Genomic DNA, 144,179 nt, shown 5'->3' with positions numbered 1-144,179 from the left:
TATGTTTAGATACTACATGACGGGTTTAGATACTACATGACGGGTTTAGATACTACATGACGGGTTTAGATACTACATGACGGGTTTAGATACTACATGACGGGTTTAGATACTACATGACGGGTTTAGATACTACATGACGGGTTTAGATACTAGATGACGGGTTTAGATACTAGATTATATGTTTAGATACTACATGATATGTTTAGATACTACATGACGGGTTTAGATACTACATGACGGGTTTAGATACTACATGACGGGTTTAGATACTACATAACGGGTTTAGATACTACATGACGGGTTTAGATACTACATGACGGGTTTAGATACTACATGACGGGTTTAGATACTACATGACGGGTTTAGATACTACATAACGGGTTTAGATACTACATGACGGGTTTAGATACTACATGACGGGTTTAGATACTACATGACGGGTTTAGATACTAGATGACGGGTTTAGATACTAGATGACGGGTTTAGATACTACATGACGGGTTTAGATACTACATGACGGGTTTAGATACTACATGACGGGTTTAGATACTACATGACGGGTTTAGATACTAGATGACGGGTTTAGATACTAGATTATATGTCTAGATACTACATGATATGTTTAGATACTACATGACGGGTTTAGATACTACATGACGGGTTTAGATACTAGATGACGGGTTTAGATACTAGATTATATGTTTAGATACTACATGATATGTTTAGATACTACATGACGGGTTTAGATACTAGATGACGGGTTTAGATACTACATGACGGGTTTAGATACTACATGACGGGTTTAGATACTACATGACGGGTTTAGATACTACATGACGGGTTTAGATACTAGATGACGGGTTTAGATACTAGATTATATGTTTAGATACTACATGATATGTTTAGATACTACATGACGGGTTTAGATACTAGATGACGGGTTTAGATACTACATGACGAGTTTAGATACTACATGACGGGTTTAGATACTACATGACAGGTTTAGATACTAGATGACGGGTTTAGATACTAGATGACAGGTTTAGATACTACATGACGGGTTTAGATACTACATGACAGGTTTAGATACTAGATGACGGGTTTAGATACTAGATGACAGGTTTAGATACTAGATGACTGGTTTAGATACTACATGACGGGTTTAGATACTAGATGACGGGTTTAGAAACTACATGACAGGTTTAGATACTAGATGACGGGTTTAGATACTACATGACGGGTTTAGATACTACATGACGGGTTTAGATACTACATGACAGGTTTAGATACTAGATGACGGGTTTAGATACTAGATGACAGGTTTAGATACTAGATGACAGGTTTAGATACTAGATGACAGGTTTAGATACTAGATGACGGGTTTAGATACTACATGACGAGTTTAGATACTACATGACGGGTTTAGATACTACATGACAGGTTTAGATACTAGATGACGGGTTTAGATACTAGATGACAGGTTTAGATACTACATGACGGGTTTAGATACTACATGACGGGTTTAGATACTACATGACGGGTTTAGATACTACATGACGGGTTTAGATACTAGATTATATGTTTAGATACTACATGATATGTTTAGATAGTACATGACGGGTTTAGATACTACATGACGGGTTTAGATACTACATGACGGGTTTAGATACTAGATTATATGTTTAGATACTACATGATATGTTTAGATACTACATGACGGGTTTAGATACTAGATGACGGGTTTAGATACTACATGACAGGTTTAGATACTACATGACAGGTTTAGATACTAGATGACGGGTTTAGATACTAGATTATATGTTTAGATACTACATGATATGTTTAGATACTACATGACGGGTTTAGATACTAGATGACGGGTTTAGATACTACATGACGGGTTTAGATACTACATGACGGGTTTAGATACTACATGACGGGTTTAGATACTACATGACGGGTTTAGATACTACATGACGGGTTTAGATACTACATGACGGGTTTAGATACTACATGACGGGTTTAGATACTACATGACGGGTTTAGATACTACATGACGGGTTTAGATACTACATGACAGGTTTAGATACTAGATGACGGGTTTAGATACTAGATGACAGGTTTAGATACTAGATGACGGGTTTAGATACTACATGACGGGTTTAGATACTACATGACGGGTTTAGATACTACATGACGGGTTTAGATACTACATGACGGGTTTAGATACTAGATTATATGTTTAGATACTACATGATATGTTTAGATACTACATGACGGGTTTAGATACTACATGACGGGTTTAGATACTACATGACGGGTTTAGATACTAGATGACGGGTTTAGATACTAGATTATATGTTTAGATACTACATGATATGTTTAGATACTACATGACGGGTTTAGATACTAGATGACAGGTTTAGATACTACATGACAGGTTTAGATACTAGATGACGGGTTTAGATACTAGATGACGGGTTTAGATACTAGATGACAGGTTTAGATACTAGATGACGGGTTTAGATACTACATGACGGGTTTAGATACTAGATGACGGGTTTAGATACTAGATGACGGGTTTAGATACTAGATTATATGTTTAGATACTAAATGATATGTTTAGATACTACATGACGGGTTTAGATACTACATGACGGGTTTAGATACTACATGACGGGTTTAGATACTACATGACGGGTTTAGATACTACATGACGGGTTTAGATACTACATGACAGGTTTAGATACTACATGACAGGTTTAGATACTACATGACGGGTTTAGATACTAGATTATATGTTTAGATACTACATGATATGTTTAGATACTACATGACGGGTTTAGATACTAGATGACGGGTTTAGATACTACATGACGGGTTTAGATACTAGATTATATGTTTAGATACTACATGACGGGTTTAGATACTACATGACGGGTTTAGATACTACATGACGGGTTTAGATACTACATGACGGGTTTAGATACTACATGACGGGTTTAGATACTACATGACGGGTTTAGATACTAGATGACGGGTTTAGATACTAGATTATATGTTTAGATACTACATGATATATTTAGATACTACATGACGGGTTTAGATACTACATGACGGGTTTAGATACGACATGACGGGTTTAGATACGACATGATGGGTTTAGATACTACATGACGGGTTTAGATACTAGATGACGAGTTTAGATACAACATGACAGGTTTAGATACTACATGACAGGTTTAGATACTACATGACAGGTTTAGATACTACATGACGGGTTTAGATACTACATGACGGGTTTAGATACTACATTATATGTTTAGATACTACATGATATGTTTAGATACTACATGACGGGTTTAGATACTACACGATAGGTTTAGATACTACATGACAGGTTTAGATACAACATGACAGGTTTAGATACTACATGACAGGTTTAGATACTACATGATAGGTTTAGATACTACATGATAGGTTTAGATACTACATGACAGGTTTAGATACTACACAACGGGTTTAGATACTACATGACGGGTTTAGATACTACATGACGGGTTTAGATACTAGATGACGGGTTTAGATACTAGATGACGGGTTTAGATACTACATGACGGGTTTAGATACTACATGACGGGTTTAGATACTACATGACGGGTTTAGATACTACATGACGGGTTTAGATACTACATGACGGGTTTAGATACTACATGACGGGTTTAGATACTACATGACGGGTTTAGATACTAGATGACGGGTTTAGATACTAGATTATATGTTTAGATACTACATGATATGTTTAGATACTACATGACGGGTTTAGATACTACATGACGGGTTTAGATACTACATGACGGGTTTAGATACTACATAACGGGTTTAGATACTACATGACGGGTTTAGATACTACATGACGGGTTTAGATACTACATGACGGGTTTAGATACTACATGACGGGTTTAGATACTACATAACGGGTTTAGATACTACATGACGGGTTTAGATACTACATGACGGGTTTAGATACTACATGACGGGTTTAGATACTAGATGACGGGTTTAGATACTAGATGACGGGTTTAGATACTACATGACGGGTTTAGATACTACATGACGGGTTTAGATACTACATGACGGGTTTAGATACTACATGACGGGTTTAGATACTAGATGACGGGTTTAGATACTAGATTATATGTCTAGATACTACATGATATGTTTAGATACTACATGACGGGTTTAGATACTACATGACGGGTTTAGATACTAGATGACGGGTTTAGATACTAGATTATATGTTTAGATACTACATGATATGTTTAGATACTACATGACGGGTTTAGATACTAGATGACGGGTTTAGATACTACATGACGGGTTTAGATACTACATGACGGGTTTAGATACTACATGACGGGTTTAGATACTACATGACGGGTTTAGATACTAGATGACGGGTTTAGATACTAGATTATATGTTTAGATACTACATGATATGTTTAGATACTACATGACGGGTTTAGATACTAGATGACGGGTTTAGATACTACATGACGAGTTTAGATACTACATGACGGGTTTAGATACTACATGACAGGTTTAGATACTAGATGACGGGTTTAGATACTAGATGACAGGTTTAGATACTACATGACGGGTTTAGATACTACATGACAGGTTTAGATACTAGATGACGGGTTTAGATACTAGATGACAGGTTTAGATACTAGATGACTGGTTTAGATACTACATGACGGGTTTAGATACTAGATGACGGGTTTAGAAACTACATGACAGGTTTAGATACTAGATGACGGGTTTAGATACTACATGACGGGTTTAGATACTACATGACGGGTTTAGATACTACATGACAGGTTTAGATACTAGATGACGGGTTTAGATACTAGATGACAGGTTTAGATACTAGATGACAGGTTTAGATACTAGATGACAGGTTTAGATACTAGATGACGGGTTTAGATACTACATGACGAGTTTAGATACTACATGACGGGTTTAGATACTACATGACAGGTTTAGATACTAGATGACGGGTTTAGATACTAGATGACAGGTTTAGATACTACATGACGGGTTTAGATACTACATGACGGGTTTAGATACTACATGACGGGTTTAGATACTACATGACGGGTTTAGATACTAGATTATATGTTTAGATACTACATGATATGTTTAGATAGTACATGACGGGTTTAGATACTACATGACGGGTTTAGATACTACATGACGGGTTTAGATACTAGATTATATGTTTAGATACTACATGATATGTTTAGATACTACATGACGGGTTTAGATACTAGATGACGGGTTTAGATACTACATGACAGGTTTAGATACTACATGACAGGTTTAGATACTAGATGACGGGTTTAGATACTAGATTATATGTTTAGATACTACATGATATGTTTAGATACTACATGACGGGTTTAGATACTAGATGACGGGTTTAGATACTACATGACGGGTTTAGATACTACATGACGGGTTTAGATACTACATGACGGGTTTAGATACTACATGACGGGTTTAGATACTACATGACGGGTTTAGATACTACATGACGGGTTTAGATACTACATGACGGGTTTAGATACTACATGACGGGTTTAGATACTACATGACGGGTTTAGATACTACATGACAGGTTTAGATACTAGATGACGGGTTTAGATACTAGATGACAGGTTTAGATACTAGATGACGGGTTTAGATACTACATGACGGGTTTAGATACTACATGACGGGTTTAGATACTACATGACGGGTTTAGATACTACATGACGGGTTTAGATACTAGATTATATGTTTAGATACTACATGATATGTTTAGATACTACATGACGGGTTTAGATACTACATGACGGGTTTAGATACTACATGACGGGTTTAGATACTAGATGACGGGTTTAGATACTAGATTATATGTTTAGATACTACATGATATGTTTAGATACTACATGACGGGTTTAGATACTAGATGACAGGTTTAGATACTACATGACAGGTTTAGATACTAGATGACGGGTTTAGATACTAGATGACGGGTTTAGATACTAGATGACAGGTTTAGATACTAGATGACGGGTTTAGATACTACATGACGGGTTTAGATACTAGATGACGGGTTTAGATACTAGATGACGGGTTTAGATACTAGATTATATGTTTAGATACTAAATGATATGTTTAGATACTACATGACGGGTTTAGATACTACATGACGGGTTTAGATACTACATGACGGGTTTAGATACTACATGACGGGTTTAGATACTACATGACGGGTTTAGATACTACATGACAGGTTTAGATACTACATGACAGGTTTAGATACTACATGACGGGTTTAGATACTAGATTATATGTTTAGATACTACATGATATGTTTAGATACTACATGACGGGTTTAGATACTAGATGACGGGTTTAGATACTACATGACGGGTTTAGATACTAGATTATATGTTTAGATACTACATGACGGGTTTAGATACTACATGACGGGTTTAGATACTACATGACGGGTTTAGATACTACATGACGGGTTTAGATACTACATGACGGGTTTAGATACTACATGACGGGTTTAGATACTAGATGACGGGTTTAGATACTAGATTATATGTTTAGATACTACATGATATATTTAGATACTACATGACGGGTTTAGATACTACATGACGGGTTTAGATACGACATGACGGGTTTAGATACGACATGATGGGTTTAGATACTACATGACGGGTTTAGATACTAGATGACGAGTTTAGATACAACATGACAGGTTTAGATACTACATGACAGGTTTAGATACTACATGACAGGTTTAGATACTACATGACGGGTTTAGATACTACATGACGGGTTTAGATACTACATTATATGTTTAGATACTACATGATATGTTTAGATACTACATGACGGGTTTAGATACTACACGATAGGTTTAGATACTACATGACAGGTTTAGATACAACATGACAGGTTTAGATACTACATGACAGGTTTAGATACTACATGATAGGTTTAGATACTACATGATAGGTTTAGATACTACATGACAGGTTTAGATACTACACAACGGGTTTAGATACTACATGACGGGTTTAGATACTACATGACGGGTTTAGATACTAGATGACGGGTTTAGATACTAGATGACGGGTTTAGATACTACATTATATGTTTAGATACTACATGATATGTTTAGATACTACATGACGGGTTAAGATACTACATGACGGGTTTAGATACTAGATGACAGGTTTAGATACTACATGACAGGTTTAGATACTACATGACAGGTTTAGATACTACATGACAGGTTTAGATACTACATGACAGGTTTAGATACTACATGACAGGTGTAGATACTACATGACAGGTTTAGATACTGCATGATAGGTTTAGATACTACATGACAGGTTTATATACTACATGACGGGTTTAGATACTACATGACAGGTTTAGATACTACATGACAGGTTTAGATACTACATGACAGGTTTAGATACTACATGACAGGTTTAGATACTACATGATAGGTTTAGATACTACATGACAGGTTTAGATACAACATGACAGGTTTAGATACTACATGACAGGTTTAGATACTACATGATAGGTTTAGATACTACATGATAGGTTTAGATACTACATGACGGGTTTAGATACTACATGACGGGTTTAGATACTAAATGACGGGTTTAGATACTACATGACGGGTTTAGATACTACATGACGGGTTTAGATACTAGATGACGGGTTTAGATACTAGATGACGGGTTTAGATACTAGATGACGGGTTTAGATACTAGATGACGGGTTTAGATACTACATTATATGTTTAAATACTACATGATATGTTTAGATACTACATGACGGGTTTAGATACTACATGACGGGTTTAGATACTACATGACAGGTTTAGATACTACATGACAGGTTTAGATACTACATGACAGGTTTAGATACTACATGACAGGTTTAGATACTACATGACAGGTTTAGATACTACATGACAGGTTTAGATACTACATGACAGGTTTAGATACTACATGACAGGTTTATATACTACATGACAGGTTTAGATACTACATGACAGGTTTAGATACTACATGACGGGTTTAGATACTAGATGACGGGTTTAGATACTAGATGACGGGTTTAGAGACTACATGACGGGTTTAGATACTACATGACGGGTTTAGATACTAGATGACGGGTTTAGATACTAGATGACGGGTTTAGATACTAGATGACGGGTTTAGATACTACATGATATGTTTAGATACTACATGACAGGTTTAGATACAACATGACAGGTTTAGATACTAGATGACGGGTTTAGATACTAGATGGCGGGTTAAGATACTAGATGACGGGTTTAGATACTACATTATATGTTTAGATACTACATGACGGGTTTAGATACTACATGACGGGTTTATCTACTACATGACGGGTTTAGATACTACATGACGGGTTTAGATACTACATGACGGGTTTAGATACTACATGACGGGTTTAGATACTAGATGACGGGTTTAGATACTAGATGACGGGTTTAGATACTACATTATATGTTTAGATACTACATGATATGTTTAGATACTACATGACGGGTTAAGATACTACATGACGGGTTTAGATACTAGATGACAGGTTTAGATACTACATGACAGGTTTAGATACTACATGACAGGTTTAGATACTACATGACAGGTTTAGATACTACATGACAGGTTTAGATACTACATGACAGGTTTAGATACTACATGACAGGTTTAGATACTACATGATAGGTTTAGATACTACATGACAGGTTTATATACTACATGACGGGTTTAGATACTACATGACAGGTTTAGATACTACATGACGGGTTTAGATACTACATGACGGGTTTAGATACTAGATGCCGGGTTTAGATACTACATGACGGGTTTAGATACTACATGACAGGTTTAGATACTAGATTATATGTTTAGATACTACATGATATGTTTAGATACTACATGACAGGTTTAGATACTACATGACAGGTTTAGATACTACATGACAGGTTTAGATACTACATGACAGGTTTAGATACTACATGATAGGTTTAGATACTACATGACAGGTTTAGATACAACATGACAGGTTTAGATACTACTTGACAGGTTTAGATACTACATGATAGGTTTAGATACTACATGATAGGTTTAGATACTACATGACAGGTTTAGATACTACATGACGGGTTTAGATACTAAATGACGGGTTTAGATACTACATGACGGGTTTAGATACTACATGACGGGTTTAGATACTAGATGACGGGTTTAGATACTAGATGACGGGTTTAGATACTAGATGACGGGTTTAGATACTAGATGACGGGTTTAGATACTACATTATATGTTTAAATAATACATGATATGTTTAGATACTACATGACGGGTTTAGATACTACATGACGGGTTTAGATACTACATGACAGGTTTAGATACTACATGACAGGTTTAGATACTACATGACAGGTTTAGATACTACATGACAGGTTTAGATACTACATGACAGGTTTAGATACTACATGACAGGTTTAGATACTACATGACAGGTTTAGATACTACATGACAGGTTTATATACTACATGACAGGTTTAGATACTACATGACAGGTTTAGATACTACATGACGGGTTTAGATACTAGATGACGGGTTTAGATACTAGATTACGGGTTTAGAGACTACATGACGGGTTTAGATACTACATGACGGGTTTAGATACTAGATGACGGGTTTAGATACTAGATGACGGGTTTAGATACTAGATGACGGGTTTAGATACTACATGATATGTTTAGATACTACATGACAGGTTTAGATACAACATGACAGGTTTAGATACTAGATGACGGGTTTAGATACTAGATGGCGGGTTAAGATACTAGATGACGGGTTTAGATACTACATTATATGTTTAGATACTACATGACGGGTTTAGATACTACATGACGGGTTTATCTACTACATGACGGGTTTAGATACTACATGACGGGTTTAGATACTACATGACGGGTTTAGATACTACATGACGGGTTTAGATACTAGATGACGGGTTTAGATACTAGATGACGGGTTTAGATACTACATTATATGTTTAGATACTACATGATATGTTTAGATACTACATGACGGGTTTAGATACTACATGACAGGTTTAGATACTACATGACAGGTTTAGATACTACATGACAGGTTTAGATACTACATGTCAGGTTTAGATACTACATGACAGTTTTAGATACTACATGATAGGTTTAGATACTACATGACAGGTTTAGATACTACATGACAGGTTTAGATACTACATGACAGGTTTAGATACTATATGACAGGTTTAGATACTACATGATGTGTTTAGATACTACACGACGGGTTTAGATACTACATGACGGGTTTAGTTACTACATGACGGGTTTAGATACTACATGACGGGTTTAGATACTACATGACGGGTTTAGATACTAGATGACGGGTTTAGATACTAGATGACGGGTTTAGATACTACATTATATGTTTAGATACTACATGATATATTTAGATACTACATGACGGGATTAGATACTAGATGACGGGTTTAGATACGACATGACGGGTTTAGATACGACATGACGGGTTTAGATACTACATGACGGGTTTAGATACTAGATGACGGGTTTAGATACAACATGACAGGTTTAGATACTACATGACAGGTTTAGATACTACATGACAGGTTTAGATACTACATGACAGGTTTAGATACTACATGACGGGTTTAGATACTACATGACGGGTATAGATACTACATGACGGGTTTAGATACTACATGACGGGTTTAGTTACTACATGACGGGTTTAGATACTACATGACGGGTTTAGATACTAGATGACAGGTTTAGATACTACATCACAGGTTTAGATACTACATGACAGGTTTAGATACTACATGACAGGTTTAGATACTACATGATAGGTTTAGATACTACATGATAGGTTTAGATACTACATGACAGGTTTAGACACTACATGACGGGTTTAGATACTACATGACGGGTTTAGACACTACATGACGGGTTTAGATACTACATGACAGGTTTAGATACTAGATTATATGTTTAGATACTACTTGATATGTTTAGATACTACATGACAGGTTTAGATACTACATGACAGGTTTAGATACTACATGACAGGTTTAGATACTACATGACAGGTTTAGATACTACATGACAGGTTTAGATACTACATGACAGTTTTAGATACTACATGATAGGTTTAGATACTACATGACAGGTTTAGATACTACATGACAGGTTTAGATACTACATGACAGGTTTAGATACTACATGACAGGTTTAGATACTACATGATGTGTTTAGATACTACATGACGGGTTTAGATACTACATGACGGGTTTAGTTACTACATGACAGGTTTAGATACTACATGACGGGTTTAGATACTACATGACGGGTTTAGATACTAGATGACGGGTTTAGATACTAGATGACGGGTTTAGATACTACATGACGGGTTTAGATACTAAATGACGGGTTTAGATACTACATGACGGGTTTAGATACTACATGACGGGTTTAGATACTAGATGACGGGTTTAGATACTACATGACGGGTTTAGATACTAGATGCCGGGTTTAGATACTACATGACGGGTTTAGATACTACATGACGGGTTTAGATACTACATGACAGGTTTAGATACTAGATTATATGTTTAGATACTACATGATATGTTTAGATACTACATGACAGGTTTAGATACTACATGACAGGTTTAGATACTACATGACAGGTTTAGATACTACATGACAAGTTTAGATACTACATGATAGGTTTAGATACTACATGACAGGTTTAGATACAACATGACAGGTTTAGATACTACATGACAGGTTTAGATACTACATGATAGGTTTAGATACTACATGATAGGTTTAGATACTACATGACAGGTTTAGATACTACATGACGGGTTTAGAGACTAAATGACGGGTTTAGATACTACATGACGGGTTTAGATACTACATGACGGGTTTAGATACTAGATGACTGGTTTAGATACTACATGACGGGTTTAGATACTACATGACAGGTTTAGATACTAGATTATATGTTTAGATACTACATGATATGTTTAGATACTACATGACAGGTTTAGATATTAATAATACTCTCTCAGTTGAGAAATATTCTCTCAGTTTAGGAACACTCTCTCAGTTTAGTAATACAACCTCAGTTTAGTAATACTCTCTTAGTTTAGTAATACTACCTCAGTTTAGTATATTCTCTCTGTTTAGTAATACTCTCTCAGTTGAGAAATATTCTCTCAGTTTAGTAATTCTCTCTCAGTTTAGTAATTCTCTCTCAGTTTAGTAATACTCTCTCAGTTTAGTAAAACTCTCTCGGTTTAGTAATACAACCTCAGTTTAGTAATACTCTCTCAGTTTAGTAATACTCTCACAGTTTAGTAACATTCTCTCAGTTTAGCAATACTCTCTCAGTTTAGTAATACTCTCTCAGTTTAGTAATACTACCTCAGTTTAGTAATACTCTCTCTGTTTAGTAATACTCTCTCAGTTGAGAAATATTCTCTCAGTTTAGGAACACTCTCTCAGTTTAGTAAAACTGTCTCAGTTTAGTAATACTGTCTCAGTTTAGTTATACTCTCTCAGTTTAGGAACACTCTCTCAGTTTAGTAATACTCTCTCAGTCTAGTAATACTCTCTCAGTTTAGTAATACTCTCTCAGTCTAGTAATACTCTCTCAGTTTAGTAATATTCTCTCAGTTTTGGAATACTCTCTCAGTTTAGTAATACTCTCACAGTTTAGTAATATTCTCTCAGTTTAGCAAAACTCTCTCGGTTTATTAATACAACATCAGTTTAGTAAAACTCTCTCAGTTTAGTAAAACTCTCTCAGTTTTGGAATACTCTCTCAGTTTAGTAATACTCTCTCAGTTTAGTAATACTCTCTCAGTTTAGTAATTCTCTCTCAGTTTAGTAATACTCTCTCAGTTTAGTAACACTCTCTGAGTTTAGTAATATTCTCTCGGTTTAGTAATACTCCCTCGGTTTAGTAATATTCTCTCAGTTTAGTAACACTCTCTCAGTTTAGTAAAACTGTCTCAGTTTAGTAATACTCTCACAGTTTAGTAACAATCTCTCAGTTTAGCAATACTCGCTCAATTTATTAATACTCTCTCAGTTTAGTTATACTCTCTCGGTTTAGTAATATTCTCTCAGTTTTGGAATACTCTCTCAGTTTAGTAATACTCTCTCAGTTTAGCAATACTCTCACAGTTTAGTAACAATCTCTCTGTTTAGCAATACACTCTCAGTTTAGTAAAACTCTCTCGGTTTAGTAATACAACCTCAGTTTAGTAAAACTCTCTCGGTTTAGTAATACAACCTCCGTTTAGTAATACTCTATCAGTTTAGTAATACTCCCTCAGTTTAGTAATACTCTCTCAGTTTAGGAACACTCTCTCAGTTTAGTAATACTCTCTCAGTTTTGTTATACTCTCTCGGTTTAGTAATATTCTCTCAGTTTTGGAATACTCTCTCAGTTTAGTAATACTCTGTCAGTTTAGTAATACTCTCTCAGTTTAGTAATACTCTCTCAGTTTAGGAACACTCTCTCAGATTAGGAACACTCTCTCAGTTTAGTAATACTCTCTCAGTATAGTAATACTCTCACAGTTTAGTAACAGTCTCTCAGTTTAGCAATACTCTCTCAGTTTAGTAATACTCTCTCAGCTTAGTTATACTCTCCTGGTTTAGAAAATATTCTCTCAGTTTTGGAATACTCTCTCAGGTTAGTAATACTCTCTCAGTTTAGTAATACTCTCTCAGTTTAGTAATACTCTCTCAGTTTAGTAATACTCTCTAACCTGTTGAGGATGGGGGCGCTGTTGAGACTATTTATGCTAATTGGGTAATTTTTGAAACGGCTTCGCACAAAATCCTTGATCGTACAATATGCATATTATTATTATTATTGGATAGAAAACAGTCTATAGTTTCTATAGGAGTTGAAATTTTGTCTCTAAGTGGAACAGGGCCCATTCTACAGCAATTTCCCTGACATGGAGTCAGATTTCAGAAATGTTGGCCACTGTTCTGAAGTCAGTTAAAAGGGCACTGTTATTGCTATGACTATACGGACACTTCTTACGTCTTCCCCTGGATGCCTTTACGTGATGACGATTCCAATGGGGTCGATTGCGCGTTCACAGGCACTACAAATGAAAAAACCCTGTAGCTAGCAAGTCTTTTCTTGGTGCGTAACGCGCGTGGAAGACACCGACCCGCTCCTGTTCCAAGCGTTAGTTTAGCCTGTTATATTTCTCCGGTCATCTTTTCACTCATTATAGGAGTTAAAAACATCATAAGGTAGTTAATTTAAAGCGTTTTATAGCAATTTATATCCGTTTAGTGCGATTTTGGGACATTTATTTTTGAAACGATGTGAATAGCCGGGCACGCTTTTCAGTTCATCCCGAACGCAGTTGGCATTTCCACATGGCAAGAGGACAGCTTTCCACCAAAAGACGATTACTCCCAAGAAAGGATCCTTTGCCCAAGATACTGATGGAAGAACAACTCATAGTAGGACATTTTTATTATGATAAATCGTGTTTCTGTCGAAACATTTTAGTGGCTTAGGACGCCATGTTTTTTGACGTAGCTTCGCTTGGCGCAAACTGTATTGAAAAGTAAGGATAAATTAAAAAATGTAATTCCGCAATTGTATTAAGAATTAAATTGTCTATCAATCCCTGTCCACCCTATATTTTTTAGTCACGTTTATGAGTATTTATGTATAAGAGTAGATCACTGTCTAAGTGGCGCAAGGACATATCCTGACCAGCTGAGCTACATTTCACATTGTCTAACCATGATTTTGGTGGCTAAATATAAACGTTTTCGATCAAACTCTATATGGATTGTGTAATATGATGTTACAGGAGTGTCATCTGAAGAATTCTGAGAAGGTTAGTGAAAAAATTAATATATTTTTGGCGATGTTGACGTTATCGCTCACTTGGGCTAGAATCAATGCTGTGCTGCTATGTGCTATATGCTATGCTAATATAACGATTTATTGTGTTTTCGCTGTAAGACACTTAGAAAATCTGAAATATTGTCTGTATTCACAGGATCTGTGTCTTTCGATTCGTGTATGCTGTGTATTTTTACGAAATGTTTGATGATTAGTAAGTAGGTAAACACGTTGCTCTAAGTAGTTTTTCTATTCCATTTGTGACGGTGGGTGCAATTGTAACCTATGCCATCTACCTGAAATATGCACTTTTTTCTAACAAAACCTATCCCATACCATAAATATGTTATCAGACTGTCATCTGATGAGTTTTTTTGTTGGTTAGGGGCTATAAATATCTTAGTTTAGCCGAATTGGTGATGGCTACTGGTGTTGGTGGACAAATAAAAGATGGTGGATTATGCTAATGTATTTTTAGGTAATAGATGTACATCTTTACATATTGTGTCTTCCCTGTAAAACATTTTAAAAATCGGACATGTTGACTGGATTCACAAGATCTGTGTCTTTCATTAGCTGTATTGGACTTTAATGTGTGAAAGTTAAATATTTTAAAAAAATATTTTTTTTGAATTTCGCGGCACTGGTTTTTCAGTGGGGGGGGGGGGTGTGCCGCTAGCGGCACGCTGATCCTAGACAGGCTAAGTTGAGTAATATTCTCTCAGTTTAGGAACACTCTCTCAGTTTAGTAATACTCTCTCAGTTTATTAAACTCTCTCGGTTTAGTAATACAACTTCAGTTTAGTAATACTCTCTCAGTTTAGTAATACTCTCACAGTTTAGTAACAATCTCTCAGTTTAGCAATACTCTCTCAGTTTAGTAAAACTCTCTCGGTTTAGTAATACAACCTCAGTTTAGTAAAACTCTCTCGGTTTAGTAATACAACCTCGGTTTAGTAATACAACCTCTGTTTAGTAATACAACCTCTGTTTAGTAATACAACCTCTGTTTAGTAATACTCTCTCATTTGAGTAATAATCTCTCCGTTCAGGTAATTTTCTCTGAGTTTTGGAATACTCTCTCAGTTTAGTAATACTCTCTCAGTTTAGTAATACTCTCTCAGTTGAGTAATATTCTCTCAGTTTTGGAATACTCTCTCAGTTTAGTAATACTCTCTTAGTTTAGTAATACTCTCTCAGTTGAGTAATATTCTCTCAGTTTTGGAATACTCTCTCAGTTTAGTAATACTCTCTTAGTTTAGTAATACTCTCTCAGTTTAGTAATACTCTCTCAGTTTAGTAATACTCTCTCAGTTTTGGAACACTCTCTCAGTTTAGGAACACTCTCTCAGTTTAGTAATACTCTCTCAGTATAGTAATACTCTCACAGTTTAGTAACAGTCTCTCAGTTTAGCAATACTCTCTCAGTTTAGTAATACTCTCTCAGCTTAGTTATACTCTCCCGGTTTAGCAATATTCTCTCAGTTTTGGAATTCTCTCTCAGGTTAGTAATACTCTCTCAGTTTGGTAATACTTTCTAAGTTTAGTAATACTCTCTAAGTTGAGTAATATTCTCTGTTTAGGAACACTCTCTCAGTTTAGTAATACTCTCTCAGTTTAGTAAAACTCTCTCGGTTTAGTAATACAACCTCAGTTTAGTAATACTCTCTCAGTTTAGTAATACTCTCACAGTTTAGTAACAATCTCTCAGTTTAGCAATACTCTCTCAGTTTAGTAAAACTCTCTCGGTTTAGTAATACAACCTCAGTTTAGTAAAACTCTCTCGGTTTAGTAATACAACCTCGGTTTAGTAATACAACCTCTGTTTAGTAATACTCTCTCAGTTGAGTAATAATCTCTCCGTTCAGGTAATATTCTCTGAGTTTTGGAATACTCTCTCAGTTTAGTAATACTCTCTCAGTTTAGTAATACTCTCTCAGTTAAGTAATATTCTCTCAGTTTTGGAATACTCTCTCAGTTTAGTAATACTCTCTTAGTTTAGTAATACTCTCTCAGTTGAGTAATATTCTCTCAGTTTTGGAATACTCTCTCAGTTTAGTAACACTCTCAGTTTAGTAATACTCTCTCAGTTTAGTAAAACTGCCTCAGTTAAGTAATACTCTCGGTTTAGGTATACTCTCTCAGTTTAGTAATACTCTCTCAGTTGAGTAATATTCTCTCAGTTTAGGAACACTCTCTCAGTTTAGTAAAACTCTCTCAGTATAGTAATACTCTCACAGTTTAGTAACAGTCTCTCAGTTAGCAATACTCTCTCAGTTTAGTAATACTCTCTCAGCTTAGTTATACTCTCTCGGTTTAGTAATATTCTCTCAGTTTTGGAATACTCTCTCAGTTTAGTAATACTCTCTCAGTTTAGTAATACTCTCTCAGTTTAGTAATACTCTCTCAGTTGAGTAATATTCTCTCAGTTTAGGAACACTCTCTCAGTTTAGTAATACTCTCTCAGTTTAGTAAAACTCTCTCGGTTTAGTAATACAACCTCAGTTTAGTAATACTCTCTCAGTTTAGTAATACTCTCACAGTTTAGTAACAATCTCTCAGTTTAGCAATACTTTCTCAGTTTAGTAAAACTCTCTCGGTTTAGTAATACAACCTCAGTTTAGTAAAACACTCTCTCAGTTTAGTAAAACTGCCTCAGTTAACCTTTCACGAGCCTCAACCCCGGGTTTCCGGGAGCACCCCCCCCCCCCCCCCACCCCCCCCCCCCCCACACTGATTAGCATCGCTAGCATAGCGTCACAATTAAATAGTAGCATCTAAATATCATTAAATCACAAGTCCAAGACAACTAATGAAAAATACAGATCTTGTGAATAAAGCCACCATTTCAGATTTTTTAAATGTTTTACAGGGAAGACACAATATGTAAATCTGTTAGCTAAACACGTTAGCAAAAGACACCATTTTTCTTTGTCCACCATTTTTTCTCTCCACCAGTAGCTTTCACCAATTCGGCTAAACTAAGATATTGATAGCCACTAACCAAGAAAAAACCTCATCAGATGACAGTCTGATAAACATATTTAAGGTATAGGATAGGTTTTGTTAGAAAAATTTGCATATTTCAGGTATAAATCATAGTTTGCCATTGCAGCCACCATCACAAATCTCACCAAAGCGACTAGAATTACTACAGAGAGCAACTTGTATTACCAATTTACTCATCATAAAACATTTCTTAAAAATACACAGCACATAGCAATGGAAAGACACAGATCTTGTGAATTCAGACAACATTTCAGATTTTCTAAGTGTTTTACGGCGAAAACACAATAAATCGTTATATTAGCATACCACATATGCAAACGTTACCCGAGCACTGATTCAAGCCAAAGAGAGCGATATCGTTATCATCGCCAAAATATATACATTTTTTCACTAACCTTCTCAGAATTCTTCAGATGACACTCCTGTAACATCATATTACAACATACATATAGAGTTTGTTCGAAAATGTGCATATTTAGCCACCAAAATCATGGTTAGCCAATGACAAAAGTAGCCCAGCTGGTCAGAAAATGTTGTGCGCCATATTAGACAGTGATCTAGTCTTATACATAAATACTCATAAACTTGACTAAAAAATATAAGGTGGACAGCGATTGATAGACAATTTAATTCTTAATACAATCGTGGAATTACATTTTTTAAATTATCCTTACTTTTCAATACAGGTTGCGCCAAGCGAAGCTACACCTAACAAAATGGCGGAACGTGCGTTTAACATTTTTCTACAGAACAACGATTTATCATCTTAAATATTTCTTACTATGAGGTGATCTTCCATCAGAATCTTGGGCAATGTATCCTTTCTTGGGTCTAATCTTCTTTTGGTCGAAAGATGTCCTCTTGTCTGTCGAAATGCCCACTAACGTTCGACCGGAACCCCAAAACGTGCCCGGCGCTTCAAAGTGCACAACAAAGCAATGCCTCAAAATCGCACTAAACGGATATAAATTCCTATAAAACGGTTCAAATTAACTACCTTATGATGCTGTTAACACCTATAACGGGTAAAAACATGACCGGAGAAATATTACTGGCTAAACTAAAGCTTGGAAGGAGGCGAGTCCGATGTCCTTCGCGCGCCAGGCGCAGGCAGCCAAAGGAAGTTACTTCCGGTATTTGGTGATTTATAGAGGCACTGATTGCGCAATCGACTCCATTCAAAGTGTCATCACGTACTGACATCCAGGGGAAGACGTAAGAAGTGTCTGTTTCTCCATAGCATTTACACGGACCTTTAAACTGACTCCAGATCAGGTGCCAAGATGTCTGAAATCTGACTCCCTATCATGAAAAGTGCTGTAGATTGAGTTCTGTTTCACTCAGAGACAAAATTCCAACGGCTATAGAAACTAGAGACTGTTGTCTATCCAATAATAATAATAATATGCATATTGTACGAGCAAGAATTGAGTACTAGGCACTTTAATCTGTAGAGCAAATTATGCTAATGCGAAACAGCACCCCCTATAGTTGCAAGAAGTTAAAGAATAACCAGGCATCCTCTACTGACGGAATGAGGTCAAAATTCCTCCAGGATACCCGGGCCAGGTCGATTAGAAAGGCCTGCTAGGCCTGCTGAAATGTTTTAGGGAGCGTTTGACAGTGTTGAGGGGTGGTCGTTTGACCGTGGACCCATTACGGACGCAGGCTATGAGGCAGTGATCACTCAGATCCTGGTTGCAATTTGCAATTTGCAATTAATTCACATATGGTGTCCAGGGCACAGCTTGGGGCTGAGGGGGGTCTATAACAAGCGGCAACAGTGAGAGACTTATTTCTGGAAAGGTGGGTTTTTAAAAGTAGAAGCTCGAACTGTTTGGGCACAGACCTGGATACTATGACAGAACTCTGCAGGCTGTCTCTGGAGTAGATTGCAACTCCACCCCCTTTGGCAGTTCTATCTTGACGAAAAATGTTATAGTTGGGATGGAAATTTCAGAATGTTTGGTGGTCTTCCTAAGCCAGGATTCAGACATGGCTAGGACATCAAGGTTGGCGGAGTGAGCTAAAGCCGTGAATAAAACAAACTTAGGGAGGAGGCTTATGATGTTAACATGCATGAAACCAAGGCTTTTACCGTTACAGGAGTCAACAAATTATAGTGAATGGGGAATAGGAGTGGAACTGGAGGCTACAGGGTCTGGGTTAACCTCTACACCACCAGAGGAACAGAGGAGGAAGTAGGATAAGGGTACGGCTAAAGGCTATAAGAACTGGTCGTTTAGTGCGTTGGGGTCAGAGAATTAAAGGAGCAGATTTCTGGGCGTGGTAGAATAGATTCAAGGCATAATGTACTGTACAGGGGTATGGTAGGATGTGAGTACAGTGGAGGTAAACCATGCGTTGAGTGACGATGAGAGAGGTTTCGTCTCTGGAGGCATCAGTTAACCTAGGTGAGGTCTCCGCATATGTGTAGGGTGGGACGAAAGAGCCATCTAAGGCATTTTGAGTGGGACTGAGGGCTCTACAGTGAAATAAAACAATAAAAACTAGCCAAGACAGCAGTAGACAAGGCATATTGACATTTGAGAGAGGCATAAAGCAATCACAGGTGTTGATCAGGAGAGCTAAGACAACAACGTGTAAATGGCGATGAATGGGCAGAGTGGGTCACTTAGGAACATACAGGACCTGAGTTCGATTACTGGGGGCGACAGGTAAACAAAATGAGGTACCGTGTTATTGAAACAGTCCAGGGGGCATCAGCTTTGTAGTCGAGTGATCATAGGGTCAAAAGAGCAGCAATAGGTGAGTCAGGGTGCCGTTCACTAGTCACTACTACGCTAGACGAGCAGGGTGCTGTTCGGTAGTCACTACTACGCTAAGTGAGTCAGGGTGCCGTTCGGTAGTCACTACTACGCTAGGTGAGTCAGGGTGCCGTTCGGTAGTCACTACTGTTAAAGATTGATGATATTTACTAGAAGAGAGAGACCAAGTTGAGACGCTAGACCAGGTGGATAAGGTATGATATTTAAGGCAGTTTAATAAGTTGCAAAGATATCTGACAACACGTGCACGGGCTCGTCCATTTAGCTCAGAGGGAGCTAGCAGGAGGAGCCCCGACTCATATTGTGCAATACATTTTATACAGTGAAATGACGTAGGTAGATTCTAGTAGTTCTGCTCTCCTGACTGGTCGCTGTGAGTGGAGGGCGGTCCCCATCAGGCTAATATCAATGTTCCATTGGTTCTCAGTAGTGTTCTTTGTCCTTGGAACTCCCGCCTGAAACAGGGGTTTGTGTGTGTGTGTGTGTGTGTGTGTGTGTATGCATGCGCATGCTCGTTGAGTGCCATGCCGGTCTGGGTTGTCTCTTGTATTGACAAGATGTTGAAGCAGACACCAGCAACTGGCGCCTGAGGTCAGAGCGCCCCCCTGAGGTCAGAGCTCATGAATGGTTTGTGTCAGCCATCTCTCTCTGTGTGTGTGTGGGAGTAAGGTTAGTATCTGGCACAGGCAGAACTGGTTCATCTGTGGGGTGCAGCAAAGTGTTACAACCACGTCTGCTTTAATAATGAAGGCATTATAACAATATTATAGCTAACACTACTACGCTAGGTGAGTCAGGGTGTCGTTCGGTAGTCACTACTACGCTAGGCGAGCAGGGTGCTGTTTGGTAGTCACTACTACGCTAGGCGAGCAGGGGACACAGCGTTCAGAAAAGCTGGCGGGCCGGGGCTAGTAGATGGTTCTTTGGCGACATCGTAGCAAAAAAGGCTGTTGAGACCACATCGGCCAATTGGCAAAGGAGGTAATGTAGCCCTCGAATTAGCTGATATATGGGCCTAGCTCGAGGCTAGCTCAAGGCTAGCTGGTGCTTGCTTCGGGACAGAGGCGTTAGCTAACAGTAGCCACTCGTTTGCAGCTAGCTAGCTGCGATGATCCGGTGTAATGATCCAGAGCAGCAGGAATCCGGTGATGTGGTAGAGAGAAGCAGTCCGATATGCTTTGGGTTGATGTCGCGCTGTGTAGACTGGCAGGTGTTGTTCGAGTTAAGGCTGGCTGATGCCGGGGGAAAAAAAGGCCAGGACCGCTAGCCGTGGCTAACAAAGACTAGTAGCTAGTTAGCTGGCTAGCTCCTGATGGAAGTTCCAGTTATAAGGAATAAAAATAGCAGATCCGTACCACATTGGGGTTTGCAGGAATCCGGTAATATGGTAGAGAGAAGCGGTCCGATATGCTCTGGGTTATTATCACAATATATGTAAATATATGGATCATTACAGTGTTATAACCATATTATGATAGGTTATGACACGTTACGTCAGCTGTTATGGCATTTTATGACAGGAGGGTGTAATGATTATTAATTCATTAATCAAACAGATGAGGTTTTAAAACACACCCACCCCCAGTGGGGTTATAGGGTTATTAGAATTAGTAGGAAATCACTATTCAAGACAAAGGCCAGAGGATCGTATTGTTCGAGAGCATCAAATCCATGACACATTGTGGGTAAATGGTGACTGACTGACTGACTGAGCTACAAATAATAATGATACAAAATAATTTGAAGATCAGTCAGTTGGCAGTCACCTGCACTGTCTGCTGCAAGGTCGAACACCTGTGTGGTGCCTGGAAAACAACCTCTCACTCAACGTCAACAAAACAGAGGAGATGATCGTGGACTTCAGGAAACAGCAGAGGGTGCACCCCCCTATCTACATTGACGGGACCGAAATTCTCTGCTGCCAATGACTGGAACGAATTGTAAAAATCACTGAAGCTGGAGACATGGCCCCCTCACTAACTTTAAGCATCAGCTATTGGAGCAGCTTACCAATCATTGCACCTGTACACAGCCCATCTGTATTAGCCCATCCAACTACCTCATCCCCGTATTGTTTTGTTTTTTTCTTCTCCTTTGCACCCCAGTATTTCTATTTGCACATCATCTTCTGCACATCTATCACTCCAGTGTTAATGTAAATTGTAATTATTTTGCCACTGTGGCCAACTTATTGCCCTACTTCGCTAATCTTACTACATTTGCACACACTGTATGCAGATGTATTTCTACAGTGTGATTGACTGTACATTTGTTAATCCCATGTGTAACTCTGTGTTGTTTATGTCACATTGCTTTGCTTTATTTTGGCCAGGTCGCAGTTGTAAATGAAAACTTGTTCTCAACTGGCCTACCTGGTTAAATAAAGGTGAAATAAAACTGACGTGGACCACCCCCACAGACAGTGTGGTGAAGAAGGTGCAACAGAGCCACTTCAACCTCAGGTGGCAAAACAAATGTGGCTTGTCAGCTAAAACCCTCACAAACGTTTACAGATGCAAAATTGAAAGCATCCTGCCGGGCTGTATCACCGCCTGGTACGGAAACTGCACCGCCTGCAACAGCAAGGCTCCACAGAGGGTAGTGCGGTCTGCCCAACGCATTACCGGGGGCAAACTACCCACCCTCCAGGACCCCTACAGCACCCGATGTCACAGGAAGGCCAAAAAGATCATCAGGGACATCAACCACCCGAGCCACTGCCTTTTCACCCCGCTATCATCCAGAAGGCAAGGTCAGTACAGGTGCATCAAAGCTGGGACTGAGAGCCTGAAAAGCTGCTTCTATTTCAAGTTGATCCGACTGGCATCCCTAGCACATTAGAGGCTGCTGCCTATAGGCATAGACTAGAAATCACTGGCCCCTTTAAGGAATGGAACAATTGTCACTAATAATGTTTACATATTTTGCATTACTCATCTCATATGTATATACTGTATTCTATACTATTCTACATTATCTTAGTCACTTAAAATAATGTTTACATATCTAGCATTTGTAACGGCAGTCCTCCTCCTCTTCATCTGAAGAGGAGGAGTATTGAGGGAACCAAGGCGCAGCGTAGTGAAATGACATAATTTTATTAACGAAAACACGAACTTGACTAAACTAACAAAAACAACAAACGGTGTAGACAGACCTAGATGACGTACTTACATAAAACAAGAAAAACGCACGAATAGGAAACATAGGCTACACAAACCGAACAAACCGTAAACAGTCCTGCGTGGTGTACAGACACAGACACGGAAGACAATCACCCACAACGAACACTGTGACAACGCCTACCTAAATATGACTCTTAATTAGAGGAACGCCAAACACCTGCCTCTAATTAACCTGTCTAGGATGAGGATCCCCCCCCCCCCCCCACTGAAAAGGCAGAGCCGCGAAATTCAAAAAAAATATTTTTTTTAAATATTTAACTTTCACACATTAAAGTCCAATACAGCTAATGAAAGACACAGATCTTGTGAATCCAGTCAACATGTCCGATTTTTAAAATGTTTTACAGGGAAGACACAATATGTAAAGATGTAAATCTATTAGCTAAAAACACATTAGCATAATCCACCATCTTTTATTTGTCCACCAACAACAGTAGCTATCACTAATTCGGCTAAACTAAGATATTTATAGCCCCTAACCAAGAAAAAAACTCATCAGATGACAGTCTGATAACATATTTATGGTATGGGATAGGTTTTGTTAGAAAAATGTGCATATTTCAGGTAGATGGCATAGGTTACAATTGTACCCACCGTCACAAATGGACTAGAATAACTACATAGAGCAACGTGTTTACCTACTTACTAATCATCAAACATTTCGTAAAAATACACAGCATACACTAATCGAAAGACACAGATCCTGTGAATACAGACAATATTTCAGATTTTCTAAGTGTCTTACAGCGAAAACACAATAAATCGTTATATTAGCATAGCACATGTGCAAACATTACCCCAGCATTAATTCTAGCCAAAGTGAGCGATAACGTAAACATCGCCAAAATATATTATTTTTTCACTAACCTTCTCAGAATTCTTCAGATGACACCCCTGTAACATCACATTACAACATGCATATACAGTTTGTTCGAAAATGTGCATATTTAGCCACCAAAATCATGGTTAGACAATGACAAAAGTAGCCCAGCTGGTGAGAAAATGTTGGTGCGCCATATTAGACAGTGATCTACTCTTATACATAAATACTCATAAACGTGACAAAAAAATATAGGGTGGACAGCGATTGATAGACAATTTAATTCTTAATACAATCGCGGATTTACATTTTTTTAATTATCCTTACTTTTCAATACAGTTTGCGCCAAGCGAAGCTACGTCAAAAAACATGGCGTCCTAAGCCACTAACATTTTTCGACAGAAACACGATTTATCATAATAAAAATGTCCTACTTTGAGCTGTTCTTCCATCAGTATCTTGGGCAAAGGATCCTTTCTTGGGCCTAATCGTCTTTTGGTGGAAAGCTGTCCTCTTGCCATGTGGAAATGCCAACTGCGTTCGGGATGAACTGGAAGCGTGCCCAGCGATTCACAGCGTTTCAGAAATAAATGTCCCAAAATCGCACTAAACGGATATAAATTGCTATAAAACGCTTTAAATTAACTACCTTATGATGTTTTTAACTCCTATAACGAGTCTTAACATGACCGGAGAAAGATTACTCCCAACACTAATGCTTGGAACAGGTGCGGGTCGGTGTCCTCCACGCGCATGACGCACCAAGAAAAGAGTTGCTAGCTACAGGGTTTTTTAATTTATAGTGCCTGTGAACGCGCAATCGACCCCATTCAAATTGTCATCACGTAAAGGCATCCAGGGGAAGACGTAAGCAGTGTCTGTATACTCATAGCAATAACAGTGGCCTTTTAACTGACTCCAGATCAGGGGCCAACATTTCTGAAATCTGACTCCATGTCAGGGAAATTGCTGTAGAATGGGTTCTGTTCCACTTAGAGACAAAATTTCAACTCCTATAGAAACTATAGACTGTTTTCTATCCAATAATAATAATAATATGCATATTGTACGATCAAGAATTTTGTGGGAAGCCGTTTCAAAAATTACACGATTAGCATAAATAGTGACAACAGCGCCCCCAGCCTCAACAGGTTAAGAGCCATACCAGGCAACCCATAAACCAACACAGAAACAGAAAACATAGAATGCCCACCCAACCTCACGTCCTGACCAACTAACACACATAACAAACTAACAGAAATAGGTCAGGAACGTGACATAACCCCCCCCATAAGGTGCGAACTCCGGGCGCACCAGCACAAAGTCTAGGGGAGGGTCTGGGTGGGCATCTGACCACGGTGGTGGCTCAGGCTCCGGGCGAGGTCCCCACCCCACCATAATCAATCCTAGCCTCCATCTCCCCCTAAGAATGTCCACCCTCATTTTACCCCCACAAAATCCCCTTAGTAACATCAATGACAGGGACAGCACCGGGACAGAGAGATAGTTCAAGACAGAGGGATAGCACAAGACAGAGGGATAGATCAGAATAAAGAGGTAGCTCAGGATAGAGAGGGAGATCAGGATAGAGGGGCAACTCCGGACTGAAAGGCAGCTCCGGACAGAGAGACAGCTCTGGACTGAGGGGCAGTTCTGGGTATATAGCCGTTTCTGGCTGAAGGGCAGCTCATGGCTGACTGACGGATCTGGACGCTCATGGCAGGCTGACGGCTCTCGACGCTCATGGCCGGCTGACGGCTCTCGACGCTCATGGCTGGCTGACGGCTCTCGACGCTCATGGCTGGCTGACGGCTCTCGACGCTCATGGCAGGCTGACGGCTCTGGACGCTCATGGCTCTGACGGCTCTGGCTGCTCATGGCTCGCTGGCAGATCCTGTCTGGTTGGCGGCTCTGGCAGATCCTGTCTGGTTGGCGGCTCTGGCAGATCCTGTCTGGTTGGCGGCTCTGGCAGATCCTGTCTGACGGACGGCTCTAGCGGCTCCTGTCTGGCGGGCGGCTCTAGCGGCTCCTGTCTGGCGGACGGCTCTGTAGGCTCATGGCAGACGGGCGGCTTTGCAGGCTCATGGCAGACGGGCGGCTTTGCAGGCTCATGGCAGATGGACGGCTCAGACGGCGCTGGGGAGACGGATGGCTCAGATGGCGCTGGGGAGACGGATGGCTCAGATGGCGCTGGGGAGACGGATGGCTCTGGCCGGATAAGGCGCACTGTAGACCTGGTGCGTGGTGCCGGAACTGGAGGCACCGGGCTAAGGACACGCACCTTCATGCTAGTGCGGGGAGCAGGGACAGGGCACACTGGACTCTCAAAGCCTACTCTATACCTAGTGCGTGGTACCGGCACTGGTGGCACCGGGCTGAGGGCAAGCACATCAGGATTAGTAGGGGGAGAAGAAACAGTGTGTACAGGGCTCTGGAGACGCACAGGAGGCTTAGTGCGTGGTGCCGGAACTGGAGGCACCGAACTGGATACACGCACTACAGGGAGAGTGCATGGAGAAGGAACAGGGCTCTGGAAACGCACTGGTAGCCTAGTGCGTAGTGTAGGCACTGTAGGTACTAGGCTGGGGCGGGGAGGTGGCGCCGGAAATACCGGACCGTGCAGGCGTACTGGCCCTCTTGAGCATTGAGCCTGCCCAACCTTACCTGGTTGAATGCTCCCGGTCGCCCGACCAGTGCGGGGAGGTGGAATAACCCGCACCGGCCTATGTAGGCGAACCGGGGAAACCATGCGTAAGGCAGGTGCCATGTATGCCGGCCCGAGGAGACGCACTGGAGACCAGACGCGTTGAGCCGGCCTCATGACACCTGGCTCAATGCCCAATCTAGCCCTACCAGTGCGGGGAGGTGGAATAACCCGCACTGTTCTATGCACTCGTACAGGAGACACCGTGCGCTCTACTGCGTAACACGGCGCCTGCCCGTACTCCCGCTCTCCACGGTAAGCCTGGGAAGTGGGCACAGGTCTCCTACCTGCCCTTGGCCCACTACCTCTTATCCCCCCCCCAAGAAATTTTGGGGTGTTACTCACGGGCTTTTTGGGCTTCCGTGCAAGACGCGTCCCCTCATAACTCCGGTTCCATTCTCCGGTTGCCTCTGCTCTCCTCAGTGCCTCCAGCTGTTCCCATGGGAGGCGATCCCTACCAGCCAGGATCTCCTCCCATGTGTAGCAACCTTTCCCGTCCAATACATCGTCCCAAGTCCATTCCTCCTTCTTTTTCTGTCCCTTACTCCGTTTACTCCGCTGCTTGGTTCTGGAGATTTGGTGGGTGATTCTGTAACGGCAGTCCTCCTCCTCTTCATCTGAAGAGGAGGAGTATTGAGGGAACCAAGGCGCAGCGTAGTGAAATGACATAATTTTATTAACGAAAACACGAACTTGACTAAACTAACAAAAACAACAAACGGTGTAGACAGACCTAGACGACGTACTTACATAAAACAAGAAAAACGCACGAATAGGAAACATAGGCTACACAAACCGAACAAACCGTAAACAGTCCCGCGTGGTGTACAGACACAGACATGGAAGACAATCACCCACAACGAACACTGTGACAACGCCTACCTAAATATGACTCTTAATTAGAGGAACGCCAAACACCTGCCTCTAATTAAGAGCCATACCAGGCAACCCATAAACCAACACAGAAACAGAAAACATAGAATGCCCACCCAACCTCACGTCCTGACCAACTAACACACATAACAAACTAACAGAAATAGGTCAGGAACGTGACAGCATTATTCATCTCATATGCATATGCTGTTTTCTATACGTCTACGGTATCTTAGTCCCTTTCGCTCTGACATCGCTCGTCCATATACATTGGCTTGAAAAAATGTTCACCCCCTTGCCGTTTTTCCTATTTTGTTGCCTTACAACCTGGAGTTAAAATTGATTTTTAATTTAATTAAAACTAAAATTGATTTTTAAAACATATTTTTATTATGAAGCAAACAAGAAATAAGACAAAAAAACCAGAACTTGAGTGTGCATAATTATTCACCCCCCCCCAAGTCAATACTTTGTAGAGCCACCTTTAGCAGCAATTACAGCCGCAATTCTCTTGGGGTATGTCTCTATAATCTTGGCACATCTAGCCACTGGGATTTTGCCCATTCTTCAAGGCCAAACTGCTCCAGCTCCTTCAAGTTGGATGGGTTCCGCTGGTGTACAGCAATCTTTAAGTCATACCACAGATTCTCAATTGGATTGAGGTCTGGGCTTTGACTTGGCCATTCCAAGATATTTAAATGTTTCCCCTTAAACCACTCGAGTGTTACATTAGCAGAATGCTTAGGGTTATTGTCCTGCTGGAAGGTGAACCTCCGTCCCAGTCTCAAATCTCTGGAAGACTGAAACAGGTTTCCCTCAATAATAACTCTGTATTTAACGCCATCCATCATTCCTTCACTTCTGACCAGTTTCCCATTCCCTGCAGATGAAAAACATCCCCACAGCATAATGCTGCCACCATCATGCTTCACTGTGGGGATGGGTTTCTCGGGGTGATGAGAGGTGTTGGGTTTGCACCAGACGTAGCATTTTCCTTGATAGCTACATTTTAGTCTCATCTGACCAGAGTACCTTCTTCAATATGTTTGGGGAGTCTCCCATATGCCTTTAACAAACACCAAACGTGTTTGCTTTTTTTTCTCCTTAAGAACAGATGTTTTTTTCTGGCCACTCTTCCGTAAAGCCCAGCTCTTATGGACAAATACTCCAATCTCCACTGTGGAGCTTTGCAGCTCCTTCAGGGTTATCTTTGGTCTCTTTGTTGCCTCTCTGATTAATGCCCTCCTTGCCTGGTCCATGAGTTTTGGTGGGTGGCCCTCTCTTGGCAGGTTTCTTGTGGTGCCATATGCTTTCCATTTTTTTATTATGTTTTTAATGGTGTTCGGTGGGATGTTCAAGTTATGGATATTTTTTTATATCCAACTCTGATCTGTACTTCTCCACAACTTTGTCCCTGACCTGTTTGGAAAGCTCATTGGTCTTCATGGTGTCGATTTATATTACATTACAAATTATACACAAACATTTGTTATAAAATATACACAATTTCCTCTGGAAATAAAATAAGGAAATAAAAATGAAACACATCCAGAAGGATTTTTAAAAAAAAATTTGTTAATGCAGCAGGTTAATGCAGCTTGCTGATCAGTTGTGCCCCTCTCTCCACTGGGATTCTCTGCCTCTAACCCTATTACAGGGACTGAGTCACTGGCTTACTAGTGCTCTTTCATGCCGTCCCTAGGAGGGGTGCGTCACTTGAGTGGGTTGAGTCACTGACGTGATTTTCCTGTCTGGATTGGCGCCCCCCCTTGGGTTGTGCCGTGGCGGAGATCTTTGTGGGCTATTCTCGGCCTTGTCTCAGGATGGTAAGTTGGTGGTTGAAGATATCCCTCTAGTGGTGTGGGGGCTGTGCTTTGGCAAAGTGCGTGGGGTTATATCCTTCCTGTTTGGCCCTGTCCTGGGGTATAATCGGATGGGGCCACAGTGTCTCCTGACCCCTCCTGTCTCAGCCTCCAGTATTTATGCTGCAGTAGTTTATGTGTCGGGGGGCTAGGGTCAGTTTGTTATATCTGGAGTACTTCTCCTGTCTTATCCGGTGTCCTGTGTGAATCTAAGTATGCTCTCTCTAATTCTCTCTTTATCTCTTTCTTTCTCTCTCTCGGAGGACCTGAGCCCTAGGACCATGCCTCAGGACTACCTGGCATGATCACTCCTTGCTGTCCCCAGTCCACCTGGCTGTGCTGCTGCTCCAGTTTCAACTGTTCTGCCTGCGGCTATGGAACCCTGACCTGTTTTTTTAATGTTATGCCATCCAAAGCAACTGTATTGGTGTCAATTACAAGCGATATGGTCGACTGTTAAAAATGTATTTTGATCATGTTTGTCTTTGTGCTGCATTGTATAATCCGTATTTGGCTCTGACTGCGGTTTTACGTGCTATTTTTATTATGTTAATTCAGAATTTATTCAGTTTCTGTCAACTGTGATCAAACCAAAATATAAACGCAACATGTAAAGCGTTGGTCCCATGTTTCATGAGCTGAAAAAGAAGATCCCAGAATTTAGCATACGCACAAAAATATTATTTCTCTCAAATGTTGTGCACAAATTGATTTACATGCCTTTTTAGTGAGCATTTCTCCTTTGCCAAGGTAATCCAAATCCATCCACCTAACAGGGGTGGTATATCTTGTAGCAGATGATCATTACACAGGTGCACCTTGTGCTGGTGACAACGGACACTTTAAAAGGTACAATGCCACAGATGTCTCAAGTTTTGAGGTAGCGTACAATTGCCATGGCGATGCAGGAATGTCCACCATTGCTGTTGCAAGAGAACTGAATGCCAATTTCTCTACCATAAGCCGCATCCAATGTTGTTTTAGAGCATTTCGCAGTATGTCCAAACGGCCTCACAACCGCAGATCACATGTAACCATGCCAGCCCAGGACCTCCACACGGACAGCTGATGAAACTGAGTATTTCTGTCTGTAATAAAGCTCTTTTAAGGGGAAAAACTAATGTTGATTGGCTGGGCCTGACTCCCAAGTGGGTGGGCCTATGCCCTCCCAGGCCCACCTATGTCTGCGCTCCTGCCCAGTAATGTGAAATCCATAGATTAGGGCCTAATGAATTTATTTAAATTGACTGATTTTCTTGTATGAACTGTAACTCTGTAAAATCGTTGAAATTGTAGCATGTTGTGTTTATATTTTTGTTCAGTGTAGTTGAGGGTCAAATATGGTTAGCAGACTGACAGACTGACTGACTGACTGAATCACTAACTGAATTATTGACTGGGCATAGACGTCAATGACTATACGTAATGCAACGTCAATGACTATACGTAATGCAACGTCAATGACTATACGTAATGCAACGTCAATGACTATACGTAATGCAACGTCAATGACTATACGTAATGCAACGTCAATGCAACGTCAATGACTATACGTAATGCAACGTCAATGCAACGTCAATGACTATACGTAATGCAACGTCAATGCAACGTCTATTCCACGTTGTTTCAAAGTAATTTAATTGAAATGATGTGGAAATAATGTTGATTCAGCCAGTGTGCCCTGTGGGTAATGGCTCTACACACACTCCTTGCAATGACACCAATGTTGATTCAACCAGTGTGCCCTGTGGGTAATGGCCCTGTGGGTAATGGCCCTGTGGGTAATGGCCCTACACACACTCCTTGCAATGACAACAATGTTGATTCAACCAGTGTGCCCTGTGGGTAATGGCCCTACACACACCCCTTGCAATGACAACCAATGTTGATTCAACCAGTGTGCCCTGTGGGTAATGGCCCTACAAACACTCCTTGCAATGACAACAATGTTGATTCAACCAGTGTGCCCTGTGGGTAATGGCCCTGTGGGTAATGGCCCTGTGGGTAATGGCCCTACACACACTCCTTGCAATGACAACAATGCAATTGTAGAGCTATTGTCTGGATTTCAACAGTTTTGCCTCTGAAGTATCAAGCTATATGTCCATGTGAAAACAAATCCCCTCCATCATTTAGTAATTATTTTATAGAAACAATGGGCTTGTTCAAATCAAATCAAAATTGTATTGGTCACATACGTGTGATTAGCAGATGTTATTGCAGATGTAGAAAAATGCTTGTGCTTCTAGCTCGGACAATGCAGTAATATCTAACAAGTAATATCTAACAAATTACACAACATATACCCAATACACACACATTAGGAAGGAATGGAGGAATGAAGACTACATATATACAATGCCTTGAAAAAGTATTCATCCCCCTTGGTGTTTGTACTATTTTGTTGCATTACAACCTGCAATTTAAATTGATTTTTTGGGGATTTCATGTAATGGACATACACAATATAGTCTAAATTGATGAAGTGAAATTACAAAAATAACTTTTTTTGTAAAATGAATGTAAAAAATAAAAAATGGAAAAGTGGTGCGTGCCCCTAAATAAGATCTGGTGCAACCAACTACCTTCAGAAGTCACATAATTAGTTAAATAAAGGTTAAGTGAGACATCGTGGTATTGAGAATCCAAGTAAAGAATCTCTTTGCACCACTACATTGGCAAGACAAAAAACGTCAGAAAAGATTGTAATATAATGCGAGAGGCTCAGCGATGTTAGGATTTTGAAAGTTGTGTATTGTACGCCCGGCATAAAGATGCTTTAGGGAAACCGGGCCCATGTCTTTATCATATGGCTCTATCTTCCCTTCCCCCTTCAATCACCCTGCAGCTGGTGATCCCAGTGACCCTCCAATGAGAACAGAGTGTAGTTAATTAGACCAATCAGAACAAGGTGTAGTTGATTGTTACTCAATAAAGACTATCCCTGTAAGGCAGGTACTGTTTAGTCCTAACAAGCTTCATGGTTGGTCATGGAACTACTGCAGTTCACATGTCTGCTTTTACTTATCAGCGTGAGATGTTTGACAGGTAAAATGGTTCTGTATAAGCTGCTCTATTAAGTTGATTCATTTTTGTCTTGTAAACATTGATTGATATCATGTAGCCTTACAGTAGAAAACACCTGCCAGTAGAATGTTTTGTGCCTTGTCGGTTTGGGTCACTCGTGTGGGCCCTAACCCGTGTGGTTCCTAAACTCTGTGGTCTTGCAGGTTTTGGCCAGCAGTGTGGGGGTAACCAGTGGCAGTGTGATGATGGAGCTTGTCTGCCTCTTTCCTGGTACTGCGATGGAAATGGAGACTGTATGGACGGCTCTGATGAAATGGCCTGCCGTAAGTTAAGCTATGTTTCACTGTTACTGCTCTCTTCCAGGAGATTCCATATTTTTTGATGTGGTGAAATTCTAAATGTAACGTTAACCCTGTATTTACTAAAAGTAGTCTGTACCATTTAGGTCTGTTAAATGTATTTACTGTAGACTATACCATTTAGGTCTGTTAAATGTATTTACTCTAGTCTGTTCACAATAGGTCTGTTAAATGTATTTACTGTAGACTATACCATTTAGGTCTGTTAAATGTATTTACTTTAGTCTGTTCACAATAGGTCTGTTAAATGTATTTACTGTAGGCTATACCATTTAGGTCTGTTAAATGTATTTACTCTAGTCTGTTCACAATAGGTCTGTTTGTCCTTGTTCCCCAGCCTGTCCTAGGGGCCAGGTTGCCTGCATGACCGGGGCTCCTGGTTGTGTAAGTACCTCTGCAGTATGTGATGGGCAGCGCCAGTGTTCTGATGGGTCTGATGAGTTGAACTGCCCAGAGAACCAGGGCTGTCTGCAGGGGGACTGGAGGTGTAGGAATAAGATCTGCATCCCCAAGGACCAATACTGTAATGGTGCTAACGACTGTGTGGACAACTCTGATGAGACCTGTGGTGAGATATTATGGGAACAACGAGAGCATGCATGTGATACTATGGAATTTAGGAACTATTCAGTTAACATGTAATAGGAGCTATTATGGAAATGAGAAGAGCAAGTATTTTGGCCTGTGTATGTAGTCACAAAACATAAGACCTTCAATTGTGTAGGCAATGCCATGCACATTTATACAGTGAGAAAAAAAACAATGTTCCAAATTACATTTGAATTAACTTTGCCAATTGTCTGTGGCGTTGGAACTTCAGCTGGTCAACATTTGACAAAATATCCACAGGAAAGTATTATTAAACAGACATGGCAATAAAAATGTTTGCTCATGACCAAAAGCATGGGCACAGGAAGTACAGTACATGCACACGAACCATGCATACTAACTGAAGTCTTGCAGTTGTTGACATGGTTTTGCGTATGTGCCAGGTGATAGAAATTCAATCTTCATAACCGGTGCTGTTAAACCTTGGGTTAAACGATACATTCTTACGGCTATTTTGTCAAACATTTTGACCAGCTGAAGGGCTAACAGGACAGACCACTGAAAGAGTAGGTTTACATGTTATTTCATTCAACATTCTGGCTTCCACGTTTTTGTAGTGCTTTGTTTCGGACAATATATCAATAAATTAGACTGATCAAAAATAATCAGGCGAAGTAGTATGTAACCTACAGGTCTGGGCATGTGTTTGCTCCTCTTGCAGGAAGGCATGTAGTGTGGTGTAGTTATGTGTTTTTAAAGCTATTACTCTTCCAGGCCGGTGTGGGCCAATGGCTGTGCGTTGTCCTGGAGGGGCGTGTCTGACTGAAGATGAGAGGTGTGATGGAAAATTGCACTGCTCTGATGGCAGCGATGAACCCTCTACCTGTGGTAGGAAATTCTAACCTTTGACCGCTAACCCTAACCTTCAGTCTATAACCCTTTACCTGTGGTAGGAACCTCTAACCCAGAGGTTTCAAACACATGGCTCACTGGTCAGAACCGGCCCCCGGACCCATTCAATCCCTTGGCCCATTCAATCATGTGGATTTAAGGAAAAGCTTTTCAGGGGAAAACTATCTTAATGTACACTGAGATCACTAAAACCAAATTGTGGACCTACATTTCAAGACTTTTCACTGTCCCGCTTGCTAATAATCATCCAAACGAAAGCTAGAAGACAATTCTTAGCAAATTTTGACCGCAATGAAATACAAAAAAAAATGTATCCTTTTTTTCCACAAATTCGTGATATCCAATATGTAGTTAGTCTTGTCTCATCGCTGCAACTTCCTTACGGACTCGGGATAGGCGAAGGTCGAGAGCCATGCGTCCTCCGAAACACAATACAACACAACCCAACCAGGCCACACCATTTCTTGACACAATGCCCACTTAACCTGGAAGCCAGCCGCACTGATGTGTCGGAAACACCGTACACCTGGCGACCGTGTCAGTGTGCGCTGCGTCCGGTCCTCACAGCAGTCGCTAGCGCACGATGGGACAAGGACATCCCTGCCGGCCAAACTCTCCCCTAACCCAGACGACGCTGGGCCAATTGTGCGCCGCCCCATGGGTCTCCCGGTTGCGGCCGGCTGCGACAGAGCCTGGACTCGAACCTAGAGTCTCTAGTGGCATAGCTAGCATTGTGATGCAGTGCCTTAGACTACTGCGCCACTCGGGAGGCCCCTATATAATACAATGAAGACCACATGTAGACCACGGGTCAATTAGATTGACACCCATGCTCTAACGTCTAACCCCTCACCACTACCTCTATGAACCTCTTCAGTCATAACTGACTTAAGGCATCTGAAACGTGTCAAAGGACAGGCTGATCTGACTCATCTCTACCTTCCAGGGAGGACCTGTTCAGAAGAGAATGGTGGCTGCAGTCACTCCTGTTTGGATCAGCCCTGGGGAGCTCTCTGCTCCTGTCCTAAAGGCCATAGGCTGTCTGCTCATGGGGCCTCCTGTCTGGGTGAGGATGTCTGTGATCCTGTTACGTTATTGATGACTGGTTTCAATATCTATTCCTTTACTGTAAGCCTAAATACTCTGAACCCCTCTCTGTAGATGTGGATGAATGCTCTCTGCCTTACGGTCCATGCATGCACTTCTGTGTCAACACACCCGGGTCCTTCTACTGCCACTGCCGAGACGGCTTCCAGCTTCAAGGAACCACTTACTGCTATGCTAAAGGTGACTTTTCATAGTAACATTAGTTTGATTCACTTCTGACTGGTTATCTAAACCTGTTCAATATCTGATGCTTTTCAGGAAATTATACAAAGTTGTTGACTGCAAAGAAGGGAACTATTGGATTTCTGAATCTGAAGACTCTGAGATTCGAGTCTATTCAGAGTATTGGCTATGATCCTCTGGCCCTGGCCTTTGACCTCTCCAGAAGCTCATTCTACTGGGCTGATGACCAGGGGAACATCTACAAGGCTAAGGAGCAGAAGAGCAGGATCCTTTATCATGGTTGGTGTTCTAATTCTCTATCATGATATGTTTCTCCTGATGTAGCAGGATCTAGAGGTCTTCATGGCTCCACCTGTACCTGAATACCCAATCAGGGAGCTGAGGAGATCCGGATCCAGAACTCTAACTCTCACAGGTTTGTTTCAGATCGGATTATCATGGGTTTCACACGGAACCCAAACCGGCTGCGTGCGCCATCGAGCACCAGACGCGATCACGACACGCAGGTTAAAATATCAAAACAAACTCTGACCCAATGACATTAATTTGGGGACAGGTCGAAAAGCATTAAACATTTATGGCAATATAGCTAGTTAGCTTGCACTTGCCAGCTAATTTGTCCTATTTAGCTAGCTTGCTGTTGCAAGCTAGTTTGACCTGGGATATTAGCATTAGGTTGTTATTTTACCTGAAATGCACAAGATCCTCTACTCCGACAATTAATCCACACATAAAATGTTCAACCGAATCGTTTCCAGTCATCTCTCCTCCCAGGCTTTTCATCGTTTAACTTATATGGTGATTGGCATCTAAAATGTCATAGTAATACCATGACAACCAGCAACAGTTCATCTTTCAATCACCCACATGGGTATAACCAATGAGATGGCACGTGGGTACCTGCTTCTATAAACCAATGAGATGGGAGAGGCAGGACTTGCAGCGCGATCTGTGTCAGAAATGGAAAGGACTTCTATTTTAGCCCTTGGCAACGCAGACACTCGTTGACGTGCGCAAGCAGTGGGTGCAATAATTTAATAACATTGATTCCTAAATTTATTTTGCGACGTGAGCGGTGTGGTCAGCTTATCAGGGTATGTGTAATTTTAATTGACTTGTCCAGTAGGACGCATACAAATCTGATGGCGACTGCTGCAGTAAATAGAACTTGTGTAATTTATGCTGCTGCTCCTGGTTCACGAAAGTGGAGCATGTAACTAGTGGTTGGTCAATCATCAGTCAAAGCAGCAAAAGACTAGTCAAAGCCTCTGTGGCAAAAGTTACGAGATACTGCATCGATGAAATTAAAATGATGGATAAAACATTAAAGGAGGATAGGCTACAATGACCAAAAGCCAACAGGTAAGGCTACTACTTAACATTCTGATTGGAGTTATTTTTAACTGTAGTACGAGAGTACATGCAGACTCAATTAGCCAAGCTAGCTAATTTAACTAGTTTCTCCTGGTTTGATAGTCAACAGGTACTACGTAATCATATTGGATGACAACCTATCTGGATCTTCTGATGGTTGGTTCGTTTGATGTAGCAGAATCCTCTATGATGGTTTGATTTGATGTAGCAGAATCCTGATGGTTGGTTTGATTTGATGTAGCAGAATCCTGATGGTTGGTTTGATTTGATGTAGCAGAATCCTCTGATGGTTTGATTTGATGTAGCAGAATCCTCTATGATGGTTTGTTTTGATGTAGCAGAATCCTCTATGATGGTTTGTTTTGATGTAGCAGAATCCTGATGGATGGTTCGTTTTGATGTAGCAGAATCCTGATGGTTGGTTTGGTTTGATGTAGCAGAATCCTGATATTTGGTTTGTTTGATGTAGCAGAATCCTGATATTTGGTTTGGTTTGATGTAGCAGAATCCTGATATTTGGTTTGTTTTGATGTAGTAGAATCCTGATGGTGGGTTTGTTTTGTAGCAGAATCCTGATGGTGGGTTTGTTTTGTAGCAGAATCCTGATGGTGGGTTTGTTTTGATGTAGCAGAATCCTGATGGTGTGTTTGTTTTGATGTAGCAGAATCCTGATGGTGTGTTTGTTTTGATGTAGCAGAATCCTGATGGTGTGTTTGTTGTGATGTAGCAGATTTGTATTTTTAGATGTATTTATTTAACATTTAACTAGACAAGTGAGTTAAGAATATTAATATTACAATGACTGATTAAATGTAATTTAACAAATATAGGACAAGACACACATTACAACGCAACACTACATAGACCTAAGACGACAACATAGAATGGCAGCAACACCACATGGCAACAGGGCAGCAGCACAAAACAGGGTATAAACATTATTGGGCATAGCCAACAGCACAGGCCAAGACCATGGAGACAACAATACATCACGCAAAGCAGCCACAACTGTCAGTGTCCATGAGTGAGTCTTTGAAAGAAGAGATTGAGATAAAACAGTCCAGTTTGTTGAAGCTTGTTTCAGCCGCTAGCTGCAGAAAACTGAAGACGAGCGACTAAGGGATGTGTGCTTTGGGGACCTTACAAAATGTGACTGGCAGAATGGGTTTGTATATGGAGGATGAGGGCTGCAGTAGATATCTCAGATAGGGGGAAGTGAGGCCTAAGAGGGTTTTATAAGTAAGCGCATCAACCAGTGAGTCTCGTGATGGATATACAGAGATGACCAGTTTACAGAAGAGTATAGAGTGCAGTGATGTGTTCTATAAGGACTATTGGTGGCAAATCTGATGGCTGAATGTTAAAGAACATATAGCCGCTCGAGAGCAACCTTACCTGCCGATCTATAAATTATGTCTCCGTAATCTAGCATGGGTAGGATGGTCATCTGTATCAGGGTTAGTTTGGCAGCTGGGGTGAAAGAAGAGTGATTATGATAGAGGAAACCAAGTCTGGACTTAACTTTAGCCTGCAGCTTTGATATTTGCTGAGAAGGACAATGTACCATCTAGCCATACTCCCATGTACTTGTATGAGGTGACTAAGTCGAGCTCTAAACCCTCAGAGGTAATAATCACACCTGTGGGGAGGGGCATTCTTCTTACCAAACCACATGACCTTTGTTTTGAAGATGTTCAGAACAAGGTTAAGGGCAGAGAAAGTTTGTTGTAGAGTATTTAACACAAAATCCAGGGAGGAGCCAGCTGAGTAGAAGACTATCTGCATATACATGGAAGTGAGCTTCCTACTGTCTGAGCTATGTTGATATAAATTGAGAAGTGGGGCCAAGGATCGAACCTTGAGCTACACCCTTGGTGACAGGCAGTGGCTGAGAAAGCAGATTTTCTGACTTTATACACTGCACTCTTTGAGGGGTAGTTAGCAAACCAGGCCAAAGACCCCTGACACAACTCCTTAGCCGGCCCACATAATGGGCTACCGTATCAAAAGAATTGGCTAAGTCAATAAAAATAGTAGCATAACATTGCTTAGAATCAAGGGCAATGGTGATATCATTGGACCTTCGAGGTTGCAGTGACAAATCCATAACTTGAGCGGAAACCAGATTGCATAGCAGAGAATGCTATAGACATCAAGAAAGCCAGTCAGGTGATTATTGACAAGTTTTTCTATCATTCGATACAGGGCGAAATAGTCCTATAAGTTAGGATCAGCTTGATTTCCCCCTATAGATAAAGGACTAACCGTGGCTGCCTTCCAAGCAATGGGAACCTCCCCAGAGGAGACACAGGTGATTTATAGGGGTAGCAATGGTTTAAACCATTTGACCCAGATGTTTTTTGGAGGTTAAGTTTATGAAGTTCCTTTAGCACCTGACTAATGAGGTGGTGAGTAAAAAGGCTCAGCCTGCTTTGACATTTGAATAACTTGTAACCTCAATTTTGAGAAGAAGGCCCGTGAGTGTTTTGGTACCTACTGGAGAGCTCTTTGTCTACACCCAGCATTGTTCACACTTTAGCCCCACATCTCTAAGAATTCACATGTGAGACTATTTATTAACCAACCAAAGCTTTTCAAGACTAAAGGCTGGTTCTGGGACTGTTCGTACATTTAATCTGGAGTGCCAGTGTGCTCTGGGCATTTGTAAACTCAGAGCGTTGGCAGATTGGCCGTTCAAAAATTCAAAGTAGTGTTTATCCGAGCGTTGATCTGACCTAAAAAGTCAAGCACCCAGGCTAACCGTTGGCTAGGTTGCTAAATACTTCGAAACAAATGAGGACAGTTAACTCTGACCATTTTACTCACCCTAGCAGAGCTGGTTATGCTGTTTTTATGTTATCCAGAGCATTGGTGACTGCAACTGTGCTGCTGGCTATAATACAATTGTTTTTTACAAACGTTTACTGACACCGGCCATATTCAATGGGTGTTAAGCGTTTGTAAATTTCAGTTATTCTGCGTTCTGGCACACTGACGAGAACCCGCAATATCGCAAACCAATTAACAAAAACGATACTTAAAACAAGGATTACCAGAACTGAGTCGCTGTGCGGTGGTTTGAGGTAATACAGTATGTACATTTAGATAGGTGTAACAGCAACAAAGCAATCTGGATAGATAAACAGAAGCAGCAGCATATGTGAAGTGTGATCTTTTACCACTTGCCGTGCGGTAGTAGAGAACAGTAAGACTTGGGTGGCTTGAGACTTTTTCAGTTTAGGGTCTTCCCCTGACATTGCCTGGCATAGAGGTCCTGGATGGCAGGGAGTTTGGCCCCAGTGATATACTGGGCTGTACACACTACCCTCTGAAGCTGGTATATCAACACACCGTCACTACAAAGATAAAGGCGTCCTTCCTAACTCAGTTGTCGGAGAAGGAAACCACTCAAGGATATCACCAAGGCCAATGGTGACTTTAAAACCATTAGATTAATGGCTGTGATGGGGAAAACTGAAGATGAATCATCATTACTTAACAATACTATCCTACATGACAGTGAGAAGGAAGCATAGAATACAAATATTCATATCATGCTTCCTGTTTGCAATAAGGCACTAAAGAGAGAAATTTAAAAACAGTGGCAAATAAATTAACTTTGTCCTGAATACAAAACATGTTTGGGGCAAATGCAACATATCACTGAGTACCACTTGTCTAATTTTCAAGCATGTTTGAGGCTGCATCATGTTATTGGTATGCTTGTCATTTGTATTTATTAGGGATCTCCATTTTTCCTGGGGTCCAAACATATTGAAGCTCTACATTAAATGAAAAGACAAAACGGTACATCATATAACATTACACTACTACATATACACAATGCTTGATACCACTATACACCAATATCACAATGCATGCGTATGGATATGTCTGTACTTGTGTGTCTCTTCACAGTCCATAAGGTATTTTTACATATTTTTGGGGGAATCTATTGTTTGCATCAGTTACCTGATGTGGAGTAGAGTTCCATGTAGTCATGGCTCTATGTAGTACTGTGAGCCTCCTATAGTCTGTTCTGGACTTGGGGACTGTGAAGAGACCTCTGGTGGCATGTCTTGTGGGGTATGCATGGGTGTCCGAGCTGTGTGCAAGTACTTTAAACACAGCTCGGTACATTCACCTTGTCAACACCTCTTAAAAACAAGTAGTGATGAAGGTGATCTCTCATCCACTTAAAGCCATGAGAGATTGACATGCATGTCATTAATGTTAGCGCTTCGTGTTTAAGGGCCCACCGTGCTGCCATGTTCTGAGCTAAGTCCCTCTGTGGCACCTGACCACACTACTGAACACTAGTTGGTGACAAAACTAGGGCCTGTAGAACTTGCCTTGTTGACAGTGTTACGAAGGCAGATCAGTGCTTTATTATGGACAGGCTTCTCCCCACCTTAGCTACTGTTGTATCAATATGTTTTGAACATGACCGTTTTCAATCCAGGGTTACTGCAAGCAGTTTAGTCACCTCAACTGGCTGAAATTTCACATTATTCATTATGAGATGTAGTTGAGCTTTAGGGATTAGTGAATGATTTGTCCCAAATACGATGCTTTTAGTTTTGGAAATATTTATGATTAATTCATTGCTACCGTTCCGAAACTAACTGCAGCTCTTTATAGTAGTAGCTGACATGTATAGTGTTGCGCTTTACACAAAGCCAGTGGCTTTGGGGCCTAAACAGCTACCCTGGGGAATTCCTGATTCTACCTGGATTATGTTGGAAAGGCTTCCATTAAAGAACACACTCTGTTTTCTGTTAGACAAGTAACTCTTCATCCACATTATGGCAGGGGGTGTAATGCCATAACACAAGCTTTTCAAGCAGCAGACTATGATCGATAACATCAAAAGCTGCATTGAAGTCTAACAAGACAGCCCCACAATCAATTTATCATCAATTTCTGTCAGCCAATCACCAGCCATTTGTGTAAGTGCTGTGCTTGAGTGTCCTTCCCTATAAGCGTGCTGAAAGTCTGCTGTAAATTTGTTTAATGTGAAATAGCATTGTATCAGGTCAAACACCATTGTTTTACACAAGTTTACTAAGGGTTGGTAACAGGCTGATTGGTCAGCTATTTGAGCCAGTCAAGGGGGCTTTACTATTCTTGAATAGAGGAATGACTTTAGCTTCCCTCCAGGCCTGAGGACACACACTTTCTAGTAAGCTTCAATTGAAGATGTGACAATATCGTCCATTATCCTCATTTTCCATCCAGATTCAGACTCAAATGGCTTGTCATTGTTAATAGACAACAATAATAATTTCCTCTTCCACACTGACTTTACGGAATCCAAAAGTACAATTCTTGTCTTTCATAATTTGGTTAGATATACTTTGATGCGTAGTGTTAGCATGGGCTTACGTTGAGACAAATGAACCTGTAGCCGTATTACTTCAACAGTATTCAACATGAGATCATCTAAGCTTTACAGGAATGTGGTTCTGAATATAGACTAACACCGCCCCCTTTGGCATTTGCCTTTCGGTCGATGTTATAACCTTGTATTGCTACCACTATCAACAAAGGTATTTTCTAAGGGAGCTTCAGAGAGTCAAAATATTAATGTAATCTGTTACACGTAAGTTATTGACTTCATGGACCTTGTTTCTCAGGCTGCATATGTTAATATGGGACATTTTTAACACTTCTGTGTTGCTTGATGGTTAATGCTTTACTGGGAAGCTTATCAGAAGTAGACTTCCTCAGTGCTAACAGAATAACTCTGGTACATAGGTTGAGGTATTCAGGGCAATTAGGGGAACGATGTTTTTCAGATTTGTAACTTTGCACATAATGTTGCTGCTATTGTCTCTTATGACCGAAAAGAGCTACTGGACATCAGAACAGCGATTACTCACCTTGAACTGGACAAATAATTTCTTGAATGAGTCGGACTAGAGGGATTTACTCCAGACACCCTAACAGGCCCTCAACCCCGCCATTCGCAGGTGAAAGAGACGCGGGTATCGCGGAAGGTGGTCGTTGTCTTGTGAGGATATGGCGGCGAGTGGCTAATCTGCCTTTACCATCGGTACTATTGGCCAACAAACAATCGTTGGATAATAAAGTGGACGAACTACAAGCACATATATCCTATCCTTAAAGAGTATCTTATGTTTCACAGAGTCGTGGCTGAATGACGACATGAATAACATACAGCTGGCGGGTTATACACTATCGGCAGGCTAGAGCAGCAGCCTCTTGTATGACAAGGGGTGGTGGTCAATGTATATTTGTAAACAGGTGGTGCACGATATCAAACGAAGTCTCTAGGTTTTGCTAGCCTAAGGTAGTGTGGTCTACAGCTTATCATGATACTCTATCTACCTACCTAGTTTATCTATATTCTTCAGAACTCATTTCTATATGCATGTTAATGTGCAACCAGAGGAAAACAAACTGACCACCTTTACTCCACACAGAAAGCTCTCCCTCGCCCTAAATTTGGCAAATCTGACCATTTTCTTCCTGCTTACAAGCAAAAACTTAAGCAGGAAGCACCAGTGACTCGGTCAATAGTTGTCAGACTAAGCAGATACTAAGCTACAGAACTGTTTTTCTAGCACACTGGAATATGTTCCGGGATTCTTTCGATGGAATTGAGGAGTACACCACATCAGTCACTGGCTTCATCAATAAGTGCATCGATGACGTCATCCCCACAGTGACTTCGTACATACCCCAACCAGAAGCGATCGATTACAGGCAACATCCACAATGAGCTAAATTGTAGAGCTGCAGCTTTCAAGGAGCGGGACTTTAACCCGGAAGCCTATAATGAATCCCGCTATGCTAGACAAACAGGCAAAGCGCCAATACAGGGCTAAGATTGAATCGTACTACACAGGCGCTGACGCTCGTCTTGTGGCAGGGCTTGCAAACTATTAGGCTACAAAGGGAAGCACAACCACGAGCTGCCCAGTGACACGAGCCTACCAGATGAGCTAAATTACTTCTATGCTCGCTTCGAGGAAAGTAACACTGAAACATGTATGAGAGCATCAGCTGTTCCAGACGGCAGTGATCACGCTCTCTGTAGCCGGCATCAGTAAGACGCTTTTAAACATGTCAACATTCACAAAGCATGCGCTGACCAACTGGCAAGTGTCTTCACTGACATTTTCAACCTCTCCCTGTGAGTCTAATACTAACATGTTTCAAGCAGACCACCATAGTCCCTGTGCACATGAACACTAAGGTAACCTGCCTAAATGACTACTGACCTGAAGCACTCACGTCTGTAGCCATGAAGTGCTTTGAAAGGCTGGTCATGGCTCACATCATCCCAGAAACCCTAGACCCACTCCAATTTGCATACCGCCCAAACCGATCCACAGATGGAATCTCAATTGCACTCCATACTGCCCTTTCACACATTGACAAAAAGAACACCTATTTGAGAATGCTGTTTATTGACAACAGCTCAGCGTTCACCACCATAGTGCCCCTAAAGCTCATCACTAAGTTAATGACCATGGGACTAAACACCTCCCTCCAACTGGATCCTGGACATCCTGACAGGCCGCCCCCAGGTGGTAATGGTAGGCAACAACACATCCGTCACTCCAATCCTCAACACGGGGCCCCTCGGGTGCGTGCTCAGGCCCCTCTACTCCCTGTTCACTCATGACTCCAACACCATTAAGTTTGCTGATGACACAAGTGGTAGGCCTGATCACCGACAACGTCGAACGCCTATAGGGAGGTGGTCAGAAACCTGGCCATAGTGCCAAGACAACGTCTCCCTCATTGTGATCAAGACAAAGGAGATTGTGGATTGCAGGACCGAGAAATCCCCGATTCTCATTGACGTGTTTGTGCTGGAGCAGGTTTAGAGCTTCAAGCTCATTGGTGTCCACATCACTAATAAACTAACATGATCCAAGCACACCAAGACAGTCGTGAAGAAGGCTCAGCAAAACATATTCCCCCTCAGGAGACTGAAAATATTTGGCATGGGTCCTCAGATCCTTAAGTTTCTACAGTTGCATCATCGAGAGCATCCTGACTGGTTGCATCACCGCCTGGTGCAGAGGGTAGTGCGTACGGCCCAGTACATCACTGGGGCCAAGCTTCCTGCCATCCAGGAACTATATACTAGGCACTGTCAGAGGAAGGCCCTAAAACTTTTCAGACTCCAGCCAGCCAAGTCATAGACTGTTCTCTGCTACCGCACGGCAAGCAGGTTTTTTTTGCTTATACAGCTTGATTGCAGTCTTAGTGCCAAGGTCGGTTTGTGGTGGTAAGTAGACTGTGACGAAAAGTAGATGAAACTCTCTTGGTAAATAGTATGGTTTACAGCACCTGTCAAACTCATTCCATGGAAAGTTTGCCTTCCCTGTACTTGATTGATGAGTTAAGGCCACTAATTAGTAAGGAACGCGCCTCACCTGGTTGTCTAGTTAATTGAAAGGGGAAAAACCAGCTGACGCCCTCCATGCAAAGAGTTTGCCACCTCTGGTCCACAGCGTATGAGATTTGAACTTGGGTGAGCAGGAGCGCTTACCCAACGCAGTATAGAGTAGAATAAACAGCTGGATTTATATTTCCCATGTTCTTCAGCCACTAGTTAAAAAAAATATATTACATTGGTAGTCTAGAGTGCAGCTCATCAAGTTTATTCTCCAGTGATTGAATGTTATAACGGCGGTTCGAGGCGGTTTATCCACTCACTGATGTAGTCTCGTCAGGTATCCTGCACACTGGCCTCTAAATTTGCCTCTTCCTCCAAATTATGGATTTGGGCCTGGTCCTTTTCTAAATTGCACCTTGTGTATTCTACTATTCAAACTTTCAACATTAAGTTGAGACCCTGACTGAGTTTGTGTATGCCTGGAGCCTGCCCTGGACACTAGGTATGTATAATTGTGATGTGGTCCCCCCTCTGCTCTCAGGACAATATGGGGTTAGAAGTCTAGTCTGTGATTGGCTGACAGGCCAGCTGTACTGGACCAACCAGAAGACCCGGTCTATTCATGTTGGGGCAGCTGATGGGAGTGGATTTGCAACAGTCTTGGCCAAGAACATGGACCCGTTGGAGCTGGTCCTTCTTCCCATTGAAAGGTTGGATCATGTTCATATTTGTGGTACTTTTGATCAGTGGTTGGGGCATTTATCGCTAACGATTTGTAATTTTCTCCTTTACTTTGCAGCTTGTTGTTTTGGATCAACAAAGGTCCAGGTGATAAAATGACTCTGGAGAGATCTGGGATGGATGGGTTAAAGCAGGAATCTCTGGTGGTCCTCACTGCACAGGCACCACGGAGTCTGACCCTGGACGTTACAGTTCGGAGGCTGTACTGGATGAGTGATTTTAAAAAGGTTCATGATATAGTCCAGATATAATCAATAGTACCGCTTGTCTGCCCGCAGCAATGAACATATTGCCAAGGTAGAACTAATTGTTTTTCTTCTTTTTCAGTCCATAGAGACTGTGCGAGTGGATGGGAGTGGTCGCTACAGCTTTCTGGAGTTCTTCAAGAGGAGACCAGCTCAGAGCCTGGCGGTGTTTGAGAGGTGGTTCTACTGGACAGATCAGATGGGTCTGTGGCGTTCCCCTCAGGACCGACCTGATCAGAAGACCTTTATTCAGAGGACAAGACTATCTGTCCTAGAGGCATACCATGAACAACAGCAGCCAAAGGGTATGGGGTATATCATGCTAACTCTAAAGGCATGGGGCATATCAAACATGTTCGGGTGGCAGGTAGGCTAGTGGTTAGTGTTGGGCCAGTAACCGAAAGGTTGCTAGATTGAATCCCCGAGCTGACAAGGTAAAATCTGTCGTTCTGCCCCTGAACAAGGCAGTTAACCCACTGTTCCTATGCCGTCGTTGTAAATAAGAATTTGTGCGTGTAGCGAAATGCTTGTATTTCCGACCATGCAGTAATATCTAACCTAACAATTTCACAATAACTACCTTAAACACAAGTGTTTTTGGACCATGATAGTTTGGTGATGGACACCAAGGAACTTGGTACTCTTGACCCGCTCCACTACAACCCTGTTGATGTGAATGGGGTCATGTTCGGCCTTCCTTTCCTTGTAGTCCACGATCCGCTCCCTTGTCTTGCGCGCGTTAAGGGAGAGGTTGTTTTCCTGGCACCACACTGCCAGGTCTGACGACCTCCCTATCAGCCTTCTCATTGTTGCTGATCAGTGTAGTTGGCAAACTTTATGATGGTGTTGGAGTCGTGCTTTGTCATGCGGTTGTGGTTAACAGAGTACAGGGGGGACTGAGCATGCACCCCTGAGGGGCACCAGTGTTGAGGATCAGCGTGGCAGATGTGGTGTTGCCTACACTTTTTTTACACCTGGGGGCGGCCGTCAGGAAGTCCAGGATCCAGTTACAGGAGGTGTTTAGTCCCAGGGTCCTTAGCTTAGTGATGAGTTTTGAGGGCACTAAGGTGAACGCTGAGCTGTTGTCAATGAAAAACATTCTAACATGGGTGTTCCTTTTGTTCCTTTTGATTGGGTCTAGGGTTTCCAGGATAATCGTGTTGTGAGCCATGCCCAGCCTTTCAAAGTACATTATGGCTACGGGTCGGTAGTCATTTAGGCAGGGTACCTTCACTTTCTTGGGCACACTGACTTGTGGTCTGCATGAAACGAAAGTATTAGACTTGGTCAGGGAGTGGTTGTTACGGATGATCATGCTCTCCGTGGCAGATGTGAGCAATACCTTTAAACAGCTCAACATTCATAAGGCTGCGGGGCCAAACGGATTACTAGGATGCGTACTCATAGCATGCGCTGTGTGTGGTAGGATTCAATCTTAGTCCTGTTGATGCTTTGTCTTTGATGGTTTGGGGGCGTAGCAGGATTTCTACTAAGCGTCCAAGTTAGTGTCCCATTCCTTGAAAGCGGAAGCTCTAGCCTTTAGCTCAGTTTGAATGTTTGCTGTAATCCATGTCTTCTGGCTGGGATATGTACGTACGTTGTCGATGCACTTATTAGTGTAGCCGATAACTGATGTAAACTCCTGTGCCAACGGATAAATCCCGGAATATATTCCAGTCTGCTAGCTAAACAGTCATGTAGCTTAGCATCCACTTCATTGGATCACTTCAGAAATCAGTGTATCACTGGTACTTCCTGTGAGTTTTTGCTTGTAAGCCAGAATCAGGAGGATAGAGCTATGGTCAGATTTGCCAAATGGAGGGTCGCAGAGTTTTGACTCAGTCTGTAATACCTACTTGTTTTAAGCAGTCCACCATAGTCACTATGCCCAATAACGGCAAGGTAAAAAAACTCTCGATCACCTTCACTCCACACAGACTTATAGTCTGTGGAGGTTTTTCCCGCTCTAGTTGCACAGAGGTAAAATTAATTTGTTTTCCTGCATTGGAATCACTGGCCACTAACAGCGCTGCCTCAGGATAAGAATTTTCCTTTTGGTTTATGGCCCTATACAGCTCGTTGAATGCGGTCTTAGTGCCAGCATCGGTTTGTGGTGGTAAATAGCTATAGTTTTTTGTAGCAGTCTAACTGTCTTGGTAAATAGTATAGTCTATATGGCTTTCTTCTAAAGCTAAGCAGGGTGAGACCAGATGCTGCTGGAAGTGGTGTTGGTGGGCCAGTAGGAGGCACTCTTTCCCTTGGTCTAAAAAATATCCAAATGACCCAGGGCAGTGATTGGTGACACTGCCCTGTTAAACGGGTGTCCTGACTCTGAGGTCATTAAAGATCCCATGGCACTTATTGTAAGAGTAGGGGTGTTAAACCTGTCTAGGACTGGGGTGCCGGCACCCCCCCCCCCCCCCCCCCCCCCACATTACACTGAAAAGGCAGAGCCGCGAAATTCAAAAAAATATTTTTTTTAAATATTTAACTTTCACGCATTAAAGTCCAATACAGCTAATGAAAGACACAGATCGTGTGAATCCAGCCAACATGTCCGATTTTTAAAATGTTTTACAGGGAAGACACAATATGTAAAGATATAAATCTATTAGCTAAACTCATTAGCATAAGACACCATCTTTTATTTGTCCACCAACACCAGTAGCTATCACCAATTCGGCTAAACTAAGATATTGATAGCCACTAACCAAGAAAAAAACTCATCAGATGACAGTCTGATAACATATTTATGGTATAGGATAGGTTTTGTTAGAAAAATGTGCATATTGTGCATATTGTGCATATAGTTGACTTATCACTTCTGGTTACTCCATGGCTATCAGTCTGAAAAGAAGTCAGTAATAAATGTGCTATATTCTCTACAAGGCAGAATGTAGAATAAAATAATATTTACACTTTACTGTTTGTACAAGCTGTTGGTCTTTTTGGAGGTAGGTGGATATGGGGATCCACAGGAAAGTGTTTACCCATCTTTTTGCAGTACCGGTAGGTTCTGTCGCTTGTGTTTTTAATCTTTTGACGCATTGCACGTGATGCACAAAATGTAAACAATAGCCAAATGTCCGATGCAAGTTTCCTTGCAATCACCTGGAAGTGTTTGTCATTGCTAGGCTCGGCCATATTATGCAAGTTTGTCATGATGTGCCACGTACGAATTGCATCAGTATTCAAAATAGAAATATGAGCAATATTGATAACACTTCCCTGTAGATTTGTTTCAGATTACCTCCAACATTGGAGGGCAACAGAATGTTGAACAAACTTGATTTGACTGTAATGGGACTGCTCAGGAATGCTGAGCCTACACGTTAGTTTAGGGTGTAAGCTATTGATTCTCTAAAAAGAGGCTAGGTCTACATGAGGCGTTTTAACTCAGGTGAGCAGAACCTTGAGACTTCATTAATATTTGAGATCATACACCTGCTGTTAACCCCTGCGCTTGAGATTACGAGACGCTGCCGTTCTGTCCTGATGCATTTATATTAGCCATCCTCGTTCAACCACCACTGAAGCATAGGATATTTGTTTCAATTTCCTGTTTATAGGATTGTCTTGAGCTTGTCTAGTTCTCCAGTGATTGTACGTTGGCCACGTCTGCCGCTATCTTTGTCTTTTCCTTTTCCGAGTGTCTTGAATTAGGGCCTGGTCCCGGGTGAAAAGTATGTCCTGCATGACCTAGTCATTGAAGTAGAATTCTTCATCCAAATCGAGGTTAGTGATCGCTGCTTTGATGTCCAGAAGTCAGTGTTGTGTTTGAGACTGCCTGAAGCGAGACCAATTCAAGACCAGAGCAAATCGAGTCAGTCAAGGCGAAGACCGGGAGGGGGACAATGGGTCCAAACCAGTCAAGACTGAGACCAGCAAAAGTCCAATTTAACCTCTAACGCCTCCCTAACCCGGATCTGGGATCCCCCCCATCACAAAAGCTGACTAGCATACCCTAAAGTTACAGGGATATCATAAAATGTTCATGAAATCACAAGTCCAAGACACCAAATGAAAGATACAGATCTTGTGATTCAAGCCATCTCTGATTTTTAAAATGTTTTACAGGGAAGACACAATATGTAAATCTATTAGCTAACCACGTTAGCAAAAGACAATTTTCTTACTCCACCATTTTCTTACTGCATCAGTAGCTATCACAAATTCGACCAAATAAAGATATAAATAGCCACTAACCAAGAAACAAACCTCATCAGATAACAGTCTGATAACATATTTATTGTATAGCATAGGTTTTGTTAGAAAAATGTGCATATTTCAGGTAGAAATCATAGTTTACAATTGCAGCCCCCATCACAACTCTCACTAAAATGACTAGAATAACTACAGAGACCATCGTGTATTAGCTAATTACTCATCATAAAACATTTCTTAAAAATACACAGCGTACAGCAATTGAAAGACACAGATCTTGTGAATATAGCCAATATTTCAGATTTTCTAAGTGTTTTGCAGCGAAAACACAATATAGCGTTATCTTAGCTTACTACAATAGTCAGTCACACAGCAGCATTGATTCAAGGCAAAAATAGCAATAACGTTATAAACCACCAAACGCTATTAATTTTTTCACTAACCTTCTCAGAATTCCTCAGATGACAGTCCTGTAACATCATATTACACAATGCATATAGTTTGTTCGAAAATGTGCATATTTAGCCGCACAATTCGTGGTTACACAACGTGTTTAGTGGGCAAAAAAATCAAGCAATCTGTCCGGCGCCATTTTGGAAAGGCACCTAATCTTATCAAACTATTCATAAACTTGACTAAAAAAATACAGGTTGGACAGCAATTGAAAGACAAATTAGTTAATGCAATCGCTGAATTACATTTTTAAAATTAACCTTACTGCGCAATACTGGGTACAATACAGGGTGCAATAGGGCAACGCTACACGGAAAATAATGGCGTCTAATACATTTTTCTTTTTCAACAGAACAACGTTTTATCAGCATAAATAGTACTTACTATTAGCTGAACTCCCATCAGAATCTTGGAAGGTGTCCGTTGGCCAAAAGAATCGTTGCTGGGTTAGAGAATGTTTCCCTCGACGTTGCAATTAGCAGTACAGAATGGCATTCGAGAGAGACACCCACGTTTCTACAGCGCCATGGAAATAAATACCTGAAAATCGCAATATACTGACCTAAACTGGTATAATTCGGTTCAAAATAACAAGATTATGTTGTCTTTAACCTGTTAGGGGGGCAGCCCGACACGGTACACTTATGACAACATCCAGCTCAAGTGCAGGGCGTGAAATTCAAAATATATATTTTTTTAATATTTAAAGTCCAAGACACCAGATGAAAGGTGCACATCTTGTGAATCAAGCCAACATGTCTGATTTTTATAATGTTTTACAGGGAAGACACTATGTAAATCTATTAGCTAATCACGTTAGCAAAAGACACCAATATTCTTACTCCATCAGTTTATGACTCCATCAGTAGCTATCACAAATTCGGCCAAATAAAGATAAAAATAGCCACTAACCAAGAAACAACCTCATCAGATGAGTCTGATAACATATTTATTGTATAGCATGTTTTTTTTTTTTATTGCATATTTCAGGTATAATTCATAGTTTACATTTCAGCTACAATCAGAAATTGCACCGAAAGCAGCCATAGCATTTACAGACACCAACGTCAAATACCTAATTACTCATCATAAAACATTTCTGAAAAATACATAGTGTACAGCAATTGAAAGACGGGCATCTTGTGATTCTAGACAATATTTCCGATTTATTAAATGTTTTACAGCGCAAACAAAATGTAGCGTGATATTAGCATAGCCAGAAACACTTGGGCGCCCACGACCAGTCAAAATGCACGACAGATATTAGAAATAGCATCATAAAATGTTTCTTACTTTTGGTGGTCTTCTGTCAGAATGTTGGATAAGGTGTCCTTTGTCCAGAATAGTCGTTGTTTTGATCTGGAACGGCAAATTACCCTCTTCATTTAGCATGGGCACTTGCCAAGTGGCACGGATCACTCAAGTCAACAAAGTTAGAAAACGGAACACGGCAAAACTCCCGAAAAAGTTTCAATAATCTGATTAAACTATATTGAAAAAACATACGTTACGATGATATGGTGACATGTATCAAATCAAATCTAAGGCGGAGATGTTCGTCTTTCATAACCACAGCTAAACAGAAGCCATTTCCGTGTCCTCTTTCGCACGCTCCAAAAACAGGAACTGGACGGTCACGTCAAAGACCTTTTATTCCACCTCTGAATAAGATAGACACAAAATTTCTTCTCTCACCGCATCTTGACAACCAGGGGAAGGCGTAGGAAGTTTTTGTAGACTCCTACGTCACACGCCCATGTATAAGCATGAGGTTGAACAGAGCATAGATTTCTGACATTTCACTTCCTGGTCAGGAAAAGTGCTGCAGAAGTATTTCTGTTTCACTCAGAAATAATTCAAACGTTTTTAGAAACTAGAGTTTTCTATCCAATTGTAATAATAATATGCATATTGTACGAGCAAGAATTGAGTACGACGCCGTTTGAAATGGGCACATATAATCTGGCTACTCAATACGCCCCCTGCAGCCATAAGAAGTTAAAGCCCATAGCGAATAAAAACAGAGCCGGATACATCTAGGAGCTAAAACCAGACGTTCTAAAAAGACATGCCAAGACCCTCTTTGCGTCAGCGCGAAGTCCCAAAAGGCCGGACGCCTCGGTTCCAACCAATTTATAGACTTTCTGAACCGTGTAGAAACTGCATTTCAACTCGCCCTATTCGCTAACAGCCAGGGGAAGGCGTATGCAGTGCATCTCAACCAATAGAAGACAGGCAAAGTTAAAGACAGGTCTCAAAGCAGATGATAAAATTTCCCATTCTCACACAGACATAGGAAAAGTGCTCTAAGTCGAGTTCTGTTTCACTTACAGACATAATTCCAACGGTTTTAGAAACTAGAGTTTTCTATCCAATAGTAAGAATAATATGCATATTGTACGAGCAAGAATTGAGTAGGAGGCCGTTTACATTGGGTACACATTTGTACTATGTCGAAATAGCACCCCCGTAGTGGCAAGAAGTTGTTTAAAATCAGGATTATAGTTTTGTTAAATCACCACCATAATAAGAGTAAAACATGTTCACTATTTCTGTTTATTAGAAGAACATATGAATTCTTAAAACATTCAGAATGGTGAGAATGCCTGCTGAGGGTAAACAGAGCCACTACAAATTATTACTAACCCAAACAGTGGGGAACAATGAGGGATGTGCCGTAAAAAGGGATTAGGATTATAATAATATATTATTATTTTCAATAGTTCTCATTCTCTTCAGTTTGTTGTACAGGAAAGGGTTAACGCTGAAGAGAAAATGATCCAATCATTATTTTGTGGTTGTCTCAGGAACAAGTACTGTATTAGGGCAACATTTTAGAGTAACTTAAATCATCCAATCACTGATTTGTAATGGGTGGTACCCACTACAACTCAAACTGTGATTGGTTGATTCCAGTCACTGCAAAATGTGGCCCTAATACATTTGGGACCATTTTTACAAAAAATGTCTGGAAACATCTGCCTTTTCAAAGCCCAAAAAGTCACTTTGCAAATAGTTTTCGCATGGTCTAGCTGACCATCTTTTGTTGTAGGCTAGTTTTCAGTGGCTGCAGCAGGTGTCACCCAAGAGGATGTTGCTAATTTGTTAGTCTCCCTTTTCAAGATTAACTTAACATTAAGTTAACCTTTTTACTACAGTGGGCTGAATCAGGGTCACAGTGATTCTTGGTTGGTTTTAAACAAATATACTTTGAAAACAAATGTATACACATCACACATAGTTATGAGCTTAAATGACACCTGAACCACTCTGAATGTCAGTTGAAATGTATTCAATGTTTAGTTTGCATCACAATATTACACTTTATATGCATCATAGAAGACAGAAATCTAACAAACGGGTTAACATAGTAACATCGGATTTGTTGTTTATTGAAATAATCAAGTTTGAAATGACTATATGTTTCACTAATGAGGCCAAAGAAGACGCTTTTGCTAATTGACTGCAGGAAAGGGTTGTTTCAAATGATAATGGCACTGGTTTTATTGTAATGTGTTTATGCTCAATCTGATTGGGTTGGTGTGGCCTGGCCCCCTGATGCAAGTGGCTCATGACTGAATTGCACGTCACAAATGACGTACTAATCAAGGCTTCGGACCAAACTTTATTATCACCATTGCTGTCCTTTCAGCACCACGAACATGTCACACTCTGAAGGCCTAGGTCTAATTGGTTCGCCCCTAAAGGCCTGGGTTCGCCACTGCTCGAACATGTCTAATAAATAGAAAGTCTGCTAAGATATTAATGTTTCAAGAAAGGAGTGTGGCCTGGCGAAGCAGTTTTATGTACTGACTGAATGGAAGCTGACAATTGTCTCGGGAAGAGATGTACTAATCCTCACTGTTGGAAACCGAGCCAAATGTACATCTCGCGCTTACCCTGGAGGTACGGGGCATCTCGCGCTTACCCTGGAGGTACGGGGCATCTCGCGCTTACCCTGGAGGTACGGGGCATCTCGCGCTTACCCTGGAGGTACGGGGCATCTCGCGCTTACCCTGGAGGTACGGGGCATCTCGCGCTTACCCTGGAGGTACGGGGCATCTCGCGCTTACCCTGGAGGTACGGGGCATCTCGCGCTTACCCTGGAGGTACGGGGCATCTCGCGCTTACCCTGGAGGTACGGGGCATCTCGCGCTTACCCTGGAGGTACGGGGCATCTCGCGCTTACCCTGGAGGTACGGGGCATCTCGCGCTTACCCTGGAGGTACGGGGCATCTCGCGCTTACCCTGGAGGTACGGGGCATCTCGCGCTTACCCTGGAGGTACGGGGCATCTCGCGCTTACCCTGGAGGTACGGGGCATCTCGCGCTTACCCTGGAGGTACGGGGCATCTCGCGCTTACCCTGGAGGTACGGGGCATCTCGCGCTTACCCTGGAGGTACGGGGCATCTCGCGCTTACCCTGGAGGTACGGGGCATCTCGCGCTTACCCTGGAGGTACGGGGCATCTCGCGCTTACCCTGGAGGTACGGGGCATCTCGCGCTTACCCTGGAGGTACGGGGCATCTCGCGCTTACCCTGGAGGTACGGGGCATCTCGCGCTTACCCTGGAGGTACGGGGCATCTCGCGCTTACCCTGGAGGTATTTATATTTGATTTTACCTTTATTTAACTAGGCAAGTCAGTTGAGAACAAATTCTTATTTACAATGACGGCCTAGGAACAGTGGATTTAGCTGCCTTCAGTGGCAGAACGACAGATTTTTACCTTGTCAGCTCGGGGATTCGATCTAGCAAACTTTCAGTTACTGGCCCAACGCTCTAACCACTAGGCTACCTACTGCCCCAATGGGGCATATCACGCGAAGGCTAACATCACCTTTGTTGTAGGACAACTCCATGTAATTTTATTTTTATTTTTTTAAGCTCCATCAGCCTGTGTAAAGTCTGGCTGTCAGCTCTGCATGCTGACTCTGGACCTGCCTGCCGGGTTCACCTGTACCTGTCCTGATGACAAACTGCTCATGGCAGAAGGCTCATGTGAATGTATGATTACCATGTATTACACAACTCTAACCCTGTTTTTTTCTCTGCTACTTCTGGCACTTTAGAGCATTGGTTGAGCAATGTACTTGTTATTCTATCACACAGATCCCAGGTTTGCTTATGCAACATCCACAACACTGAACCTGCTCGAGTTGAAAGGGAAGGAACTGATCAAGACATTACTGCTGACTACGGATGACGTCATGGAGTCTTTTGACATTGACTGGAGGGGGGACTGGGTCTACTGGGCGAACAGCACTGGTGATGTGATGCGCAGGAGCCTCAATACCGACCAAACAGAGACTGTCCCCACGCTGAGACCAGGTACACCCTTTACGCTCCCAACCAGAAATCGGGTACATATAATGGAGCCATATTGTTCAGGTTTAGTGTTTGTGAGCGTATATGCATGTACACTGAACAAATATAGAAACGCAACATGTCCTATGTTCTGAATAAACTCTTAAGACCTGGTAATCTTTTACATCAATAGCAGTCAATATTTAATCCTCACCTTATTTAGTCTCTTCTAAAAGTTGTAAATTCTTGGTTATCTTCACGAACCCTGGCTAACAAGTTGAATCAGCAATACAAAATTTGGTTTAAATATTTATTTACTAAATAGCTAAATAATCACACAGAATGGATCATACATTGATTACAAATTGTCATAAAGAAAACGTCCCTAGCGGACGGAACAGATACGACGGCTGGTTACATAGAGAGGGGGTTGGGTTTGAGTGAAAGAGCTGGAAGATTGATAACAAAGGGAGAAGCTATGCTATCGTAAATACAGAATCTTATGCATTCTAAATAACCGCCCATTTGAAAAAGGAGAATGCAATAAATATTTACTCTGAGCTGCGCGTCGGTAGATTGTGTGTCGATGGAAGGCCGGTTTGTCCTTTATGGATCTCTGTACCTCTGAATGTCTAGTGGTGAACTGGAGCGTGGTAGAATGGATACTCTATCCGTCCTCTCCTAGCCCACGTTTGGCGACTGCTTACTCAACGGCTAGAAGGTATCACTTCTGGAGTGAATAAGAGTTCAATGTTCATACCAAGTTGCCATACTTTTAATTAAGCTCATGCTATATTCTGGCTGGTATAGTAGAAATTCATCCTTCCGGGGTGTAGGTCGTGACCTTTGAAATTCTATGCTAAATTCATTCGGTTCTCTAAGGTTGGCTTAGTTCTGTAGGTGTCTTTGTACTTTCAACGTGGGGACCTCAAGTCCACACGTCCTTGGAACAGCTTATTATCTGAGCCCTTAACGTGGAACTGTCGCCATAACGTCCTCGGAACAAAGTACAATTTTTATCAAGGTCTTCATATAGGAGGGGAGAGAAGGGCGTGTTTCATAGTTTATAACCAATGTCTGTTCACATGGGCAGGGCCACTGAGTTGAGCATAGTTCACTCATGAAAACCCAATTCTCTTATTTGGAAGCTAAAATTACTTTTAGTCTTTAAACAAATAGTTTCATATTTTAACATTTAAATTGCACAATTCCATGTGAATCTAACTGTAGACTTTCCAAGATAGTTTGTCGTCCTACCATCAGTAATCATGTCTCAGACGCCAACTGAACTGACATCCTATTCATTAAGTCCCAACGCATATTTTCAACTGGTTGGATTACTGAAATATGGTTCTGTTCCCCCCACCTTTTGATGTTCCCAGACTCTCTGTTTAACAAAGGCTTTTCAAGAGTCTTTCTGTAGTCAAGAGGTATTTATGGGGGGGTCATAAACCTCACCCACAGGCCAACATCATGACATGTTTCATGAGCTGAAGAGAGAAATCAAACTGTTTTCAAATGCACAAAGCTCATTTCTAAGTGTACAATTTTGTTATTACCCTTATAGTGAGCTTTTCGCCTTTGCCAAGCTAATTCATACACCTGACAGGTGTGGCATATCAAGAAGCTGATTAACCAGCATGATCATTGCACAGGTGCACCTTGTACTGGAGACTGTAAAAAGCCACTATGGTGCAGTTTTGTCAACACAATGACAGATGTCTCAAGTTTTGAAGGAGCATGCAATTGGCATGCTAAAGCAGCAATGTCCACATTGTTGCCAGATAATTTAATGCTAAATTCTCTACCATAAGACGCTTCATGCTTTAGAGAATTTGGCAGTACGTCCAACCACAGACCACGTAACCATGAAGTCCTAGGACCTCCACATCTGGCTTCATCAGCTGCTGGATATTCTGACTTGTAGTGGGGGGGCTGGAGTTGTGGTGGGGTACTGAGGAGTATTTGAGTGTCTTTTGTAGGGATAAACTCTGATTGGCTGGGCCTGGCTCATGCCCTCCCAGGCCCACCAATGGCTGCATCCCTGCACAGCCATATGAAATCCATAGATTAGGGCATAATTCATTTTTCTGTTGACTGATTTCCTTATATGAACTGTAACACGGTAAAATCTTAAATTGTTGCATGCTGTATTTTTTGTTTCTCTGCCAGTCATATATCTATATCAAACATTAGGAACGCCTTTTGCATATTGAGTTATGTTGGTCCATTCCCTCTCCTAGCCTGTTCAGGTCCTGTATATTCACGTTGTGCTGTCCTTGCCTTCTAGCCTGCGTGGTGTCAGTAGACCAGAAGATGAGAAATCTGTACTGGCTGTCATGTGATGAAGTCTATGTTGGCGTCACTAACATGGATCAGGGTTACCCACGGAGACTGTACCAGTCAGGCAGTGAGGTAAGAGATGTTTATCTGGACTGGCAGCGAGGGAGGCTGTACTTGCTGGAGGCTGGGTGGATCCTATCCATGAGACTGCCCGGAGGAAACCCTAGGAAAGTCCTTAGAGTGGAGGGACACGTCGCTGGGCGCATTGTTTTGGACCTGAAATCCAACACACTGCTCTGGAACACAGAGGGGGACGGTCAGTATCACTTAATGCAATATCTTTAACGGTGATTCTGTCTCCTATAATGTTTTTTCTTGTGCTCCTCGGTGTTGAGCTGGTCATCTGGTTAGGAATGATCATGCTGGGGCGGGGCTGCTGGGGCGGGGCTGCTGGGGCGAACACAACCAAAGAAGTGACTGAAACCAACCATGTACAAATTAATGTAACATTTGAGCATATCACCAATTGATTGTACACCTATGTATTTTCAGTTTGTGTGATATGGGGGTTGGAGAAGTGTTTATTTTGACATAAATACATTTTCTAAACAATAAGAACCAGGATGATCTGAGCTTTGCTGTTGGAAGGATACATCTGTGTTAGGCTGTCGCCGCTGACTTTGCTCCTGGACTTACATTAACAGTCGGTTGCTTACGCCTCACCACTCAAACAAGCTCTTTGTGCTCCTTGACCCTGTGTAGAGCTGAAGATCATGAGTCTGTTGAAGTCCCAGACTCACCTGGCAGGCAGAGAGTGGAATGTCCCTGGTTCCATCATGGCCGCTCACTCTCCGCTCCTAGTGTCGCTGTTTAATGATGTCATCACTGTGTGGGACCGGCGGGACAGGAGGCGTGTCCACGATGTCCCTGTCGGACCAGGCGTTGTCAGGGTGATCGTGGCTCTGGATGTAAAGGAAGGTTAGTACAATAGGATCATTGTCTAACTTATGGCTGGGATCCAGTTCGTAGAAACATGTCAAACGAAGTATAGAATCAACCTTAAGGATGTTTTAAACATATCTTCAATTTTCCAACCGGAGAATTCCTTTGTCTGTAGAAATGATGGAACTCAGGTCTAACTATTACGTTAACGTGTGTGGTCAGCTCATGGCACTCTGCCAGAGCCCTGACTGAGCCCTCATCCCCCCTCCTTCACAGTAGAAGCATCAAACAAGGTTCTAAGGACTGTTGACATCTATTGGAAGCCTTAGGAAGTGCAAGTTGACCAATATCCCACTGTATATTCGATAGGCGATGAGTTGAAAACCTACAAACCTCAGAATTTCCACTTTCTGGTTGGATTTTTTTTCTCAGGTTTTTGCCTGCCATATGAGTTCTGTTATACTCACAGACATCATTCAAACAGTTTTAGAAACTTAATTGTTTTCTATCCAAATCTACTAATAATATGCATATATTAGCAACTGGGCCTGAGTAGCATGCAGTTTACAGTCCTAGACAGGTTAAGAACAAATACTTATTTACAACGACGACCTACCGGGGAACAGTGGGTTAACTTCCTTGTTCATGGGCAGAATGACAGATTTTTACTTTGTCAGCTCAGGGAATTGGTCCAGCAAGCTTTTGGTTACTGGCCCGAGGCACGAACCACTAAGTTACCTGTCGCCCGTGCGCCCATTGCCTGAAATATCTACTTAGTTTGGCCACGTTTCAGCATTTTACAAATCTTATATGTACTTGTTAGTGTATATAGGATAGAAGTCATTTAGTATGATAAATCACAAAGCAAATCACCTCAAAGTTCAACCTAAATACAAACCTAACTGTAGCGTGAAAACAGAACAGGGTTGCCAGATATTGGTAAATTATTTGTGGTGTTTGTGGTGGATCATTTCCTTTGGAGGGGGAGTGGTTTCAAGTCCATGGGGGCTAAGAATGGGGAATGGTATTGTGGGGGGGGTGTGATGCAGGAAATTTGAGGGGGATTTATCAATTAAACAAGTTTACAAGCTAAATAAAACCTCAAAGGGGGGTCTGAGCTGGCAACTAAAAAATTTGCCCCCGACTGGGGAGTTTTGTTTTGAACTGTCATCCAACTCGGGAACATGGGCATCTTTCTAGAATGATGACTTTCTGACCTGAATATCACGGACGTCATGATTTGACCTCGTATTTTTCAGTTCCCAGTTGTCTTGAAAGCACCATAAGTCAGTGGTGTGAACCATCCCTAATCTTCATTTAGTTATAACTTTGGTCTGACAGACGCTTTTGTGACAACCAGGATGCATGGCATGTAGACCAACATGCTGCCCCTCATAGCTGGCAAATAGCTTAGCATTAGCTCATCATAATATAATCAGAATCAGTTAAACCTTCAAGTGTTTTAAACACGTTATTACAATATGCAAGAATCGGAAATATAATAATAATTATATTTCATAATTTGTCACAGCACATGAAAATATGTGAATAAAACAGTGAATCATTACGCTCCATACATGTGTAGCCATTTCTACTGTAGCACAACACGATACAGAAACTAAGGCTCTTTGATAGGAACGCACATTACTTATATTTGTAAGGAAAACGACAATGATGGCAATGCGGGCATCATTATAAAAAGTTTGCAAGGCAAGATATTATAGATATCTGACAAGATATTAGCAAATGTCTGCATTCTTGACCTGTGGAAACACGAAGTGCATGAGCTCTTGTCAAAGAAGTTTGTCTGGCTCAGTGAAGCCTCAAACATACATTCCGCAATTTTTTACGTGAAAGAATTCAAAATGTTAGAAAAAAAAAACTTGTTAGAAAATTATTAGCCTATAGTTAATTAGCAGGCAAAGTGCCTCGGTTGGAGAGAAGCGAGGATTGGCACTCCTGTTTCGCAACGATCACATTGAGTGTATTCTAACATCCCGACATAGAAAAACTCACGCTGGTGGACCATTAGATATATGGAACTAACCCGTGAAAGGGTAAAGGCCTTTTATTGTCCCCAATGATCACCTTGTTTAATCAGCTTCTTGATATGCCGCACCTGTCAGGTGGCTGGATTATCTTGGCAAAGGAAAAAATGCTCACACATAGGGATGTAAAAACATTTGTGCACAGAATTTGAAAAACTTTTGTGCAACATCGCTGGGATTTTCTTTAAATCATAACTATCAATATCCAACACTTTACGTTTTGTGTTTATATTTTTGTAGTGTGTTTAAAGTCTCAGGGGGCAGAGTTTACGTTGTGTAAAGGAAGGTTAGTAGGATCATGTCTTTAATTTGTTGACCATCGTTTCAAAGCGCTTCATCCGAAAATGAATTTAAATGGATGGCCATGTTTCCAACTCAGTGCCTCCTGCTCAGCCAGTCTGTACCAGTCCATCAGTGATGTGTCGGGGCTCAACATTGTGCATCTCCCAAACTCAGCTGTGTGACACATTGAGAGACTGCCCTGATGGTTTTGATGAGGAGTCCTGCATTACTAAATGTCCAAACCGAGGTAGATATATTAACGCTTTCTGATATTTGATACTGCTTTGCCACCCAGAAAACCCTCTTAAGCTTTCTTCATGGTCCCTCTTGTGTGTGTGTCCCAGGTGAGTTCCGGTGTAAGGACAGGAGGAAATGTATTGAGAGGAGGCTGGTTTGTGATGGACGCGCTCATTGCCAAGACGGCTCAGATGAGATTGGCTGTCAAACGATAGCTGCTCCAACATCCCAAACTGCGCCCCTGAAGTGTCGCATGGGTTCTAGACTGTGCAAGGATGGGAGAGAGTGTGTCCTGCACAGCCATGTTTGTGATGGAGAGGTGGACTGTAAGGATGGATCAGATGAACAGGACTGTGAGCTCCTCTGCAAAGCAGGTCAGAAGCTCACCTCTTGATCTGGTGTAATGTGTTTAATCACAATTGGCCAGTTTCAGCACACATCCATCCATTCATATCAATGTCATTAGGTCAGTTCCAGTGTGCTAATTGGTTGTTAGCTCAGTTCCAGTGTGCTCATTGGTTCCTACCTCAGGTCAGTTCCAGTGTGCTCATGGGAAGAAGTGTATCGACCAGCAGCAGGTTTGTGATGGGAAGGCACAGTGCCAGGACCGTTCTGATGAAATGGACTGCTTCAAGCCCACCAAGAGCTGCAGTCATCGCTGTGACAACAATAGCCGCTGTATCCCAGAAACCTTCCTCTGTGATAGAGAGAGAGACTGTGAGGACGGCTCTGATGAGGAAGGCTGTGGTGAGACACTGCTGACTCACTTGGACAGTTGGTACAGAAGGATGAGGAGAGTCTCTTTAAATGAATCTAATGTAACCTCTCTCCCTAGATTCTAACAAGGCCCTTCCTCCTGTCCTGCCAACTCTGGCTCAGACCTGTACCAGTCCATCAGTGATGTGTCGGGGCTCAACTTTGTGCATCTCCCAAACTCAGCTGTGTGACACATTGAGAGACTGCCCTGATGGTTTTGATGAGGAGTCCTGCATTACTAAATGTCCAAACCGAGGTAGATATATTAACGCTTTCTGATATTTGATACTGCTTTGCCACCCAGAAAACCCTCTTAAGCTTTCTTCATGGTCCCTCTTGTGTGTGTGTGTGTGTCCCAGGTGAGTTCCGGTGTAAGGACAGGAGGAAATGTATTGAGAGGAGGCTGGTTTGTGATGGACGCGCTCATTGCCACGATGGCTCAGATGAGATTGGCTGTCCAACGATGGCTGCTCCAACGTCCCAAACTGCGCCCCTGAAGTGTCGTATGGGTTCTAGACTGTGCAAGGATGGGAGAGAGTGTGTCCTGCACAGCCATGTTTGTGATGGAGAGGTGGACTGTAAGGATGGATCAGATGAACAGAACTGTGGTGGTGAGTCTGATTTCAGTCTGTGGTTCTACTTTGGTCAGTCGGGACGTTTTCTAAATCGACTAAGTGTCTGACGGTGTTCATAAAATGGCATGACGTCCCAAAAATGGGGAGCTGGACAGAACTGCCACCCTTTGCCTTGACAGCTTTGCACACTCTTGGCATTCTCTCAACCAGCTTCATGAGGTAGTCACTTGGAATGCATTTCAATTAACTGGTGTGCCACCTTAAAGTATTTGTGTAATGTCTTTCCTTAATGTGTTTAAGCCAATCCGTTGTGACAATGTAAGGAGGGGTATACAGAAGAGCCCTATTTGGTAATTGACCAAGTCCATGTGTCAAGAACAGCTCAAATAGCAATGAGAAATGACTGTCCATTACTTTAAGACATGGAGGTCAGTCAATTTGGTAAATGTCAATAACTTTTGAAGTGCAAGTGCAGTCGCAAAAACCAAGCGCCATAATGTAACTGGCTCTAATGAGGACCGCCACAGGAATGGACGACCCAGAGTTTCCCCTGCTGCAAAGGATAAGTACATTAGATTTACCAGCCTCAGAAATTGCAGCTCAAATAAATGCTTCACATAGTTCAAGTAAGACACATCTCAACATCAACTGGTCAGGAGACTGCGAATCCGGCCTTCATGGTCGAATTGCTGCAAAGAAACCACTACTAAAGGACACCAATAAGAAAGACTTGCTTGGGCCAAGAAACACGAGCAATGGACATTAGACCGGTGGAAATTTGTCCTTTTGGTCAGAGTCCAAATTGGAGATTTTTGAGTTCCAACTGCTGTGTCTTTGCGAGAACGGATGATCTCCGCATGTGTTTTTCCCACCATGAAGCATGGAGGTGGTGTTACGGTGTGGGGCTGCTTTGCTGGTGACACTGTCTGGGATTTATTTAGAATTCAAGGCATACTTAACCAGCATGGCTACTCCAGCATTCTGCAGCGATACGCCATCCCATCTGGTTTGGGCTTAGTGGGACTATCATTTTGTTTTAACAGGACAATGACCCAACACAACTCCAGGATGTATAAGGGCTATTTTACCAATACAGAGAGTGATTGAGTGCTGCATCAGATGACCTGGCTTCCACAATCCCCCGACCTCAACCAAATTGAGATGGTTTGGGATGAGTTGGACTGCAGAGTGAAGGGAAAGCAGCCAACAAGTGCTCAGCATATGTGGGAACTCCTTCACGACTTGGAAAAGCATTCCAAGTGAAGCTGGTTGAGCGAATGCCAAGTGTGCAAAGCTGTCAAGGCGAAGGGTGGCTATTTGAAATATATCAAATATATTTAGATTTTATCACTATTTTGGTTGCTACATGATTCCATATGTTTCATAGTTTTGATGTCTTCGCTATTATTCTACAACATAGAAAATAGGAAAGATAAAGGACCTTTTGCTTGAGTAGGTGTGCTAACACTTTTGACCGGTAGGGTTTATATATACATCACTTATTACAGGACAACCTTTGGAAATATCCACTATTTTGTGATGTTGCGTTTTGATAGGGATCACAAACAGGATGAGGAACAATTAAAAAAATAATAATGTTTTAATTAAGCCACATGGAAACTGGGATTAACCTATACATGGTTGGTTAGATGAGAATTTATAGAACGCTTCCATTTATATTTTGGAATGGCAGATTTTGATTTGCGTGGTCTGCATCAAGGAAAAAGGAATAAACCACTAAGGTCAATGAATCACGACCTGCCATAGAATATCCGCAGTGAGTGATCATTTTATGTATTTATTTCAGGTATTTAACCAGGTAAGCTAGTTGAGAACATGTTCTCATTTACAACTGCGACCTGGCCAAGATGAAGCAAAGCAGTGCGACAGAAACAAGAGTTACACATGGAATAAACAAGCGTACAGTCAATAACACAATAGGAAAAAAAGAGTATATACAGTGTGTGCAAATGGCATGAGGATGAAGGCAATAAATAGGCCATAGTAGCAAAGTAATTACAATTTAGCAGATTAACACTGGAGTGATAGATGAGCAGATGATGGTCTGTGTGAGTAGTGATACTGGTGTGCAAAAGAGCAGCAAAGTAAATAAAAACAATATGGGGATGAGGTAGGTAGATTGGGTGGGCTATTTACAGATGGACTATGTACAGCTGCAGCGATCGGTTAGCTGCTCAGATAGCTGATGTTTAAAGTTAGTGAGGGAAATCTAAGACTCCAGATTCAGAGGTTTTTGCAATTCGTTCCAGTCGCAGGCAGCAGAGAACTGGAAGGAAAGGCGGCCAAAGAGGTGTTGGCTTTGGGGATGACCAGTGAGATATACCTGCTGGAGCGCGTGCTACGGGTGGGTGTTATCGTGACCAGTGAGCTGAGAAGGCAGAGCTTTACCTAGCATAGACTGATAGATGACCTGGAGCCAGTGGGTCTGGCGACGAATATGTAGCGAGGGCCAGCCGACTAGAGCATACAGGTCGCAGTGGTGGGTGGTATAACGTGCTTTGGTAACAAAACGGATGGCACTGTGATAGACAACATCCAATTTGCTGAGTAGAGTATTGGAAGCTATTTTGTAGATGACTTCGCCGAAGTCGAGGATCGGTAGGACAGTCAGTTTTACTAAGCTAAGTTTGGCGGCGTGAGTGAAGGAGGCTTTTTTTGACTTTCAAATCGTTGATAATTTGACTTTCAAATTGTTGTATTGGTGTGTGGCCAGTGACTTGGAGACCGCCCAGAATTATCTGCACCATTTGAGGAAAATTCAAACTGCATTCTAAGTTCTGTGACCCACTGTCCTATGACAAAATCAAATATTGCTGTTTTAAGCAATTGGTCTTATCATGTTGACAACTTTTATACTAACATCACCAAACTGAGGTCAAACGGATGTGTAATTTGTGTGTAATGTGGTTGAAACGTTGCCTTGTGTAATGTAGTAACGCATACTGTCCACATATTGGAAATTAGCGTAATATACATTTATTAGAAATGGATAAATCATTTTAATTTGGGATGATAGTAAATTATACAAACTCACCGATTTGTTTCATTAATCACATATTTCTAGACCATTTATAACCATTCCAGCCCAGGACCTCAACATCCAGTTTCACCTGCGGTATCATCTGAGACCAGCCTCTCGGACAGCTGATGAAACTGTGTGTTTACAAAACTGAAGAAAGTCTGCTCAAACTCTCAGGGAAGCTCTTCTGCGTGCTTGTCATCCTCACCATGGTCTTGACCTGACTGTAGTTCGACATCGTAACGGACTTCAGTGGGCAAATGCTCACCTTCGATGGCCACTGGCACTCTGGCGAAGTGTGCTTCATGGATTAATCCTGGTTTCAACTGTACCGAGCAGATGTTAGACAGCATAAGGCATCGTGTGTCAACGTTGTGAAGAGTGCCCCATGGTGGGCTTATGGTATGGGCAAGCGTAAGCTATGGCCAAAGAACACAATTGCATTTTATCGATGGCAATTTGAATGCACTGAGATGCCATGAGATCCTGAGGCCCATTCATCTGCCGCCATCACCTCATGTTTCAGCATGATAATGCATGGCCCCATGTCGCAAAGATCTGTACACAATTCCTGGAAGCTGAAAATATCCCCGTTTTTCCATGGCCTGCATACTCACCAGACATGTCACCCGTTGAGCATGTTTGGAATGCTCTGTGTACGACAGCATTTTCCAGTTCCTGCCAATATCCAGTAACTTCTCACAGCCATTGAAGAGGAGTGGGACAATATTCCACAGGCTGCCATCAACAGCCTGATCAACTCTACGTGAAGATGGCAAATGGCAGTCACACCAGATACTGACTGGTTTTCTGATCCACGCCTCTACCTTTTTAAGGTACCTGTGACCAGCTGATGGAAATCTGTATTCCCAGTTGTGAAATCCTGGGAGTGAGGTCTGCACAACGCATCACCGGGGGCAAACTAGCCGCCCTCAGGACACCTCCACCACCCGATGTCACAGGAAGGCCATAAAGATCATCAAGGACAACAACCACCCGAGCCACTGCCTGTTCACCCCGCTATCATCCAGAAGGCGAGGTCAGTACAGGTGCATCAAAGCAGGGACCGAGAGACTGAAAAACAGCTTCGATCTCAAGGCCATCAGACTGTTAAACAGCCACCACTAACATTTAGCGGCCGCTGCAACATACTGACTCAACTCCAGCCACTTTAATAATGGGAATTGATGGAAATTATATAACAATGTACCACTAGCAACTTTAAACAATGCCACTTAATATAATGTTTACATACCCTACATTACTCATCTCATATGTATATGTATATACTGTACTGTATATCATCTACTGCATCTTGCAATCTTATGTAATACATGTACCACTAGCCACTTTAAACTATGCCACTTTATGTTTATACCCTACATTACTCATCTCATATGTATAGACTGTACACTATACCATCTACTGCATCTTGCCTATGCCGTTCTGTACCATCACTCATTCATATATCTTTATGTACATATTCTTTATCCCTTTACACTTATGTGTGTGTATAAGGTAGTAGTTGTGGAATTGTCAGGTTAGAATACTCGTTGGTTATTACTGCATTGTCGGAACTAGAAGCACAAGCATTTCGCTACACTCGCATTAGCATCTGCTAACCATGTGTATGTGACAAATACGATTTGATTTATGTATGTACTGTACTCTATACCATCTACTGCATCTTGCCTATGCTATTTGGCCATCGCTCATTCATATTTTTATGTACATATTCTTAATTCCTTTACACTTGTGTGTGTATAAGGTAGTTGTTGTGAAATTGTTAGATTACTTGTATATTACTGCAGGGTCGGAACTAGAAGCACAAGCATTTCGCTACACTCGCAATAACATCTGCTAACCATGTGTATGTGACAAATAACATTTGATTTGACAGTGTGAAATGTTTACTAGCTAGTATATTAGCAGGTGAGACATGTTACCTGCAATCTAACCCTTTGTGCTGAATTGTTTTGGGGAAACTAACAGTTCATTAGACTTGTTCTGGGTAGAGTGTAAAAGGCTTGTCCATTTATCTTGGTAATACTCTCTCCCTACAGGAACTCCAATTCCCCTTACTACTGCTTATTTGGCTCCAACTACAACCATTCCAGTCTGTACCAGTCCATCAGTGATGTGTCGGGGCTCAACATTGTGCATCTCCCAAACTCAGCTGTGTGACACATTGAGAGACTGCCCTGATGGTTTTGATGAGGAGTCCTGCATTACTAAATGTCCAAACCGAGGTAGATATATTAACGCTTTCTGATATTTGATACTGCTTTGCCACCCAGAAAACCCTCTTAAGCTTTCTTCATGGTCCCTCTTGTGTGTGTGTCCCAGGTGAGTTCCGGTGTAAGGACAGGAGGAAATGTATTGAGAGGAGGCTGGTTTGTGATGGACGCGCTCATTGCCAAGACGGCTCAGATGAGGTTGGCTGTCAAACGATAGCTGCTCCAACATCCCAAACTGCGCCCCTGAAGTGTCGCATGGGTTCTAGACTGTGCAAGGATGGGAGAGAGTGTGTCCTGCACAGCCATGTTTGTGATGGAGAGGTGGACTGTAAGGATGGATCAGATGAACAGGACTGTGAGCTCCTCTGCAAAGCAGGTCAGAAGCTCACCTCTTGATCTGGTGTAATGTGTTTAATCACAATTGGCCAGTTTCAGCACACATCCGTCCATTCAAATCAATGTCATTAGGTCAGTTCCAGTGTGCTAATTGGTTGTTAGCTCAGTTCCAGTGTGCTAATTGGTTGTTAGCTCAGTTCCAGTGTGCTCATTGGTTCCTACCTCAGGTCAGTTCCAGTGTGCTCATGGGAAGAAGTGTATCGACCAGCAGCAGGTTTGTGATGGGAAGGCACAGTGCCAGGACCGTTCTGATGAAATGGACTGCTTCAAGCCCACCAAGAGCTGCAGTCATCGCTGTGACAACAATAGCCGCTGTATCCCAGAAACGTTCCTCTGTGATAGAGAGAGAGACTGTGAGGACGGCTCTGATGAGGAAGGCTGTGGTGAGACACTGCTGACTCACTTGGACAGTTGGTACAGAAGGATGAGGAGAGTCTCTTTAAATGAATCTAATGTAACCTCTCTCCCTAGATTCTAACAAGGCCCTTCCTCCTGTCCTGCCAACTCTGGCTCAGACCTGTACCAGTCCATCAGTGATGTGTCGGGGCTCAACTTTGTGCATCTCCCAAACTCAGCTGTGTGACACATTGAGAGACTGCCCTGATGGTTTTGATGAGGAGTCCTGCATTACTAAATGTCCAAACCGAGGTAGATATACTGACGCTTTCTGATATTTGATACTGCTTTGCCACCCAGAAAACCCCTGAAACCATCTTAACTTCTTTGGGCTGCAAGCCCGAAGCCGGGCACAATATGACAACAGCCACTTCAAGTGCAGTGCGCGAAATTCAAAATATATTTTTTAGAAATATTTAACTTTCACACATTAACAAGTCCAATACAGCATATGAAAGATAAACATCTTGTGAATCCAGACAACATGTCTGATTTTTAAAATGTTTTACAGCGAAAACACCACATATATTTATGTTAGCTCACCACCAAATACAAAAAATGACAGACATTTCATAGCACAGGTAGCATGCACAAAGCCATCCTAACTAACCAAGAACTAACCAAGAAACAACTTCATCAGATGAGTCTTATAACATGTTATACAACAAATCTGTTTTGTTCGAATAATGTGCATATTTGAGGTATAAATCAGTTTTACATTGCAACTACCATCACAGCTACCGTCACAAATGGGACCGAAGCAGCCAGAGTAATTACAGACACCAACGTCAAATACCTAAATACTCATCATAAAACATTTCTGAAAAATTGATGGTGTACAGCAAATTAAAGACAAACATCTTGTGAATCCAGCGAATATTTCCGATTTTAAGTATTTTACAGCAAACACAATATAGCATTATATTAGCTTACTACAATAGCCTACCACACTACCGCATTCATTCAAGGCACGTTAGCGATAGCAATAGGCACGTTAGCGATAGCGAATAAACCAGCAAAAGATATATAATGTTTGACTAACCTTGATAAGCTTCATCAGAGGACAGTCCTATAACATCAGGTTATACATACACTTATGTTTTGTTCGAAAATGTGCATATTTAGAGCTGAAATCAGTGGTTATACATTGTGCTAACGTAGCATCTTTTTCCCACAACGTCCGGATTTTTTTCTGACACTCACATATTCTGACCAAATAACTATTCATAAACAAAACTAAAAAATACATGTTGTATAGGAAATGATAGATACACTAGTTAATGCAATCGCCATGTTAGAATTCTAAAAATAACTTCATTACGATATGCAGTTTACGTTATGACGAGAGCGTGCCCAAAACCTGGCTGCAAACTACTAGTTCACATGTACGACAGATATATGAAATAACATCATAAAACGGGTATCTTTTGACGATCTTCCATCAGAATGTTGTACAAGGGGTCCTTTGTCCAGAACAATCGTTGTTTGGATTTAGAATGTCCTCTTCTCCAGTCAATTAGCACGGAAAGCTAGAAAAGTGGCGCAAAGCTCTCCTTCCTGAACATACGCAGACAAAGCAACACGCCTAACGTCCCGAATAAATTTCAATAATCTAGTAACTATATTGATACAACATACTTTACGATGATATTGTCACATGTATCAAATAAAATCAAAGCCGGAGATATTAGTCGTCCGTAACGACAGCATTTCAGAAGGCAAAACCAAGTCCCTTCACGCGCTCTCCAGAAAACAGGAAACTGGTGACACGTCATACAAAGAGCTTTGATTCGACCCCAGATCAAGTTATAACTCCATTTCTTTTCTCACTGCCTGTCGACATCTAGTGGAAGACGTATGAAGTGCATGTATACTGATATATATCAAGGACATTTATAGGAAGGCCCTAGAACAGAGCATCGATTTCAGATTTTCCACTTCCTGTCAGGAAGTTTGCTGCAAAATGAGTTCTGTTACTCACAGATATAATTCAAACGGTTTTAGAAACTAGAGTGTTTTCTATCCAATAGTAATAATAATATGCATATTGTATGAGCAAGAATTGAGTACGAGGCCGTTTGAAATGGGCACCTTTTATCCAGGCTACTCAATACTGCCGCTGCAGCCCAAACAGGTTAAGCTTTCTTCAAGGTCCCACTTGTGTGTCTCCCAGGTGAGTTCCGGTGTAAGGACAGGAGGAAATGTATTGAGAGGAGGCTGGTTTGTGATGGACGCGCTCATTGCCAAGACGGCTCAGATGAGGTTGGCTGTCAAACGATAGCTGCTCCAACATCCCAAACTGTGCCCCTGAAGTGTCGCATGGGTTCTAGACTGTGCAAGGATGGGAGAGAGTGTGTCCTGCACAGCCATGTTTGTGATGGAGAGGTGGACTGTAAGGATGGATCAGATGAACAGCACTGTGAGCTCCTCTGCAAAGCAGGTCAGAAGCTCACCTCTTGATCTGTAATGTGTTTAATCACAATTGGCCAGTTTCAGCACACATCCATCCATTCATATCAATGTCATTAGGTCAGTTCCAGTGTGCTAATTGGTTGTTAGCTCAGTTCCAGTGTGCTCATTGGTTCCTACCTCAGGTCAGTTCCAGTGTGCTCATGGGAAGAAGTGTATCGACCAGCAGCAGGTTTGTGATGGGAAGGCACAGTGCCAGGACCGTTCTGATGAAATGGACTGCTTCAAGCCCACCAAGAGCTGCAGTCATCGCTGTGACAACAATAGCCGCTGTATCCCAGAAACCTTCCTCTGTGACGGAGAGAGAGACTGTGTGGACGGCTCTGATGAGGAAGACTGTGGTATGAGCCTGATCTCTAAAAAACGTTTCCATTGTAATGGGTGTTTAGAACCCATTTCCACCGATGTGGTTCCACGTTGATTAGAACCCATTTCCACTGACGCGTTTCTGTTTCATAACCCATTTCCACCTTGATCAGAACCCGTTTCTACTTCGTTTTTGCAATCATTGCTCTCCTCTGCTTCTGCCATCTCTCTCCTCCCAGTGGCAAAGCCTTGTGGCCAGCAGCAGTATCAGTGCATTAATGGTCAGTGTGTGTCTGAGGCTTTCCGTTGTGACGGCCATGCAGACTGCGGAGACCATTCTGACGAGGCGGGCTGTGCCAAACCCCCCCACTGTCCCCCGGAGCGCCGCTGCCCAAACAGCCATGAATGTCTGGTGGAGGAATGGCTGTGTGATGGGGAGCAGGACTGCCAGGACGGTTCAGACGAGAGGGTGAGGACCCCGCCTAATATTAACCTTCACTTTAAAAAGATTGTGCAAAACATTTATATACTTACCCACAGCCAGATGAACTCATGGATACCACTTTTAAGGAAGTCCAAGGTAGTTTTGGAAACCAATACAAACTAGCATGCTAGGTTAATTGCCATAATCTCGCACAATCCTTTTATCTTAACCCCATCTCTAAAATCTGTGTAAATTTCAGAACTGTAAGGTGTCTCCAGTGACGTGTGGGGAGTTCCAGTGGAGCTGTGGCTCTAGGAGCCAGTGTATCCCTTCGACCTGGAGGTGTGATGGACAGAAGGACTGTGAGGACTACAGTGACGAGGCCGGATGTGAGCTTACAGTGTTATGGTTACATTTGTAGTTGGCCAGTTGAAGTGCTCCAACCAGCTGTGGTAGTGGGGAGAGTGTGGACCAGTCTGTTGTACTGTAGTTGGCCAGGTGAAGTGCTCCAACCAGCTGTGGTAGTGGGGAGAGTGTGGACTAGTCTGTTGTACTGTAGTTGGCCAGGTGAAGTGCTCCAACCAGCTGTGGTAGTGGGGAGAGTGTGGACCAGTCTGTTTTACTGTAGGTGGCCAGGTGAAGTGCTCCAACCAGCTGTGGTAGTGGGGAGAGTGGACTAGTCTGTTGTTTTACTGTAGTTGGCCGGGTGAAGTGCTCCAACCAGCTGTGGTAGTGGGCAGAGTGTGGACCAGTCTGTTGTTGTACTGTAGTTGGCCAGGTGAAGTGCTCCAACCAGCTGTGGTAGTGGGCAGAGTGTGGACTAGTCTGTTGTACTGTAGTTGGCCAGGTGAAGTGCTCCAACCAGCTGTGGTAGTGGGGAGAGTGGACTAGTCTGTTGTTGTACTGTAGTTGGCCAGGTGAAGTGCTCCAACCAGCTGTGGTAGTGGGGAGAGTGTGGACCAGTCTGTTGTTTTACTGTGGTTGGCCAGGTGAAGTGCTCCAACCAGCTGTGGTAGTGGGGAGAGTGGACTAGTCTGTTGTACTGTAGTTGGCCAGGTGAAGTGCTCCAACCAGCTGTGGTAGTGGGGAGAGTGTGGACCAGTCTGTTGTTTTACTGTGGTTGGCCAGGTGAAGTGCTCCAACCAGCTGTGGTAGTGGGGAGAGTGTGGACCAGTCTGTTGTTGTACTGTAGTTGGCCAGGTGAAGTGCTCCAACCAGCTGTGGTAGTGGGGAGAGTGTGGACTAGTCTGTTGTACTGTAGTTGGCCAGGTGAAGTGCTCCAACCAGCTGTGGTAGTGGGGAGAGTGGACTAGTCTGTTGTACTGTAGTTGGCCAGGTGAAGTGCTCCAACCAGCTGTGGTAGTGGGCAGAGTGTGGACTAGTCTGTTTTACTGTGGTTGGCCAGGTGAAGTGCTCCAACCAGCTGTGGTAGTGGGGAGAGTGTGGACCAGTCTGTTGTACTGTGGTTGGCCAGGTGAAGTGCTCCAACCAGCTGTGGTAGTGGGGAGAGTGGACTAGTCTGTTTTACTGTGGTTGGCCAGGTGAAGTGCTCCAACCAGCTGTGGTAGTGGGGAGAGTGGACTAGTCTGTTTTACTGTGGTTGGCCAGGTGAAGTGCTCCAACCAGCTGTGGTAGTGGGGAGAGTGGACTAGTCTGTTTTACTGTGGTTGGCCAGGTGAAGTGCTCCAACCAGCTGTGGTAGTGGGGAGAGTGTGGACCAGTCTGTTGTTTTACTGTAGTTGGCCCGGGTGAAGTGCTCCAACCAGCTGTGGTAGTGGGGAGAGTGGACTAGTCTGTTTTACTGTGGTTGGCCCGGGTGAAGTGCTCCAACCAGCTGTGGTAGTGGGGAGAGTGGACTAGTCTGTTTTACTGTGGTTGGCCAGGTGAAGTGCTCCAACCAGCTGTGGTAGTGGGGAGAGTGTGGACCAGTCTGTTGTTTTACTGTAGTTGGCCAGGTGAAGTGCTCCAACCAGCTGTGGTAGTGGGCAGAGTGTGGACCAGTCTGTTGTTTTACTGTAGGTGGCCAGGTGAAGTGCTCCAACCAGCTGTGGTAGTGGGGAGAGTGGACCAGTCTGTTGTACTGTAGTTGGCCAGTTGAAGTGCTCCAACCAGCTGTGGTAGTGGGGAGAGTGGACTAGTCTGTTTTACTGTAGGTGGCCAGGTGAAGTGCTCCAACCAGCTGTGGTAGTGGGGAGAGTGGACCAGTCTGTTGTACTGTAGTTGGCCAGGTGAAGTGCTCCAACCAGCTGTGGTAGTGGGGAGAGTGGACTAGTCTGTTTTACTGTAGTTGGCCGGGTGAAGTGCTCCAACCAGCTGTGGTAGTGGGCAGAGTGTGGACTAGTCTGTTGTTTTACTGTAGGTGGCCAGGTGAAGTGCTCCAACCAGCTGTGGTAGTGGGCAGAGTGTGGACTAGTCTGTTGTTTTACTGTAGGTGGCCAGGTGAAGTGCTCCAACCAGCTGTGGTAGTGGGCAGAGTGTGGACTAGTCTGTTGTTTTACTGTAGGTGGCCAGGTGAAGTGCTCCAACCAGCTGTGGTAGTGGGCAGAGTGTGGACTAGTCTGTTGTTTTACTGTAGGTGGCCAGGTGAAGTGCTCCAACCAGCTTTACCAGTGTGGTAGTGGAGAGTGTGTGGACCATTCTCTGCTGTGTGACCACATCATCAACTGTCCTGATGGATCTGACGAGGGGCACGGCTGTTCCACCAACAACTGCTCCAGCCCTGGGACCCCCCAATGTGACCAGCACTGTGTCAGCACCCCTTACGGACCGGTTAGTACCCCAATCCACATACCCCAACCCAGGGTTTTCAAAACCCGGTCCTGCATAACATTACATTTAATAACACTTTTCACAACACATTGTGTACCCTCACGACACACTACTACCACATCTATAAAACAAAATCCATGTTACGTGTTAGTATGTGTGTGCCTGTGACCCTTAAAGTCCCCGCTGTTCCATAAGGTTTATTTGTATCTGTTTAAAATCTGATTCTACTGCTTGCATCAGTTACTTGATGTGGAATAGAGTTCCATGTAGTCATGGCTCTATGTAGTACTGTGCGCCTCCCATAGTCTGTTCTGGACTTGGGGATTGTGAAGAGACCTCTGGTGGCATGCCTTGTAGAGTATGCATGGCTGTCTGAGCTGTGTGCTAGTTTTTTTAAACAGACACCTTGGTGCATTTAGCATGTCAACACGTCTTACAAAAACAGGTAGTGATGAAGTAAAGCTCTCCTCTACTTTGAGCCATGAGCAATTGACACTGGCTATTATTGTTAGCTCTGTGTACATTTAAGGGGCCAGCCGTGCTGCCCTGTTCTGAGCCCATTGTAATTTGACAGTTTTCCACATGACTGGGCAGTAGTCCAGGTGAGACAAATCTAGGTCCTGTAGTACCTGCCTTGGTGATAGAGTTAAGGCATAGCAGTGCTTTATTATGGACAGACCTCTCCCCATCGTAGCTACTGTTGTATCAATATGTTTTGAAAAATACAGTTTACAATAGTTTGACTCCAAGCAGTTTAGTCACCTTAACTTGCTTTTAGTTTTTGAAATATTTTGGACTAACTTATTTCTTGCCACCCATTCTGAAACTATCTGCAGCTCTAAGTGTTGCAGAGATTTCAGTAGCTGACGTGTATGGTGTGGAGTCCTCCACATACACACTGGCTTTACGCAGAGGCTGAAGAAATGTGGCATGCCACCTAAAACCCTCAAACCTTTACAGATGCACAATTGAGAGTATCCTGTCGGGCTGTATCACCACCTGATATGACAACTGCTCCGCCCACAACCGCAAGGCTCTTCAGAGGGTGGTGTGGTCTGCACAACGCATCACCGGGGGCAAACTACCTTCACTTCACACAGTGTGTATATGTTTCAAGTCACAGTATTTCCTCTATTGTCAACGCCATCACAAAATAAGAAAATGTGACTCACCACCTGGATTCGGTCTTATGTAGCAATGTGAACTTGTTTGGGAAAGTAATTCTGCTTTGAAAGTTAAACTCAACTTGTAAACTCACTTTTGAGTAAATGGCCTTTGAATGTTTTGGTATCTAGTGAAGAGCTCGTTGTCTCCACCCATTCAACATCGTTCACATCCTCTTAAGCTTTAGCCCCACCCATTCCGTTTTGCTCTTGGAGCGCACATTTGACGCTCTGGCCGATTTTTGTTTACCTCTGGATAACAAACAGCCTAAACCGCTCTGCTGGCAACAATTTCATTACGCTTTTTTGCAGACGTTTACTGACCGCGGCCATATTCAATGGGTGCTGTAGAAATGTCACAACGTTAGCTAACGAGGCAGCCAGCTAACATTAGTTAGTTAAAAAACAATGAACAAAGTGGCAACAATGCCACAGTGCTGGGAGCTAACCAACCAGGTCCAATGTTAGCTAGCTAACATTAGGCTCTAACTAGAAAAGCAAACGGCTCTGGGAAACAAGTAATGCTAGCTAACAGTCCACTTTATCTTGAAATGAAACCACTTTCTCAGAATTAGAAAACGTGTATCTGAATGTAGCTAGCTATCTTACCTGTATACATCAACATGCATCATGGACGCGTCACCCAATCAAGAATGCAATACCACGGCTCCCCTTTGAAGATGTAGTCTGAAGACGGGTGTTTTCTTCGTCTCCTTAGCTATCATACTCTAATTCCACTGATTTCAACTTAAACCTTAAAAAATGGAGAGAAACACTTATGCAGCTCCACTACTTAAAAAAAAAAAGCTGCATTTGATTACCAACAGTCTGACGAGCTCAAATAGACAGTCTTCAATATGGCAGACCAATCTGAACGCCACTCTTGGCATGTCCAGCCCACTCATCTCAGCCAATCATGGCTAATGGGAAGGTTGCTAGGGTTTTGTGGCTTAACCTTTCCAGGACACATGTTCTGCTAGTGGAACCCCCGACAACATTCCGCTGAAAAGGCAGCGCGGGAAATTAAAAAATGTTTTTTTTAAATATGTAGCTTTCACACTAACAAGTCCAATACAGCAAATGAAAGAAACGTCTTGTTAATCTACCCATCGTGTCCGAATTTAAAAATGCTTTACAGCAAACACAACATGATTATGTTAGATCACCAAGTTCAATAAACACACAGCCATTTTCCCAGCCAAAGATAGGAGTCACAGAATCAGAGTTAATCACTAACCTTTGATCATCAGATGATACTCATAGGACATTATATTACACAATACATGTATTTTTTCTTCGATAATGTGCATATTTATATCCAAAAATCTTAGTTTACATTGGCGCCATGTTCATAAATGCCTCCAAAATATCCGGAGAAATTGCAGAGAGCCACATCTAATAACAGAAATACTCATCATACACTTTGATGAAAGATACATGTTTTACATAGAATTAAAGATACACTTGTTCTTAATGCAACCCCGGTGTCAGAGTTCAAAAAAGAATTATGGAAAAAGCACACCATGCAATCTGAGACCGCACTCAGATAAAACAACATTTCTCCGCCATGTTGGAGTCAACAGAAATACGAAATTACTTCATAAATATTCCCTTAGATAATCTTCATCAGAATGCACTCCCAGGAATCCTAGTTCGATGAATTGTTTTGTTCGATAATGTCAATTATTTGTCCAAGTAGCTACTTTTGCTAGCGTGTTTAGTACACATATCCAAATGCTTGTGCAAGTCACGCATAACGTCGGACAAACTTCAAAAAGTTATCACAGGTCGAATAAACTTGTCAAACTAAGTAGAGAATCAATCTTCAGGATGTTATCTATATCCAATAACGTTCCAACCGGAGCATTCCTTCGTGTCTGTAGAAGTAATGGTACGCAAGGCGTCATCATGTGGAATACGCGTAACCAGGAACTGGCAATCTGCCAGACCACTGACTGAAACACCTCCCATCCGGTCCCACATCACAGTATAAACGTCATTCAACGTTCTACAGACTGTTGACATCTAGTGGAAGGCGTAGGAAGTGCAAACAAATCCATATCTTCCTGGGATTTGAATAGGCAATGAGTTGAAAAACACCAGTCTCAGAATTCCCACTTCCTGTTTGGAAGTTTGCCTGCCATATGAGTTCTGTTATACTCAGACATAATTCAAACAGTTTAAGAAACTTCAGAGTTTTCTATCCAATAGTAATAATAATATACATATTAGCATCTGGGACAGAGTAGGAGGCGGTTCAGTTTGGGCACGCTATTCATCCAAAGTGAAAATGCTGCCCCCTATCCCTAAAGTTAACCAACAAGGCTCCTAATTTAACCATTTTAATCGTATGAAAGTTCATGTTCAAACACAATTACTTCCCAAAAATATTTGTTCAAATATCTCTCCTGTGAAGTCATGATGTAACATACGCCTAGTTTCCTGAATCGGGTCACAAATTATATTTTTAGATCGCCTCTGACCAGTCCCCACATTCTACGGCAAAAATATTGTGACAGTATTCGCTTTAGAACGTGTTAGTTTCGGCAAGCAAATGTCTAACAAAGGCACATTCCTGTGTGAATTTGGAGAGGGAGATGGCTGAAAGTTCTTGTACTTAATTTACATCAGGGTGTTAGCTGTCACCCCCCCCCCCCCCCCCCCCCCCCCCACCACCACCACCAGTTCCCTTCTACCCCCTCTGCGACTGAAAGAGGGTCTGGCTGAAGTTATTTATTGCCAAGCTGATCTGACCTATTGGGATCCTTCCAGGACAGTCATGACTAGTCACCTTGCCGTGGTTAAATGCGGTGGTTCGCACGTTCAGTTTTGTGCAACTGCTGCCATCTATCCAGTTTCTGGACTGGGTAGGTTTTAATAGTGAGTGGGAACATCCCCTATACACTTCCTGATGAACTCAGTCAGTATAAATATCAATGTTATTCTGAGGCAACCCGGAACATATCCCAGTCCGCTTGATCAAAACAATATTGAAGCTTGGATTCCGATTGGTCAGACCAGGGTTGAATTGACCTGCAAGACCACTTACTTCCTGTTTTGAGTTTCTGCCTATAGGAAGGGAGAATCAGAATGGAGTTTTGATCTGACTTGCCGAAAGGAGGGCAGGGGAGGGCCTTGCAGGCATACCAGAAGGGAGAGTGATAGTGGTCGATAGTTTTTGAAGAGCGAGTACTACAGGCAATGTGTTAGAACTTTGGTAGCAGTTTCCTCATAACTGCTTTTTTAGACTGGCTAGCTGCTATAAGTATGGCCTCAGGATATGTGGTTTCCAGTTTATACAAAGTGTAGTTAATTGAGGGCTGTCGTATCTGCTCGAGGGAGAATAAATACACTGCTGTGATTATAACGGAAGAGAATTCTCTTGATGGTATACGGTCGGCATTTGATTCTAGGTCGGGTGAACAAAAGGACTCACACCATGAGTAGTTAATCATGAAACACACATCACCATCTTTCATCTTCCCAGAGTTCTATATTCCTGTCTGCGATGTATTGAGGACTTTTTTGTGTCAAATGCAGCATCTGGTTGCTTCTAATTACATACCACAGACCAGAAAATATTCTTTGTCATAGGAATCAATACAACAGGTTTTGTATGACCTCTTACACACAATATTAGGCCCAGCCTTTGGAACTTTGGTTTTCCTATATATAGCTACCATATTGTGATCACTACATCCAATGGATTTGGATACTGCTTTAATGCATTAAAGCAGATATCTGAAGCATTAGTGAAGATGTGATCAATACATGTTGATTTCATTCCTGTGCTGTATCTCCCCTGGTAGGTTTACTGAACCTGAACCAGGTTGCAGGCACTATTGTGAAGCTTTTTCTTGAGTTGGCAGCTTAATGAAAGCCAGTCAATATTTAGGTCACCCAGAAAATACACCTGTGATAACATCAAGCATTTTACATGTTATCCAGATACTGGCTGATAACACTTGGTCTATAGCAGCTTCCCACCAGAATGGTCTTTAGGTGATGCAGGTAAACAAGTAGCCTTATTACTTCAACAGTATTTAACATGAGATCCTCAACTTTATAGGAATGTGGTTCTCAATATAGACCGCAACACTGCCCCGTTGGCATTTGTCTTTTCGGTAGATGTTATAACCATGTATTGCTACCACTATCATCAACGGTATTATCTAAGTGAGTTTCAGATGGTCAGAATATGAATCATCTGTTGCTAGCAAGTTACCAATTTCATGAACCTTGTTTCTTAGGCTACATATGTTAATGTGGGCTATTTATGAGCTGGGCTTAAGTCAATGTAGAGTATCTTCCGTTTCTAGAAGGTGTCAAAGTGATCTATGAAAGTTATTCCAACAGAGCGACAGGAATATTTTAGCCAGGTGTGTAATGCCTGTAGCCTGCTGAATCTTTCACACCCGCAGCTCAACGATGACCCCAGCTACACGCCCTAGACCATGCCACACAACACTCCTTAACCCTAGCCACATGCCCTAGACCATGCCACACAACACGCCTTAAACCTAGCCACATGCCCTAGACCATGCCACACAACATGCCTTAACCCTAGCCACATGCCCTAGACCATGCCACACAACACGCCTTAAACCTAGCCACATGCCCTAGACCATGCCACACAACACGCCTTAAACCTAGCCACATGCCCTAGACCATGTCACACAACATGCCTTAACCCTAGCCACATGCCCTAGACCATGTCACACAACATGCCTTAACCCTAGCCACACGCCCTAGACCATGCCACACAACACGCCTTAAACCTAGCCACATGCCCTAGACCATGCCACACAACATGCCTTAAACCTAGCCACATGCCCTAGACTATGCCACACAACATGCCTTAACCCTAGCCACATGCCCTAGACCATGCCACACAACACGCCTTAACCCTAGCCACATGCCCTAGACCATGCCACAAGCCCATGGACCGGTGAGTTAAAACAAACCCCAATGTGTTGGCCTACAGAAGTGTGGCTGTGACATGTGGTCCTGTCTCCTACAGAGGTGCATCTGTGCTGCAGGCTTCCGGCTCCAGGCTAATGGTCTGTCCTGTGTGGATGTTGACGAGTGTAACGAGGTCCTACCACCAGTCTGCAGCCACACCTGCCTTAACACCCGCAGCTCCTTCCTGTGTCGCTGTCACCATGGATATCTGCTGGAACCAAATGGTCGCAGCTGCAAGACCCAAGGTACTCCAAATGTGTCTTTGCTTGAATATTTAATACATATTGTTTAAAGGGAAATATTTGCTTTTGTCTGAAGCCAGAAAAGACAGGAAATGCAAATGCTATTTTGACCTATGCAGAAACTAGTCTTTTCAGCATAAGTGGCTTAACTACTGCTAGAGTGAAGCGTCATTCATCTACTGTACCTCCACAACAGATGTACTCCCATTGGATGGGTTGATTAGGATTCAAACCTTCTCAAACAGCCTAATTCATACTCTTAGAGTAGGTTTACCACATTAATGTACCTGGTCATGTAAACATATTTTTTCATGTAAGACATCATTCCACTCACTTAAACATTATGGGGAGGTTTTCCTAGACACATTAAGCCTAGTCTTAGACTAAAAAGCAAGATCAATGGAAAATATCCAGCCAAAATAATTTCTAGTCTGGGACTAGGTGAAATCTGTCTGCGAAACCAGTCCTTAACTTCTACTTGCACACAATCCCGGATCCGGGTGCACCCCCATCAGTATAAAAGCTGACTAGCATAGCCTAGCATAGCGTCACAAGTAAATACTAGCATCTAAATATCATGAAATCACAAGTCCAAGACACCAGATGAAAGATACACATCTTGTGAATCCAGCCATTTCTGATTTTTAAAATGTTTTACAGGGAAGACACTATGTAAATCTATTAGCTAACCACGATAGCAAAAGACGCAACTTTTTTCCCACCATTTTTTCCCTGCATAGGTAGCTATAACAATTTCGACCAAATAAAGATATAAATAGTCACTAACCAAGAAACAACTTCATCAGATGACAGTCTGATAACATATTTATTGTATAGCATATTTCAGGTATAAATCATAGTTTTACATTGCAGCCACCATCACAACTCTCACCAAAGCAACTAGAATAACTACAGAGACCAACTCAAATTACCTAAATACTCATCATAAAACATTTCTTAAAAATACATAGTGTACAGCAAATGAAAGACAAGCATCTTGTGAATCCAGCCAATATTTCAGATTTTAAGTGTTTTACAGCGAAAACACAATATAGCTTTATATTAGCTTACTACAATAGCCAACCACACAACAGCATTGATTCAAGCCAACAATAGCGATAACGAATAAACCAGCAAAAGATTATTTTTTTTACTAACCTTCTCAAACTTCTTCAGATGACAGTCCTATAACATCATATTACACAATACATAGTTTGTTCGAAATGTGCATGTTTAGCGGCACAAATCGTGGTTATACAATGCGAATAGTAGCCAAGCTGCCAACAAAATGTCGGGAGAAATCTTGGGAGAGGCACCTAATCTAATCATTAACTAATCAATAACTTGACTAAAATACAGGTTGGACAGCAAATGAAAGATACATTAGTTCTTAATGCAATCGCTGTGTTAGATTTTTAAAATTAACGTTACTACGACATACAGCGTGCGTTAAAGCGAGACCGCACCGAAATTAATGGCGGAATAGGAGTTTTACATTTTTCAACAGAACAACGAATTAACATCATAAATAGTTTTTACTTTTTGAGCTTTCATCAGAATCTTGGGCAAGTTGTCCTTTGTCCAGAATCGTTGCTCGGTTGTAGATTGTCGCCTTCAACTTTGGAATTAGCAGTAAACATTAGCCATGTGGCGAAGACGTGCCCAACTCACTAAAGCAGCACTAAGACAATTCCGAAAATCGCAATATACTGATATAAAATGATATAACTCGGTTTAAAATAACTACATTATGACGTTCTTAACACCTATATCGAATAAAATCAGAGCCAGATATATCTAAGGCCTATAACGGGAGCTTTCCAGAATGCCACCCTGAGGTCTGTCTTGAGTCATGGCGAATGTTGAAAAGAGTGCACCCCTGGTTCCAAGAGCCCTTATATGGCCTCAGATCTGCCTAGCAACTCCATTCCAATTCTCACTATGTGCTGACATCTAGGGGAAGGCGTATGCAGTGCATGTCGACCAATAGAATACATGCAAATTAATAAACTGACCCTAGAACAGCCTGCCTGATTTCAGATTTCTCACTTCCTCACAGGAAGTTTGCTCCAACTTGAGTTCTGTTTTACTCACAGATATAATTCAAACGGTTTTAGAAACTAGTGTTTTCTATCCAATAGTAATAATAATATGCATATTGTACGAGCAAGAATTGAGTACGAGGCCGTTTGAAATGGGCACCTTTTATCCAGGCTACTCAATACTGCCGCTGCAGCCCAAACAGGTTAAGCTTTCTTCATGGTCCCACTTGTGTGTCTCCCAGGTGAGTTCCGGTGTAAGGAATGTAATTTTTACAAAGTTAAAACCCCCCAATTGAGAAGGTTAACCCTACATTTAACCTACACTAATACATAAACTGACTCAGATGGGAAATGGACAAGGTAGTTGACAGCGTTTTAACATATTTTGAAGCAATACATGGTTAGTATTCCTGTTTTTATTTAAGTAGGTAAGTAAAACAAGTTAAACTATGGAGTAATGGAATCTTATATTTTGTCTTACACTTCTCTAGGATAGGGGGCAGAGTTTTCACTTTGGGTAAAATAGCGTGCCCAATTTCAACTTCCTTCTACTCATCCCCAGAATATAAGATATGCATATTATTAGTAGATTTGGATAGAAAACACTCTGAAGTTTCTAAAACTGTTTGAATCATGTCTATAAGTATAACAGAACTTATGTAGCAAAACCCTGAGGACAAACCATTTATTTTTTTATGTCACTGTCTGTTCAATGTGTTTTCATTGGAACACAACATTTCTGATCACCCTGTTCTCAGTTCCTACTGCTTCTACTGGATGTCACCAGTCTTAGGAAATAGGTTGAGGATATTCATTTGTGCAATGAAGAAGGCCATCAGGAAGTAGAGTAACGTCATGTGTACTGTTTGAGAGTTGCGCAAGACTTGAAAGTAGCATTAGGCCTCCCGGGTGGCGCAGTGGTCTAGGGCACTGCATCGCAGTGCTAACTGCGCCACCAGAGTGTCTGGGTTTGCCCCCAGGCTCTGTCGCAGCCGGCCGCGACCGGGAGGTCCGTGGGGCGACGCACAATTGGGCCAGCGTCGTCCGGGTTAGGGAGGGTTTGGCCGGTAGGGATTTCCTTGTCTCATCGCGCTCCAGCGACTCCTGTGGCGGGCCGGGCGCAGTGCGCGCTAACCAAGGGGGGCCAGGTGCACGGTGTTTCCTCCGACACATTGGTGCGGCTGGCTTCCGGGTTGGAGGCGCGCTGTGTTAAAGAAGCAGTGCGGCTTGGTTGGGTTGTGCTTCGGAGGACGCATAGCTTTCGACCGTCTCTCCTGAGCCCGTACGGGAGTTGTAGCGATGAGACAAGATAGTAATTACTAGCGATTGGATACCACGAAAATTGGGGAGAAAAGGGGATAAAATGTAAAAAAAAAAAAATAATAGAAAAAGTAGCATTAGTTTGTCCTCCTGTATTGACAACAGACCCGTCTTCAATTTGATCGATTATTAACGTTTATAAATACCTTAAGTTGTACTACAAAAGTAGTTTGAAATGTTTTGGCAAAGTTTAGAGTTAATTTTATAGATATTTTGTAGTGACGTTCAAAGTGGAAGCTGTTTTTTTTCTGGATCAAACGGGACAAATAATTGGACAATTTGGACATATATGGACGGAATTAATCGAACAAAAGGACCATTTGTGATGTTTATGGGACATATTGGAGTGCCAACAAAAGATTCTCGTCAAAGATAATGCATGTTTTATATTTTATATCTGCGTTTTGAGTAGCGCCGGCATGGTTGAAAGATGCTACACTCTCTTTGACATTTTGCTATCATCAGATAATAGCATCTTATGCTTTCGCCGAAAAGCCTTTATGAAATCTGACATGTTGGCTGGATTCACAACGAGTGTAGCTTTAATTTGGTATCTTATGTGTGATTTAATGAATTTGGCGTTCTACATTTTCCCTGGCTATTGGCCAGGTGTGAAGCAAGCGTCACGCTATCCCAGTGAGGTATTAAGAATGTTACTCTATGCTCTTCAGACATGTATAAGTTATAGTATTTAAAGCAGAGGTGGCACCACAGAGCCTAAACGTGGTGTCAAAATTCATACCTGTCTCTTCTGGGGCCTGGAGTTTTTCCTGATCGCATGACCTTCGGTAAAACTCTGGGTCCTATTCGAAGGCTGAGACAGGGTCCAATGCTAACTTTGTTTCTCACTGATATGACCGGCCAGTTGGCAAAAAAATGATATTTTCTGGATGTGGTGTAGTTTGTAAAATCTTCGGTCAGCCATAGGTTACCATGCTTTCTCTCTACAGGGCCTATGGGTTACCATGCTTTCTCTCTACAGGGCCTATGGGTTACCATGCTTTCTCTCTACAGGGCCTATGGGTTACCATGCTTTCTCTCTACAGGGCCTATGGGTTACCATGCTTTCTCTCTACAGGGCCTATGGGTTACCATGCTTTCTCTCTACAGGGCCTATGGGTTACCATGCTTTCTCTCTACAGGGCCTATGGGTTACCATGCTTTCTCTCTACAGGGCCTATGGGTTACCATGCTTTCTCTCTACAGGGCCTATGGGTTACCATGCTTTCTCTCTACAGGGCCTATGGGTTACCATGCTTTCTCTCTACAGGGCCTATGGGTTACCATGCTTTCTCTCTACAGGGCCTATGGGTTACCATGCTTTCTCTCTACAGGGCCTATGGGTTACCATGCTTTCTCTCTACAGGGCCTATGGGTTACCATGCTTTCTCTCTACAGGGCCTATGGGTTACCATGCTTTCTCTCTACAGGGCCTATGGGTTACCATGCTTTCTCTCTACAGGGCCTATGGGTTACCATGCTTTCTCTCTACAGGGCCTATGGGTTACCATGCTTTCTCTCTATATTCGCTGCAGCTGTACATAGTCAATCTGTAAATAGCCCACCCAATCTACCTACCTCATCCCCATATTGTTTTTATTTACTTTGCTGCTCTTTTGCACACCATCACTACTCACACAGACCATCTGCTCATCTATCACTCCAGTGTTAATCTGCTAAATTGTAATTACTTTGCTACTATGGCCAATTTATTACCTACCTCATGCCATTTGCACACACTGTATATACTCTTTTTTTCATATAGTGTTATTGACTTTACGCTTGTTTATTCCATGTAACTCTTGTTTCTGTCGCACTGCTTTGCTTCATCTTGGCCAGGTCTCAGTCGTAAATTAACACTTTCTCAACTAGAATGTGCATCTGTAAATTTGCTTTTGGTGACAAGCCAAATTTCTTCAGCCTTTAAATGTTTGTTTTTTAACCTTTCTGGTATCATTGGGACGCTAGCGTCCCACCTCAACATCCAGTGAAATTGCAGGGCGCCAAATTCAAGCACAAATCTCATAATTGAAATTCCTCAAACATACAAGTATTATGCACCATTTTAAAGAAACTTCTTGTTAATCCAACCAGTGTCCGATTAAAAAAAAAAAAAAAAACGGGTACGGCGAGAGCATACCATGCGATTGTTAGGACAGCGCCTAGCCACAAGAACCATACAGACATTTCACAGCCAAGGGGAGGACTCAGAAATGGCAATTAAATGAATCACTAACTTTTGATCTTCATCTGGTGGCACTCCCAGGACTCAATGTTACACAAATGTTCATTCTGTTCGATAATGTCCCTCTATGTCCAAAAACCTCTTGTTGGTGCATTTAGTTCAGTTATCCAAAGGCACAAAGCGCACTCAACACCCAGTCAAAGTACAATAAAAGTCCGCAGAAAAATGTGAAACGATGTTTAAAATCAATCCTCAGGTTGTTTTTGTCAAAAATAATCAATATTTCCACCAGACAAAAGCTTCGTCAATTGAAAAGGTGAAACAAAGACGTGCTCCCGATCACACGCTGGACTTATGTCTAGAAATGTCCACTGTCCACTGATTGAAAGTGCTGCTTCTCCCTAATTTTTCAGAGTTAAAGCCTGAAACAATGCCTAAAGACTGGCAACATGTAGAAGAAGCCATAGAGATCGTGAACTGGGTCCTAAGTCTTTGTATGCTGGATAGGCTTTCAATGGAAAAACAGTCTTTCAAAATAATAGTACTTCCTGGATGGATTTTCCTCACGTTTTCGCCTGCCATATCAGTTCTGTTATACTCAGACTTTATTTTAACAGTTTTAGAAACTTTAGAGTTTTCTATCCAAATCTACCAATTATATGCATAACCTAGCTTCTGGGCCTGAGTAAGAGTTTAATTTGGGCAAGCTTTTCATCCAAAATTCCAAATGCTGCCCCCTACCCTAGCGAAGTTAATTAAACTTTTATTTAACCAGGAATGCTTGTTGAGAACAAGTTCTCATTTACAACTGTGACCTGGCCAAGAAAGTAAAGTAGTGACACAAAATCAGTTACTCCTGAGGTTGAAGTGCTGTTGCTCCCTCTGCTGTTTCCTGAAGTCCACGATCATCTCCTTTTGTCAACGTTTTGTTGACGTTGAGTGTGGTTATTTTCCCGTTCAACTATCGTATGATATACCATATTCTAGCTCTGCGTCTACTCTCATCCAATGTAAAAAAAACTTTTCAAATGTTGCTACATAAGACCGAATCGAGCCAGTTGGTCTCAAATGTTCGAATGCTTTTAACTCCTAAATGGGATTCTAAGTATCAACTTTTTAAAGCAGCGTTACTTCCTCTGGTTTCCCCAAACTATGGTGTATGATATGCCATTTTGAAGCTCTGAGTGTACTTTTATCCAATGTAAAAACATCAATTCAAATTTTGGAACATAAGACTGAAAAAAGATGGTGGGTCACAAACGGCATCTAGAGAATCCCTAGTCCTAGTCCTAGGGAATCCCTATGGGAGAATGCTAGTTTTCTATACATCCTTCCAGCAAGAAAACGAGTCAGCGGATTGCAGTGGCATCTGAGCATTTAGGAAATTGAGTTCCCAACCAGTGTCAAATTTAATTATGTAACATGGAGAAATGAAGGGGGGAAAAACTCTAACATGCATTGCTGGCTCAACCTAATAGACGCAACTAATGTAGATTTGTCCAATATACACTGCTCAAAAAAATAAAGGGAACACTTAAACAACACAATGTAACTCCAAGTCAATCACACTTCTGTGAAATCAAACTGTCCACTTAGGAAGCAACACTGATTGACAATAAATTTCACATGCTGTTGTGCAAATGGAATAGACAAAAGGTGGAAATTATAGGCAATTAGCAAGACACCCCCAAAAAAGGAGTGATTCTGCAGGTGGTGACCACAGACCACTTCTCAGTTCCTATGCTTCCTGGCTGATGTTTTGGTCACTTTTGAATGCTGGCGGTGCTCTCCCTCTAGTGGTAACATGAGACGGAGTCTACAACCCACACAAGTGGCTCAGGTAGTGCAGCTCATCCAGGATGGCACATCAATGCGAGCTGTGGCAAGAAGGTTTGCTGTGTCTGTCAGCGTAGTGTCCGGAGCATGGAGGCGCTACCAGGAGACAGGCCAGTACATCAGGAGACGTGGAGGAGGCCGTAGGAGGGCAACAACCCAGCAGCAGGACCGCTACCTCCGCCTTTGTGCAAGGAGTAGCACTGCCAGAGCCCTGCAAAATGACCTCCAGCAGGCCACAAATGTGCAGTGGTCTGTGGTCACCACCTGAAGAATCACTCCTTTATTGGGGGTGTCTTGCTAATTGCCTATTTCCACCTTATGTCTATTCCATTTGCACAGCAGCATGTGCAATTTGTTGTCAATCAGTGTTGCTTCCTAAGTGGACAGTTTGATTTCACAGAAGTGTGATTGACTTGGAGTTACATTGTGTTGTTTAAGTGTTCCCTTTATTTTTTTGAGCAGTGTAGTTTTGTCATTGTATTCAGAATGGTGTGTTTTTGTCATGGTATATTGATGGTGTATTTTGTCTGTGTAGATGAGGCTCACCTGCTGGCATCTGTTCAGTATGAGCTGCTGGTGTTGGGGTTGCATAGCTCCAGCCTTTCAGTGCTCTCCACTAGTCAGACACCTGTGTTCTGTGTGGATTATGACTGGCGAGACCAGAGGGTATACTGGGTCAGTCTGGAGGAGGAGAGCATCAAGTGGACTTCCATCAACACCAAGGACACAGGCACTCTGGTCAAAGGTTAGTATCCTAACCAAGGACAGTCTCAGCCCTACTGTCTACTAGATGTTTGCTAACAGAATGCTTTCTTTCTGTAGGTGTGAAGTCTGACTCTATAGCTGTGGACTGGGTTGGCAGGAACCTGTACTGGCTGGATGGGCAGGCCGGGCAGATTCTGGCTGTGAGGCTGGGCACATCTACAGTAAAGTCTCAGAACTACATAGTGGTTCTGGATGAGGATCTGGAGCAGCCTCGCTCACTACTGCTGCTGCCACACAAAGGGTGGGTTAGGGTGTGAGGGCTGCTGCCGCCCAAAGGGTATACAAATTAATATACTTATCACTCTGTTTTTATAGCACGACCCTGAAAAGTCCATTATCCCTCTGAAGAGTATGAATTGGGCTTTGAGAAGGTTTTGAGACTTAAGCAGCCTATGTACAAATTGTTTGAAGTACAATAGAAGCCATAGCTGTGTACTGGAAAACCTTGGTAGAGCATGGGTGGAATAGGCATTGTGGTGCTGGAAAACCTTGGTAGAGCATGGGTGGAATAGGCATTGTGGTGCTGGAAAACCTTGGTAGAGCATGGGTGGAATAGGCATTGTGGTGCTGGAAAACCTTGGTAGAGCATGGGTGGAATAGGCATTGTGGTGCTCATGTGAATATCCTTTTTGGGGGAGGGACTTCAGGACCATGCCTTCTCTCAATTAGTTTTTTGTTTTCAATTTCCATTATGTTTACACCAGAAGGTGATTATTCAACATATTATACAGCAATACAAGTTAGGTAAAAGTTATCAATAATGACAAATGGTAACAGAAATGATGTAGTTAGAATTTATTAAATATTAACACGCTAGTTTTCTAGAGGTGAAAATCCAGAAACCCATTTAAGTCAATATGGAGTGAACTGAACAATTCGTTTTCCCTGTGGTTCTCGATGATGGCTCATGAGGAGAGTGTACCTCCCCAAGTTGATTTGTGAATTCTCATCTAATGGGGTCATTGGGCTAGATATGATGATAGGGTGATCAAAAAGAAAGGAGGACCAAGGCACTCTTCATATAATAAATTAAAATGCCTTTATTAGTATGGCATGTTCAATAGAAACAAAGTTGTTAAAAACCGACGCGTTTCGGCTGCATGGCCTTAGTCAGGGAGTATAGAAAAGGAGAATACAATGTCCTCTTTTGAAAGGCTTTTCCAATTAGCCCTAATTAGAAGAGGGAGTGGTTACCAAATTGGACACAACTAGTAAGCAATAATATACAAATGAAAAGGTGAAATACTGTAGCTATGTTATCATGAGCATACAACTCCAAGTTAGAAGCATCAGAACACCCAGAGAGGCAGTTCCAACCCTAACCATGACTGGAAGAAGTGTCCAGAACAAGGAAGCAATATATTCCACAGTACACTAGACCACAGCAAAACATGAACAACAGTCCAAACATAGCTGAGGGCAATTGAGCAAAATGTCCACTAGATGACAGCAAATGGACCCATCACGACCCTACAGGAAGGGTGAGAAATCCATATCTTCATTTAAACCAGGGTACTTAGTGGCCTGTAGTTTGTAAATCCAAAAACTTTCCCTTTGGTTTAACTGTTTAAGACGTCCCCTTTTCTAATAGAGGCCGGAATATGATCAATACCCATAGCTTGTAGGGAGGCAGGGTTGCCATGGTGTAAGGACTTGTAGTGCCTTGCCATGGGGTAGTCTTCATTGCCTACCCGTATGGCGTACTTGTGTTCCGCCAAGCGATCTTGAAGGCGTCTCTTTGTCCGTCCAATGTAGAACACCTTGCACTGTGGACATTCTAATCTATAGATGATATGAGTGGTTTTGCAGTTAATAAAATGCTTGAGGTAATAATGATAGGGTGACTTGAATATAACTGAGCTTCAAACGATGCTGATATAGACAACTATATTTAAATTCAATTAAAATAAAAATAGGTATATGGAATTTATCACGCAATTTCTATAAAATCAACAAATAATCGCATCAAATAATCATTCATCCCATAAATCATGACAAGTACAAAAGGTCCGAATTGTGAAAAATGAAACCACATCCCTATATATGAGTCTGTATAGTTCATATTTTTATTTTACCATTTATCTCCCCAATTTCATGGTATCCAATTGGTGGTTAGTCTTATCTCATCACTGCAACTCCCGTACGGACTCGGAGCAGCGACGGTCGAGGGCCGTGCATCCTCCCAAACCAAACCACAATGCTTCTTGACACAATGCCCGCTTAACCCGGAAGCCAGCCACACCAATGCGTCGGAGGAAACACTGTACTCTTGGCGACTGTGTCAGCGTGCATGCGCCTGGCCTGCCACAGGAGTCGCTAGAGCGCAATGGGACAAGACATCCCTGCCGGCCAAACTCTCCCCTAACTCAGACGACGCTGGGCCAATTGTGCGCCGCTGCGTGCATCTCCCGGCTGCGACAGAGCCTGGACTTGAATCAGGATCTCTAGCGGCACAGCTTTCACTGCAATGCCTTAGACCCCTGCGCCACTCGGGAGGCCCTAGAGTCTGTATAGTTTGACACTGACTCCAACTTAGGTTCCCAATGTGGTTGGTTTGTAAATGGTGTGGGGAGAATGTTTCATAATCAAAATGGTCTAATTCAGGCTTATGATAGATGTGCAGGTCCCTCTGGCGCTCCCTGGGGCCCACCTGTTTAGAAGTTAGTATGACAGTGTCCTTTTTCTAGAACCTCACTCTGCTTGGTTGAGCCTGAAGGAAGATGGGTCTTTAATTGTATTATGTTGGAGTTGTAAAAACACAACTCCCCCTTACATGTTTAATTGCTCTAGCCAGTATTCAGAACTTAAATGTCCTCAGAGGCAATTAATTTTGCAGCAGTCATAAAACATATCACATGTAAAAGGGCTGCTGCCACATAGGGTGGGTGAGGAGGGCGTTAAAATAAAGCTTCAGTAGAATATCATAAAGCATAAACTCGTCTGAAGTGGTAGACGGTAGACGGTAGACGGTAGACGGTAGACGGTAGACGGTAGACGGTAGACGGTAGACGGTAGACGGTAGACGGTAGACGGTAGACGGTAGACGGTAGACGGTAGACGGTAGACGGTAGACGGTAGACGGTAGACGGTAGACGGTAGACGGTAGACGGTAGACGGTAGACGGTAGACGGTAGACGGTAGACGGTAGACGACCCTGTTCCTGGAATGCTGCAGGATTTTGTCCCAACTGAGCTAATTTATCAGTTTAGTAATGATTGCCTAAATTCAACACACCTGGTCTTCCAGGTTGGTTAAATGAAAAACTTGAAGTTCCTTGGGCACTCCAGGACCAGGGTTGTCTACCCCTGATGTAGACTAATCGTTGTTCTCTCTCTCCCAGGTTGATGTACTGGTCAGAGGTTGGTAGCGATCCCCAGATAGAGCGGTCAGGGATGGATGGTTCTGAGAGGAAAGTGGTGTTGACTCGTGGTCTCAGCTGGCCAGTCAGTCTCTCTGTGGACACTCTCACTGACCGAATCTACTGGGCAGATGAAAAACTGCAGTGCATCGGCTCTGTATCCCTGGAAGGACACAATGTCAAGGTAACACTGCAGCTAACATGAATTATGGTTGTACTCATTACAGTAAACATGGAATGTCTAGATATGAACTTTACTGTAAACATGGAATCTGACTGGTTAAGACATTTATTTTTGCTCTTGTCTGTCTTCACAAAAGCTTCTGCAGCTGACTGAAATGCCCAGTCCATTCTCTGTAATGGTTTTCAATGACATGGTCTACTGGTCTGACACCAAGAGGAGAACTATTCAAGTATCCCACAAGAACACGGGCAAGAACCGCAAAGTTTTACTCAAAAGACCTGGACGGCCTTTTGGAATCAGGGTAAGACCTGGACGGCCTTTTGGAATCAGGGTAAGACCTGGACGGCCTTTTGGAATCAGGGTAAGACCTGGACGGCCTTTTGGAATCAGGGTAAGACCTGGACGGCCTTTTGGAATCAGGGTAAGACCTGGACGGCCTTTTGGAATCAGGGTAAGACCTGGACGGCCTTTTGGAATCAGGGTAAGACCTGGACGGCCTTTTGGAATCAGGGTAAGACCTGGACGGCCTTTTGGAATCAGGGTAAGACCTGGACGGCCTTTTGGAATCAGGGTAAGACCTGGACGGCCTTTTGGAATCAGGGTACGGCTTTGGACGAGGGGTTAACTTCTCACGAGTCACAAACCCGGATCTGGGATCCCCCCATCAAAAAAGCTGACTAGCCTAACGCAACAGGGATATAATAGAATTTTCATGAAATCACAAGTCCAAGACACCAACTGAAAGATACAAATCTTGTGAATCCAGCCATTTCTTATTTTTAAAATGTTTTACAGCGAAAACACTATGTATTTCTATTAGCTAACCACGATAGCAAAAGACTCAACCGCATATTTTCACAATTTTTTTTTACCGCATAGGTAGCTATCACAAATTCGACCAAATAAAGATATAAATAGCCACTAACCAACAAACAACTTCATCAGATGACAGTCTTATAACATGTTATGCAATAAATCTATGTTTTGTTTGAAAAATGTGCATATTTCAGGTATAAATCATAGTTTGACATTGCAGCTACAATCACAAATATCACCAAAGCAGCTAGAATAACTACAGAGAGCAACGTGAAATACCCAAATACTCATCATAAAACATTTATGAAAAATACATGGTGTACAGAAAACCTTGTGAATCCAGCAAATATTTCAGTTTTTTTTGGTGTTTCACAGCAAACACAATATAGCATTATATTAGCTTACTACAATAGCCAACCACACAACCGCATTCATTCACCGCAAAGGTAGTGATAGCGAGAAAAAAAAGCAAAAGATATACATTTATTCACTAACCTTGACAAACTTCTTCAGATGACAGTCCTATAACATCATATTACACAATACATATATGTTTTGTTCGAAAATGTGCATATTTAGCGGTACAAATCGTGGTATTACAATGTGAATACGTAGTCAAAATGCACAAAATTGTCCGGAGAAATCTTGGAGAGTCATCTAATCAAAGAACTCATCATAAACTTTACTAAAAAATACATGTTGTACAGCAAATGAAAGATACACTAGTTCTTAACCTTTTACGGGGGCAGCCCTACACCGGTACACTTATGACAACATCCAGCTCAAAGTGCAGGGCGCAAAATTCAACATCTTTTTTTTTTAATATTTAACTTTAACACATTAACCTGTTGGGGATGGGGGCGCTGTTTAGACTATTTATGCTAATGTGGCTAATTTTTTAAACGGCTTCCCACAAAATCCTTGATCGTACAATATGCATATTATTATTATTATTGGATAGAAAACAGTCTATAGTTTCTATAGGAGTTGAAATTTTGTCTCTAAGTGGAACAGAGCCCATTCTACAGCAATTTCCCTGACATGGAGTCAGATTTGAGAAACGTTGGCCACTTTTCTGAAGTCATTTAAACGGGCACTGTCGTTGCTATGACTATACGGACACTTCTTACGTCTTCCCCTGGATGCCTTTACGTGATGACGATTCCAACGGGCTCGATTGCTCGTTCACAGGCCCTACAAATGAAAAAAACCTTTAGCTAGCAAGTCTTTTCTTGCTGCGTAACGCGCGTGGAAGACACCGACCCTCTCCTGTTCCAAGCGTTAGTTTAGCCTGTTATATTTCTCCGGTCATCTTTTCACTCGTTATAGGAGTTACAAACATCACAAAGTAGTTAATTTAAAGCGTTTTATAGCAATTTATATCCGTTTAGTGCGATTTTGGGACATTTATTTTTGCAACGATGTGAAAAGTTGGTCACGCTTTTCAGTTCATCCCGAACGTAGTTGACATTTCCACATGGCAAGAGGACAGCTTTCCACCAAAAGACGATTTCTCCCAAGGAAGGATCCTTTGCCCAAGATACTGATGGAAGAACAGCTCAAGGTAGGACATTTTTATTATGATAAATCGTGTTTCTGTCGAAACATTTTAGTGGCTTAGGACGCCATGTTTTTTGACGTAGCTTCGCTTGGCGCAAACTGTATTGAAAAGTAAGGATAAATTAAAAAATGTAATAACGCAATTGTATTAAGAATTAAATTGTCTATCAATCCCTGTCCACCCTATATTTTTTAGTCACGTTTATGAGTATTTATGTATAAGAGTAGATCACTGTCTAAGTGGCGCAAGGACGTTTTCTTTACCAGCTTGTCTACATTTCACATTGTCTAACCATGATTTTGGTGGCTAAATATAAACATTTTCGATCAAACTGTATATGCATGTTGTAATGTGATGTTACAGGAGTGTCATCGGAAGAATTCTGAGAAGGTTAGTGAAAAAATTAATATCTTTTGGCGATGTTGACTTTTATCGCTCACTTTGGCTAGAATCAATGCTGGGCTGCTAATTGCTATGTGCTAAGCTAATATAACGATTTATTGTGTTTTCGCTGTAAGACACTTAGAAAATCTGAAATATTGTCTGTATTCACAGGATCTGTGTCTTTCGATTCGTGTATGCTGTGTATTTTTACGAAATGTTTGATGATTAGTAGTTAGGTAAACACGTTGCTCATTGTAATTATTCTAGTCCATTTGTGATGGTGGGTGCAATTGTAAACTATGCCATCTACCTGAAATATGCACTTTTTTCTAACAAAACCTATCCCATACCATAAATATGTTATCAGACTGTCATCTAATGAGTTTTTTTGTTGGTTAGAGGCTATAAATATCTTAGTTTAGCCGAATTGGTGATGGCTACTGGTGTTGGTGGACAAATAAAAGATGGTGGAATATGCTAATGTGTTTTTAGGTAATAGATGTACATCTTTACATATTGTGTCTTCCCTGTAAAACATTTTAAAAATCGGAAATGTTGACTGGATTCATAAGATCTGTGTCTTTCATTAGCTGTATTGGACTTTAATGTGTGAAAGTTAAATATTTTAAAAAAATATTTTTTTTGAATTTCGCGGCACTGGTTTTTCAGTGGGGGGGGGGGGGGAGTGCCGCTAGCGGCACGCTGATCCTAGACAGGTTAACAAGTCCAAGACACCAGATGAAAGGTGCACATCTTGTGAATCAAGCCAACATGTCCGATTTTTAAAATGTTTTACAGGGAAGACAAAATATGTAAATCTATTAGCTAACCACGTTAGCAAAATACATAACTTTTCTAACTCCATCAGTTTCTTACTCCATCAGGTGCTATCACAAATTCGACCAAATAAAGATATAAATAGCCACTAACCAAGAAACAAATTCATCAGATGAGTCTGATAACATATTTATTGTATAGCATATGTTTTGTTCGAAAAATGTGCATATTTCATGTATAAACCATAGTTTACATTTCAGCTACAATCCGAAATTGCACCGAAAGCAGCCATAATATTTAGACACCAACGTCAAATAGCTAATTACTCATCATAAAACATTTCTGAAAAATACATAGTCTGCAGCAATTGAAAGACAGGCATCTTGTGATTCCAAACAATATTTCCGATTTATTAAATGTTTTACAGCGCAAACAAAATGTATCGCTATATTAGCGTAGCAACAATAGACAGAAATAATTGGGCGCCCACGGCCAGTTCACATGCACGACAGATATATGAAATAACATCATAAAATGGGTCTTTTGCTGATCTTTCATCAGAATGTTGAAGAACGTGTCCTCTGTCCAGATGAGTCGTTGTTTCGATTCAGAATGGCAAATTTCCCTCTTCAATTAGCATTGGCACTAGCCGAGTGGCATAAATTTCTCCAATGTAAACAGTCAGGACGGAACACGGCAAAACTCCCGAATAAAGTTTCAATAATCTGATTAAACTATATTGAAAAAACATACATTACGATGATATGGTCACATGTATCAAAAAAAAATTGAGACGTTAGCCGTTCGTTACCAAGGCAAAACAGAAGTCAATCCCACTTCCTTCAGAGTACCGGAAGTGGACGGTCACGTCAAAGAAATATTTTTTTTTCCACCACAGACCAAGAGGAGCACAAAAATGTATTCTCTGACATCCTCTTTACACCAATAGGAAGGCGTATAGTGTCAGTAGACTCCTAAGTGTTAAGACCATGTTTAGTCATCAAGTTGAAAAGAGCATCGATTTCTGACATTTCACTTCCTGGTCAGGAAAAGTGCTGCAGAAGGTATTCTGTTTCACTCAGAGAAATAATTCCAACTCTTTTAGAAACTAGAAAGTGTTTTCTATCCAAAAAGAATAATAATATTCATATTGTACGAGCAAGATTTGAGTAGGAGGCCGTTTGAAATGGGCACGATTTCACTGGCTACTCAAACACTTTGCCTTGCAGCCGTAAGAAGTTTTTAATGCAACCGCTGTTAGATTTTTTAAAAATAACTTTAGTACGACATACAGCTTACGTTATAGCGAGACAGCGCCCGCATTGAGGGCGGGAAAAAATGACAACATTTTCAACAAATACGAAATAACATCATAAATGGTTCCTACTTTTGATGAGCTTCCATCAGAATGTTGTCCTTTGTCCAGAATAATTGTTGTTTGGTTGTAGAATGTCCTTCTCCTGTCGAATTAGCAACCAAAGCTAGCCATGTGGCGCAAACGTGGCCAACTTCACATAACGCAAAGAAAAAATGCCGAAAATCGCAATAAACGTTCAATAAACTGATGTAACTCGGTTTAAAATAACTACGTTATGATGTTTTTATCACATATATCAAATAAAATCAGCCGGAGATATCTAACACCTATACCGAAAGCTTTTCAGAAAGCAATCTGGGGTCCCTTCTCGCACCTTCCAAGACAATGAATTCTGGTCACGTATTCCAAAAGCTCTTGTTCCGAGGAGTTGCAGTCTACTGCAGAGATGGCTTGCAGTTCTGTCATACTTTCCAGGTCTATGCCCAAACAGTTCGAGATTCTAATTTTAAAAATTAATCTCTCCAGAAATAAATCTCACTGTTGCCACCTGTTAGACACCCCTCAACTCCCAGCTGTGCCCTGGACACCATATGTGAATTGATTGCCCCTCATCAATCTTCAGAGTTTGTTCTGTTAGATGACCTAAACTGGGATATGCTTAACACACCGGCAGTCCTACAATCTAAACTAGATGCCCTCAATAACGCAACTTATCAAGGAACCTACCAGGTACAACCCTAAATCGGTAAACATGGGCACCCTCATAGATATTATCCTGACCAACTTGCCCTCCAAATACACCTCTGCTGTGTTCAATCAGTATCTCAGCGATCACTGCCTCACTGCCTGCATCCGCTATGGGTCCGCGGTCAAACGACCACCCCTCATCACTGTCAAACGCTCCCTAAAACACTTCTGCGAGCAGGCCTTTCTAATCGACCTGGCCTGGGTATCCTGGAAGGATATTGACCTCATCCCGTCAGTCGAGGATGCCTGGTCGTAAGCATGCCCCTTTACAAAATGTACAACTGAGAACAGTTATAGCCCTTGGATCACTCCATACCTGACTGCCCTCGACCAGCACAAAAACATCCTGTGGCGAACTGCAATAGCATTGAATAGTCCCCGCGACGTGCAACTGTTCAGGGAAGTCAGGAACCAATACACGCAGTCAGGAAAGCAAAGGCTAACTTTTTCAAGCAGAAATTTGCATCCTGTAGCTCTAACTCCAAAAGGTTGTCCATGGAAAAAGTCCATGGAAAACGAGCGCCTCCCAACTGCCCACTGCACTGAGGCTAGGAAACACTGTCATCACCGATAAATCCACAATAACTGAGAATTTCAATAAGCATTTCTCTATGGCTGGCCATACTTTCCTCCCGGCTACCCCAACCCCGGCCAACAGCTCCGCACCCCCCGCAGCTACTTGCCCAAGCCTCCCCAGCTTCTCCTTTACCCAAATAGCAGATGTTCTGAAAGAGCTGCTGGACCTGTACAAATCAGCTGGGCTAGACAATCTGGACCCTCCCTTTCTAAAATAATCAGCCAAAATTGTTGCAACCCCTATTACTAGCCTGTTCAATCTCTTTTGTATCGTCCTAGATACCCGCAGATTGGAAAACTACTGCGGTCATCCCCCTCTTCAAAGGGGGAGACACTCTAGACCCAAACTGTTATAGACCTATATCTATCCATCCTGCCCTGCATTTCTAAAATCGTCAAGTCATTTTAACAAACAGATCACCGACCATTTCGAATCCCACCGTACATTCTCTGCTATGCAACCTTTCCGAGCTGGTCACGGGTGCACCTTAGCCACGCTCAAGGTCCTAAACGATGTCATAACCGCCATCGATAAAAGAGAGTACTGTGCAGCTGTCTTCATCGACCTGGCCAAGGCTTTCGACTCTGTCAAATCACCGCATTCTTATCGGCAGACTCAACAGCCTTGGTTTCTCAAATGACTGCCTCGCCTGGTTCACCAACTACTTCTCAGATAGTTCAATGTGTCAAATCGGAAGGCCTGTTGTCTGGACCTCTGGCAGTTTCTATGGGGGTGCCACGGTTCAATTCTCGGGCCGACTTTTTTCTCATATCAATGTCGCGCTTGCTGCTGGTGATTCTCTAATCCAACTCTAATCAGACATCTGGCCCTTTCGACACTGTGCTAACAAACCTCCAAACAAGATTCAATGCCATACAACAGTCCTTCCGAGGCCTCCAACTGCTTGTAAATGCAAGTAAAACTTAATGCATGCTCTTCAACTGATTGCTGCCCGCACCCTCCCGCCCGACTGGCATCACTACTCTGGACAGTTCTGACTTAGAAAATGTGGACAACAAAAACCTAGGTGTCTGGTAAGACTAAACTCTCCTTCCAGACTCACATTAAGCATCTCCAATCCCAAATTAAATCTAGAATCAGCTTTCTATTTCACAACAAAGCCTTCACTCGTGCTGCCAAACATACCTCGTAAAACTGATTATCCTACTGATCCTTGACTTCGATGTCATTTACAAAAGAGCCTCCAACACTACTCAGCAAATTGGATGTAGTCTGTGTCATCCGTTTTGTTACTAAAGCCCCATGTACTACCCACCACTGCGACCTGTACACTCTCGTTGGCTGGCCCTCACTACATTCGTCACCAAACCCACTGGTTCCAGGTCATCTATAAGTCTTTGCTAGGTAAAGCCCCGCCTTATCTCAGCTCACTGGTCACCATAGCAACACCCACCCGTAAGCACATGCTCCAGCATGTACATTTCACTGGTCACCCCCAAAGCCAACACTTGTTTTCCTTCCAGTGCTCTGCTGCCAATGACGAATGAATTGCAAAAATCACTGAAGCTGGAGTCATATCTCCCTTTATAACTTTAAGCATCAGCTGTCAGCAGTTTACCGATCACTGTACCTGTCATAGCCAATCTGTAAATAGCAGACCCAACTACCTTACCCTCTTGTGCGTTTGCACCCCAGTATCTCTACTTGCACATCTGCACATCATCACTCCAGTGTTAATGCTAAATAGTTTATATTTCGCCTCAATGGCCTATTGCCTACCTCCCTACTCTTCTACATTTGCACACACTGAACATTTCTCTTGTGTTATTTACTGTATGTTTGTAACTGTTTTTTTGTCGTACTGCTTTGCTTTATCTTGGCCAGGTCGCAGTTGTAAATGAGAACTTGTTCTCAACTGGCCTACATGGTTAAATAAAGTTGCTCAAAAAATAATGAAGTTGCTTATGTTCCCGTGTTTATAATGGTCAGTAAAAAGTGTCTCTCGTGATGTCTCTGTGTAGATGATGCACCCCCTCCGGCAGACCAATGTGTCTAGCCCCTGTGAGAAGCTCCAGTGTTCCCACATCTGTCTCTTGGCTCCAGCGCTGTCTACAGGCCCCAGGGCTGGGTTTACGGGACCCAAAGCTGTGTGTAGATGTGCAGCAGGGCTACTCCTGGCTGGGGACGGCCTCACCTGCTCCACCCTTGTAGACACCACCTTCCTCTTGATCCTCTCTCCTACTGCAGTTACACAGGTATGTGACTCTCCAACTGCAGTCAGTTATGTAGGACAGTATAGTGAACCTATATATGACTGTTGGTTAGACAGCCTCCACCTCTAGATTATTGTTTCTACTCTTGTCTTTCTGTTCAGATATACCTTAGCACCATCCATAATGGTGTGGGGTTGAAGCGGTTGCCTGAGCACCATATATGGTCTCTGCCGGGGATGCACCAGGCCTCAGGGCTGGATTTTGCTGTACGGGAGAGGAAATTATACCTGGCTGATGCTGCCCAGGGCTCAGTGGATCTTCTGAAACTGAGTAGCTCAGGCCTGACACCAGGCAGTAGAGTCCTGAATCTCCAGGACGATACAGTGATGGCTCTGGCTGTGGACTGGGTCACACTCAACCTGTACTGGAGCAGCAGGCAGCAGCCTGACCTACATGTCACCACCACCAAGGGGCAGCACACTGCACCTCTACTCCAACTAGGCCTTCAGGGAACCACCTCCATCGCCCTGCACCCCCCCTCAGGACGCCTGTGCTTCACAGCCTTGGACCAGGTGAATGTGAGGAGCCTGCCACAGGTGTACTGTGCCTTCATGGATGGACGTAGTCAGAAGCTGCTCTGGGGGAAAGCTGTGATGCCAACCTCCCTTCTGTTCTCCAACAAGGGCACTCAGCTGTATTGGGCTGACATAGGTGAGACTAACCTGTACTAGGCTGATTTTGGGTGAGATTATAATCTGTACTGGGCCGATTTATGTCTAAGATTGTAACCTGTAATGGGCTGACCTAGGTGAGATATTATAAACTGTACTGACTGGGCCGACCTAGATTATTGTGGCACTTTACAAGCAGTGGAATACCTCATTGGGATGAATTGATTTCCCCAGGCCTGCTGTCCTCAGTGAAAACATGTCCCTTGTTGCAGGTGTTGGAGTGATCGACTCCATTCTTCTGGATGGTTCTGGATATAAACAGTTTAAAGCAGATCCCGGCCTCATGTCCTTCACACTGGCTGAGAACGTCCTCCTGTGGAGCAGCCTGGACAAAGGTATGGTACACCTCACACCACTAATCCACACAGGACACCCCCCTAGATCAAACACAGCTCTACACCTCACTAATCCACACCGTACACCCCTAAACCCTAGATCAAACACAGCTCTATCGCTGCACCGGAAAAAAACACCTCACTTATTCTTTGGAAGAGGGGGATAGAGTGCGGTCTGAAACCATTAGTTGCGGCTGGTTGGACAGCCTCTGCCGCTCTGTCAACGCGGTGCTGATGAAGCACTCTCAGGCAGTATGCCAGAGCACTTCCACTGTCGGGAGGAATGGTCATTTATATTAATAAATGTTAATTGATGCAAATAAAGGTTGCTTCTCTACCACCCACCACGGAGGCGCAATCATGGGCTCGTATTCGCAGATGTAGGAAAGATCGCTGTTATGCTTGAATTCCACCCAAAACCAACGAGGAAGTCTGAGCGGTTGTGTGAATCCAATCGGCACATCAAGCAAAGCTCTTAATTTCAATTCGACTCGCCATAAGTGTGAAGTCTGAACTGTGCGTAACCTACTTGGCACCACTAATTCTAAACTTGACAATGGTACAATCCAACACCCATAACCTTGACAACAGTACAGTCCCACCCCTCATCCTGACCACAGTGCAGCCTCTCACACCCGCACCCTACATTCCACACCTCACACCCTTAACCCCTGAACAGTACAGCCCCACCGTTCATTTGGAATTCCGTAAAGTGAGTTTGGAAGAAGGTGAAAACAATGTCTATCAACAATGACAAGCCACTGGGGTCTGACAACTTGGATGGAAAATTACTGAGAAATAGCAGATGATATTGCCACTCATATTTGCCACATCTTCAATTTAAGCCTACGATGTGCCCTCATGCCTGGAGGGAAGCTAAAGTCATTCCGCTACCTAAGAAGAGTAAAAGCCCCTTTTACTGGCTCAAATAGCCGACCAATCAGCCTGTACCCAACCCTTAGTAAACTTTTGGGATATGATGCTATTTTACAGTAAACAAATTGACAACAGAATTTCAGCTTGTAGGGAAGGACGTTCAACCAGCACAGCACTACTGTGACTGATAGAAAATTATGATTAAAAGATTGTGTGTGTGGGGGGGGGGGGGGGGCGTTTTGTTAGACTTCAGTGCGGCTTTTGACATCTATCGATCATATCGATCATAGTCTGTTGCTGGAAAAATGTACAGTGACAAGGAACAGTATGTGAACCCTTTGAAATTCCCAAGATGTCTGCATAAATTGATATGATACTCATTTAAATCACAACTAACACACATTATTGTATTTTTCTTGTCTATTGGAATACATAATTTAAACATTCAGTGTAGGTTGGAAAAGTATGTCAGCTAACCTGGAGTCCAATCAATGAGACAAGATTGCAGATGTTGGTTAGAGCTTCCTTGCCCTGTAAAAAAACGATCACAAAATTTGAGTTTGCTATTCACAGGAAGCATTACCTGATGTGAACCATGCCTCGAACAAAAGATCTCAGAAGACCTAAGAATTGTAGACTTGCATAAAGCTGGAAACGGTTACAAAAGTATCTCTAAAAGCCTTGATGTTCATCAGTCCACGGTAAGACAAATTGTCTATAAATGGAGAAAGTTCATCTCTGTGCTACTCTTCCTAGGAGTGGCTGTCATGCAAAGATGACTGCAAGAGCACAGCACAGAATGCTCCAATGAGGTTAAGAACAATCCTATAGCGTCAGCTAAAGACTTACAGAAATCTCTGGAACATGCTAACATCTGACGAGTCTACGAAACGTAAAACACTAAACAAGAATGGTGTTCATGGGAGGACACCACGGAAGAAGACAGCTGTCCAAAAAAAACATTGCTGCACGTCTGAAGTTCGCAAAAGAGCACCTGGATGTTCCACAGCGCTACTGGCAGAATATTCTGTGGACAGATGAAACTACAGTTGAGTTGTTTGGAAGGAACACGCACTGTGTGGAGAAAAGGCACAGCACACCAACATCAAAACCTCATCCCAACTGTACATTTTGGAGGAGGGAGCATCATGGTTTGGGGCTGCTTTGCTGCCTCAGGGCCTGGACAACTTGCTATCATCGACGGAAAAATGAATTTTTCAAGTTTAGCCTTACTTTCTCCTGCAAAACGTTTTGATCTGTCCGCCAATTGAAGCGTAACAAGTTGGGTGATGCAACAGGACAATAAACTAAAAAACATTAGTAAATCAAAGGAATGGCTTCAACAGAAAAAAATACACCTTCTGGAGTGGCCCAGTCAGTCCTGACCTCAACCCGATTTGAGATGCTGTGGCATGACCTCGAAGTTCACTCCAGACATCCCAAGAATATTGCTGAACTGAAACAGTTTTGTAAAGAGGAATGGTCCTGAATTCCTCCTGACCGTTGTGCAGGTCTGATCTGCAACTACAGAAAAGGTTTGCGGTTATTGCTGCCAAAAGAGGCTCAACCAGTTATTACATCCAGGGGTCACATTCTTTTTCCACGCTGCAATGTGAATGTTTTCATTGTTCAATAAAAACAAATGTTTTAGCATATTGTGTTGACCTAGATGAAGTTCAGATCAAATTTTATGACAAATTTATGCAGAAATCCAGGTATTTCCAAATAGTTTACATTTTCTTGTCACTGTTATGCCCTGCTATAATGTGGATAAAGAGTTACCTTTCTAACCAAACAGAGGGTGTTCTTTAATGGAAGCCTCCAAGATAATCAAGGTAGAATCAGGAATTCCCCAGGGCAGCGGTCTAGGCAGCTTTTTCAATCTATACTAACGAAATGCCACTGGCTTTGAGTAAAGAAATCTGTCCATAATAAAGTGTTGCTCTGCTGCCTTAACAGCACTGGCAACAAGGCAGGTCCTACAGGCCCGTGTTGTCGCACCTGGACTACTGTTAAGTCGTGTGGTCAGGTGCCACAAATGGGGCCGTAGGAAAATGACAATTGGCTCAGAACAGTATGGCTGGCCCTTAGATGTACGCAGAACTAACATTAATAATCTGCATGTAAATCTAACCTGGCTCAGTGGAGGAGAGATTGACTTCATCACTAATTGTTTCTGTGAGCGGTGTTTACATACTGAATGCACCGAGCTGTCTGTCTCAACTACTGGCACACAGCTCAAACTCCCATGCGTACCTCACAAGACATGCCACCAGTGGTCTCTTCCCAATCCCCAAGTCCAGAACAGACTATGGGAGGCGCACAGTACTACATAGAGCCAAGACTACATGGAACTCTATTCCACATCAGGTAACTGATGAAAGCAGTAGAATCAGACAAAAAAATGACGGATAATAATATACCTTATGGAACAGCGGTGACTGAAGCAATGTCATTAGTAAAATAGAAAAGTAAAGGGCCTAGACAGCTACACTGGGGAATGCCTGATTCTTCTATCTGGATTATATTAGAGGCTTCCATTAAAACACCCTCTGGCTCTCTGTTGTAGATGTGACTAGACTCTGGTTCAGTGATGGATTTCAGCCCAAGCAGCTGTGGTTTGAGGTCAATACCAATGTAGTGGCACTGAGGGTTTACAGCAAGACCAGTCAGAAAGGTGAGTGTCCACCACGGCTCAGTGAATGTAACTGTGCAGTTAGGTAACGGTATAACGGTGTCACTGTGCAGTTAGGTGATGGTATAACGGTGTCACTGTGCAGTTAGGTGACGGTATAACGGTGTCACTGTGCGGTTAGGTGACGGTATAACGATGTCACTGTGCAGTTAGGTGACGGTATAACGATGTCACTGTGCGGTTAGGTGACGGTATAACGATGTCACTGTGCGGTTAGGTGACGGTATAACGGTGTCACTGTGCAGTTAGGTGACGGTATAACGATGTCACTGTGCGGTTAGGTGACGGTATAACGATGTCACTGTGCGGTTAGGTGACGGTATAACGGTGTCACTGTGCGGTTAGGTGACGGTATAACGATGTCACTGTGCAGTTAGGTGACGGTATAACGATGTCACTGTGCGGTTAGGTGACGGTATAACGATGTCACTGTGCGGTTAGGTGACGGTATAACGGTGTCACTGTGCAGTTAGGTGACGGTGTCACTGTGCAGTTAGGTGACGGTGTCACTGTGCAGTTAGGTGACGGTATAACGATGTCACTGTGCAGTTAGGTGACGGTATAACGATGTCACTGTGCGGTTAGGTGACGGTATAACGGTGTCACTGTGCAGTTAGGTGACGGTGTCACTGTGCAGTTAGGTGACGGTATAACGATGTCACTGTGCAGTTAGGTGACGGTATAACGATGTCACTGTGCAGTTAGGTGACGGTATAACGATGTCACTGTGCAGTTAGGTGACGGTATAACGATGTCACTGTGCGGTTAGGTGACGGTATAACGATGTCACTGTGCGGTTAGGTGACGGTATAACGATGTCACTGTGCGGTTAGGTGACGGTATAACGATGTTACTGTGCGGTTAGGTGACGGTATAACGATGTCACTGTGCGGTTAGGTGACGGTATAACGATGTCACTGTGCGGTTAGGTGACGGTATAACGATGTCACTGTGCGGTTAGGTGACGGTATAACGATGTCACTGTGCGGTTAGGTGACGGTATAACGATGTCACTGTGCGGTTAGGTGACGGTATAACGATGTCACTGTGCGGTTAGGTGACGGTATAACGATGTCACTGTGCGGTTAGGTGACGGTATAACGATGTCACTGTGCGGTTAGGTGACGGTATAACGATGTCACTGTGCGGTTAGGTGACGGTATAACGATGTCACTGTGCGGTTAGGTGACGGTATAACGATGTCACTGTGCGGTTAGGTGACGGTATAACGATGTCACTGTGCGGTTAGGTGACGGTATAACGATGTCACTGTGCGGTTAGGTGACGGTATAACGATGTCACTGTGCGGTTAGGTGACGGTATAACGATGTCACTGTGCGGTTAGGTGACGGTATAACGATGTCACTGTGCGGTTAGGTGACGGTATAACGATGTCACTGTGCGGTTAGGTGACGGTATAACGATGTCACTGTGCGGTTAGGTGGCGGTGTCACTGTGCAGTTAGGTGACGGTATAACGATGTCACTGTGCGGTTAGGTGACGGTATAACGATGTCACTGCAGTTAGGTGACAGTATAACGATGTCACTGTGCAGTTAGGTGGCGGTGTAACTGTGCAGTTAGGTGACGGTATAACGATGTCACTGTGCAGTTAGGTGACGGTATAACGATGTCACTGTGCAGTTAGGTGACAGTATAACGATGTCACTGTGCAGTTAGGTGACGGTATAACGATGTCACTGTGCAGTTAGGTGGCGGTGTCACTGTGCAGTTAGGTGACGGTGTAACTGTGCAGTTAGGTGACGGTATAACGATGTCACTGTGCAGTTAGGTGACGGTATAACGATGTCACTGTGCAGTTAGGTGACGGTATAACGATGTCACTGTGCAGTTAGGTGACGGTATAACGATGTCACTGTGCAGTTAGGTGGCGGTGTCACTGTGCAGTTAGGTGGCGGTGTCACTGTGCAGTTAGGTGACGGTGTCACTGTGCAGTTAGGTGACGGTGTAACTGTGCGGTTAGGTGACGGTATAACGATGTCACTGTGCAGTTAGGTGACGGTATAACGATGTCACTGTGCGGTTAGGTGACGGTATAACGATGTCACTGTGCGGTTAGGTGACGGTATAACGATGTCACTGTGCGGTTAGGTGACGGTATAACGATGTTACTGTGCGGTTAGGTGACGGTATAACGATGTCACTGTGCGGTTAGGTGACGGTATAACGATGTCACTGTGCGGTTAGGTGACGGTATAACGATGTCACTGTGCGGTTAGGTGACGGTATAACGATGTCACTGTGCGGTTAGGTGACGGTATAACGATGTCACTGTGCGGTTAGGTGACGGTATAACGATGTCACTGTGCGGTTAGGTGACGGTATAACGATGTCACTGTGCGGTTAGGTGACGGTATAACGATGTCACTGTGCGGTTAGGTGACGGTATAACGATGTCACTGTGCGGTTAGGTGACGGTATAACGATGTCACTGTGCGGTTAGGTGACGGTATAACGATGTCACTGTGCGGTTAGGTGACGGTATAACGATGTCACTGTGCGGTTAGGTGACGGTATAACGATGTCACTGTGCGGTTAGGTGACGGTATAACGATGTCACTGTGCGGTTAGGTGACGGTATAACGATGTCACTGTGCGGTTAGGTGACGGTATAACGATGTCACTGTGCGGTTAGGTGACGGTATAACGATGTCACTGTGCGGTTAGGTGACGGTATAACGATGTCACTGTGCGGTTAGGTGACGGTATAACGATGTCACTGTGCGGTTAGGTGACGGTATAACGATGTCACTGTGCAGTTAGGTGGCGGTGTCACTGTGCAGTTAGGTGACGGTATAACGATGTCACTGTGCGGTTAGGTGACGGTATAACGATGTCACTGCAGTTAGGTGACGGTATAACGATGTCACTGTGCAGTTAGGTGGCGGTGTAACGATGTCACTGTGCAGTTAGGTGACGGTATAACGATGTCACTGTGCAGTTAGGTGACAGTATAACGATGTCACTGTGCAGTTAGGTGACGGTATAACGATGTCACTGTGCAGTTAGGTGGCGGTGTCACTGTGCAGTTAGGTGACGGTGTAACTGTGCAGTTAGGTGACGGTATAACGATGTCACTGTGCAGTTAGGTGACGGTATAACGATGTCACTGTGCAGTTAGGTGACGGTATAACGATGTCACTGTGCAGTTAGGTGACGGTATAACGATGTCACTGTGCAGTTAGGTGGCGGTGTCACTGTGCAGTTAGGTGGCGGTGTCACTGTGCAGTTAGGTGGCGGTGTCACTGTGCAGTTAGGTGACGGTGTCACTGTGCAGTTAGGTGACGGTGTAACTGTGCGGTTAGGTGACGGTATAACGATGTCACTGTGCGGTTAGGTGACGGTATAACGATGTCACTGTGCAGTTAGGTGACGGTATAACGATGTCACTGTGCAGTTAGGTGACGGTATAACGATGTCACTGTGCAGTTAGGTGACGGTATAACGATGTCACTGTGCAGTTAGGTGACGGTGTCACTGTGCAGTTAGGTGACGGTGTCACTGTGCAGTTAGGTGACGGTGTAACTGTGCGGTTAGGTGACGGTATAACGATGTCACTGTGCGGTTAGGTGACGGTATAACGATGTCACTGTGCGGTTAGGTGACGGTATAACGATGTCACTGTGCGGTTAGGTGACGGTATAACGATGTCACTGTGCGGTTAGGTGACGGTATAACGATGTCACTGTGCAGTTAGGTGACGGTATAACGATGTCACTGTGCGGTTAGGTGACGGTATAACGATGTCACTGTGCGGTTAGGTGACGGTATAACGATGTCACTGTGCGGTTAGGTGACGGTATAACGATGTCACTGTGCGGTTAGGTGACGGTATAACGATGTCACTGTGCGGTTAGGTGACGGTATAACGATGTCACTGTGCGGTTAGGTGACGGTATAACGATGTCACTGTGCAGTTAGGTGACGGTATAACGATGTCACTGTGCAGTTAGGTGACGGTATAACGATGTCACTGTGCAGTTAGGTGACGGTATAACGATGTCACTGTGCAGTTAGGTGGCGGTGTCACTGTGCAGTTAGGTGACGGTGTAACTGTGCAGTTAGGTGACGGTATAACGATGTCACTGTGCAGTTAGGTGACGGTATAACGATGTCACTGTGCAGTTAGGTGGCGGTGTCACTGTGCAGTTAGGTGGCGGTGTCACTGTGCAGTTAGGTGGCGGTGTCACTGTGCGGTTAGGTGACGGTGTAACTGTGCGGTTAGGTGACGGTATAACGATGTCACTGTGCAGTTAGGTGACGGTATAACAATGTCACTGTGCAGTTAGGTGACGGTATAACAATGTCACTGTGCAGTTAGGTGACGGTATAACGGTGTAACTGTGCAGTTAGGTGACGGTATAACGGTGTCACTGTGCAGTTAGGTGACGGTATAACGATGTCACTGTGCGGTTAGGTGAATGTATAACGATGTCACTGTGCAGTTAGGTGGCGGTGTCACTGTGCAGTTAGGTGACGGTATAACGATGTCACTGTGCGGTTAGGTGACGGTATAACGATGTCACTGTGCAGTTAGGTGGCGGTGTAACTGTGCAGTTAGGTGACGGTATAACGATGTCACTGTGCAGTTAGGTGACGGTATAACGATGTCACTGTGCGGTTAGGTGACGGTATAACGATGTCACTGTGCGGTTAGGTGACGGTATAACGGTGTCACTGTGCAGTTAGGTGACGGTATAACAATGTCACTGTGCAGTTAGGTGACGGTATAACAATGTCACTGTGCAGTTAGGTGACGGTATAACGATGTCACTGTGCGGTTAGGTGACGGTATAACGATGTCACTGTGCAGTTAGGTGGCGGTGTCACTGTGCAGTTAGGTGACGGTATAACGATGTCACTGTGCGGTTAGGTGACGGTATAACGATGTCACTGTGCGGTTAGGTGACGGTATAACGATGTCACTGTGCGGTTAGGTGACGGTATAACGGTGTCACTGTGCGGTTAGGTGACGGTATAACGATGTCACTGTGCAGTTAGGTGACGGTATAACGATGTCACTGTGCGGTTAGGTGACGGTATAACGATGTCACTGTGCGGTTAGGTGACGGTATAACGGTGTCACTGTGCAGTTAGGTGACGGTGTCACTGTGCAGTTAGGTGACGGTGTCACTGTGCAGTTAGGTGACGGTATAACGATGTCACTGTGCAGTTAGGTGACGGTATAACGATGTCACTGTGCGGTTAGGTGACGGTATAACGATGTCACTGTGCGGTTAGGTGACGGTATAACGGTGTCACTGCAGTTAGGTGACGGTGTCACTGTGCAGTTAGGTGACGGTATAACGATGTCACTGTGCAGTTAGGTGACGGTATAACGATGTCACTGTGCAGTTAGGTGACGGTATAACGATGTCACTGTGCGGTTAGGTGACGGTATAACGATGTCACTGTGCGGTTAGGTGACGGTATAACGATGTCACTGTGCGGTTAGGTGACGGTATAACGATGTCACTGTGCGGTTAGGTGACGGTATAACGATGTCACTGTGCGGTTAGGTGACGGTATAACGATGTTACTGTGCGGTTAGGTGACGGTATAACGATGTCACTGTGCGGTTAGGTGACGGTATAACGATGTCACTGTGCGGTTAGGTGACGGTATAACGATGTCACTGTGAGGTTAGGTGACGGTATAACGATGTCACTGTGCGGTTAGGTGACGGTATAACGATGTCACTGTGCGGTTAGGTGACGGTATAACGATGTCACTGTGCGGTTAGGTGACGGTATAACGATGTCACTGTGCGGTTAGGTGACGGTATAACGATGTCACTGTGCGGTTAGGTGACGGTATAACGATGTCACTGTGCAGTTAGGTGACGGTATAACGATGTCACTGTGCAGTTAGGTGACGGTATAACGATGTCACTGTGCGGTTAGGTGACGGTATAACGATGTCACTGTGCAGTTAGGTGGCGGTGTCACTGTGCAGTTAGGTGACGGTATAACGATGTCACTGTGCGGTTAGGTGACGGTATAACGATGTCACTGCAGTTAGGTGACGGTATAACGATGTCACTGCAGTTAGGTGACAGTATAACGATGTCACTGTGCAGTTAGGTGGCGGTGTAACTGTGCAGTTAGGTGACGGTATAACGATGTCACTGTGCAGTTAGGTGACGGTATAACGATGTCACTGTGCAGTTAGGTGACAGTATAACGATGTCACTGTGCAGTTAGGTGACGGTATAACGATGTCACTGTGCAGTTAGGTGGCGGTGTCACTGTGCAGTTAGGTGACGGTGTCACTGTGCAGTTAGGTGACGGTATAACGATGTCACTGTGCAGTTAGGTGACGGTATAACGATGTCACTGTGCAGTTAGGTGACGGTATAACGATGTCACTGTGCAGTTAGGTGACGGTATAACGATGTCACTGTGCAGTTAGGTGGCGGTGTCACTGTGCAGTTAGGTGGCGGTGTCACTGTGCAGTTAGGTGACGGTGTAACTGTGCGGTTAGGTGACGGTATAACGATGTCACTGTGCGGTTAGGTGACGGTATAACGATGTCACTGTGCAGTTAGGTGACGGTATAACGATGTCACTGTGCAGTTAGGTGACGGTATAACGATGTCACTGTGCAGTTAGGTGACGGTATAACGATGTCACTGTGCAGTTAGGTGACGGTATAACGATGTCACTGTGCAGTTAGGTGACGGTATAACGATGTCACTGTGCAGTTAGGTGGCGGTGTCACTGTGCAGTTAGGTGGCGGTGTCACTGTGCAGTTAGGTGACGGTGTCACTGTGCAGTTAGGTGACGGTGTAACTGTGCGGTTAGGTGACGGTATAACGATGTCACTGTGCGGTTAGGTGACGGTATAACGATGTCACTGTGCGGTTAGGTGACGGTATAACGATGTCACTGTGCAGTTAGGTGACGGTATAACGATGTCACTGTGCAGTTAGGTGACGGTATAACGATGTCACTGTGCGGTTAGGTGACGGTATAACGATGTCACTGTGCGGTTAGGTGACGGTATAACGGTGTCACTGTGCGGTTAGGTGACGGTATAACGATGTCACTTTGCGGTTAGGTGACGGTATAACGATGTCACTGTGCGGTTAGGTGACGGTATAACGATGTCACTGTGCGGTTAGGTGACGGTATAACGATGTCACTGTGCGGTTAGGTGACGGTATAACGATGTCACTGTGCGGTTAGGTGACGGTATAACGATGTCACTGTGCGGTTAGGTGACGGTATAACGGTGTCACTGTGCAGTTAGGTGACGGTGTCACTGTGCAGTTAGGTGACGGTATAACGATGTCACTGTGCAGTTAGGTGACGGTATAACGATGTCACTGTGCAGTTAGGTGACGGTATAACGATGTCACTGTGCAGTTAGGTGACGGTATAACGATGTCACTGTGCGGTTAGGTGACGGTATAACGATGTTACTGTGCGGTTAGGTGACGGTATAACGATGTCACTGTGCGGTTAGGTGACGGTATAACGATGTCACTGTGCAGTTAGGTGACGGTATAACGATGTCACTGTGCGGTTAGGTGACGGTATAACGATGTCACTGTGCAGTTAGGTGGCGGTGTCACTGTGCAGTTAGGTGACGGTATAACGATGTCACTGTGCGGTTAGGTGACGGTATAACGATGTCACTGTGCAGTTAGGTGACGGTATAACGATGTCACTGTGCAGTTAGGTGACGGTATAACAATGTCACTGTGCAGTTAGGTGACGGTGTCACTGTGCAGTTAGGTGACGGTATAACGATGTCACTGTGCAGTTAGGTGACGGTATAACGATGTCACTGTGCAGTTAGGTGACGGTATAACGATGTCACTGTGCAGTTAGGTGACGGTATAACGATGTCACTGTGCAGTTAGGTGACGGTATAACGATGTCACTGTGCGGTTAGGTGACGGTATAACGATGTCACTGTGCGGTTAGGTGACGGTATAACGATGTCACTGTGCAGTTAGGTGACAGTATAACGATGTCACTGTGCAGTTAGGTGACGGTATAACGATGTCACTGTGCAGTTAGGTGGCGGTGTCACTGTGCAGTTAGGTGACGGTGTAACTGTGCAGTTAGGTGACGGTATAACGATGTCACTGTGCAGTTAGGTGACGGTATAACGATGTCACTGTGCAGTTAGGTGGCGGTGTCACTGTGCAGTTAGGTGGCGGTGTCACTGTGCAGTTAGGTGGCGGTGTCACTGTGCGGTTAGGTGACGGTGTAACTGTGCGGTTAGGTGACGGTATAACAATGTCACTGTGCAGTTAGGTGACGGTATAACAATGTCACTGTGCAGTTAGGTGACGGTATAACAATGTCACTGTGCAGTTAGGTGACGGTATAACGGTGTAACTGTGCAGTTAGGTGACGGTATAACGATGTCACTGTGCGGTTAGGTGACGGTATAACGATGTCACTGTGCAGTTAGGTGGCGGTGTCACTGTGCAGTTAGGTGACGGTATAACGATGTCACTGTGCGGTTAGGTGACGGTATAACGATGTCACTGTGCAGTTAGGTGGCGGTGTAACTGCAGTTAGGTGACGGTATAACGATGTCACTGTGCAGTTAGGTGACGGTATAACGATGTCACTGTGCGGTTAGGTGACGGTATAACGATGTCACTGTGCAGTTAGGTGACGGTATAACAATGTCACTGTGCAGTTAGGTGACGGTATAACAATGTCACTGTGCAGTTAGGTGACGGTATAACGATGTCACTGTGCGGTTAGGTGACGGTATAACGATGTCACTGTGCAGTTAGGTGGCGGTGTCACTGTGCAGTTAGGTGACGGTATAACGATGTCACTGTGCGGTTAGGTGACGGTATAACGATGTCACTGTGCGGTTAGGTGACGGTATAACGATGTCACTGTGCAGTTAGGTGGCGGTGTAACTGTGCAGTTAGGTGACGGTATAACGATGTCACTGTGCGGTTAGGTGACGGTATAACGATGTCACTGTGCAGTTAGGTGACGGTATAACGATGTCACTGTGCAGTTAGGTGACGGTATAACGATGTCACTGTGCGGTTAGGTGACGGTATAACGATGTCACTGTGCAGTTAGGTGACGGTATAACGATGTCACTGTGCGGTTAGGTGACGGTATAACGATGTCACTGTGCAGTTAGGTGACGGTATAACGATGTCACTGTGCAGTTAGGTGACGGTATAACAATGTCACTGTGCAGTTAGGTGACGGTATAACAATGTCACTGTGCAGTTAGGTGACGGTATAACGGTGTAACTGTGCAGTTAGGTGACGGTATAACGGTGTCACTGTGCAGTTAGGTGACGGTATAACGGTGTCACTGTGCAGTTAGGTGACGGTATAACGGTGTCACTGTGCAGTTAGGTGACGGTATAACGGTGTCACTGCAGAGACACTGAACCAGCACACTTCCTCTGCGTGCAGTGTTTTCGGAGTTAAGTAAAGTGTCACATAGCTCTGCCAATGGTCTAATCAACTCTACTCTGTCCTCTCTGTCCCAGGAACTAACAGCTGCTCAGCGCGGAACGGAGGCTGCAGTCAGCTGTGCCTGGCCTACCCAGGGGGGCGTAGCTGCCGATGTGGACGTGGTTACCAGCCTATCGACACCAAAAGGTGTAGCCCCTTCCCTTCCCTCCAGTGTCCAGAGGGCAGCAGGGCCTGTAGTGACGGCAGCAGGTGCCTCCCCCTCTCAAAGTTCTGTAACCACCAAACAGACTGCCTCGACCATTCAGACGAGATCAAATGTGAGTAACCCCAACCCCGTCTGCCCTGACTCACCCATAGAATTAGTGAATAGACTATACCCCTGACTCACCCATAGAATTAGTGAATATACTATACCCCTGACTCACCCATAGAATTAGTGAATAGACTATACCCCTGACTCACCCTTAGATTTAGTGAATAGACTATACCCCTGACTCACCCATAGAAATACACTGAATAGACATACCCCTGACTCAGACAAATACACTGAATAGACTGTACACCTAACTCACCCATAGAAATACACTGAACAGATTATACCCCTGCCTCACATAGAAATACAGTGAATAGACTGTGGACAGGTTGGCTGACAACATTCCAAACATGATGCTGGAATAGATGTGGCCAGAAGGTGTGCGGTATGGGTTAATATAGCTAGTAACAATGACAAAAAGCTACTCATTGCATTTTATTTTCTGCTGTTTTCTGGTCCTTTCTATGCTAATATGGAGAAAAACATTATAGATAGCTAACCAACAATTGTAACAATGTATTTCAGAGATTATGCCGTCATTATGCCTTCATAACAATGGAGCAGTTCTATTATCACCCATATCGTCTGTGTGAGCTCCGTTGTTCCGTATCAACAGGTTAACAGTGTGTGAGCTCCGTTCTGTATCAACAGGTTAACAGTGTGTGAGCTCCGTTGTGTTCCGTATCAGCAGGTTAACAGTGTGTGAGCTCCGTTCCGTATCAACAGGTTAACAGTGTGTGAGCTCCGTTCCGTATCAACAGGTTAACAGTGTGTGAGCTCCGTTGTGTTCCGTATCAGCAGGTTAACAGTGTGTGAGCTCCGTTCTGTATCAGCAGGTTAACAGTGTGTGAGCTCCGTTGTGTTCCGTATCAGCAGGTTAACAGTGTGTGAGCTCCGTTCTGTATCAACAGGTTAACAGTGTGTGAGCTCCGTTGTGTTCCGTATCAGCAGGTTAACAGTGTGTGAGCTCCGTTGTGTTCCTTATCAACAGGTTAACAGTGTGTGAGCTCCATTGTTCCGTATCAGCAGGTTAACAGTGTGTGAGCTCCGTTCCGTATCAGCTGGTTAACAGTGTGTGAGCTCCGTTCCGTATCAGCAGGTTAACAGTGTGTGAGCTCCGTTCCGTATCAGCAGGTTAACAGTGTGTGAGCTCCGTTCTGTATCAACAGGTTAACAGTGTGTGAGCTCCGTTCCGTATCAGCTGGTTAACTGTGTGTGAGCTCCGTTCCGTATCAGCTGGTTAACAGTGTGTGAGCTCCGTTCCGTATCAGCTGGTTAACAGTGTGTGAGCTCTGTTGTTCCGTATCAGCAGGTTAACAGTGTGTGAGCTCCGTTCCGTATCAACAGGTTAACAGTGTGTGAGCTCCGTTCTGTATCAACAGGTTAACAGTGTGTGAGCTCCGTTCCGTATCAGCTGGTTAACAGTGTGAGCTCCGTTCTGTATCAACAGGTTAACAGTGTGTGAGCTCCGTTCCGTATCAGCTGGTTAACAGTGTGTGAGCTCTGTTCCGTATCAACAGGTTAACAGTGTGTGAGCTCTGTGTTCCGTATCAGCTGGTTAACAGTGTGTGAGCTCCGTTCCGTATCAGCTGGTTAACAGTGTGTGAGCTCCGTTCCGTATCAACAGGTTAACAGTGTGTGAGCTCCGTTCCGTATCAGCTGGTTAACAGTGTGTGAGCTCCGTTCCGTATCAGCTGGTTAACAGTGTGTGAGCTCCGTTCCGTATCAACAGGTTAACAGTGTGTGAGCTCCGTTCCGTATCAGCTGGTTAACAGTGTGTGAGCTCCGTTCCGTATCAGCTGGTTAACAGTGTGTGAGCTCCGTTCCGTATCAGCTGGTTAACAGTGTGTGAGCTCCGTTGTGTTCCGTAATAAAAATGACAACTATGATAGATACTATATGCAGGGATGGGTAGATTACATGTAATCCGTTACTCACCAACCCTGACTATATGATTTGACTACTCTTACACTGCCATAAATGCAAAGACAAAGTTTAGTCATAAGATTTTGGACAAACCATGATAAAGGTTTAAACAGGTTTTAAATCAACTGGTGAATTTTATAGAAAATTGCTATGAATTCCCCCTTAAATCTTAATGTAATGACTTGGGGGAAAATGTTTTATCAGTGACTTAACTGTAACAAGTTGTCCAGTGTAGAAAATGTTCTCTGGTAACCTAGTATATAGAAAGGGTTAGCCTTACCCTAACCCTAACCCTAGTATATAGAAAGGGTTAGCCTTACCCTAACCCTAACCCTAGTATATAGAAAGGGTTAGCCTTACCCTAACCCTAACCCTAGTATATAGAAAGGGTTAGCCTTACCCTAACCCTAACCCTAGTATATAGAAAGAAACTACTGGTTGATTAGTGCATGTTTGCTGTACTTTTAGACAGGTTTTAATTGAGTAGATAGATTTTAATTGAGGTTGTGATTATTTAGCCCTACTGACATCCCTTTCATACAAAGATGTTTTTCTGCCAACTTTTTTGCTTTCCTTTATCTGGATGATAATGCCGTTATGTAAGCCAAAACTTTTTTATTTCCACCTTACGACCTGATTTCGGGAAAGTTCTGCCTACGGGTTGAGGCTGGTTTAGTTGGTCTATCGTCGTTGTTGCAGTGACATGGCACAGCCATGACTGCATTGACCTGTAAAATAGGCCTAATTAAACTCAATATGCTATTCCTTTTGAAAATATTTGATTCATCGTAGTTCCTTAGGACCTGCCTAAATTCATGAATAATGGATTCATTTTTGGTGTGTATCAATGGATTTTAAAATGGCCGCCCACTTTCATCTGCAGATCGCTACTACAATTCATCCAAGCGTGCTAGAAAATGCATGCAAAAATGGGCCTGTTTGTAAGAGTTGTATAATCATTACCGTAAATCCAATGTGAAAACAGTAACACTGCTTCTCTTATTATAACCGAGGATTTCTCTGTCCAGGTGGGTCTGGAGTGAAGCCCCAAGATGTCAGCAATAGTAAACCTTCCCGTGGGCATGCTGGAAACACCGTCCCCCCTGGCCAGGACTGGTCTGGGAGTACCACCCCCGGGGGGGTCGAGGTGCTGGACTCTGAGTTATGTGATGTCCAGCAGTGTAATGGACATGGGAAATGTGTGACAAGGGGTGAAGAAACCACCTGCCAGTGTGTTCTGGGATACCAGGGTGTGTTTTGTGAGGAGGGGGAGGGTCCAGGGGTCAGTAATGCCCCCCTCACTTTGGGCATCCTCAGCCTCATCGCTGCTGTCCTCATCGCTGCCGTCATCGTCAGAAAGAGGTAGTCTCAAATCAAATCAATGTCTTCAGTATTTCCCCTGATACACTAGTGGCATCAAGTGTCTTTCTCAAGGCCCCAATGTCAGTAGATGTATTCTGGTTAACCTCTGATGTCTTACCTAGGACTTGAATGAGAACCTAGTCTTCTACAGTCCACCTCTTTAACCTGTTGGCCAACTGCATACCATTCATATAACCTGTAGACCAGGGTTCCCCACCTGGCGACCCACGGCCGGATTTGGCCTACGGATGGTTTTATTTGGCCCCCCAAGTCTTCTAGAAAAAATAATATATAGATAATTAGATTTTCTTTTTGTATTTCTTTATACTGTAAAAACACAAATCAGCTCCAAGTGATTCAAATTCAAGAAATCTGTTCCCAACTATTCCCGTGATCAAGATAGCCCTATTTGGTAAAAGACCAAGTCCATATGGCAAGAACAGTTCTGTTTGGGTCGTATTTCTCAGAGTAAATAACTCACGGAGACTAGAGAAGCTTAATTCTTCCCAAAGGGTCGTTACAGCTGTAATTCAGACAAAAACATTTCACACAAGCACTGATATTTAACCCTTTCTCCTAGGCTGAGTTTCCTCCTCCACAACCGAATAGCCAATGCCTGCGTGTTGCTAGGCAGAACCTTAGTGCTATCTGTTCTTCCTCACTTCACCTGACCTGACCTCTCACCCCAAAGTGCTCACTCCTCCCCAACTCAAGGCTGTCATGGTTATTGATACCAGACTGTCTTCTCCCAGAGGATCCCTGATGGCTAACAATAACACATTCCTGACATAATGTAAATGTTATACATGACCCTTCCTCCCTCAGTGACATTGTTAGTTTCTAAGATCTCCACCCGTCTCCCCTTATCAATGCCTGCCACATGGAATCGCTTCCCTTCACTCAACACATTCCAAGCTTAGTTGCCCCCACTATATACCTTCCTCCTATAACCCTTAACTTCCGTTGTAGACCCTCAACCTTATCACTCCTTCAGTGACATGAATAAGTAACATTTCATTCTCAGAACCCAACAGCTCAAATAAGTAAAACCGTAGTCCATTTACTTTAAGACATGAAGGTCAGTCAGTATGGAAACTGTCGAACTTTGAACATTTCTTGAAGTGCAGTCGCAAAAACCCTCAAGTGCTATGATGAAACTGGCTCTCATGAGGACCACCACAGGAGTGGAAGACCCAGAGTTATCTCTGCTGCAGAGGATAAGTTCCAGAGTTACCAGCCTCAGAAATTGCAGCCCAAATAAATGCTTCAGAGTTCAAGTAACAGACACATCCACTATTCAGAGGAGACTGAATCAGGCCTTCATGGCCGAATTGCTGCAAAGAAACCACTACTAAAGAACACCAATAAGAAGACACTTGCTTGGGCCAAGAAACACGAGCAATGGATATTAGACCGGTGGGAATTTGTCCTTTGGTCTGGAGTCAAAATGTGAGATTTTTGGTTCCAACCGCGTGTCTTTGTGAGACGCTGTGGGTGAACGGATCTCCGCATGTGTATTTACCACCGTAAAGCATGGAGGAGGTGTTATGGGGAGGAGGTGCTATTGATCTATGTTCAGCATTTATTTGGGCTGCAATTTCTGAGGCTGGTAACTCAAATGAACTTATCCTTTGCAGCAGAGAACTCGGTCTTCATTCCTATGGCGGTCCTCATGAGAGCTCCTACCTTGTCACAACACAACTGATTGGCTCAAACACATTAAGAAGAAATTCCACAAATATATTTTTAAGGCACACCTGTTAATTGAAATGCATTCCAGGTGACTACCTCATGAAACTGGTTGAGAGAATGCCAGGAGTGTGCAAAGCGGTCAAGGCAAAGGGTGGCTACTTTGAAGAATCTCAAATATAAAATATATTTTGATTTATTAACACTTTTGGTTACAACATGATTCCATGTGTGATTTCATAATGTTGATGTCTTCACTTATTCTACAATGTAGAAAATAGTAAAAATATAGAAACCTAGAATGAGTAGATGTCCAAACTTTTGACTGGTACTGTACCTATATACCCTACTAATCTATACCATACTGCTGTATTCCTCAACTGCTGTCCCTAACCCAATGACTATCCCTTTCCTAACTACTATATACCATACTACTGTTTACACTACTATTTATCCTACTGCTGTATACTATACACCCTACTACTGTATTCCCTACTGCTATATACCATTACTGTATCTATATACCCTACTACTATATACCTGTATACCCTACTACTGTATACTATATACCCTACTGCTCTACCCTACTACTGTAAGCCCTCTATACTCTACTATTCCTACTATAAACATGACTGCTGTATAAATTAGTTATGTATACCCTTTTACTGACCTTACTACATATCGTACTACTGTATATCGTACTACTGTACCCTACTGGTAACCCTAACTACTACTGTATTCCCTACTACTGACACTAACCCTACTGTACCTTGCTCCTAACCCTACTACTATATACTCTATGACTGTGTACCCTACTACTGTTTACCCTGCTGCTCTATACCTACGTTGTATACCCTATTACATACCTGTATATCATACTACCATAAACATATATACCCTACTCTGTGTTTAGCAGAGCAAGAGCTGCAGCTGGGGGCCAGTCCACAGAGAAGGAGACTCTGATGACCGATATGGATGAAGGGACAGTCTATGCTGTGTCTTTCAACAACGATCTGTATGATCCTGACCAGGTACCTTAGAGTTAGTGTACAGGTCTTTTATAGGTTAGGGTTTAGCTAAGAGCTTTAAGACCAGAGCGTTTTTGTCTGCCACAGCATTGCCATGCTTTGTTCCCCAACATGAATATGATAGAATATTTTCAATTAAAACTTATTTCTTTTTTTTTCAGGAATTGAATTCGTCTGCTGATGGGACATCTCAACATCTGTAAATGTTGCCTTTCCTCTTCTGCTCTGAAATAAAGAATGTATAGGATGTTAAACCTCATGGTGTTTTATTTTCTCAGACATGTAGCTGAACATCACAGCCCTGTAGACCCGTTTCCTGGCCGCGTTATGAAAAGTTGTGGTCATAATATATATCATATATAAATATCATAAACCTGTTATGGAGGTTAGTTTAGTGCAGATGGACAATGAAACAGCGCCACCAACTGGTGGTGGTCTCGAAAGAGGGGACGATTTATATAGGTACTACTGTCCGGGCACCCCGATTAGTGAACGTAGAATGACCAGCAGGAGACAGATGTACCGTTCAAGTTCATTACCACAGACGGGCACACACACGGTATTGAAAAAGAAGTCATGTCTAATATTTCCATTTCTGTTCTCAGTGAAGGCTAATAGCAATACAGCATCTAACTAGGCTTAGTCATGATGATGACTGAAGTATTACACCAAGGACTGCGTGTCCAGAGGAAGATCATGGACTGTTCAGGGAATGCTCCTAACCACTGCCAAGATGTGGTGGGTTTTTGTGAGCTTTTTAGCAGCATAACAAAGTAGGACCAGCACCAGAGAAGCGGCTCCATTCGGAGAAGCAGGTGGGCTGTTGAAGAGCCGGCGATACCCCCTCTACTTCCTTTCCAGTGCACCAACGGACATAAAAACAATAATCAACAGCCCAATGGAAACCAAGTAATAATCGGTGGGAATTGAATTCCAAGATGGCGCAGCAGTGGGTTGTCTGTTTTCAAATCAAATTTTATTTGTCTCAAATGCATGGTTAGCAGATGCTAATGCGACTGTAGCGAAATGCTTGTGCTTCTAGTTCCGAGACTGCAGTGATATCTAACAAGTTATCTAACCTAACAATTTCACAATTACCTTATACACACAAGTGTAAAGGAATTAATAAGAATATGTACATAAAAACATATGAATGAGCGATGGCCGACCGGCATAGGCAAGATACAGTAGATGGTATTGAGTACAGTATATACATATGAGAAATGTAGGGTATGTAAACATATAGTGGCATTTTTTAAAGTGGCTCGTGATACATTTATTACGTACATTTTTCATTATTAAAGTGGCTAGAGATGAGTCCATATGTTGGCAGCAGCCGCTAAATGTTAGTGATGGCTGTTAACAGTCTGATGGCCTTGAGATAGAAGCTGTTTTTCAGTCACTCAGTCCCAGCTTTGATGCACCTGTACTGACCTCGCCTTCTGGGTGAACAGACAGTGGCTCGGGTGGTTGTTGTCCTTGATGATCTTTATAGCCTTCCTGTGACATTGGGTGGTGTAGGTGTCCTGGAGGGCAGGTAGTTTGCCCCCGGTGATGCGTTGTGCAGACCTCACTACCCTCTGGAGAGCCTTGCGGTTGTGGGCGGAGTAGTTGCCGTACCAGGCGGTGATACAGCCCGACAGGATGCTATCGATTGTGCATCTGTAGAAGTTTGTTTTTGGTGACAAGACGAATTTCTAAAGCCTCCTGAGGTTGAAGAGGCGCTACTTCACCATGCTGTCTGTGTGGTTGGACCAATTCAGGTTGTCTGTGTGGGTGGACCAATTCAGGTTGTCTGTGTGGGTGGACCAATTCAGGTTGTCTGTGTGGGTGGACCATTTCAGGTTGTCTGTGTGGGTGGACCATTTCAGGTTGTCTGTGTGGGTGGACCATTTCAGGTTGTCTGTGTGGGTGGACCATTTCAGGTTGTCTGTGTACGCCAAGGAACTTAACTTTCCACCTTCACTACTGTCCCGTCGATGTGGATAGGGGGCTGCTCCCTCTGCTGTTTCCTGAAGTCCACGATCATCTTTTTTGTTGACATTGAGTGTGAGGTTATTTTCCTGACACCACACTCCGAGGGCCCTCACCTCCTCCCTGTAGGCCGTCTCGTCGTTGTTGGTAATCAAGCCTACCACTGTAGTGTCGTCTGCAAACTTGATTGAGTTGGAGGCGTGCATGGACACGCAGTCATGGGTGAACAAGGAGTACAGGAGAGGGCTGAACGCACCCTTGTGGGGTCCGTAAACACACCAGCCAGCTGGTCTGCGCATGCTCTGACGCGGCTGGGGATGCCGTCTGGGCCGGCAGCCTTGCTAGGGTTAACAAGTTTAAATGTTTTACTCACTTTGCCTGCAGTGAAGGAGAGCCCACAGGTTTTGGTAGTGGGCCGTGTCAGTGACACTGTATTATCTTCAAAGCGAGCAAAGAAGTTTAGTTTGTCTGGGAGCAAGACATGGTGGTCCGCGACAGGGCTGGTTTTCCTTTTGTAGTTCATGATTGACTGTAGACCCCACCAGATACCTCTTGTGTCTGAGCTGTTGTATTGCGACTCTACTTTGTCTCTCTCTCTTGTTCGGACCAGCGTTGAACAGACCTGAGCACGGGCGCGTCCTGTTTTAGTTTCTGTCTATAGGCTGGGAGCAACAAAATGGAGTCGTGGTCAGATTTTCCGAAAGGAGGGCGGGTGGGGGCTTTATATGCGTCGTGGAAGTTAGAATAACAATGATCCAGGGTTTTGCCAGCCCGGGTCGCGCATTTGATATGCTGATAATTTAGGGAGCCTTGATTTCAGATTAGCCTTGTTAAAATCCACAGCTACAATAAATGCAGCCTCAGGATATGTGGTTTCCAGTTTACATAGAGTCCAATAAAGTTAGTTCGGGGCCGTTGAGGTGTCTGCTTGGGGGGATATACACGGCTGTGATTATAATCGAAGAGAATTCTCTTGGTAGATAATGCGGTCTGCATTTGATTGTAAGGAATTCTAGGTCAAGTGACCAAAGCTCTAAAATGATGCCGAATGATAGTTATTTTCCTGACACTGGTCATAGGCCTAAACAAGATTACTTTGAATATAGCCAAAGGGAGCGTGATAAGATCATTGTTTCGGAGTCCCTTTTTGACATGCCGGGAGGTAATTCTGACCTCTTTGAAAGAACTGTTACATTTATCTAATCGCCAGATGAGGACGCATCTACATCTAGTCACTCTTAGTGATTATGTGCGTCAAGGCATTATTCCCCCCGGACTCAGGTGGCATAAAGAACCATCATTGGGACACAGATGATTTCTGTGAGCGCTGGTCTGCCATCCTGAACAAATGCTCTATTGATTTAATGATATGAATTGTTGACCAGTTGAAAAAGGATTTTATTGAAATGGATAACACGATTAAAGACAAACGCACAGCTTTACAAATAGCTGTTAATGATGATGGCATATTCAATGAACTGATGAAAACTAACCAAGTGCTCCAGAACAAGTTGTCTACAGAAATAAAGGAACTTAAAAAAGCAAGAAATTCAACTAAGACAAAACCGAGGATAAAGTCTACTTCTGACAAAGGAGGTCCAGTTCCTCCTCTCCATGACAGACGCAGGAGGGATGACTTCCACCCCCATCTGACCAACACTCTACAACCAGCGCCTCCGGCTTCCAGTGGTAGTTTTTATTCAACGAGAGACTGGACCGACGGAAGGGCGGAGGTGGCCGCAGGCGCGCGCACTGACGAGATGCCGCACCCGACAGGGTAAGAAGAAACGACTATCAGAGGAGACCGTTCACACGGTCCCAGAACCCACGGGACTGAGTGTCTATAATTTATCAAGCAAGATATTGAGCCCTGCCCATGTCAATTTGCTTAAAGGGTGATCTTTTGTGCCTTAATATGAAAATCGTTGCACTGGGTTTTAAGGTAGACATGTTGAAGTTTTTTTAGAAACATCCGTTTAAGGGACAACTTCAGCTCCTCCCCTAATCCTGACATTTCTATTGAACCAGTAGGTTACTCACCTGCACATCGTTTTTTTTTTTTTTTTAATGACCTAAGGATGAAAAACAAGCTTTGTAAATGAAGCAATCTGACTTTTTTATGAGACCACTCGCAGAACAGCTCCCCTCCTTTGTAAAGGACACCAGCAGTACGATCTCTATCATAGAATCTCTTGATCCTCTCCCTGAGAATACCTTGTTAGTTACTTTTGATGTTGAGTCGTTATACACAAATATTCCACACGAGGGCGGCATTGAAGCTATGGAACATTTTATTCTGCAATGTGACCCCAATAAACTACCTTCCAGTGAATGCATTATAACATTGGCTGAAATAGTACTCACACAACTATTTCATGTTTAAGTTATTTCTTTATTCAGACGAAGGGTACTGTTATGGGATCCCCCATGGCTCCTAACTATGCTAATCTGTATGTGGGTTACATGGAGAAACAGTATTTTCAATCCTCTCAAATGTTTTCTTGCCTAACACCATTATTTGGAAACGGTATATTGAGGATATATTTGTTCTATGGAGGGGTGATGTAAAACAGCTCCAGGCGTTCCATGCTTTTCTTAACTCCTGTTCTGAACATTTGAGATTTACTATGCAATCTGATACACATCAAATCAGTTTTCTTGATCTTCTAATCTTGTGTGAAACCTACCGATCATAAATTTGTTGAGAGCTGACAGTTGTCACCCACTTCACTTGAAAAATAGTTAACCCTACAGCCAATTCCATCGAATCAAAAGAATTTGCAAAAAATCAGATTTTGACAAATATGGCTGAGATGCAAAGAAAGTTCAAGGAGAGAGGGTACAAAAATGATCAGATTAATATTGCCATTGAGAATTCAAAACAAAACGAGACATGACCTTTTTCAAGGGCAGTCTCGCAAAAAGACGCATTCTTGCATTCTAACTACCCGCTATTCAAAGCGCTCTGAAAAAAATAAGGGAATCTTTCACAAACTTTGGTACATTCTAAAATCCGATGATAGTCTCGGTAATGTGATTTCGGACCTTCCCTTGGTCGTATTCTCCGGGGCAGAAATCTGAGACCAATTGGTACACTCTGATTTACCACCCCAAGATATTCCTGAACAACTTCTATTTGCACCCCTACTGGATGGAAATTACAAGTGGCTGTGCAATGGCACTTATAAATGTAGATCCCTCAAACATCCCCAAACGGGGAAATCGATCCCAATCAAAGGTGTTATTACGTGCTCCACTAAGGCAGTTATTTATCTTATAACTTGTCCTTGTGGTAAAAAATATGTGGGTAAAACAAAGCGCGAATTAAAAGTGCGTATCTCAGAGCATCGTAGCATCATTAGGTGTAAAAACTTGACTTACCCAGTTGCGGCCCACTTTTTGGAGGCAGGCCACTCGATTTCGTCTCTGCCTTATATTGGCATTGAACATGTCACCCTCAATAGGAGAGGGGGTGACCTTGATCATTTATTGTTAAAACGAGAGGCTGCCTGGATCTTTAACTTAAAGACCCTTGCTCCTTCGGTCTCAACGTAGACTTTGATCTGAAGCCATTGTTGTGACTTTGCCATTGTAATTGTTTGTAAGCTTGTGTAGTCTAAAATTTATCTATGATCGTATGCTATCCATTTTGTTTTTTTGTATGCTGTACTTTGTATGCTATTTTTATATTTGAGAATTAACCAATGATATTAAGCCACACTTGGCCATGATTACAGACACCTGTGTGTCTTTTGACACTATATAAACGAGTCATCCTGCAGTGTTTGTGATTATACCCTGATGAAGACAGCCTGCCTGTCAAAACGTTGGATATTAAATTATTGCATCTGAGCTCCTAGAGTATGCAGCTCTCCTTTATTTTCAAGTGTTCTACTCCGCTAGCCAGCACCTCGCCTACATAGGTGTGTTTCTTTTTCTTCCAGGTGACCAAAAGGACTTGAGTTCTGGTATGTTGTTATGATCACACCACGTCTCGTTAATCATAAGGCACACACCCCCGCCTTTTTACCAGAGATGTTTGTTTCTGTCGGCGCGATGCGTGAAGCCGGGTGGCTGTACCGACTCTGACGTGAGCCATGTTTCCATGAAACAAAGAACGTTATATGTCTCTCTGGAAGGCAACCCTTGCTTGGATTTCGTTTTGATTGTCTTCTCCCGTCCCTTGTATATATTTGTATTATTTTTAGTCACATTGTCCATCTACGGACTGAAAATACTCTCCTGCAAACCGTCTCACCCAATGTGGTTTGGATCTGCTATTTTTACACTTTTGAACCAGATCCTTCAGGAGTTAGACGGCTTACTCGTCAGCCACTGCTAGCAGTCATCACCGTTAACTCGGACTGCCAGCCTGCATAGCGCGATATCAACCAAGAGCATATCGGACTACTTTTCTCTATTTGGCTATGCCGGATTAAGTGATATGACATGCAATTCTATAAAATAATTTCCCTGTAATTAATATTACCTGATTAAGCTAATCAGGTAAATAATTAACTAGAAAGTCAGGGCACCACGAAATAATGTTTATAGAGCTGTTATCTCCCGAATAAACTCTTAAGATCTATTAATCTTTTACATCAATAGCAGTCAATATTTAATTGGCACCTTATTTAGTCTCATCTGAAAGTTGTAAATTCTTGGTTATCTTCACGAACCCTGGCTAACAAGTTGAATCGGCAATACAAAATTTGGTTAATTTATTTAATAAATACCTAAATAATCACACAGAATTACATATACACAGAATGAAACATACATTGATTACAAATTATGTCATAAAGGAAAACGTCCCTTGCAGACTGAACAGATATGACAGCTGGTTACACAAAGAAAGGGGGACGGTTTTGAATGAAAGAGCAGGAAGACTGAGGAACAAAGGGATAAGCTATGTCTCTATCGGACCAGAGGCAGCTACCCTATCGTAAATACAGAATCTTATGCATTTTAAATAACCGCCCATTTGGAAAAGGAAAATGCAAAAAATATTTACTCTGAGCTGCACTTCGATCGGTTGGTCGTAGATGGGAGGCCGGGTTGTCCTTTGAAGAATGTCTGGTGGTAGAATGGATACTTGGTATTACCGTCATCGTGTGGTAGGACAGATACTCTATCAGTCCTCTCTTAGCGCAGCAACTGGAGACGTGGGCTAACGCAATGGCTAGGAGGTATCACTTTAGTGAATAAGAGTTCAAAGTTCATACCAAGTTGCCATACTTTAATCTCATGCTATATTCTGGCTGGTATAGTCAAAATTCATCCTTCCGGTGTGTAGGTCATCGCCTTCACATTGAAATTCAATGCTAATTTTGTTAGGTTCTTGCTGAGTTTGGCTTAGTTCTGTAGGTGGTCTTTGTCCATGGTAAGCCTTCACGTCCTTGGAACAAAGTTAGATTTTCGTCAAGGGGTTTATATAGGATTGGGAGAGAGGGCTGTGTTTCATAGTTTACAACCAGTGTCTGTTCTCATGGGCGGGGCCACTGAGTTGAGCATAGTTCACTCATGAAAACCAATTCTCTAATTTAGGAGCTAAAATTACTTTCATCTTTTCACAAATAGTTTCACATTTAACATTTCAATTTCACAACAATTCCATGTAAATCTGATAACTTGAATGTGTAGACTTTCCAAGATACAGTTTGTCGTCCTATCATCAGTAATCATGTCTAAGACGCCAACTGAACTGACATCATATTTATTAAATCCCATCGCATACTTTCAACTGGTTGGATTACAGAAATATGGTTCCGTTTCCCATCTTTTGATCTCACCAGACACTCTCTCAATGTTAACGAAGGCTTTACTAGAGTCACATCGGTAGAATAGAGAGAGGAAAAAGGGGAAAGGTATTTATGGGGGTCAAAAACCTCCCCCATCAGTCCAATGTCATGACATTGTTATTTGAACGTTGTGTTCTGACTGTTTAAACGTTCAGAGAGAATTGTATCTGCTCCCTCAATTTCAGTTCAATTATCAATAAGTCAAATAAAAAATCTAAATACAAAATAACAATGTCTGTTAATAGAAGAGGTGGTGTGTCTGGTAATCAAATTGTATTTGTCACATGCGCCGAATACAACCGGTGTAGACCTTAGTGAAATGCTTACTTACAGGCCCTTAACCAACAATGCAGTTTTTAAAAAATAAGTTAAGTAAAATTGTCAAAATATACAAGGGGTGTTGTTCCAGAGTCAATGTGCCAGGGCACAGGTTAGTCGGTAATATGTCCTGCTTTAATTTTTGCTTGTAAGCAGGAATCGGGAGGATAGACTTATGGTCAGACTTGCAAAATGGAGGTTGAGGGAGAGCTTTGTACGCGTCTCTGTGGATTTAAAGGTGGTCTAGAATTATTTTTCCTCTGGTTGCACATTTAACATGCTGATAGAAATTAGGTAAAACTGAATTCAGTGTCCCTGCATTAAAGTCCCCGGCCACTAGGGGCGCCACCTCGATGAGCATTTTCCTGTTTGCTTATTGCGGTATAAAGCTCTTTGAGCTCGTTGTTAGTGCCAGCATCGGTCTGTGGTGGTATGTAGACCGCTACGAAAAATAAAGATAGTGTGGTCTACAGCTTATCATGAGATACTCTACCAGGTGAGCAAAACCTTGATACTTCCTTAGATATCGTGCACCAGCTGTTGACATTTATGCATAGCCCCTCGCCCTGTGTCTTACCAGAGGCTGCTGTTCTGTCCTGCCGATGGAGTGTATATCCCGCCAGCTGTATGTTCTTAATGTCATCGTTCAGCCACGACTCTGTGAAACATGAGATATTACAGTTTTTAATGTCCCATTGATAGGTTATACATGCTTTCAGCTCGTCCCATTTATTTTCCAGCGATTTAACATTAGCTAGCAGGACAGAAGGCAAGGGCAGATTAGCCACTCGTCGCCTGATCCTCGCAAGGCACCCTGATCTCTTTCCACGAAGTCTGTGTATCCTTCTCCAGCGAATAACAGGGATCTGGGCCTGGTGTCTGTATTTATATCCCTCCCGTCCGGTGTTTCCTCCAACACATTGGTGTGGCTGACTTCTGGGTTAAGCAGGGTCGTGTTTGAGGACGCATGGCTCTCGACCTTTGCCTCCCCCGATTCCGTAGGAGAGTTGCAGCGATGCGACAAGACTAACTACCAATTGGGGAGAGAGGTAAATGTGATGTCCATACATTTTCATACTGGTTCCCCTTGGGAATCAAACCCACAACTCTGGCATTGCAAACGCCATGCTCTACCAACATGCTCTACCAACATGCTCTACCAACATGCTCTACCAACATGCTCTACCAACATGCTCTACCAACATGCTCTACCAACATGCTCTACCAACATGCTCTACCAACATGCTCTACCAACATGCTCTACCAACATGCTCTACACAGGTATGCAGGGTATAAGTAGTGTGTGTGTATATATATATATATATATAATGAATCCTAGCATGCTAAGAGCTTTGAATTGCTTTATAGTATAAATGCCACAGTGACTGGCAAGTAAGGCTAATAGCTAGTGGTAGCATTCTAAGAATTAAACAAGCAGGGATATTGGTAGAGGGCTAGACATGATGACTTAGGCCGGCCATCTTGGGTGAATGTGATACGCAATAGGCCGGCTGCAAGTAATGGGTACCACATGGCCTGAACCCTAACCCTAGTTACCTCCAGTTACAGGCTCACTTCCTGACAGATTTGTTTCCTCTGTCAGCACTGGGATTCAAACAGGCAAACCTCCAGTTGCTGGCCTGCTTTTCTAACCTAGAGGCGAAGGCTGCCATATTGAATGAGTCATGTGTAAGCATAAAGTCACATAGTAAAATGAGCCTATACCAGAGATGAATTAAGTCTATCAATGAAACCTAACATTAGTTTGTCTCTAACTCCCAGGCCTGAGAGAGGGTATGAGACCGAGGGTTTTGTACAGACAACATACACTACCATGCCTCATTAAATAAAGGTTAAATCAAGTAAATAAAAATCCCCAGGGGGCAGCAGAAACCAGTTTAGGTGATGTTCTCTTCCAGGAAGTCTTGATAATTACTCAGGTGTGAGCACTCAGGATTGGTTGGCAGTCTGGGAGAGAAGAGGCCAGAAGCCTTTCAGCCTTTGCTTGTTTCTTTGTTCATTATCGTCTTTAATGAGGGTTAGATGTTGCCTAGTTATGGCTGTCTTCTAATCTAGTAGCTTTAAAAAATGTTTTTTTTATTGTGCATATTTATTTAGTCAACAACCAAGTGGTCAAGAACTCGGTAAGTTTGCGATCTCCTGCGCACATGTATATAATACACGGTCCTGATTTCTCACGTCAACCACAGTTATACGAGTAAAGACATACAGTATTAAAAAACGCTCTGATGGGAGAAAGGAAGGTTTGGTACAATTTATAAAATGCCGACAGAATTTTCTTGTTCGACTGCGTGATCTTTTTTTGTTGGTAAAATTAATTATGCGAGACATGACGGTGGAAATGCTTTCATATCGAAGTAAACTTGGAGTAACTTGATATGGTGTGTGGCCCTCCCACTACAACTCAGGAAGCCATGCAGTTTATTAGGCAACAGATGAAAACTATTGTTATGAATTGAACAGGGTGGTGAAAGTGCATCTTGATGCTCTTTACAATAAATATCGAGGGTCTAATGCGGACATGATGATCGATGCTTGACTGCCGTTTGACAAATACAAATATTCTCTCTCTTATCCATAATAATCTCATGTAGACTATACAACCCGAACAGCCTACCAATACTGTATCTGCTACCTGTTGGCTAAACTGCACGTGTCAAGACCAGTGGAGGCACATTGGCTTTTTAACGCAACAGTTGGTACAAATCTATCCGTGGAGTTGAATGTGATGCAAACGCATTCCATTTATCATTTCTTTTTTATTCGGTAGATAAACTTAAGTGAATATTTACTTTGTGTGCGCTACATAATGCACAGATTTATCAAGTCAGTTTGGATCCACCACTATTAAGAAAATGTGCATCATTTCTTTGTGGGTTTTATAATATTTTAATACCAATCTGTCACCTTTTTTTGGATGGAAACCTAGCAAAAGATGCTCATTTTAAATCAGGTTACAGACCAGTTAAGGCCTAGTACTGCGTTCCTGATAACTTCATGGGACCATTGGAGTGCAAAATGATTAGGCTGTAATGCACAATGAATTGGTATACTGTACACGGTCTGAAACCTTGACGTGCAAAATTGTGTAAATGTTCCGTACCAGACAGAATGTTGAATACAATATATCAATTTACTCGACCTGTTGTCTACGCGGTTTGTCCTTCAGCTGCGCGAAATGTGAGCATTCAGAGGAAACTATTGTTCCCCTTTCTTTTAGAGCCTTTAAGTATATAGTTCGGTCAGCTTATATTTCCGGTGTGTGTTTTCATTCTGACACACATGACTAAAACTCTTGCGTAATATGTAAACAGTAGCAGAACCACAGACTGAACATTTCGAATTAGCGGTTTCCTCGCATTCAGCTGGCAATGCCAAACATACCATCTCTCTAAAAAGTCTGGTATCTAACAATACTATTCTGTGGATTTTTTGTATCTAATTTCAAGTAGCTGAAGGACTAACCACACAGACAACCGGTTGAGTACGTTTTAAATTAAATGTATTAAACATTCTGGCTTGAAAGGACATTTACAGTATTTTGCACGGTTCAGGCTGTATGAAACCAATGAATTGCACTGGTGTGAAGTACTTTAAACTACTACCTAAGTAGTTTTTTGGGGTATCTGTACTTTACTGTTTCTATTTTTGACAACTTGTACTTCACTACATTCCTAAAGAAAATAATGTACTTTCTACTCCATACATTTTCGCTGACACCCAAAAGTACTCATTACATTTTCAAAGTGCGCTCCTGGCTAAATATATATAATACGAAAGATGGTGCTGTTTGCTTATTATAAGGAATTTGAAATTATGAATACTTTTTATTCTTAAGTATATTTTAGCAATTACATTTACTTTTGATATTTAAGTATATTTAACACCAAATACTTTTAGACTTTTATTCAAGTAGTATTTTTCTGGGTGACTTTTACTTGAGTCATTTACTATTAAGAAGGTATTTTTACTCCAGTATGACAACTGGGTGCTCTACACCACTGCTGAGTTGTTTAACAGCCTGATTCATCACACAACATAAGACCCTTAGACAGCAATATTAGGTCACGCAACACGTTCTAGTCTCACTCTACACAATGGCCAAAACAGAGCAGTGTGGAGTACCAGTAGAAGGAACTGCCCTGAAGCTGATTGACTATTGAAAGCTCTAGCTCTCAACTGCCCATTTGCACCTAATTTCAACAAAATAAACTCAGCATAAATTGGCATGAGTTTGTTCCTGTGGCAGTCAGATTTTTTTTTTCTCCACTAATTGGTCTTTTGACAAATCACATCAGATATTTTTCAGAGCTTATCTGATTGGTCAAAATACCAAATTTAGTGATATAAAGATTGGACTTAGACTGTCTTTACACAGGCAGCCTGTTTTCTCTGCAGCAGTTGAGCGAGTGTGACTGCCTCCCAGCAGGGAGGGGTAGTTAGCTCTAGCTGAGCTGATAGTTCCTGTTTTCAGGTATTCACAGAGCTTGGGTTAGGGCTCGTCTCCTTCCTGTTCCGGATTTGATTCTGTTAAGGAAAGTTTTTCTGTCTCTGAACACCTCTACAGCAGCAGTTTACATTCAGATGCATGTCCCAGATTAAACCAAGGAATCCTCTTGTAAAGAAGCATTCTCTACTCCCTGATTGGTTAGTCGTCTCTACACTCTGATACTAGTAAGTACACCTTTTAGAGATGTGTTGGTATGAAATGTTCTCCAGCATTCCTGCCTTGGGTGTTTTCAGTTTCTCACCTGGAGCCATTGTTTAAGGTCTGTGATCCTGTTGAACCTGATTGACTGGGTGCTTCCAAGCTGCTCAAGCATTACAGATGTCTGATCAGCCATAGCTACATCTGTCTTAGTCTTGCTGTCTGCTCTGCTACATATATCTGTATTCATATCTAGCTGTCTGCTCAGCCATAACTACATAATGTCTTCTAGTCTAGCTGTCTGCTCAGCCATAACGCGGATACATTGTGTTCGAAAAGTATTCAGGCACTTTCTCCACATTTTGTTAAGTTACAGCCTTATTCTAAAATTGAATACATTTTTATCTACACACAATACTAATGCTCAAATAACAAAAACATTTTATAACACATGGTATAGATGGTACTATACATACTGTATGTATTACATTAGAACACATGGTATAGATGGTACTATGCAGACTGTATGTATTACATTAGAACACATGGTATAGATGGTACTATACATACTGTATGTATTACATTAGAACACATGGTATAGATGGTACTGTACATACTGTATGTATTACATTAGAACACATGGTATAGATGGTACTGTACATACTGTATGTATTACATTAGAACACATGGTATAGATGGTACTATACATACTGTATGTATTACATTAGAACACATGGTATAGATCAGGGGTGTCAAACTCAAATACCCAGTGGGCCAAAATGTAAAACCTGAACAAAGTCGCGGGCCAACATTGAACAAATGAACCTTTTAATATGGACCCAAACAAGTTTTGCTTTAACATTGAATATGGAACAAGCATCGCTTATTACCATACAATATATAATTTAATAGTGGAGACATGCAAAATCGAATTTCAAATGAAAAAACACATCAATGGCATTCATTTATTAAATAAATAAAAATCGTATGCCTCTTTTCTATTTGCAGCCTTCTGATTTAAATACCAAAATAAACTTTTTTTTTTACTTCAGCGTGTCGTTGCACTGGAGTTCAATCAGCTCCATTTGGATGTTGGTTGGTGCATTTTCCACATCAACTGCGAAGGGATTACTAAGCAGTTCAAACCTACATTTCTGGACATCGAAGTCGGCAAATCGCCGGCTAAACTCAGCGGCGAGAACACTGAGATTTCAGCAAACTGTGCGCATGGGAACACGGCGGTAGAGATTCATCATGCACTTTTTCACGAACTCTCCCTCATTAAAGGGCCGGGCTGATTTTGCGATCTCTGCTGCCACTATATAACTAGCCTTTACAGCAGCCTCACTTTGTGATGTGGCTTTTCTTCTGTTGTGAAACCAAACGTTTCTCCCACTTGTCCAGAAAGCTCCTGTTTTCAGCCTTTCTTTTCGCCATTTTTGGGAAGGGACAGCGCGCTGACAGTTGTGGTGTCTATGTTGCTATGACTACTGTCACAGAGGAGAGGGCGTTTCTGGGTCCTGTCCTGATTGGCGCGCGAAAACAACAGCAGAGCATTATGGGATTCGTAGTATTAGCGGTGAATGCGCTGTATAATACCGGCGGGCCAGCTCTAGTAGTAATTTGGTATTGTCTCGCGGGCCAAATATAATTACCGCGGGCCAGAGTTTGACACCCATGGTATAGATGGTACTGTACATACTGTATGTATTACATTAGAACACATGGTATAGATGGTACTGTACATACTGTATGTATTACATTAGAACACATGGTATAGATGGTACTATACATACTGTATGTATTACATTAGAACACATGGTATAGATGGTACTGTACATACTGTATGTATTACATTAGAACACATGGTATAGATGGTACTGTACATACTGTATGTATTACATTAGAACACATGGTATAGATGGTACTATACATACTGTATGTATTACATTAGAACACATGGTATAGATGGTACTGTACATACTGTATGTATTTACATTAGAACACATGGTATAAATGGTACTATACATACTGTATGTATTACATTAGAACACATGGTATAGATGGTACTATACATACTGTATGTATTACATTAGAACACATGGTATAGATGGTACTATACATACTGTATGTATTACATTAGAACACATGGTATAGATGGTACTATACATACTGTATGTATTACATTAGAACACATGGTATAGATGGTACTATGCAGACTGTATGTTAAAGCTTTAGATCTTGCTCCATCCTCAGGTACCTTGGTGTGACCTGAGGCTCAGCCGACGTCATGGCTATCTCTCCCACCGTAACCCTTCACCTGGACGATGGTGTGGTGCGTGGTCTGGACCTGCAGTCCTGTGCTGCCCAGCTGTGTAAAGGACATGGTCACTGTGTGGCTCAGGGACAGGCCACCACCTGTGAGTGTATCCTGGGGTACAGAGGAGAGTTCTGCCATGAGAGTGTCAATGAGGCAATCAGTGTTCCTCTCACCCTGGGGGTATTGGCCTTTATCGTTGGCATCCTCATCCTCTCCTTCATCATTGCTTTCATCAGGCGAAGGGTCAAGGTCAAAAGGTGGTAACTATAGAATTATTCATATAATTAAATATAAATACAGCCAACTTGAACGTATGGTGAAACGGTTCTCCTGTACTTGGAACCCTTGTGCTAATGTTGTTTGTGTCGTCATAGGAAAGCTGCAGCCAAGGATTGCAATGGTTTAGAGAAAGACATTCTGTAGCACCACCATACTCAAGGTAGGACATTCAACCACGTCTCACACAATAATTAGCAATAACTCAACCATAACTCATGCCACAAACATGAATTTCATGTTAAGAAAAAAAACTGGTACGATGTTATTTACAGTAGTTAAAACAATTTGTATGAATGTTTAAAGTTTATGAAGTGTTTAACATGTCAAGTGAACTGTGAATGTCTGTTCTCTGTGATTTTAATGACATTGTCACACTTCTTGTAGGTTTGGTTGACGGTCCAACATCAGAGCACATCCCCTTCATCAGGCTTTATCCCCGGTATAAACAATTATATACTGTAGTACTATTTATATGAACAACTATATACTGTAGTACTATTTATATAAACAATTATATACTGTAGTACTATTTATATAAACAATTATATACTGTAGTACTATTTATATAAACAACTATATACTGTAGTACTATTTATATAAACAACTATTTATATAAACAACTATATACTGTGCAACTATTTATATAAACAACTATATACTGTACTACTATTTATATAAACAACTATATACTGTACTACTATTTATATAAACAACTATTTATATAAACAACTATATACTGTAGTACTATTTATATAAACAACTATATACTGTAGTACTATTTATATAAACAACTATATACTGTAGTACTATTTATATAAACAACTATATACTGTAGTACTATTTATATAAACAACTATATACTGTAGTACTATTTATATAAACAATTATATACTGTAGTACTATTTATATAAACAACTATTTACTGTAGTACTATTTATATAAACAACTATTTATATAAACAACTATATACTGTAGTACTATTTATATAAACAACTATATACTGTAGTACTATTTATATAAACAACTATATACTGTAGTACTATTTATATAAACAACTATTTATATAAACAACTATATACTGTAGTACTATTTATATAAGCAACTATATACTGTAGTAGTCTTCATATGAACTACATACGCTAGTGTTTACCATAGGACTTCGTATATAAACCACTATGCTGTGGTGCTAATAGAAATCCATATATGGTGGGACTACTCCTATAAAGTAAGGACTGTTTTTTGGCTATAGCTGTGTTCGAATACTAAAACTGTATACTACATTCTTAATAAGTGTATATTACATACTATATACTGTTGATTTTTAGTACACTGTAAATGACCGGTATCCTTTCAGTTGATTGTACTAGGGCTTCGCCTGTCTATCGGTAGTTGATGCTGTTGCCATGCAACTTCTTGTTAGCATAGCTAACAAATTACTAGCTAGACATTTTACGACTTCATTGAGAACCCACAACGACTATACCACTTAGCTAAGCAAAGAATAATCAAGTCAATAAATGTTGTGTAGTTAGCATATAGTTAATATACCAGCAAGTTTGTATTAGTAGCTAGCTAACATGCGGTACCTACAAGCAACTGCTGTAATGATATGCTATGCAGTTTGTAAGGCTAGCATTGCTAACAAACTGTCAGCGAACGTAATGTGACGTATTTGAAAAGTCGTTACTTCTGAGTTGCGCAGCGGTCTAAAACACTGCATCTCAGTGCTAAAGGTGTCACTACAGACCCTGGTTCGATTCCAGGCTGTATCACAACCGACCGTGATTAGGAGTCCCATAGGGCGGCGCACAATTGGCCCAGGGTCGTCCGGGTTACGGTTTGGCCGGGGTAGGCCGTCATTGTAAATAAGAAGTTGTTCTCAACTCACTTGCCTAGTTAAACCACAAAATTAAAGGTTACATAAAAATTACATTTCTCAACAATTTCCTTCCGTTTGATCCTGACCTGACTGTTAGTGTTATCTGACTCAGGACAAGTGATTGAAAGGCACACCTAAGGAGTGGAAACATTTTACACATTTTCTCCAAAACATGACAGGAATTTCAACGCTGGTAAACCAGTCAGTCCAACAGTGTTTTTCATTGGCAACAGAAAGCATCCGCTGGGGATTGAGGTTTGAAAATCAACACTGTTCTATACAGGCTGTAGTGTTCTTGAAAACAGGTTTCGTCTTGCATACTCAGGATTGCATGACTATCCCTATTGTGCTGCTGAGTGCCTTAGATCAAAGAGAAGTTTACTGTCCAATATCAGAGCTTGGCCTTTTCATTGGCTCCATCTCTGGTACATGTATAAATAACTATATACTGTAGTACTCTTCATATAAACAACTATATACTTAAGTACTCTTCATGTAAACTATATATTGTAGTACTATGCATATAAACAACTAAATGTATGATTACCTTATATACACGACTACTGTATACAGTATACTGAAGTACTATTCATATAAACAACTATATACTGTAGTACTTTTAATACGAGCAACTAAATACTTTAGTGCTATTTATATTACCAACTATATTCATATAAACTACATGCGCTAGTACTACTAGTGGTAACTACTATTCCATAGGACTACTTATATAAACTACTATGCTGTGGTACTAATATAAATCCATAGTATGGTGGGACTACTCGTATAAAGGACTGTTCTTTTGGTTACGTCTTTATACTGACTAACTTTATTCATTTTTTCTGGGAAACCAAAGCCTCGACGAGCAGCAGCTTTTCTCACACTGATCCTGGCCTGTCTGCTTTATATGGTGATGCATGCTGTTATGACTGATTAGTGTGGTGATGCATTCCCTTGCCTGATTGTTGCCTGATTGGTTTGTGTTGCCTGATTGGTTTGTGTTGCCTGATTGGTTTGTGTTGCCTGATTGGTTTGTGTTGCCTGATTTTGTGTTGCCTGACTTTGTGTTATCTCTGACTCATGAGTGACTAATAGGCACACCTAAGCAATGGCAACATTCAGTTGATCCAAAACATGACAGGAATTCCAACGGAGCTTTTCATTGGCCACAAAGGTTTGAAAATATATATGTATACAAGTCTGGTCCCCTCGCTGATATGATTTTCTCTTGTAACTGTAAACTCAAGTGAGTTTGTCTTAATTTCAAGCTGCTCCAGTCTCTCCCTCTGGAGGTTGGTGAGAACATAATGGAAGCCTGTCCAGTCATGGATGTTCGGATCCTACAACCGCCTTGTTAATTCCATGGAGATAAAATGCTATGTTCTTGAATAATTATTGTAGTCGCATTGCAAACAAAATATTTTATCCATTGTATTTTTTAAGCTTTGTTCTTGTATCTGAATGCTTAAACCTGTGCACATTCACATTAAAATACTGTTTACTTCTGTGTGATCAATGTCTCCTAGTGGTATCCTTTGAAATGGATTGTTGGTCACATTTGTCGAACCCATCACACTTTGTAGAACTAACCTGTAGATCACTAGGCCTAGTTTTTACCTGTTTATGACATCCATGCACATGGCCAACAAAACAACTCGTTGGCTTTCCTAGAGTAGAAAGCAGGGTTTAAACTCAAATTATTTTACAATTTGTTTCGTTCCACTCTTCTGACAAGCTAAATAAAGTTCTGAACTGGTTTGAAGCAACAAAAAAAAAATTTACCGGTGTATATTGTTCCTTTTTATAACCTGTCAAATCAACCTTTTTAAACATTGAACTTATTAAATGTATTAAACCAATCAGTGCGGATAGAGCAGTTAATCTAGTTTATATGTGATGGACAGACAAGTATACCAGAAGGGCACCAGCATTAAAACAAGTATTACCTTTCTGTAGTTAATAAATCCAACATGAAACGTGATAACTAGGCCTATAGTATCTTTAACTAGTGAAAAAGTGAATCCATTCACTTCTAGCTAATTAAATATGTATCTCCATATCTTCTGAATGAAGCTTGTACTATACCCCGCCTTCTCTGCTCACTGGTCGCCATAGCAGCACCCACCCGTAGCACGCGCTCCAGCACATATATTTCACTGGTCACCATAGCAGCACCTACCCGTAGTGGAGCACATATATTTCACTGGTCACCATAGCAGCACCTACCCGTAGCACGTGCTCCAGCACATATATTTCACTGGTCACCATAGCAGCACCTACCCGTAGCACGCGCTCCAGCACATATATTTCACTGGTCACCATAGCAGCACCTACCCGTAGTGGAGCACATATATTTCACTGGTCACCATAGCAGCACCTACCCGTAGCATGCGCTCCAGCACATATATATTCACTGGTCACCATAGCAGCACCTACCCGTAGCACGCGCTCCAGCACGTATATTTCACTGGTCACCCCCAAAGCCAACTCCTCTTTTGGTCGCCTTTCCTTCCAGTTCTCTGCTAAATAGCAAACCCAACTACCACATCCCCATATTATTACTTACCCTCTTTTGCTTTTGCACCCCAGTATCTCTACTTGCACATTCATATTCTGCACATCTATCACTCCAGTGTTTAATTGCTAAATTGTATGGCTTATTTATTGCCTTACCTCCCTAATCTTACTACATTTGCACACACTGTATCGATTTTTCTATTTTGTTATTAACTACATTTGTTTATCCCATGTGTAAATCTGTTTGTGTCGTACTGCTTTGCTTTATCTTGGCCAAGTCGCAGTTGTAAATGAGAACTTGTTCTCAACAGGCCTACCAGGTTAAAAGGTGAAATAACTAAAAAAGCTTGTACTGTCAGTACAGTAGCCTCTGCTTCAGAACGGGTAGGGGCACGTAGCCTAAACATGCTCAGTCAAAGATTTTCAGGCAGACACTGGAATACGTTTGAGTGACAGTGAGGGCTTTGCATAGGAGCTTTATTTTTCTTTTTGTGGGATTAGAAACAAATGCCTGGAATGTAAAATAACGTTATTAACTGGTTCCCATGCTTTTAAAATAACGGTTCTGTTCCGGAATAGTATGGATCAATGGGACACCTGTGACTTCTGTTTCACTATTCTGTCTTGTATCTTAACCTCAGTCTGTAGAGTCAAACTACTGTCGTTAAACTGTTAATTCAACATCTCAACCCTCAGTAGGAATTAATAGAATGTATTCAACAGAAAAACAGTATTATAAATATTTTATTTCATAAAACCCCTTGTATCCTAAACGCCCTAAAGAAAATCACTTGCAGTAGGACGTGTATCCTAACATGTATCCTAACAGTAGGATAACTTGTAGGCCAAACAGCCCTTAATATAATGATTTCTAGTAGGAAGTAACATGTAGTCTGAGCATCCTATCCTCCCGGAATAGAATATAAAGTGCATTTAGACAATTAAGTAGACAATGATTTGAGCACACAGATCCCGACCCATTGAATATTTAAGGGTGTATGTGTGTGTATATAGTATTCAGACCCATTGACTTAACACATTCTGTTATATTAGTCTTATTATAAAATGGATTAAATAAAGGCAATTCCTCAGAAATCACCCCACAATACACCATAATGACAAGCGAAAACAGGTTCTTAGAAAAGGGTCTGACTACTAGAAAAATTCTATGAGACTCGAAATGGAGCTCAGGTGCATCCTGTTTCCATTGATAATCCTTTAAATGTTTCTCAATCAAATGTTATTTATCACATACACATGGTTAGCAGATGTTAATGTGAGTAGCGAAATGCTTGTGCTTCTAGTTCCGAGACTGCAGTAATATCTAACA

General features: G+C 42.4%; 1 protein-coding gene and 1 long non-coding RNA gene across 3 annotated transcripts; both read left to right on the top strand.

Annotated features, from left to right (window-relative positions):
- The first annotated feature begins 33,316 nt into the window (after positions 1–33,316).
- On the top strand, positions 33,317–123,340 carry LOC129819113 (low-density lipoprotein receptor-related protein 2-like). The gene is made up of 41 exons (XM_055875681.1): positions 33,317–33,382; positions 33,565–33,684; positions 34,058–34,288; positions 35,044–35,157; positions 36,128–36,247; positions 36,343–36,468; positions 36,547–36,750; positions 46,764–46,932; positions 47,022–47,190; positions 47,291–47,513; positions 56,711–56,830; positions 56,936–57,154; positions 59,421–59,729; positions 60,176–60,391; positions 62,783–62,932; positions 63,030–63,296; positions 63,454–63,669; positions 63,758–63,934; positions 64,038–64,289; positions 69,357–69,542; positions 69,640–69,906; positions 70,094–70,309; positions 70,398–70,574; positions 72,496–72,762; positions 72,917–73,132; positions 73,337–73,566; positions 73,781–73,910; positions 76,097–76,290; positions 82,474–82,660; positions 90,576–90,785; positions 90,863–91,046; positions 94,146–94,347; positions 94,484–94,648; positions 102,510–102,743; positions 102,863–103,412; positions 103,645–103,767; positions 107,213–107,320; positions 116,849–117,091; positions 120,042–120,375; positions 122,978–123,095; positions 123,254–123,340. Exons 1-41 carry the CDS (start codon positions 33,325–33,327, stop codon positions 123,293–123,295), a joined length of 8,043 nt encoding a protein of 2,680 aa, XP_055731656.1. The 5' UTR covers positions 33,317–33,324; the 3' UTR covers positions 123,296–123,340.
- Positions 123,341–133,157: 9,817 nt separating this feature from the next.
- On the top strand, positions 133,158–139,078 carry LOC129818053 (uncharacterized). Of its 2 annotated transcripts, none has more exons than XR_008753891.1 (5): positions 133,158–133,329; positions 135,777–135,880; positions 138,111–138,431; positions 138,549–138,613; positions 138,838–139,078. It is a non-coding gene; the product is annotated as an uncharacterized LOC129818053 (long non-coding RNA). The 2 variants fall into 2 exon arrangements; XR_008753890.1 differs by having other exon boundaries at positions 135,774–135,880.
- Positions 139,079–144,179: the final 5,101 nt, after the last annotated feature.

This window comes from Salvelinus fontinalis, chromosome 21 (assembly GCF_029448725.1).
Source record: "Salvelinus fontinalis isolate EN_2023a chromosome 21, ASM2944872v1, whole genome shotgun sequence".
NCBI lineage: Eukaryota > Metazoa > Chordata > Actinopteri > Salmoniformes > Salmonidae > Salvelinus > Salvelinus fontinalis.
The sequence above is the reverse complement of the archived record's forward strand: the minus strand, read 5'-3'. Positions and strand labels throughout refer to the sequence as shown.

Excerpts from the sequence above, each read along its gene's own strand:
- LOC129819113 (XM_055875681.1), top strand. The coding sequence starts at position 33,325 with ATGGAACTACTGCAGTTCACATGTCTGCTTTTACTTATCAGCGTGAGA. Across the intron at positions 47,191-47,290 it reads GGATGAGTGATTTTAAAAAG|TCCATAGAGACTGTGCGAGT; the intron begins GTTCATGATATA and ends CTTCTTTTTCAG. Across the intron at positions 102,744-102,862 it reads CTCCTACTGCAGTTACACAG|ATATACCTTAGCACCATCCA; the intron begins GTATGTGACTCT and ends CTTTCTGTTCAG.